Source organism: Argopecten irradians, chromosome 2 (genome assembly GCF_041381155.1).
Source record: "Argopecten irradians isolate NY chromosome 2, Ai_NY, whole genome shotgun sequence".
In the NCBI taxonomy this organism is placed as follows: Eukaryota; Metazoa; Mollusca; class Bivalvia; order Pectinida; family Pectinidae; genus Argopecten; species Argopecten irradians.
The window spans coordinates 13,234,367-13,378,545 of NC_091135.1; the positions used below are offsets into that span (position 1 = coordinate 13,234,367).

The 144,179-nt window shown below is 34.4% G+C and overlaps 5 protein-coding genes across 15 annotated transcripts; 3 read left to right on the forward strand and 2 right to left on the reverse strand.

The window, feature by feature from the left end:
• Positions 1-8,838: 8,838 nt before the first annotated feature.
• On the forward strand, positions 8,839-14,931 carry LOC138314513 (ribonuclease P protein subunit p25-like protein). Its single transcript, XM_069254876.1, has 6 exons — positions 8,839-9,084; positions 9,886-9,978; positions 11,384-11,418; positions 11,961-12,002; positions 12,421-12,495; positions 13,072-14,931. The coding sequence occupies exons 1-6, from the start codon at positions 8,944-8,946 to the stop codon at positions 13,244-13,246; spliced, it is 561 nt and encodes a 186-aa protein (XP_069110977.1). The 5' UTR covers positions 8,839-8,943; the 3' UTR covers positions 13,247-14,931.
• Positions 14,932-16,647: 1,716 nt separating this feature from the next.
• On the reverse strand, positions 16,648-25,727 carry LOC138314514 (tRNA N(3)-methylcytidine methyltransferase METTL2-like). Of its 2 annotated transcripts, XM_069254877.1 has the most exons (9): positions 25,476-25,634; positions 23,511-23,701; positions 21,086-21,177; positions 20,259-20,641; positions 19,835-19,945; positions 19,385-19,524; positions 18,959-19,065; positions 18,619-18,684; positions 16,648-18,448 (listed from the first exon to the last, which is right to left on the reverse strand). In XM_069254877.1, the coding sequence occupies exons 1-9, from the start codon at positions 25,476-25,478 to the stop codon at positions 18,135-18,137; spliced, it is 1,407 nt and encodes a 468-aa protein (XP_069110978.1). In that variant the 5' UTR covers positions 25,479-25,634; the 3' UTR covers positions 16,648-18,134. The 2 variants fall into 2 exon arrangements, with proteins under 2 accessions (XP_069110978.1, XP_069110979.1); XM_069254878.1 differs by lacking the exon at positions 23,511-23,701 and having other exon boundaries at positions 16,649-18,448; positions 25,476-25,727.
• A 4,767-nt stretch (positions 25,728-30,494) lies between these two features.
• LOC138314515 (dnaJ homolog subfamily B member 6-like) lies at positions 30,495-79,368 on the forward strand. Of its 9 annotated transcripts, XM_069254884.1 has the most exons (9): positions 50,001-50,069; positions 50,577-50,652; positions 51,392-51,517; positions 59,400-59,509; positions 60,606-60,788; positions 63,897-64,008; positions 70,664-70,870; positions 74,186-74,308; positions 75,552-79,368. In XM_069254884.1, the coding sequence occupies exons 3-9, from the start codon at positions 51,453-51,455 to the stop codon at positions 75,646-75,648; spliced, it is 897 nt and encodes a 298-aa protein (XP_069110985.1). In that variant the 5' UTR covers positions 50,001-50,069; positions 50,577-50,652; positions 51,392-51,452; the 3' UTR covers positions 75,649-79,368. The 9 variants fall into 9 exon arrangements, with proteins under 9 accessions (XP_069110980.1, XP_069110986.1, XP_069110987.1 ...); XM_069254879.1 differs by lacking the exons at positions 50,001-50,069; positions 50,577-50,652 and adding an exon at positions 30,495-30,651; XM_069254885.1 differs by lacking the exons at positions 50,001-50,069; positions 50,577-50,652 and adding an exon at positions 30,495-30,651 and having other exon boundaries at positions 63,939-64,008.
• A 12,077-nt stretch (positions 79,369-91,445) lies between these two features.
• LOC138314517 (polyribonucleotide 5'-hydroxyl-kinase Clp1-like) lies at positions 91,446-100,125 on the forward strand. Of its 2 annotated transcripts, XR_011207381.1 has the most exons (14): positions 91,446-91,633; positions 92,563-92,646; positions 93,282-93,395; positions 93,799-93,924; positions 94,549-94,662; positions 94,852-94,879; positions 95,126-95,296; positions 96,581-96,670; positions 97,012-97,112; positions 97,527-97,677; positions 98,060-98,140; positions 98,418-98,511; positions 98,815-99,330; positions 99,372-100,125. XR_011207381.1 is itself a non-coding variant. In XM_069254889.1 (13 exons), exons 1-13 carry the CDS (start codon positions 91,604-91,606, stop codon positions 98,924-98,926), a joined length of 1,296 nt encoding a protein of 431 aa, XP_069110990.1. In that variant the 5' UTR covers positions 91,446-91,603; the 3' UTR covers positions 98,927-100,125. The 2 variants fall into 2 exon arrangements, 1 of the variants encoding a protein (XP_069110990.1); XM_069254889.1 differs by having other exon boundaries at positions 98,815-100,125.
• Positions 100,126-118,796: 18,671 nt separating this feature from the next.
• Positions 118,797-132,066, reverse strand: LOC138314518 (uncharacterized). Its single transcript, XM_069254890.1, has 2 exons — positions 132,003-132,066; positions 118,797-126,420 (listed from the first exon to the last, which is right to left on the reverse strand). The coding sequence occupies exon 2, from the start codon at positions 126,338-126,340 to the stop codon at positions 123,653-123,655; it is 2,688 nt and encodes an 895-aa protein (XP_069110991.1). The 5' UTR covers positions 126,341-126,420; positions 132,003-132,066; the 3' UTR covers positions 118,797-123,652.
• Positions 132,067-144,179: the final 12,113 nt, after the last annotated feature.

Here is a 144,179-nt window from a genome sequence, read left to right on the forward strand (position 1 = left end):
ATTTCCTGTTCCATAGTGTCTAAGTACTTTTTGAAACATTTATGTATTTCTGTTTTATATCGTCTAATTTTTTCTGATTTTTTAAAAATTGTTTTCATTCTTAACTCGACAATATTCCTTTTTTGCAAAATGGAATTCTTTTCTTAATTCATCATACTGTATTGTACCATGGTTTACTGGTCTGTTTACTATTACCTTTGGCACGATAATGTTTTACCAAATACTTTTGAAGCTAACGTTGTGAAAATATTGCTTATGTTGTGTTGTGTATGACATTATCTATTTCATCTCGCGAAATTTGGTCACTAGGTTTATTACCTATAAGGTCTAAAGCGTAAGTATATCCATATTATCGTTTTGCTTGTTTACAACTTACTGAATAAACTCTTTTAGTCTTTCAAATCACTTTTCCATTTTATATAACCATTAAATTGTCCATTTTCATATTAGGACAATTATTAACTTGGCAATGCGTTGGAGTTCCACACAAATTGAACTCAATCCTGCAATGTACATCCGAAAACAAAGGATCAAAGTCAGAAACTTCATATTCATTAATGCAACTGAATAATTCAGATGACACAATAAGATCATCTATTTCTATTGAATTATTACATGTGGTTTCCCCTATGAATTGGTCATTTCCAGTTCCTCGTAAGAGGTATGTTCATTCTATTTATTCATTTTTTTCAAAATCATGTAATGCATTGAATAAATGTTCATTTTCATCAATGTTAACACATCAAAAAGGCTATCGTCAGGCTCAATATAATCTTTTTTCGACTGAGTCTTAGAATTAAAATCTCCGATAAGTGATACTTGCGTATTGCTATTACAAAAACTAATCATTTCTTGCTCTATTTCTGAAAAGGCGTCAATAGTTGAATAATTATCTAGAAGTTTTATGTTGGATATAGACATTACCGAGTAATATATCGTTATAGTCAAAATTTAACAAGAATTTCGATATTATTAACCATTGTACATATTCGGAATTACTAGATTTAGGATGTAATAAAGTTCATTACTTTTCTTGTATACAAAAACGATACCACCCGATATCATATGAGTAACCTTTCGGTAAGTTTCAAACATCAATTTCGTCAGTTTTACTTTCCAGGAAAACAAGAACGTCAAACGATTGATCGAATTCTGTTAATTTTAACTTTGACTTCAGTCTGCAAACATTCAGAAATGTTCCCTTTAGTATGGATTTTTTTAAGTTCGTTACGATTGGGGGAACCTCTCGTATCGCATCCCTTACTGTGGTTTTGTTGGTTGCCTGAGCTGGAATGGTACATATATCAGGAAGATGATGAACATTACCAAGGAAACCATGTTAGTTTCTGGATTGACTGTACTGAGCTCGGGCGCCATGATGCTGCTGGAATCCCCGAGATTGTGGATGTACGGGGTGCATGAAGATCTTGAGGCTGTTGAAATCCAGGTGTTGGAAGAAGCTGAGGTAATGGTTGCATCTGATTATAGATATATAGTCGGTCCTCCTTTGAGGCATGCAGACTGACCTCGCTGGTCTAAGAGGAGGTTGAATACTAAACATATGCACGATTTCCTGCGTAATATATAGGCCATGGGCTAGGAGGGTCCCACATGCACCCCCCCCCCCCCCCAAACCTCCGAACCAATATTTTTCTGAACCCTTATGACCCACTGATCACAAATCAAAATGTTAACATTGCATAAGTTGGGATGAACTTCCGGTTATGACGTCATCAAGATGGCCGCCATCTCGAATTTGACTAAAAATTGAAAAATAGTCATAACATTGACATTTTTCAACTGAAGTATACAAATGAGGTATAAAAATGACCACAATAGAACAACAAACACATTTCAGGACCAAAACATCCAATATATGAAGTGATTTCTACGCAGGAAATGAAAAAATCTGATTTCAAGCTCAAAAATGGTGATTTTTCAGCAAATTTTTCATATTTGGCTTGACGCAGCAAAAATGTTTCCCAACAGCAAACTATTATTTCTAATAAGTTTTTTGACCACTTATCAATCAGTTTAAGCAACAAAAACAACAAAAAACCAATGTTAACATCGTATAAGTTCCGATTATGACGTCATCAAGATGGCCACCATCTCGAATTTCACTGAAAAATGAAAAATAGTCATAACATTGACATTTTTCGACTGAAGTAGACAAATGAGGTATCAAAATGACCAGAATAGAACAACAAATACACGTCAGGACCAAATAATCCAATATATGTAGTAATTTGAACGCAGGAAATGAAAATACGATTTTAAGCTCAAAAATGGTAATTTTTCAGCATTTTTTTCATATTTGGCTTGACGCAGCAATATTGTTTCCAAACAACAAATTATTATTCGTAATCAATTATTTGACATCTTATCAATCAGTTAAAACAACAACAACAACAACAAAAATATATAGAAATGCAAAAGAGAATTGTTATACCATCATTTATTTGGTTTACAAAACCATCATTTATTTGGTTTACAAAACATCACCGGATGCGGCATATGATTGATGTTTTTTCCCAAACCACTGACACTACAGTTTCCTGGTGTCCTGGAATTTCCTGAATATAACATTGGCTATTGACGATTTATATCTTAACAAATTTAAATTTAAAATTGGCTGAATATCTATGTAGGACTTCAAAATAATCCATTTTCATGTTCGAAATATTGTAGACTAGCAGCCTCTCAAACTAAATTACTACAGCAAAATGCCAACTAATAGCTATAGGGTATCAAATTAAAATTCTGTAAATACCATGACACTTTTCGAAACGTGTTGTGTCTATTAGAATGAGCACATCCATTGTTTATTTCCTGTGTATAACGTAAGGAAATATAAGATGGTTACTACAGTGTCACAAATTTCTTTCACTAGTTCTTAATGATAATCATTTTCATTGTGCGTGCTTTCTCGCCAGAGTGTCGTCTTCGATTTCGATGTCCTGATGTGACATTACATTACCGGGTTACCATCGTGGTTCTAACTTGTCAACCGTCCATGATTTAATATCAGAAACATCGGATTCAGGGATGTTGGAGCTCTTCCTGTCTCCAACCTAGTTTCACCTAGATTCACATATCGTATATGATGTTTCAGACTTCTCCGGCATTATGGAAAAGACACCAGATCAAAATTCTGTGGAGGATTGGGTTGGTTCTCCTTAATTCGTATGAAGCACAATTCCCCATTCTTGTGAACCTCAGTGACCGTAGATGGCACAGTTGGATTCTTTGAGGTCATAGATGAGGTATGCAGTGAAGTTTCACTCTTTGCCAAGTCTTGAAAGCACTGTAGAGAACTTTTTACTGGAGAGTCTTCAATGTTCTCTTTACGCATACACCAAATGTGACACAACCAGCACCTTCAAGGGACTGGGAAAATTCAGACCAATGAAAAGCATTTAACATTTATGGTCTCATTAATGACCTCGATGGTATCACCTGTGCCATTTATGGTTGCACGAGGGTCCACAAGATTGATGAATAGTACTTCATACGAATAATGGAGCTATGCGCTAAGGAGAACTAATTCCACCATTGGAAGAATGTGGATCTGGTGTAATTTCCATTATGCCGGAGAAGTCTGAAACAGCATATACGTACGATATGTTAGAATATGAAAGAGATCCCACATCCCTGAACCTGTTGTTCCTGATATGAACTCTGACCATGGATGGCTCATAAAAGATGACAGGCTAGAACAACACTGGCAATGTAGTGTCACATCAGCTCATCGACATCGAAGACGACGCTCTGACTTTCAACGAATTGGATACTGATATCTCGATTACTCTGATTCGGACTGCATGTGCCAGCTACCAGATATGCCGAGTCTCTTCAGTGAATAGTGCAGTGAGGCAAGAAAGCACGCACATTGATAATGGTTATCATTGAGAACCAGTGAAAGACATATGTGACACTGTAGTAACCATCCGACATTTTGCTTATGGTATGCATAGGGAATAAACAATGAATCTACTCATTTTCAAAGACACAAACGTTTTGGGAACTGTTAATGATATTAACGGAAACACAAGCTTAGCTTAGGTTACATTTGTTACGCTATCAGTAGGCGTTGTGCTATAATAATTATTTTTGAGACGCTGCTAATCTACACAAATGAGGGTATAACAATAATTCTTTTTTGCATTTCTATATTTTTGTTGTTGTTGTTGTTGTTGTTGTTTTTACTGATTGATAGGAGTTTAAATAACTGATTACGAGTAATAATTTGTGTTGGGAAACATTTTTGCTGCGTCAAGCCAAATATGAAAAATTTGCTGAAAAATCACCACTTATGAGTTAAAAATCTTATTTTTTTCATTTTTTTTTTGCGTACAAATCACTACATATATTGATTATTTGGTCCTGAAATGTATTTGTTGTTCTTTTCTGGTCATTTTGATACCTCATTTGTCTACATCAGTTTAAACATATCAGTGTTATGACTATTTTGCATTTTTCAGTGAAATTCGAGGTGGTGGCCATCTTGATGACGTAATAACCGGAACTTATACGATGTTAACATTGGTTTTTGTTGTTTTTGTTGCTTAAACTGATTGATAGGTGGTCAAAAATCTTATTAGAAATAATAGTTTGCTGTTGGGAAACATTTTTGCTGCGTCATGCCAAAAATGAAAAATTTGCTGAAAAATCACCATTTTTGAGCTTAATATCAATTATTTTCATTTCTTGCGTAGAAATCACTACATATATTGGATGTTTTGGTCCTGATATGTGTTTGTTGTTCTATTGTGGTCATTTTGATACCTCATTTGTATACTTCGGTTGAAAAATGTCAATGTTATGACTATTTTTCAATTTTTAGTCAAATTCGAGATGGCGGCCATCTTGATGACGTCATAACCGGAAGTTCATCCCAACTTATGCAATGTTAACATTTTGATTTGTGATCAGTGGATCATAAGGGTTCAGAAAAATATTGGTTCGGAGGTTTGGGGGGGGGGTGCATGTGGGACCCTCCTAGCCCATGGCCTAATATGTTTTGCCGGCTGGAGCAGTAATAGTCAACTCCGCGCGGTATTTAGGACGACGGTGGGAAACATACATGTAAGACTACCTGCGTTATGAAAATTTAAGGCCCACTACATTTCATAAACAAACAAAAAATAAATGAATAAATAAATAAATAAATAAATAAATAAATAAATAAATAAATAGAATTTCTTTACATTGATAACATAAGGAAATGTATATTGATGGCCTAAGATGAGATTACATTACCAAAAAAAAAAATGCTAGATTTCCTGCATAAACTAACAGTGAACAGTTAAGAGTGAAGATTCATTTATGCTCGTGATATGTAATTATTATAATTAGGACACGACGGGAAACATAATACGGCCGGTGTTATGAAAATTAACAATTACTTTATTTAAATTTAATTGTTCAGAAGGTGATGAAAGGTGTAGTATTAACGGTAATCTAATAACTGTTGCGGTTCTACAAAATTATCATTTTTTTTTACATTCCAATTTTAAAAATTAAAAGCCGTTTCGGAATGGAAGAGGGCCTTTAAATTTTTTTTTTCTCTCTCTCAAATTGTTCAGAAAGTGATTATATAGAGGTTACACAACGAGTGGTTGATGGATATGGAATTTATTCTACACGAGTGAGTTATTTTTTTAAAAGTTACAAAAGACTGTACACGAGCTTTAGCTTTAGACTTCAATGTCCTGAAAGTTGAATAACAACGCCAATTGTTAACGGTTAGCTAATAACTTTTGCGACTCTACTAAATTATCGATTTCGTTTTACAATCCCATTTTAATTATTTTTTTTTCGTCGTACATGTACTGGAAATATGTAAGATATTTAAGAAATTGGATAAAAGTCTTACATCATAATGCTAGCTCTGCAATTAATCAAGGAGGTAATTTGTCTTCATTTTTTAATATTATGCGCGGTTGCCGTCAAGGCGATCCAATCGCCCCTTATATATTTATCATCTGTGCAGAAGTCCTAGCTATTCGTATTAGAAATAACAGAAACGTTGTTGGTATAAATATAGAAAATTGTAGTATTTTAAATTCTCAATATGCTGATGATACTTCTCTAATACTTGATGGATCTGAGAACTCTTTGAAGGCAGCTGTTACAGAATTAAGTAGTTATGCCAAAATTTCAGGACTTAAAATAAATACAGGAAAATCCCAGGTTATTTGGATAGGCAGTAAAAAGTATAGTGGTGATACACTTATTCCGAGCTTGAACTTGCAATGGGGAGCTACTAAATTTACACTTCTTGGTATCGACTTTCATGTTGATCTTCATAAAATACCAAAATTTTAACTTTGATAAAAAATTATGTAAACTAAAAAACTTAATACAAACATGGAACAAAAGGAAAATATCTCCTATTGGTAGAGTGTCTGTATCATAAAATCTCTCTTAATTTCTCAATTAAATCATCTTTTTATTTCACTTCCAAATCCTGATGAAAATTTTGTAAAACATCTGAACACAGTTCTCTTTAATTTTCTTTGGAATAGTAACTCAGATAAAGTTAAGCGAGATGTAGTTATCCAGAATTATATAGATGGAGGTTTGAAAATGATTCATCTTTCATCGTTTATAGACTCGTTAAAAATAGGCTGGATAAGAAGAATTTTTAGATCAAATGGTAAATGGCAAATGATTCTAAAAACTAAAGTAAACTTTCTTTATTTGGCAAACTGTGGAAGTGAATATCTGAATAAAATTTTATCTAATTGTAAAAATGATTTTTAGAAGGATGTATTTACAGCATGGTTCAAACTAAGATTAAAGGATAACCAATTAGAAGCGGAAAAACACTCTGTTCTTAAGACACCAATTTGGTACAATAAAAACATTATTGTTGGAAATAAAACTATTTTCTACCAATCATGGTTTAGAAAGGGAATTTCAATTATACAAGACCTGGTAAAAAGTGTTTCTCCATGTTCTTTCCTTACATATGATGAATTTTGTAATATTTATGGTGTAATAAGTAATTATCTTCAATATCATGGACTGATATTCAGCATTAAAAAGTATCTGAAGAATGTAAATTTACCAAATGAAAAATTATTTTATCCAATTATTCCTTTTAGTCTTGAAATTATACTGAAAAACATTTGTGGAGTCCAAGATTTTTATAGAGCACTTGTCAAAAATAATACTGTAATAACTGGTCAAGTTAAATGGGGAACCTCTTTTGAATATGATCAAGAAACATGGAAAGACATATACAATATACCCTTCATCTCTACCAATAATACTAAACTTCAGTGGCTTCAGTTTCGAATTTACCACTATATATTAACAACTATCACTTATCTTTGTAAAATTGGTCTCTCTAATGATCCTCACTGTTTGTTATGTGCTTTAGAAAGGGAGACAATCACTCATCTATTTTGGGAATGCTCTGAAGTTCAGAACTTTTTAGCAAATTTTGAAAGTCTATTAGATATTCTGTTTATACCATTTGCAATAAATAAAGAAACAATGCTTTTCGGAAAACTTAATAATAACGGCATATATCAAAGAATAGATAATGAAATTGTTCTTTTTATCAAACACTATGTTTATAAAACAAGATGTTTACATGGTTCTTTAAATGTGATGGCTTTTTTAAACTGTATTAAAGATTATTATTATGTTCAAAGATATATAGCTTATGGAAAAGGAGAAAAAAACTTTTAAATTTTTTACTAAAGATTGGAAAAAATGGATAAAGTTAGTAGAACTTACGAATCCCTGACAGTTGTAAATATCTTTTATTAAAATAGAACATAATTATATATATTTGTTGTCATACATACATGTGTCATGCTTGCTTTTGATCGGGATGTAGAGCAGTAATTTTTAATGCAATTGCCACTATCAAAAATAAATTGTCTTCCTAACATCTTGCCTCCGTTTTTTTTTTTTTTTTTTTTTTTTTTTTTTTCTATCTTTTTCTTTCTTTACTCTTTTTTACTCATGTTTTCATTTGTTTATTCATTATTATTCATATAAGAATATATCTACATTTAATTCTTATTCTTCACAATCTCTCCTTTCTAGTTCATCCTATTATCCCTTCTCTCCTCCCCAATTCTTTGTTCTTTATTTTATCTTTTCTCTCCCTCCTCCCCCTCTATCAAAAAAACCCAAACAATTTAATTATACTGGTGAATGAAAGAATGGCAGAGTGAAAGATGTGCATGGAAGATAACTATATTCATATTTCATGATTTTTTGATGATAATTGTGTCGTCATAACATTATGCAACCCTACTCGATCTGAATACACCGACTTCACACCATCGGCACATCGTTGTGTAACATAAAAAAAAAGAATAATTTTCTCGCTAAGACAAATTGATCTTTTAAGAGACATTTTTTTTATAAATAGTACACAGACTTCTTTGGTGGACATTTTAGTCTAGTTTGTGTGTATTGAATTTTTACTATTTAAGGTTTGACTTGAACGTTTTAGGAAATGCACCGCGCAGCGGAAAATTTTCTAGAATGAAGTACGAAAAATGTGCAGGAGGACCCTTTTTTCTTTCAAATAAGCATTTTTACGCTTCCTACGCCCCTGAATACAGTTACATGTAAATTGATTGTAATATCACCTCAGGTTGTCAGTTAGCCTTGAGATAATAAAATCGCGTTTTATTACATTCTATAATAGCTTATTTATATACAACCCTTTCTAGAAGCTTTATTTTGAAACAGAATTGACGGTGTAATTAGAGGCGGATAATAAATCAAACAGAGTGGTAAAATATACGTAAGATATTTCCGGAAAAATAGACCCATTTTTTTTTTATTATTACTAGCCGAAACTGCACTTCCGGTTCTTTTTTCTTTGCGAAAATACAGGTTCATATGACGATATAACGCGCAATGTATCCATAAATATGTGATCTATGTACATATGTAGTTGTAACAGATATGGAGAATTACACTAAAGGAGAGGTTCACGAGGTCCCGTCCACGGTGTTTTTCACACTGGACAATTCTGGAATTGAAATGAAAGTCACAGCAGGCAGTAAACTTAGAAATCTTCTTGGATATTCAATGAAGAAAATCAAGGTACAAAATCATAGAGTACAAAAGAAGAGAGATCAGCATGGTCGGATTATCGTACCTCTGACTTTCAACGAAGGTCAAGTTTATTTAACTGAACAAATTTGCTATATTTTTTTTCATTCGAGCAAGCTGCAGGCCCTGAATATCAGTCGCCCTCGATACTCTTGGTGTTACTGATCTATGTCACTGACGTTACATTTATATATATCTACCTTTGTTTTACTATGAGATAGTCCGGGGATGGTATATAATGCCAGTGATAGTACCGTATTCGACCCAATAAGCGCCCATGTCCCTATAAGCGCCCCTCCCCATTTTTGAGGTCTCAATTTCAATTGCCCAAGCATTAATAAAAGACCAAAACTACACAACACTGTATAGGTTTGCAATAATTTTGTCTTATTAGTACCTTTTCATTTTTCCATTTTTTTCAAATGTCCTGGGCGCTTCTTGGGTCGAATGCGGTAATATCAGTATGCTGTACCATTTTGTAAATTTATGCAAAGTGCCCAACGAATGATTACGAAAAATTGACATGTACCAAGATGACCTATGATATGTCACCCTAACCCTTCACGTCAGGTACGTGGCTTAATGTGCAAAATATAGGTAAATTAATATAACAGATTATCAGGCTAGGAATATTTTAGAGATCATGAACAAATTTGATTTCTGTGTTTCTCTTACAAATGATTACCCCTCTCTATAAGCAGGGCCTGTACCTAGTACTACTTATTTAAAATATGATAAATGTTTAAGAAGTGTGTTGTTACAAGCATACAATGATGTGAATATATTTTGAAGGATCCAGAAGTTAAACAGATGACATGGAATGCTTCAGGACCAGCAATCCCAAAAGCAATTTCTTGTGCAGAGATCATGAAAAGGAAAAATAAGGTAATGCTGTAGTTCAAGGCATTTTGTTTTTGACTGAGAAAGACAAAATAAAACATTAGTATTTAGATTTGAATCCATAACTTTCTAAACTATAGACATACACACCAATTAAAAAAGCCACCTTTTTGCCAATTAACCCTTGCTATAATCACTCTGATTAAAGAACTTATGTTCCATACCCTTATTTATTGATTTATGCTTTATAACATTAGTATATTTAAGACATAGATTGGCTGCCAATGAACCCATATTCAAGTGAGTTCCACTAGGTACATATACAGATTCATATGATTTGCTAACAATAATGCTTAATGGTAAAATGAAAGGAAGTTTCGCCCAATGAAATATAAAGACTACGAAATTGAAATTTATCCTATACATAGATATAATCTTCAGATCATTTTCAATGCATACAGCGAACGATATGGGTGGTCAGTTGCCTAGCTTGACCAGGAAAATACTCCTCTAAAAATAGAGCGAAGCCAAGCTTTACATAGAACATGACGTATTTTTTCCAAAACGAGGCCGCAGCAACAAACGGAAGCGTGCAACAAAATGTCAAATAGAAGTGACAGTCTTGCCACGGCATGTTTAGTTAAAAAACAACAACAAATCGAAGTGCGAGGGACTGTTTATACATATCATATAATCTAAAACACTTCATGTTACTTACATACGCTCGCTAACTTTGTACACCAAATATACATGTAGTTAGTCTGCGGTTGTTTGTGCGCTGGCATATGTGTTGAAATTTAACTCACCACGTGCAATGCCGTTACACGAGTCCCAACAGATCCCGGCAAGTTCCGCTTGAGATGTGGCTTCTGTTTCTTCTATTGCTACATTCCATCTCTGAATTCAATTCCCTATAGATATCCTAGGGTGCTACCGAATCCATTATAATTTCCCCCACTTTGTTGCCGATTCAGATATATTTTTTTTCATCTCACACCTTTCGTTCAGCCATTTTGTTTACTTTTAGTGCGTGACAATGCGCATGCGCCAAACTTCGACAACACAATCCATCGCAGCTTCATTTGCATATTATTTTGTCTGACGGACACCGTAATAAATCAAGGATTTCCTTCAATTTTGGATTCAAGACACATTTGTTCAATCTCAAACACATAAAGAAATTAAATTGAGATATTTTAATATGTTTTTTCATCTTTTCTTCCGCTTATCGAATTTCACAAAAAAATATTTATTTGGTTTGGCGAAACCTAATTTAATGGTAAAATGATCTGAAGGTACATGTTAAAATCATACTTTAGTTTATTGTCAATACTGTACTTACTACTTTTATATTATATAAACGGCAGCTTTTTGATCTATGTAGAGAGAGGTTAGACATATATTTATTTTCTGTGCATTTTGCAATAAAAACAAATTTTCTTTGTTACAGTCACTTCATCAGATAACCAAGCTTACAAACAAAAGGTAAGTCATTTAATTTCTGCTTCGTTTATAATGTAAATTCATCATTTATATAACTTATAAACAGTATCAGTTACAGTGGGTGAAGGTCAATGTGTCTAACTGCATGCGCTGACTGTTAATACCTTTATGGTAAAAATTTGTTACGGACCAAAAAACAAAAGCCACCAATGCAACTATTATAGTAAGCTGCATATTTTTAAATGCTTTCCTATTTTCATGATAACAATATACACTACTGGTAAACAAATTTCATCCAGAAATTTTACCTGTTGATTGAGAGCCTCACAGTTGTTTGTAAAAATCACAGAATTATAGCTTGAAAAAAATAACTGCTTGTGGGTCCTGCTTCTCGCGCTTCTGTCTTTGAATTTTATCTAAAATTACAATATATGTATTTTGAGAGATCAGAGCCAGGACTCTTAATAGTTGTATAACTAGTAGGTATCTATGATGTAAATTTCATGACCATCATTATTTTGAGAAAAGCTAGCGGCGAACAAATGATGAAGACTTCAATGAAGCTTTATTTCTTGATATTTCAGAATAGAAGAATACTGGGAGCCGACGGTTGATGGTCTAGACAGGTGAGCAGTCATTAATCGAAAGGTCTACCCAGGTCAATCATAAGTCAGTGGCTGGCCGGATTACTGCTGTGAGACTTGATGTTACCATTCATACAAATGTGGCGTTTTTATTACAGATTTTAGAGGTTGTGAATTCTTATTCAAGGACTGGTTGGTTAGCTGAGGTCTTTTAAGGATTGCCTATCTTTATTACAATATGTGCTGTGTGTGTGTGAATGTGTGTATATCCCTGGAGACTATGGTATATTATATATTGATGTCTGAAGGAGAATGGAATTTGGTATATTAGGAAGTACATGTATTTTTAACTTGTATTAGGATGTATCATAGAGCATATTGTAACAGAGTAAAATTAAATGTCTGGTTTCAATTAGATTGCTGCAAGCCTTAGAATTAGAAATCTATTTCCTGTTTTCAGATTGAAGGTGAATCGTGACATTCCTGCCATCCATATCCTCCTATCAAAAATACCAGTGGACACATCAGACCCAGGGTAAATCATTAGTGTTAATATATTATTACAATCTATAAAGGCAAACAAAATGGTGCATCTCCATATCGAGGGTGAGACTCTTATCAAGGTTCAGCTATATCCTATTACATATGGGTTGAGGAAAAATATCAAGGGGCATGATATAACACACACTTTTGGTTGAAAGAGATTTAACAACCAAGTTGAAGGACAGAAAAGTACTGGCATACTAGAGGGATACAGTGATGTTCAACTCTAAAGGATAAATGAATACCGTATTTGACCCAATAAACGCCCATGTCCCTATAAGCACCCCTCCCCATTTTTCGAGACCTTCATTTCAATTGCCCAGGCATAAATAAAGACTAAAAACTGTATAGATTTGCAATAATTTCATCTTATTAGCGGTTTTTCAATTTTTTAAACTCCCTGTGCGCTTATTGGATCGAATATGGTATACTAGATCTAATATGTGTTTCCTGTACAGATGAGAATTGATACTACAACTGATAGCAACATTTAATCAACTCATACATTAACTAGTTGGTTGTTAAAGATGACATTTTACAATCTAACTGTATCACTTTGTTGTTTTAGTTACCAGGCTCCGGGATCTGTGGATACATTATGGACCGCATCAAAATCACAACAAAGTAGTTCAACGCCTCGTAAACACAGTCAAGATTCACGCCAGCAAGGGTCAGTCGCTGGCCAACGACAACGGAAAAGGAAACATCAAAAAGACAATAAAAACAACAGTGATAAAACCTGATGATTATTGATGGTATAGATAAAACATACTACGCCAAAATGTATACCATAATGAAAATATTTCACACAAGAAAAGAATCTGTGACATATACAGTTTACAACATTTTGCTATACTGATTGTGCAGATGTTGTGTCATGTTACTGAGGAAAGGAAATTCTGTTTAATATTGAACATTGACAATTTCAATATCCCATGATGAATGTGTTTGCCATTCTTTGTGAACTCAGGTGCTTACTTCCATTATGATTTACCAAATGTTGAAACAGTTTAAATGAGATGTCATTTTTAGGTTACCTGAGAGTCTCATGGTGACCTATTCTATAATCGCCTTTTGTCTGTCGTCGTCCGTGGTGCAACAATTAACTTTTTCGACTTCTTCTCCAAAACCGCTGAAGCAATTTCAATGAAATTTTGTACAAACCTTCTAAGGCATATGACCAATCGAAATTGTGAATTATATGGTCCCCACCCCCCAGGGGGCTGTTGCAGGAGCCAAAAGGGGTAAAATTGTCTAAAATTTTAAAAATCTTCTTCTCTACTCACAGATGTGGTAGAATCAAATACTCTTCATAAATAGAAAGGTCTTGAGGTCCTTTACAAAAACTGTGAATTATATGACCCTGGGGTCTTTCGTTTCCCACTGGGGAGGGGGTTAAGTTTACCATATAGTGATATAGGGAAAACACATTTTGAGCATTATTCGGTCATTTGTAATATGAAATGAGTCAAATTTTGTCAGAATTATCAGCATGAGATGGCCATTGAATCCTATTAACAAATTTTCCATGACTGACCTCCAGGGGCCTTAGGGGTGGGGTCAAATAGGCTAAAACTTCAAAAATCTTTTTTTGAAATTCTAGAAATGGTAGAATCAAATACTTTTCATAGATGGAAAGGTACGTCTTAAGGTCCTTTACAAAAATTGTGAATAATATGATCCTGGGATCTCGCGTTTCGCCCTGAGGAGGGGGTTAAGTTTACTATAGTTTATATAGGGAAAGAACATTTATGGGCATTTTTTGCTCAATTTTCAGAGTAAACGAGTCAAACTTGGTTAGAATTATTAGCCTAGGATAGCATTTTAACATCATATGCCTATTGGTCGACGTTTTGGCTGACCTCCTGCAGGGGGCAGAGGAGCGGGGCCAAAAGGGGTCAAATTGACTAAAACTTCCAAAATCTTCTTCTAAAATTCTGGAATTGGTAGAATCAAATACTCTTTGTAGATGGAAAGGTCTTAAGGGGTTTTATAAAATTGTGAATTATATCACCCTGGAACTCACGTTATTTAGTTTTTATAGGAAGAACACATTTATGAACATTTTTTTGCTCAATTTTAATAGGAAATGAGTCAAACTTGATTAGAGTCAATTATTAGCCTGAGATATAGAAGTTTAATATCCATATCAGTCCTCGCTGACCCCCTGGGGGACCAGAGGGGCGGGACAAAAAAGGGTCAAAATGACTAAAATTTCAAAATAAATTCTTAGTTCACAGGTTTGATGGAAGCAAATACTCTTCATACTGTAAAAAGTCAAATTTGTAAAATCACTGACTGACATCAAGGGCCAGTATATAGTGTGTCTTTGTTTCATTCTATATCTGTACTCGGGTGACCGTTAAGGCCCATGGGCCTCTTGTTATAAAACTTATGTAATGTTCTGTTGAATAAATAGTACATCGTTTATTTATGTGTTAATTGATTTGTTTGGAAGATAACAAATGTTCACCTTAAACTTTATAGCTACATGTACTTAATCTGACATTTCAGAGGCAGCTATGGCCAAATCATGTGAAGTTAATTTGTTATCTTGACTAGTACTAAATCCTCCTATACGGTTGTAGGTACCAGCTACATAAAATGTACATGGGATACAGCCTTAGAGGTAATTCATGAATGGTCTATAACCTGTACTTTTAACTTTAAAAGGTTGTCGCGTGGAAGTTTTCATTCCATAAGGATTGATGGAGCTCTTACTGTCTAGAACCCATGATAAATCAGTAAATAGCGGAAGAAATACTTTTCAAGAATCGCTTGCTTCACTGGTTAGATCCTTAAACGACCACATTAAAATACATGTACAAGGGCGTAGCTAGAGGCTTTTACAAGCCCAGTAGTGGGGTCTGGGGGCTGCCTAGGCCCATAACGGGTCCAAGGGGTTCAGAGGTTACCATTTTTTTTTTCATCATTAAAAATTGAATTACACATATATATGAAAAAATTGAATGAATATAAAAACAGCGCCTCATATTATAAAGCATAAAAGTCGCACTGATAGAAAAATAGAGTATATGAAATTTTGTCTTCTTAGAGCCTATCTTGAAGGGAAGTTTTATTTCTCTATCTCGTTCCAAAATGAGTATATGCCAGCTAGTAGATTGTACATTTACTGTGGGTTGAGATTTCGGAACGATAATCCCATATCTAGATAAGATGGCCTATTTCTAGTTAGAGGACTGAGTAGAATCTAGTCCGCTACACCTGCCTATATTACTAGATTTTTTTTGTGTTTTTTGCCTGATATATAGACTTTATATTGGGCCAAAAATAAAATAAAATAAAAAGCCTAATAATATAGACAGGTTTTAGCCATAGGTATTAAACTCGTCTGACAATATATGTCAATATATAATCAAAATGAGTAACTCAATTGGCCTGGTAAAACAACCCAAGTTGGGGGCAAATGTTTTTGTGAAATAATCCTTCAAGTTATGCGGCTGGCATTAGTCTCGATTGAAAGACAGATAATTTATCTTTAATTTGATATATAGTTTACCGTAGACCATACTGTAGAAGTGTTGCTATACTTGATGAAACATAGGGACATTGTCAAATTTCTATTAGCCGGACACTCATCTGTCCGGCAAACAACCCGACATGACTCAAGAGGAAAACTTAACTACGAGTGCATGTCAAAGCCAGTCCTTAACAGCAATGTATCTTGGACTAAAAACTTGTAAGTTTGTTTTTATCCAAGATACAACACTTCTACAGTATGGTCTACGTTGAACTAAATATCAAATTAAAGATAAATTATCTGTCTTTCAATCGAGACTTATACCAGCTGTCAGCCTTTGAATTTGTGTGTCTTCGGTTTAAGTTTGAAAAAGGCATCTTGTCGTTAATTGTGTCTTCTTCATATTTACGCACCAAACAACACAAGCACTTAACACAGAACCCGTAGGTTGATAGTAATAAAAGGATACGACTTCAGGTACTTTCAAAACTGCACGGGTATATTTCAGTATCATTAATTTTAATTAAATCATCTACGTTTAGGGTATTTTTTACTTTGATTTTACATTACATTCAAGTCTTTGACAGATCGACATAGATGTTTTAACTTTACAAGACCATGAATAACTCATACTAGGATTTTTTGTGCAAGCTCGTTTTTTTTTTTTAAATATAGCAAGCTACGCCCCTGATGTACAATGAGTTTTTTCTGAAGTTTTGCAGATTGGTCCAGTTGATGTATTTTTAGTTGTCTCTCCTTCATAAAATAATGACTGATGTATCATATACATTAAAAACAACAAATGATTATATTAATATATTAATAGCTTTATTCTCTTGCAGACATCATAACTATACATTTACTACAGATGTAAGATGTAAATAGAAAAGCTGTCACATAATTTTCTTCAGAGATTCTAAAATTATTAAATATTCAAAAGTTATTAAAAAGATGCTCCACCACTGACAAATGAATTTTTTTCTCTATCAAAAACAGAAGCAGACAAATTAGTATTTTTCTTCAGTTACAAAAGTTACTTATAATTACTTTACATCATTACCACAGTCCATTGAAGAGTTTGAGTTTCTAATTTTACTTCAAGATGATAATAATTATTTGGTGTCCTGAAAATTTTTTGTAGCACTATGTCCTAAATGGAATAAGTACTAATTGTGCATGCACCAAAAGCAAAATGAATTATTTTATATTATTTTTTGGACATATATATACACTGTACACAATTAATACCAATTATTGTTTAAATGATGAGTATCATTTATGCTTTGTCCATGGTGGAGCTTTTTTAGGTGTATGTATGATTCGTCAAAATGAAGGCTTTTATGTCAACTAATGTAAAACAATAGTGATAAGCCAATTAACAACTCTTTAAGTTAAATCTTGAAAGACTCAATCATTAAAGGGTCAATTTTCAAAAATGGCATTGTCCACATTCTATGGACTCAATGATCTCCCCTTGATTACTAAGCTGTGTGTATGTATCATTGAACTGTGATGAGTACATTTAATTGTCTCTCTGGTTTTTCTCTATCCTATTTTATAAAGTAAGCTTTGTACATTTAAACTGCATCCATATTTTAGACATTCCTAGCTTTCTCTCCCTTATGAACATTCTGAGTTGTTTCCCTTTTATCACACACGATTTCATCACTATCTGAGTTGTTTCCCTTTTATCACACATGATTTCATCACTATCTGAGTTGTTTCCCTTTTATCACACATGATTTCATCACTATCTGAGTTGTTTCCCTTTTATCACACATGATTTCATCACTATCTGAGTTGTTTCCCTTTTATCACACACGATTTCATCACTATCCGAGTTGGTTGCCCTCAATATATTACAGTCATCTCCCTTGTCACTTTATACAATCCATTCTTGATACAACATGGGTTGTCTGCCCCTGATCATCTCATCACTATCCACATTCACTTTACACATTTTGTATTGTCTCCCATTGAAAATTTAAACGCTACAAATTATGAGCTGTCTTTTCTTTACAATCTGTGCTTTCATTACAATCCACTTGTGGTAGATTCTGTGTGTCAAACCTTCCTTGTTGCTTGCCTGTATTTCGGTCCATACTCTGCAGATTATGAGTTGTTTCCCCTTTATCATTGTTACTTTCATTTCAATCCACACTTGATACATTCGGAGTTGTCTCCCCTACAATCTGAGTTGTCTCCCCTGCATTCTGAGTTGTCTCCCATACAATTTGAGTTGTCTCTCCTACATTCTGAGTTGTCTCTCCTACATTCTGAGTTATCTCCCCTTGGTCATTAGTAACTACGTCATCAGCCTGTGTACCATCAGGTTTTGTATATTTACACTGTATCCAAACTCGGTACATTTTAAGCTGTCTGCCACGATTCACTTGCAGACGTCTATCAATGTAGTTTTGTTTCTCTTTTAACCCAGCTTTAGTAAACATGTCTCTTAATTCATCTGAAACAAAAAGAACATATTAATATTTTTTATTATCAAAAACAGCAATTTCCAAGATTAACACAATTGTTTCCATTTATTTGAATTTATATATTACCTAAGAAATTGTTAATTCATAAAACATTTGTACAAAGAAGACATGTGGTTCTTGATATTATAATCATCTTTACCTTGAGTGAAAAAATACACCCTGGTTCCATCCCCACGCACGTAGAAATTCTCTGATAGACATCGCCCTGTAATACACAGCAGTCAATGCAATAAGCCTCCGAGAGCCTCCCAAAACCTCGGAGTCCCTCTGAGGCTCTCACTTAATGAACAAAAATTGTACATTATACACAATCATTGAAAACAAAATAATTACTCGCTTTGTATTGACTCGATTTTTCTTCTTTTTTTTTTTTGAGGGTGGATTGATAGGTTCATATTTATATAAGATTAAGCCTAATGGCTATTGCTTGGCAATCTTTCACTTTACAACATTGTTTTTTTCGAGCCAACGTACGTTACCTTTTTTAAAGCGAAGCTGTGCTAAATCATACCGGCCATAATCACGAAACATGATTGTTCCTCCAGGTTTTAAGTGTTTGGCTAACTTGTATATAATGTCTTGCATTCTGAAATGTAATTCAATGATCGCAAAAGTAAAATATGTTCAATATACAACATACTGTAAACATTGAAAAAAAAATCCTTTTGATTTTGATTATGAAATGCGACGATGAGCATACAAAAATCATATGTGATGAAAATTATTGAACATATGTTAATCATAATTAGCACAAACCACTGTTTGCCAGTTCATCTAAATATATGACAGAAATTACAGTAAAAATAACTTGAAATATATATATAAAAAAAAAAAAATTCAATACCAGAATGTTGTTCAAGTGGAGCCCTAATTATGTAAATGCCATCTACATGCGTTTTACATACCGGTCTGGGTGAATGGCTGACAAGACGAATATGAGGATGATGAGATCGAGACTGCCCTCTGGGAACGGTAAAGGTTTGGAGTCATCGGTGATATCACAAACGAAGGCGTGACATCTGGTGGTGTTGTACTCTGGATGTACCTACAAATCAGTGGAGAATCATAAAGAACGGTAGAATCATCAGCATTGTCCCGATTTTAATACCATTTTTATATAAATAGATACTATATCTGCTCTTTATCTATGGTAGACACTGATATAGGTCTGCCTACTGTCTCCATCAAGTCATACAACCGCAACATGTATGGTCAACATGACAGGTACGGTAATACTAATAGCAAATGTTTTGTGTTGTAATTTTATCAAAGTCTATTGAGATAGACAATCTGATATTATAATAAAAAAAAAATATCAACATACTTTGTTTCGGAAACCTTTTTATGGTTCATACCTTGACTAACTGTATGGCAGTAGAGGAGAAATCACAGCAGTACACCATTAAGTTAGGGTCGTTGTTTGTACGGAGGACAGGGAACACCGTGTTTCCTACACCACAACCCACCTGTAGTGAAACAGCTCAAATATCAATCATACATGTAGTCCATTTATCTCTAAATGTTGAAGTGATTATTTGTATTTTTTCCTAGTCTTTATTATTGAAAGTTTTTTTTTACATACTTAACCAATTCAGCCAATCAGTGGAATACGTAACGGTTTAAACTTCTTTCAGTATCTATGTACATTGCAATACATGATATAATGTTCTTGTATGGCATTAATACTGTAATCAACTACTTCTAAAAGCAGAGAACTCTGCAGATCAAATTAAATAACTCATTATAATTTAATAAAAATTTTCCAGGCGTTTTACAAACCTCAAATATCCTGAACTTTGAATTCTGTCCCGGAAAATCTGATCCCATGTCACCGATGGTTTCACAAACATCACTAGTACCACATTCATTTTGTTTAGAATCAACTTCGCCTATACAACTGTTTGGACTTTCAGAGTCACTTTTAATCCCACTTCCTGTTTTATTATCTGTAACTCCTCCAATCAATGTTTTAACAGATCCATCATCACTTTGTGAACAGTCTTTCTTTATTTGAGAGTCACACGATCCTTCCTGAGAAGCAGACTCCATGGGAGCCAGCTCCGGGAATTCTGTGAAGAGCCAGTGTCGGTCTTTGAAGAAGCGGTTGTTGTGTTGATTGTAAAATTTGTCCCAGTATTCTCCAGCATTGGTATCATACTCATCTAAAAAGAGAAAGAGGGCAATTCTAAGTTGTATAACTTGTGCCTAATTTCTTTTGACTTTGTTCAAATACAATATGCTTAAACTAAACAGAGAAAGGAATTTGATATATTAAAAATACAAGGGGAGATAACCTGTCTTCAATATAGTCTCAGTATTAGTGTTTTGTCTTGTTTATATACAAAGGGGATACCTACTATCCTTGCAAATTGTATATTGTGAAATTTTGGCAACAAATCTTTGTGAATATTTTGTATTTACCTTTACCTTTTCATACAATTTATTTTGGGTATTTACTTGCCAACAAAACCATTGGGTTGGCTGAAACTCAGCACACAAATTGACCTAATTTGTTTTAATGAATAAGTTACATACACAGTTTTAATTCCTAATCTTACAATGCAAAAGTTTTTGTAAAATGAACATTTAGCAATTTGGCATCCAACCTTGTGCTTCCTCTGACAACTGATCCTGAAGTTGTTGTGATGTTATCTTCATGGCATCATTTTCTTGTTCCTCATCCCAAACAACATTGTCCCTGTAACAAAAAAACAAGAGATCCCAGAGGGATCTTGGCGCCCACCAAAGATTGATCTATATCTGACAAATGAAAGAGGGATCTTTTCTCTGCTTTTCAAATTTACACTTCTTTTTTCTGCTTTTCAAACTTTAAACTATCAAAATCCAAGATGGTGGTCGCAAAATGCTAGGGTCATAGAGGAACCTACATATGAAATTTGAGAACAATCCCTTCAATACTTTCTGAGAAATAGCGGTAACAAACTTTATCTATCAAAATCCAAGATGGCCACCGGTCGGCCATCTTGTTGACCGATCAGTCCCAAAATGCAATATGCACAACTGGGGTCCTAGGGGAACCTACATATGAAATTTGAGAAAGATCCCTTCAGTGCTTTCTGAGAAATAGCGGTAACAAACTTTATCTATCAAAATCCAGGATGGCTACCTGGCGGCCATCTTGTTGACCGATCAGTTCCAAAATGCAATATGCACAACTGGGGTCCTAGGGGAACCTACATATGAAATTTGAGAAAGATCCCTTCAGTGCTTTCTGAGAAATAGCCGTAACAAACTTTAACTATCAAAATCCAAGATGGCGGCTGGTCGGCCATCTTGTTGACCGATCAGTCCCAAAATGCAATATGCACAACTAGGGTCCTAGGGGAACCTACATATGAAATTTGAGAACAATCCCTTCAGTACTTTCTGAGAATTAGCCGTAACAAACTTTAACTATCAAAATCCAAGATGGCGGCTGGTCGGCCATCTTGTTGACCGATCAGTCCCAAAATGCAATATGCACAACTAGGGTCCTAGGGGAACCTACATATGAAATTTGAGAAAGATCCCTTCAGTGCTTTCTGAGAAATAGCGGTAACAAACTTTATCTATCAAAATCCAAGATGGCCACCGGTCGGCCATCTTGTTGACCGATCAGTCCCAAAATGCAATATGCACAACTGGGGTCCTAGGGGAACCTACATATGAAATTTGAGAAAGATCCCTTCAGTGCTTTCTGAGAAATAGCGGTAACAAACTTTAACTATCAAAATCCAAGATGGCTACCTGGCGGCCATCTTGTTGACCGATCAGTCCCAAAATGCAATATGCACAACTGGGGTCCTAGGGGAACCTACATATGAAATTTGAGAAAGATCCCTTCAGTGCTTTCTGAGAAATAGCCGTAACAAGCTTTAACTATCAAAATCCAAGATGGCTACCTGGCGGCCATCTTGTTGACCGATCAGTCCCAAAATGCAATATGCACTACTAGGGTCCTAGGGGAACCTACATATGAAATTTGAGAACAATCCCTTCAGTACTTTCTGAGGATTAGCCGTAACAAACTTTAACTATCAAAATCCAAGATGGCGGCTGGTCGGCCATCTTGTTGACCGATCAGTCCCAAAATGCAATATGCACAACTAGGGTCCTAGGGGAACCTACATATGAAATTTGAGAAAGATCCCTTCAGTACTTTCTGAGAATTAGCCGTAACAAACTTTAACTATCAAAATCCAAGATGGCGGCTGGTCGGCCATCTTGTTGACCGATCAGTCCCAAAATGCAATATGCACAACTAGGGTCCTAGGGGAACCTACATATGAAATTTGAGAAAGATCCCTTCAGTACTTTCTGAGAAATAGCGGTAACAAACTTTAACTATCAAAATCCAAGATGGCTGCCTGGCGGCCATCTTGTTGACCGATCAGTCCCAAAATACAATATGCACAACTAGGGTCCTAGGGGAACCTACATATGAAATTTGAGAAAGATCCCTTCAGTACTTTTAGAGAAATAGCGGTAACAAGAATTGTTAACGGACGGACGGACGGACGGAAGGACGGACGGACCACGGACGAAAGGCGATTTGAATAGCCCACCATCTGATGATGGTGGGCTAAAAACATAATTCATTTCTGAAAAGAGAAATTAATAGCAGATATCAAATATTCATAATTTATTTGAATCTCACAAACTAAACAAAATGTTCCCTTTTTCAAACATTTTATGAATTAAGATTAATTCACATAAGTTTCATTACAAAACCAATACTGAAGATTGAGAATGAATGATTCACATGTAAGGTCACACAGCTTTGTGATGTCAAGGATTTAGACTGGTTCCCTTCCCTTAGTTAGCTTTGAAGTTTTTAGGAAGAATAAACCTTTGAATTAGCAATAAGAAATAAGAATTACAGCAGTATAGTGCAAGTTTTGGAAATTCCAATGAAGTATATGAAAATCTTCTAGTATTTAGGAAGACGGATAGGTTGTTATAGCTACAAGACAAAAACAGGCCAGCATAATATACAATTGTGTGTACTGTCACAGAACATGTGTTAATTACCAGTTGTTGAAGAGTAAGACTTTATCAGGGTTGACCAAAGGTCTGGCTCCATAAGGAGGTCTATTTTTGCTTGAGACTTTTAAGTGATGTTTGGTATGGCTGAATTGGTGGGCTGAGCCTGCTTTGGGAAATGTCTGTGATCTCAATAAAGCTGGTCTAAACTTTATCAGATTTATAACCAGGGTATTCATCTGGAAATAAAATTTAGAAAATGGATTTTTTTTTCATTTTGGACATTCTGATAATATTGATTACAGTATAACCATAACCTGAGCATATTACCAATACATACAAATAAAATAATCTCCTGTTTATATAACAGAACAGAAAAGAGGGCGAATCAGTGATCTAAAGGTTCAATCTCCAGTCAGGCTGCAGCCACTTTGTTGTCATTGTATCAGCAATCTTAATTTGACAACTTCAAAGAGAGTTTATGCTAAGATTGTCCAAACTGTGTCTAGATGTAATATGTTGAATAGTTTATGTTCCCTTGTGAAGAAACAATGAGGAATTAGTGTATTAGAGATATCAGTAGAGCAGTAGAGTTGATAATTGTCATCATTATATACATCCTCATTCTATTCATTAGCAAAACTGAAAATATGAAACAGGATAGTTTGGTCCTTTGATGTACATCAAAAGAATTAAATTAGTTGATTAAATTACGGACACTGTATATAATTTATGGACTTTGAAGTTAGAAAGCTTCAAAAACGTCTGTGTATGCCTGTGATTGGTCAGTTTTTTTCCTGAAATACTTTTAGTGATGCCATAACATAGTCTAGGGTGGATATTATGACAGTGATAGTTACCCTTGGTGTACCAAGAATGAGGGTGGATATTATGACAGTGATAGTAACCCCTGAGTATTGGGGATGAGGGTGAATATTATGCCAGTGATAGTAACCCCTGGAGTATTGAGGATGAGGGTGAATATTATGCCAGTGGTCGTCACCCCTGGAGTATTGAGGATGAGGGTGAATGGTTAAGTCATGGATGTCATTAAGTAATCTTGAAACCATTCACTCTACAGCTGTAAATATGCTTAGACCAAAAAATATATATATCTGTTTTGGGTTACATTGGCAAAAAAAATAGGGTCAGTAGATCAGGAGTTTTTTTTTTCTTTTTTAAGTGTCTTTCACTCTAAAATAATGGCCGAAACCGGAGTCTGAGATCAAAATCCCGACTTACAAATACAAGATCTTGAACCAATGCGGAATAACACGTACGATTAGAGTTTTATTATTAGATACCGATTATCTCCCTTTGGCCACATGCCACATCATGTAATCACAACTCAAAATCGCTGAAAGTTCTATACCTCCGCCACTTTGAATCATATGACATTGAAATTGGTCATTATTGAGGTTAGGTTTAACCTTGGTTGAAAGTCGAAACATGCCGTGGCAATCGAACTTGGCCAAGCCCTTAAGACATTTGACCTTGTTACCAAGTTTGTAGAAAATCAGTTAATATTTATTAGAGTTATTGCAGGGAAATGGCAGAAAATGACTTTTTTTTTATTAAATCAAAGGGCCATAACTCTGCTAATTAAGATCTGCTAAAAGTGGCGATTGAACTTGGCTAAGCCCTTAAGACATTTAACTTTGTTACCAAGTTTTAACAATATTAGTTTTAACATATGTTAGTTATTACACAGAAACTGCAGAAAAATGACATTTGTAGTAATTTAAAGGGCCATAACTCTGATAAATAACATCCGCTGAAAGAGTTGGTCGAACCTGGCATTTAACCTTGTCACCAAGTTTGAAGAAAAAGGGTTAACATTTGTTCCAGTTATTGCACGGAAACGAAGTGTTACAGACAAAAATAAGGGTCGGTGGGGGGGATTATGGTCGGTCGGGTAACCCTAAACAGACATATTATTTTTTGGCCCTATTAACAGTTACAAATGTACAATGTTACGTTAGTGAGATCACTGCATGTCGACTAACTCCTTACCATGCATTATGTTCAAAAACGTTTTTGGAATCTGTTAAAAGTCTGTTTCCAAATTGCGGTCTCGCCGCTCCTTCGGCTACATCTTGATCACCAGAAGCCTGCATTATGCTTTTCTATTAGCCTATTTCACCAAAACCATTTCACAACTTCTCCCTCGTGTGGCATGAGGACGACTTTCGATTTCTATTTTTATCGGCCAATCAAATTAGCTCATCCAATCGATGTCGTTGTTGCGTTTTGGTAATCGGTAAGACGATTTCAGGATCGGGCAGAAACGGACAGACTGAGATGGATAATTTACAGCGTTTTAAGTCAGAACTTAAGAAATATTAAATGCCTTATAAAATGAACACTGTACATGCTGGTCAAGCCTCGCTCGGCCAATCAAAATCAAATGTCACACGTATTTTACTGATTATTAGAACTCATGGTTGTCTAAGAGCTCTACAGTCAGAGAACAGAAGTTTTTGTCACTGTCTTCATTTTACTATATACAGATTTCTCCGAATATCTTATAGATTAATTTCTTCGAAATTCAATTTCCATCTTGTAATATAGACGATAGACATCAAAGTCGTTGTCAAGAAAAGGGATATCGAGGGAACAGAAATAGAAAATGTTTGCTACACTGTAAATATATAGATCTATGTGTAATATATGAATGACTGATTTCTCAAATCTAAAGCGATAAAAAAGTGTAAAAACGGTAGTTAATTTATTCACGCGATCATTAAAGTATCTCATTTTTTTTACAAAAAAAAATCAAACCTGATGAGACTAATAAAAGCCTAATTGCATGAAACATAGAGAAAAATGACAATGATGAACACGTAATCGTGTCACGAATCCTGTTTGGCAGTATAAAAACATTTCTAAGACTCTTGCATTATTTGATACGTACATGTATATTAGAGTATCGCGGCATTAGATGTTTTGACGGGATAATATCTACCAAGCATGTCTGCTCCTTCAGGCGACATCTCCTAAATGTAAAATGGCACTTCCCCTGAGTAGCGTGTCCATGGCATAATGCATGATGACGCAGACTAAGTACTCGAAAATCACATCGTAAACCCTAGTACTACTCATATTATCTTGATTGTCACTTTGATTTGTTATCTCGATCACTCGAAATACCATCTCTATTGCTTGACGTATAATATCCAACAAGTGATCGACTATCAATACAATATGTCGCAATCGAACGCTCGAGCTCTAGTAGACAGATAGTAGCTAGGCGTAAGTCGATCGCGAGCTTTCGAAATAGGTGGGTCCACGAAATAATATATCGAGCGCTTGAGATAATATGTTGAAAGTATGTATTAATTGTACAATATAAATTTACAAAACAAACGATACTTACCATTAAAATCCATTAAAAAACAAGGGCGGTGAAAAAATGTATTTATATATGTAAAATGCAGCACCATAAACCAAGGAGTCAGTAAGACACAATGTTACTTTTGTCTATAGTTCGAGAATATTGTAATCATTTTTTTTATTTGATTATTTTGCATCCTTTGTAGTAAAAACATAGTAAAACAAGTCACGTGCTTATACAATGTACCTCATTCATGCCATTGGCCGAAATATAGAATTGGATTATGGGTAACTAGTAATCACGTGATTGTGTGTTTACTTCCAAATATAGTAATAGTTTCCTTGCCATTTTTTGGAAAAATTGATTTATTTTAAATATTTAGACTCAAAAATGTTATTAATATTTGCATGTGTAACATTTTGACTTGCACATATGTACTGTTTTACTTTAAATAATGGTTTGAAATGAGTTATAAAACTGTCATTTCCACTTTTTATCTATCAATGATATCATGCAAATTAACCAACTCAATCGGTCTAACCGTCTAATCTAGGATCAGCGAAGATCGGCTACTCCCGGCTAAATTCGTAGAATTCTAAATTTATATTTATATTTATCTACAATGTACTTTAGTTTCAGAATAGATAAGTAACACAAAGAAAATAAGATCACATCAAAGGCCAAATCATACATATTAAATAGCAGGTAAAAGATATCACTATATTTTAGAAGTAAACACACAATCACGTGATCACTAGTTACCCATAATACAAATCCATATTTCGGCCAATGACATGAATGAGGTATAACACGTGACTTGATTTACTACGATTTTACTACAAAGGATACAACATATATCAACACAATTAATAGAATTTTAGATTTGGAGGTTTCTTACTTTCTTAATTCCATCTGTCATTATCAAATATTGAGATAGTGGTGAACTCAAGCCACATTATGATTAATATTAAAATCAACATTTTATGTCTTACTTAGACTGTAAGAAAAAGGATTGGTGTGCATTCACTCAAAGTATCAAAATAGTCGGAACGTCGACCGATTCCAGTGGTTCCGATCACTTACGATCTCTATGTAGAGATCGTAAGTGATCGGAACCCCTGGAATATCGAGGATTCCTAAACGGCAGAAGTATGTGACCGAGATAATGTACAATAAGATATGAATGCCATCGAGAGGGATTCGCCTAATTGTATTGTCCCTGGACAATTGATTAAGTTGGCCTTAAAAGTAGTGATTATAACAGCACAGACCAGTTCATCTCTCAGCTTCAAGTTAAGCACGACAAATCGTCATAGGTAGATGTTCAAGATCAGGTAAATATTAATTCAATAATTCTGGAATTTTGTTCTGCACACTTTATTTAACTTAACGCCTGACACATTCATAACTGTTACAATTAAATAATATCCAGCGAATCACTGGATGTTATGTAAATATATCATATGTATGTAACTATTTTTTATGTCTGTTTCTCTCCTGACAATCATTTCATAAATACATAATTACATGGTAATGGCATAAAAATGAATGCTAAAAAATAATTCCACAATTCATGAAATTTACAGATCATTAGCTTCATTTCATGTGATAATCTAGAATTCCTCAAGCTCCACTCGTTTTCATATTATTGCCATAAGATCAGATCTAATTTGATATAGACCAATAAACAATACTTACCTTTAATTATCATATCAAAAAACAATAAAATATTATTAATTTCCTACTATTATGTAATATGTATTATGTAATAAGTTAAAATAAATAATTGCATAATATATGTGTAATACTTGAAAATATTACTGCAATTGTAAATTGTAAAATTCCAATTCTGCTTTTTTGCTTGAACATCCACAAAATTTACGCATACGTAAAATAATTCATAATTATACAAATGCATAAAACTTCCACAAAATGTCCATTTCATCTTACGCAATATATGTAAAACTCCCTAAATATTTCTGCAATTGCGGGAAAAAATACACATTCTGTGTTTTTGTCACAAAATTTATGCATTTGCGTAAAATAAGTCATGATTACAACAAATGCGTAAAACTTCCAGAAAATTTCCGCAGTTGTGAAATTACAAATTCTTTTTTTTTCCTGAACATCCAAAAAATACGCATTTGCGTACAATAAGTAATGATTTACACAAATGCGTACTAATTCTGGAAAATTTCTGCAGTTGTGAAAAAAAAAATTCACAAAATGACCATGTTATTCTTACAACAGCTTCCAACATATTACTGCAATTGCAGAAAAAAAAATACCACAATTGCGGAATAATTCCATCTTTTTTCTTAATTTTTTAAGCAATTTGAGATTCCGCACTTTTTAAACAATGTGGAGTATTGGGGAATTATGAATTCCTGAAACGCGTGCAATTGCGTAAATAAATTTGGAAAAAAAGATGGATTTTTCCCGCAATTGTGTAAAATGTAGGTAACACCCCCCCCCTTCCCATATCGAATTGCTTAAAAATTGCACCATCCCTATCCGTTCCTAAATTATTTAACCTGCCAATATTTACCTAATAGAAGAGATGGTAGCACGCAGGAACTCAGTCCGTCAGACTGCCAAGAATATAAATAATCTCTACTATCAGAAACATGTATGATTCTGCTACCATGTATTTATCTAATAACCTAGACCATACAGCCAATCACAACAGAGGAAACACAGACACACATGTAGGACAAAACTCACGAGGAATAAATGCACGACGGAAACACTACCACGGTATAGAGCCATGCAAAGGGCAGGTACACAATTCACATTGGGATACCAGCTTAACTTGTTAGCTTGTCCTGTCCATATACAATGTAACTTTCATTTTAGAGGTATATCTTAATATATAATCCGTTTATCCACTCATCATTACTGACATAAGTTTCAATTATGTTTTCTGAACATTATTTTAAATACAGATAGAAGTACCTTTAAGCTACATGTAGTTTTATCCAACACTTCAAAATTCTTATTTTGTTTCATTGGCTCTTAGTAGACTACATTTTTGCAAAAAATATAGTCACGTAGGCCTACTTTCACTACATGTACATCGGGAGTTTTATAATGTTCCCAGATTCCACTTGCATATCCCAATATACTATTAATTAACATGTATATGCTAGTATTGTTTTACAATGATAAAAGCACGATCTTCAACTTACTGCTTATGGAAAAATAAGCTTTTCCACCTTGATTGGAACGAACTTGTTAATGGGTATGTGTTTCTGAGCCAACATGTTTATATGTTACTGTTCATGTTGATGTGTCTTACTTGTTTTTTTTTTTTTTCTTTTTTTGTTTTTTTTTTTTTGTTACAGATGTACCTCCCTGACTTCTATAAATATGAAAATGTTGCGATTTGTAGCGTTTTACATGTACATACAATATTATCCTAATTGTTTAATTTTTTACTTTTTCTCATAGTAAGAACCGCACTGAGTCTGGTAAGAGCGTACGCTTTACACTCTCATAAAACATTTCTTTTAAGCGTCTGGCACACAAAGACAATAAGGTAGTGCTAACGTCCGGATATTATACTATTTTGATAGGAATGGAGCATGTTATTTCACCTACAACATTCAGGTCATCGTTTTATATGCACACTATTTAACAATTAAAACAATTAATTAATCTAAAAAAAAATATGCTCGAAACCAGTTCTTTTGGAATCCACGTTTTCCAAAACCATTGACGGCTTCTGGAACGATCCGGTCAGATTAGATTAGATTTCCTGACTTTAGCAGTGACACTTACTTTCACCTGGAAACAAAAATTGATAAGTAAAGCCTATACAACGTCTATCAGTGTATCCAGCCTTTCCTGTGAATTGTGAGTATTGTGAATATCATCTTAAACTTCTTAATACCTTCACGGCAATTGTTGAATGATATGAGCCAGTAGAAATAGTCCAAATTTAAAGCACGTTGACTTGCAAATTAAACTCAGAATGAGTTGTCAACTATCAGCTGACTACAAACCAACATTCATTAAATGGCTTGTGTAGCTAGTAAGTTGCATGATCGCCTTTTAATGGCGTTGTATAACTTGTGATTTGCAGTCTTCTACTATTTTGTAAAGTGATCGCGCATACATGTATGTTAGGAACACTTGTACACGTGTGTGATACTGATGTGTGTCTGAACACCAAACCATTGTATTATGTTGTAACAGAGCACATGCTTTGACATATAAACTGCCTCTGCCGGGGATCGAAGTCAGGACCTCTGGATAACTAGTCTGACGCATAACAGGTTGAGCAAAAGAGAAGTGTTGCAGGGGTATTGGTTAAAACAAGAAACGCTGATTAACCATGCAAGTTCCTTTATTCCATATCAACGGATATTTTCAAATATTATGACGCACCCTGTTACAATATTAAAACACTAGTTTAGAGAATAAAATACATATACATAGTATGGCTAATGAAAGTATAACCATCTGATACACATTACTGACAATACTTATTACAATTATATATGATAGGAACATACATATTACATACAAACAATTACATAATTATTTTAATGAACAATTTGCTATATCACACTGTTTATGGATTTAGATATACAAAAGATATAATGTAAGAGTGTATACACTATCTATAACAACATTACATATATAACATAATGGTTAACTATTTCTAATATGAAACATATCTCACCTGTGTGTGACACAGGACGCTTTGCCTGGGGCACGTACTCGGTACACTTGTATGTGCCGATACCATATAAAATGTTGGTTCGATTAGATCTAACAAGGACAAATCAAGAACATTCTATTACATAAGGTTAAAGATATACAAGGGTTACGTTATCGAATGGATAACGTGATAAGGGCAGTCAGGTGAGTACACCTGATGGCCGATTACATATTTCTAAATATAATGAATAATTTATAAAATATAATAAATATATACGTAGATATTTCTATAATAACTTGGAGTGAAATCAGAGATCAGAGAAATAGTGCCAAAATGGATTAAGGAGATATGTACAGTTAATACTTACATGCAGGCTTCTAAAAGATGCTAGTGGCTAGTTCAAGTCTGTTTGTCTAATTTCAAAATGTCTGTTGTATCACGCGCAGAATTGGTCAGCTGTCACGTGTCTAAGTGACCAGTGTGGCGTCAAAGGGGCACAGATAAAGGGTATTAGTAAGTCGTAAGACACATAACTAAAATACTATTATTTATTCTTAATTAAAACTATATGAATACAAGTATGTGACCAATATCCAGGACGTACACTCTGAAAATGAAATAGATTATTATACAATGTATGAGTACATTGTAACTATACTAAGATTAAGTTAATACAATATTAATAAATATAATATTGACATCATAAAAATGACCCTGCTACAGAAGTTCTCTTTTCTTCTTTATTGTTATATACCATCCATCAATAGTGATTATTATTGGTATGACAGCATACCGGTGTGGGGAGAGGGTTATATGCAGTGCTTGAGTTGAGCTGCTGAGTGATACATATTGCGGCTAGTATTAATCAGGGTTACAATGTCATAATCATGATATTGTTATTACAGTACATTGCTCTAGATTTAACTTTAAGAATTTTCAAGATTTTGTTCATGATCTATCTACTTTTGCCTATAGATTTGTCTGGTTAACTAGGCATGTCTGTTTTAGTTGGTCGTTAATTAACATCAATTAAACCCCTTTCTACCACAATAGGCGGTGTTATTCAACTCTCAGGACATTGAATAAACACTGCAGCTGTTGATTAACAATTTGTTTATACCACACGTGGTATAAACTCTGTACGCATTCTGATTGGCTGGCACAGTGAACTTTGGCGGAACTACAAATGTATTTATTTCTCTGCGTCATGTCATCAATAATCAAATGATGTCATTCTATGTTGTGATCGCCGCTTGACGTCCAAACCTGCTGTTTGAAAGCATATGCATCGTGGACTGGTCGTTGTGTCAAAATACGTGACGTTTTCATACACGTTAAATTGACCTTTTGTACTTATAATACATCTTGACAGACAATAATTTCACTGAGAAGTTTCGTAGATTTGATAACGTGTATGAAACCAACTTGATCTTGATGGAAATGGCTTGATGATTATTTAGTGGGAAATAGACGATGAAATGTCGTGCAAATGCTTTTACATTTATACATGTAGTCCGACATTGAGTTTTATTTTCTGGAAGCAACTATGATGATTTGAACTCAATAAGACGTTAAATGAGTATTATTTAACCTATAAGATGTTCCCAAAGAGAAGAATTTGATATCGATGGATTCTTTATCAAACGATGACTTTTGAATATTAAATAATGTCTTTTTACTGGTGAAAATATTACTACACCTTATTTGCATATTTCGGTAGATACATGTTACTGTATCTCCGCCGTATTTCTATCGGCTAAAACGAATATGATTGTGGTAGAAATGGGTCACACTACTCGTGGTTGTTGAATATTGAATTTATTCCACACTCGTAAGTTATATTCTAAAGATTACAAAAGACACTCGCTCAAGCTCGTGTCTTTTGAAACTTTTAAAATATAATTCACTGGTGTGGAATAAGTTCAATATTCAACAACCACTTATTGTGTAACCTCTTTATACTTAATCCAAATTCAATAATATTAGATGTAGTTTGACATTGAGAAATTTCTGATGGCATCTAACCCAGGAACCCGTCTAGCTATTCAAGACCTAGCTTGTGCAATTTTCAGCCGTTGCAACTTTAACCCTTAATAACAAAAGTGATCATTTGTTTGGGAGATGGACCTGCATGGTTGACCACAGCCTGGTTCAAGTATATATACTTATACGTAGATAAACAAGTTGATGAAAGTTGCTGAAAAGGAAGCTAAAATATTGATCTTCTATATATTGTTCTAAATAAAGCCTAAAATTATGTGATCAAACTACAAGTACTCATGGTTATAATTATATACTCTAATAAAAACATATTTTATTGAAACCAAACAATTTGACAGGCACTTTACGGACTTGAGCCCAAGATTAGATGTTCTGTAAGTTCAGATGTTTCATGATGATTCCATTACAATGATTGATTATCTAAAAAGCCAGCAATACCAACCCTAAATATTTTAAAAATAGATTGCCATATTTCATTTTAGGAGCACAAAATGAATGCTGATTGAAAGAGAGGCTATCATGAACATAAATTTGCTGACACATACGGCAATGGACATTTTGTTTTCCATATTCTCAAAAGCATGTAAAATATTTATTTGATATTCGTTTATTAAAACATTACGTTTTTAAATAGCATTAGAATGATATAAATCGAAAGTCAAATATATGTTTTTATTCCACGGGGCACCACGAAGAGAGGTTAATGTTCTTGTCTTGATATCGGAGTTTGGATTAGTCCCAGCATCTGGTGATTATGACGTCACAAAAATCACGTCAAATGAACACATCATAATCACCGGATGGTGGAACTAATCGACAGTAAGTTGTACTTTACTTACATCATTTTGGGATCTCAAATCCCCCGTATTGCACATGTACATCACACAAGTATCAAAGTGGGAAGTTGTTCCTGTCTCTTGCATCACCGCCTTTACCAATCCCGCGTGTTACTAACCCTTGTTGTACTTTGTTTTCTATCGGAATTGTTTGTGTTCAATGTACTCACATTTTTGACCCGTTATTTTGTTTATATTCACTTTAAGTGAATAGTCCAGCACAGAAAACCAGTCTAAATTTGTTCAATTGGCCTTCCAAAAGTCATTACATACCAAAATGATGATCAAATTCTGCTTACTTTGTCCAGTATTGACCAATGAAATTATGGGAAACCCCCATGTATATTTAGCACAGCTCTAAAAATAAATTTGCCAATTTAAGCTCTATGTAGGTGAGGCTGCATGGAAATGTCGATACGGACATGTGATTTTCAGTCGTGTCAGTTTCCTCTCCTGTGATAAACCACTGATACGTGATATAAATTGCTGTTTTGAGATGCGCTGTATTTTATGAAATGTATATATTATTACATTAATAACTTTGCATAATCATTTTTCGATACAAGCATTCTAGAAGTGTCAGTTAGTTTTTTGTCAGAAACCATTTCGTTCATGGCATTCGAAGCCATGTTGTGTTTACTATGGAGTGCTCGTGAATGCTGCACATGCGTTAAGATTACATCAAAGATCTGCACTGATAGCCGGCAGGGAAGACGTTTTAGGATTCCTATAATATAAATTAATTTCTTTTGCATACAGAGCAATTTTGACAGAAATTTTATTTTTCTGTTGCATAAGAATTTATACTTAATATAGTAACACCATTGGTACCGACTATAGCCTTCCTTTGTCCCGGCCACTATCCGCTTTAATTTGTGAAGTGCTTTGTGGGAGTTCACTAAAGTTCAATGCTGCTATTTTTGATCGCACTTAGTTTGCAAATTTCAACTGGACCTGTTCAAGATACAGACAAATGGAATTTCCTTTTTAATTATTTCATTTGACATATTTGCACAGTAAATTATATTACCGTATATTACTTATTAGTAAGGTGTATGACACGTCATAAACATGTATTTTACTCAAACTTAAGGGTTTACTTAAGGTGCATGTCCCCGTTAAACAAAATGTGAGACGTTGATTTCTATGACCTCATATACCTCCACATGTCTGATTTGTATAGTAGCTATATGAGATGTTGATTTCTATGACCTTCATATACCTCTACAAGTCTGATTTGTATGGTAGCTATATAAGATGTTGATTTCTATGACCTTCATATACCTCCACAAGTCTGATTTGTATGGTAGCTATATGAGATGTTGATTTCTATGACCTTCATATACCTCCACCAGTCTGATTTGTATGGTAGCTATATGAGATGTTGATTTCTTTGACCTTCATATACCTCCACAAGTCTGATTTGTATGGTAGTTATATGATGGTATCTATGATATGTTATGTAGCTATTGAGATGTTGATTTCTATGACCTTCATATACCTCCTAGATGTTGATTTCTATGACCTTCATATACCTCCACCAGTCTGATTTGTATGGTAGCTATATGAGATGTTGATTTCTATGACCTCATATACATGCAGTAATTTTATGTTCAATAAATCTTACATAAATAAGTTTTTCTTACACCTGTAATTTATATGCCTGTGATATATTATACTATATAATTCTTAGAATTAAAAAGAGTTTTGAAAAAAGTCTAATTTAATTTTTTTTCAGTATTGTGTTAGATTTTTGAATTATGATTAATTTTATCTCCAAATCATCGCTGAAAAAACTTCCCCAGGCTTAACTTACTGGTATGTTTAATTCATTAGAGAGGGAGATGGACTATGGTTATACTAGACATCTGGCATTCTTCATTAGGTGAGACAGGGTATGTAGGAGTGTAGCTATCATATTATGATTTAATTCTCAAGAAACTTTCACTTCCATTAAAATGCCTGCCTGCTTACTAAGAAACCATTCTGAGGTTCAGTGACCTTAGTGTATAAGCGTTAGTCATATCTGTATGGAATTTCTCATGGTAACAAATAGAGCTCAGTATTCAAATAAAAACAAAGAATGGAGGGCATTCCACCTGATTGATACTATTTTAGGATGAGAAATCAATTAGGATCAGAAATGATTGGAGCTTTAATTTATAGAGTTGGTCAAGCTGCCACAAACTTTTCTGTGTACTTATGTCCAGTTATAGTTGAACGGTCTCTGACAAAGTTCAGACTTGACCTACACCCTCCAATACACTAATCATGTTTCCTCGTTTTGTACAAATATTTTATAAAAGCTTACATAGGTTTATATATACTTCCTGATGCCATGGTAACCTCCCCCGCCAGATTGGGGAGTCAGACTGATAATGTCTGTGATGAGGAATGTATTTTGTGGGGGATACATCAGGTATAAACAGAGGCTGACCTGGTGTAAAGTATGGTCTGGACCATCACCTGTCTTTAGAGACCACCTACACAGAGGCTGTCAGGGGTAAAATGTGGTCTGATCTATCACCTGTCTATAGAGATCACCTACACAGAGGCTGTCCAGGGGTAAAATGTGTCTGATCTATCACCTGTCTGTGGAGATCACCTACACAGAGGCTGTCCAGGGGTAAAATGTGGTCTGATCTATCACCTGTCTATAGAGACCACCTACACAGAGGCTGTCCAGGGGTAAAATGTGGTCTGATCTATCACCTGTCTGTGGAGATCACCTACACAGAGGCTGTCCAGGGGTAAAATGTGGTCTGATCCATCACCTGTCTATATAGACTGCCTACACAGAGGCTGGCCTGGTAAAATGTGGTCTGATCCATCACCTGTCTATAGAGATCACCTACACAGAGGCTGTCCAGGGGTAAAATGTGGTCTGGTCCATCACCTGTCTATAGAGATCACCTACACAGAGGCTGTCCAGGGGTAAAATGTGGTCTGGTCCATCACCTGTCTGTGGAGACCAACTACCAAGAGGCTGGCCTGGGGTAAAATGTGGTCTGATCTATCACCTGTCTATAGAGACCACCTACACAGAGGCTGTCCAGGGGTAAAATGTGGTCTGGTCCATCACCTGTCTGTGGAGACCAACTACCAAGAGGCTGGCCTGGGGTAAAATGTGGTCTGATCTATCACCTGTCTATAGAGACCACCTACACAGAGGCTGGCCTGGATGAAAATGTGGTATGGTCCATCACCTGTCTGTGGAGACCAACTACCCAGAGGCTGGCCTGGGGTTAAATGTGGTCTGATCTATCACCTGTCTATAGAGATCACCTACACAGAGGCTGTCCAGGGGTAAAATGTGGTCTGATCCATCACCTGTCTATATAGACCACCTACACAGAGGCTGGCCTGGATTAAAATGTGGTCTGATCCATCACCTGTCTAAAGAGACCACCTACCCAGAGGCTGGCCTGGGGTTAAATGTGGTCTGGTCCATCACCTGTCTGTGGAGACCAACTACCCAGAGGCTGGTCTGATGTAAAATGTGATCTGGTCGATCATCTGTGTATACTGTCTAACTTATTCATGAAATACAAACAGTCAGCGATCGAATGGAGGTCAATATCCCGAAATGATCCATATATCATTCTGACCCATCTGACAAATGTTGCCCTCTTTTACCCGGTCTTTCTTCGATTGTATTTTTTCATTCGCTATCAAACTTTTTCCGAGATTCGATCATTTCAAATTCATTGACAATATATAAGCAAGTCTCTATGGAATCTGCACAAATTGAAAAAGTCACTTACAAGACATGATGTGATTGGTATCCAAACTAATCCCAATGTTTAGGTACAGTCCATCCTCCCGATGTTTCTCGGTACAGTCCATCCTTCACAGTGTGCCATTGGGATGGTAGCAGGCACAGTCTCTGTATCTATGAGTCAGGCAGTCTAAATTAGGCAGTAGCTATAGTAAACCTTGGGCTGTGTTTATACCACCTGTGCAGACCTACCACCATGTACATATACCCCTTGGACTAGTTACCTGTACCCCTGGGATTTACGTGTACACACCCTTCCTGTACCCTCGGGATTATATAGATATTGTCCACGCTGGAATATGTCTTCAGGTTGGTACCAGTTTTAATGGCTATATTACACTACATCTACCGGTACTGGCAGGAAACCATATGTGTGAAACATAACTTCCTGTCATTCAGTTATTACATACATTATATTATTACGGACATTATATTATTACGGACATTATATTGTTACGGTGTTAACTATACTTAGTATTATCCTGGACATGTTGTATTACAGTGATGCAGAGTCTTAATTAGCTTGGATTTGTTTATTGTACTGTAATTGTATTGTATAGAGGCTTAATATCATACAAATTACAGCTCATAAATATACAATGTATATTACAAAAGTGACTTCACCCCTATATTACTCCATATCGTATTACAATATACCTCGTACAGATGTGTTGCAAAGTGACCTCTTCACCATAATATATAACTCTAAGAACTTATTGTCTGAACATCTGCTTCAATAATAGGTAAATATATAACACAGCTTTGTCTAACACACTCAGATGTCATTCTGTATAGAAACTAATTCACAGCAAGAAACTATTTTAATAGATAATCTTTTGGATAGTGATCATGACCACCTCTGTATAAAGGACACCTGTTTAATTAGACCACTTTTCTAGGGCCCTGAATTGCCAATTTCAATGTTATTTAACCTGTGTATAAAGACCAACTTTCTGTAAAGACCATTTTTCTGTTTCTTGGGTGGTCTTTATAGACAGGTTTGACGTTATATAGGTTTGACATTATATTGGTTTGATATTGTATGACTGTATATTGCTATTGTATCATCTCTAAAGATCTTTTTCGAATTTTCAAACTTAAGCTATTAATTGCTATTTAGTTTGTAAGCATTTTCATTTTTGTAATAATTAAAATTCTCGTTAAGTTGTCAGGGTCAAAGAGATTCAATGTTAAAAAGATCAGTGTATTAATGGATATTATAGCTGCCAAGCACAACGATCATGGATAGGTTAGGACCTTTGATAAAAGAAGTCATTTGCCATACCTGCTATACATACAGCTACGGTACATTAATATTTTGTATATGATACATTTGAATTCAGTTACAATTAGATACAATGTATGTATAATCTCTTTGGGAGGCCAGCTAGGCCATCTTCTATATATATAGGTACATTAATATTTTGTATATGATACATTTGAATTCAGTTACAATTAGATACAATGTATGTATAATCTCTTTGGGAGGCCAGCTAGGCCATCTTCTAGGTACATTAATATTTTGTATATGATACATTTGAATTCAGTTACAATTAGATACAATGTATGTATAATCTCTTTGGGAGGCCAGCTAGGCCATCTTCTAGGTACAGTTACAATTAGATACAATGTATGTATAATCTCTTTGGGAGGCCAGCTAGGCCATCTTCTAGGTACATTAATATTTTGTATATGATACATTTGAATTCAGTTACAATTAGATACAATGTATGTATAATCTCTTTGGGAGGCCAGCTAGGCCATCTTCTAACTAACAAGCCTGTATTTATCAATGAGAATAAATAGATAAAGTCGAATCTCAGTTTGTATTTGAGTAAAATTGGATCTTAAAGCTAATGTGTTATGATATCATACAGTTGAAAAGAAGTCCATACATCTAGTCACAATATCTCCAGATAGATGATAATTAAGTGCACTTGTGTGTTCAGTCTAAACAGCTAATTGATAGAGATGGTTAACACCGAGTTATAGGCATGTTGTCAAACCTATAGCTAGTTAACAAGCTAAATATACGGTTTCTTCGGGTTAGGCACTAGGTTAAATAGTTTTTAAACACAATTTGTACACATAGGAGTTAAAATACATAGGTTCATGGTGTAATTGTGCACATGATATAGTTGTATATGATCATGAGAAGACTCATTATATATCATTTTCCCTTCCAATTAATGTAGGGATGCACTTAAGGGGATTACTTGTACTCTCTTAACTGCAGCTATAAACTGGTATCTGACATTCTATCCATCAATGTTAATGCTACACCAATATCATTTATGCATGGTACATTATGACTGTATCGTAATCTATCATTCAAGTAATGGTGATGGGTTAAGAATACAGTTTGTGGTGTGTAAAATAACAAATTCAGTGTCAGTTGGGAAACAGCTAGCTAGGCTATCTGTACCTATACATGAGAATTCCAAAATTGGCATATCCTATAATATATATGTATATTAGCAAAAAATTTACAACTGGCAAAACCTAAAATTTGTAAGCATTACCGGTAAATGACTGTTAGAGCAGGGACTTGCACCAGCGATATCATGTAAAATCAAGAAAAAAGGGCAAGTATTTTTTGTGTTATTCAACAAGCAGATTAACCATTTTTAAAACAGGAGTCATGCTTAACTTTCCCATCCTTAGAAGTTACTGTTTCTGTATTTAGATGTTTTCAAGGAGCACCGGGTACTCTCCCCCCCTCCCCCCACACGCACACCCTTCCACCCCCACTCCTTGAATGATCATTAAGTGTATAAGGACCTCCTTCCCCACACTTATTACTAGCACTGACAGCTGGAACTAAACCATGTCTGTTACTTACATATACACAGGGGGGGGGGTTGGGGGTTGGAAGGGAAAGTAGAAAATTAAAATCACTGTTGTAATGTGTTTTTAGAAAAAACCCACACATATCGCGATATTCATGATATCTCACAGTCTGAAATGAAAACAAAATTAAATCATTCTTGAACAAATGTTATATTGTCTGTACAAGTTGTCGTGAAAGTTAACTACTGTTGTAGCAGAAAAGATATTTGAATTCTGACTGAATTTTCAGTGAGAATAAGTGAAGTATCTTTTCCACTGCAACAGTATAGTAGCTACTAGAAAGTATAAACAATAAACTTTAACTAAAAGTTAACTATGTATATTATAGCTACAGGTACTTATTATGTAGATATCTGACAATGGGCCAGCCATAGAAAATAAAAATCATATCAAAGTGCATATTTTAATATGGAAATAAGAATGACAAACTTGAGATAATACCATACATCATTTTCGGTATGATTTAAAGGTTTTAGCTGTTTATCTCTTTACTTCAGGCTACATAACAACCTTTTTGTGTCGTATATGTATACAGATTTTAGAAGTGTTAATAGCAGATAAAATCCACTTTGTGACATATCATGTCTTCAATAGGACTGACTGGTGAAACATGCCTTTAAGTGGTTTTCGTTGTCCTACATATAGTTTGGGAATACCTGGATATTTGGCCAGTACCCAGAGAAATTTTAAGAATAAGTTCAATAACATGAAGTTTCTTGGAAAAAATTATCAGTACAATACATGCACAGACTAGTTAGGAAATTGAGACTAAATTAAAACTGCTCCATATGTATTCGAGGGTTATTATAGAATACCTATTATCTAATTAGATAATAGGTATTCTATATATCCATTGGTGTGTGTTTTCATGTGTGATAAAATTTGTTGAAATGAAATATAATGCCTATCGTGGATACTGGATAGCCATAGTGGTAGAATCACTGTAAACTTAATTTCTAGCCCTTTTGATGATATTCACAATTTCTGTTTCAAATCTCAGAGATTAACTTTCACGGATATAAGATTGTCAAATTTAAATATCTTTCACTATATATGTATAACTAAGATAGATATAAATTTATGGAGACTATAGACCTTTGCAAATTGTCAATTTCATATTAAGATAAAAGTATAATTTGTTCTGCATATGATTATAAGAAAGCATCAAATTTTCAAACTAGTGTGTTAAATTGTTATTCAACTCTTGAGTAGCGAGTTCGAAACCCACATAGACCAGTATAGCCAGGCATTAGTTTTTTCTCTCAGTTCTCTGGCTTTCCTAGCTAGCTGCACTAGCTTCTATAAACTATGTCAAATGACTGTGGATGTTAATTAAACATTGAACTTCTTTAGTTGGCATTCATAGCCAATATATATATATATGAATCTTAATTATACTGGACAGAGACAAATTGCTTCAAGCACACTTGTGCTTCATGTTGAATTTACCTTTGTCCATGCTGTCGGCATTTGATCATATTGGCTATGAATGCCAAATGAAAGACGCTCAGGTCTTATATAAATTTACATCTGATAACAATTTTATGATGAAATCTTAAGAGATTTTGTATCTATAATGCTAAGATAATTCATTGATGTCTAAGTCTAAGACAAAACAGCCATTGGAACAGCCATCTTCGGTGATCGCTGCAAGGCACAACAATATAGGGGTTTCAAGAGTCTAAAACGATATGGGTAAAGTAAGCTTTACAGTCGATTAGTCCCACCTTTCGGTGCTAAACACACATATTCACATCAAAATATGACATTACAATCACTGGAAACTGGAACTAATCGACGGTAAACCGTACTTTACCCACGTTGTTTTGGGATCTCAAAACCCCCGTATAGTGACGTTACAATGATACCATGATATTTATGATAAGCATATGGCAATTCATAGACTGATGAATGCCAACTGGGCTTGGTAAGGTTACATAACTGGACTGCAGTGAAAATGTAAATATTTAAGCCGAAATCTGACCATGCAGAGCTATAACTAGTACAGGTTACACCTGTACCTAAGACATATATATAACTGACAGCGGCTACTAATTGATCCTTATATATTAACAAGTTCCACTGTCAGGCTCATTTATCTGGAGCTGTCAGGGCCGGGGACATCAAATGGAGATGTAACACCATGCTGGTGTGGTACACCTGGTTTATATCTACTTTATACCTGTATACACCTCACAGAGACACTTTATACACAAACGTGACTGCAGTATAATGATAAATATTTAGGTGCTGGGGATTAAACTCTGCACTGATTGAACTGACCTAGCTGGAACAAGATTCATTCTCCAAATTACCATATATAACCTCAGGTTAACTCCCACAACATTTTATATAGGTCTCATACCTTATATGTAATTATATATAGGTTAAAGTCTGACCCAGCTCTGCAACATAAACATTATACTGTACATCTCTCAATCACCTGAGAATGATGCCCATATATACTGTACATCTCTCAATCACTTGAGAATGATGCCTATATATATTGTACATCTCTCAATCACTTGAGAATGATGCCTATATATACTGTACATCTCTCAATCACCTGAGAATGATGCCTATATATACTGTACATCTCTCAATCACCTGAGAATGATGCCTATATATACTGTACATCTCTCAATCACCTGAGAATGATGCCTATATATACTGTACATCTCTCAATCACCTGAGAATGATGCCCTATATATATACTGTACATCTCTGAATCACCTGAGATGATGCCCATATATATACTGTACATCTCTCAATCACCTGAGAATGATGCCTATATATATACTGTACATCTCTCAATCACCTGAGAATGATGCCCAATATATATACTGTACATCTCTCAATCACCTGAGAATGATGCCTATATATACTGTACATCTCTCAATCACCTGAGAATGATGCATATATATACTGTACATCTCTCAATCACCTGAGAATGATGCCTATATATACTGTACATCTCTCAATCACCTGAGAATGATGCCCATATATATACTGTACATCTCTGAATCACCTGAGAATGATGCCTATATATACTGTGCATCTCTCAATCACCTGAGAATGATGCCAATATATATACTGTACATCTCTCAATCACCTGAGAATGATGCCTATATATACTGTACATCTCTCAATCACCCGAGAATGATGCCTATATATACTGTACATCTCTCAATCACCTGAGAATGATGCCCATATATATACTGTACATCTCTCAATCACCTGAGAATGATGCCCATATATATACTGTACATCTCTCAATCACCTGAGAATGATGCCCATATATATACTGTACATCTCTCAATCACCTGAGAATGATGCCCATATATACTGTACATCTCTCAATCACCTGAGAATGATGCCTATATATATACTGTACATCTCTCAATCACCTGAGAATGATGCCTATATATACTGTACATCTCTCAATCACCTGAGAATGATGCCTATATATATACTGTGCATCTCTCAATCACCTGAGAATGATGCCAATATATATACTGTACATCTCTCAATCACCTGAGAATGATGCCTATATATACTGTACATCTCTCAATCACCTGAGAATGATGCCCATATATACTGTACATCTCTCAATCACCCGAGAATGATACCCATATATATACTGTACATCTCTCAATCACCTGAGAATGATGCCTATATATATACTGTACATCTCTCAATCACCTGAGAATGATGCCCATATATATACTGTACATCTCTCAATCACCTGAGAATGATGCCTATATATACTGTACATCTCTCAATCACCTGAGAATGATGTACATCTCTCAATCCCTGAGAATGATATATACTGTACATCTCTCAATCACCTGAGAATGATGCCAATATATACTGTACATCTCTCAATCACCTGAGAATGATGCCTATATATATACTGTACATCTCTCAATCACCTGAGAATGATGCCCATATATATACTGTACTTCTCTCAATCACCCGAGAATGATGCCTATATATATATAATACTGTACATCTCTCAATCACCTGAGAATGATGCCAATATATACTGTACATCTCTCAGTCACCTGAGAATGATGCCAATATATACTGTACATCTCTCAATCACCTGAGAATGATGCCAATATATACTGTACATCTCTCAATCACCCTAGAATGATGCCCATATATACTGTACATCTCTCAATCACCTGAGAATGATGCCTATATATATACTGTACATCTCTGAATCACCTGAGAATGATGCCTATATATACTGTATATCTCTCAATCACCTGAGAATGATGCCCATATATATACTGTACATCTCTGAATCACCTGAGAATGATGCCTATATATACTGTACATCTCTCAATCACCTGAGAATGATGCCCATATATACTGTACATCTCTCAATCACCTGAGAATGATGCCTATATATATACTGTACATCTCTCAATCACCTGAGAATGATGCCAATATATACTGTACATCTCTCAATCACCTGAGAATGATGCCTATATATATATACTGTACATCTCTCAATCACCTGAGAATGATGCCCATATATATACTGTACATCTCTCAATCACCTGAGAATGATGCCCATATATACTGTACATCTCTCAATCACCTGAGAATGATGCCTATATATATACTGTACATCTCTCAATCACCTGAGAATGATGCCTATATATATACTGTACATCTCTCAATCACCTGAGAATGATGCCCATATATATACTGTACATCTCTCAATCACCTGAGAATGATGCCTATATATACTGTACATCTCTCAATCACCTGAGAATGATGCCTATATATATACTGTACATCTCTCAATCACCTGAGAATGATGCCTATATGTACTGTACATCTCTCAATCACCTGAGAATGATGCCAATATATATACTGTACATCTCTCAATCACCTGAGAATGATGCCTATATATATACTGTACATCTCTCAATCACCTGAGAATGATGCCAATATATACTGTGCATCTCTCAATCACCTGAGAATGATGCCTATATATACTGTACATCTCTCAATCACCTGAGAATGATGCCCTTATATATACTGTACATCTCTCAATCACCTGAGAATGATGCCAATATATATACTGTGCATCTCTCAATCACCTGAGAATGATGACTATATATATATTCTGTAAATCTCTCAATCACCTGAGAATGATGCCTATATATATTGTACATCTCTCAATCACCTGAGAATGATGCCTATATATATATACTGTAAATCTCTCAATCACCTGAGAATGATGCCTATATATATACTGTACATCTCTCAATCACCTGAGAATGATGCCTATATATATATACTGTAAATCTCTTAATCACCTGAGAATGATGCCTATATATATATAATGTACATCTCTCAATCACCTGAGAATGATGCCAATATATACTGTACATCTCTCAATCACCTGAGAATGATGCCTATATATATATACTGTACATCTCTCAATCACCTGAGAATGATGCCTATATATACTGTACATCTCTCAATCACCTGAGAATGATGCCTATATATACTGTACATCTCTCAATCACCTGAGAATGATGCCTATATATACTGTACATCTCTCAATCACCTGAGAATGATGCCTATATATACTGTACATCTCTCAATCACCTGAGAATGATGCCTATATATACTGTGCATCTCTACTGTACATCTCTCAATCACCTGAGAATGATGCCTATATATACTGTGCATCTCTCAATCACCTGTGAATGATGCCTATATGTACTGTACATCTCTCAATCACCTGAGAATAGTTTGCAGTACTTGGTATGTGAATCTGGTTATTGGTATAAATCACCAAATAACTTACATATCAGCCATGACTAACCTTTCACCACATCAAAGAAAACTAATAATGACAACATAAAACATACATAAAATTGGACAGCAGCCATACATTTTATGACATCTATCCATTTATATACATATTACATCACAAAACTGGTCCTTTGTCTTATCCAGATCCTTGTTTATTCCAGCTTTGTCATTTCCTTCTAAATTCTAAGTAATTAAAACCTGGATAATCAGGAACCTGTCTATACTGACCAAAATGCTATTCCTCATTGCATCCTGATAAGGTATTTGAAATTGATTTTCTTTGTTATAAGGTTAATTAATTAAACCTTATAACATACATGCAATGTAAACAAACCACAGCTGGTTAATGATGTGTACGTGCTCCCTCTATAGGATGGTGTACCACAGGATTGTGTGCCTCAGTTTACTCACTCACCACAGTACAGTACGTCGTGTGTACATGTATGTGTAATCATGATTAACATGTAAACATTTAGTATGGGATTACGTGACACTTTTACATGTGTTCATATTCCAAAACGTCTTGGTAAGTTTCTTATTCTGATCATGAATATACTTATAATTTGTTCATTTCTTTTTAAATGACTAATTAATTATTTTATACCAATAATCAATTATAAGTATAAAAAAGTATCTATATATAGATATTATTAAATAGAATAATACCATTGAAATGAGTTTATACAGAAGCAGTGCCCTGCTGCCTATATTAGCCCTCTCTCTGTTTTCCGTGTTTTTGTTTGGCTGCATGCATACCTAGATAAGCTATCTACAGGTACATTTTGTAGATATAATTACACACACAAGTGTAAGGTGATGTATGCCAGAGATGGGGGAGGCACATTCTTTAGGATTGTTCTATAAATAGACTTCTGCAGAAGCTGATTCATCAGTGAACCCCTTCTCTCCTTAATGCCCCCCACCCCCTGTAAAATTTTCCTCCTCCCTTTCTTCTTCCCTATACTTTCTCTCTTCCTCCTTTTAGACTACCTGCTCCTAATTTCTTTGACCAAATTATTCTCCTTCTTGTCCATGTATATGCCATTCTCCTCTTTCTCCTCTTACTCCTCCTCCTCATGCATTTTGTTGTTGTGTCATGTCCTCATTATTCCCCCTAATACACCTCCTTTTCCCTCCCCTTTTCTCCTCATTTTCCTCCTCAGCTTCTTTTCCCTTTTATACTTAATGGCCCTGCTGAAAATTGGCACATATCATTTTCCTCTGTTTCAATTTTCTTATATTTTCTTGTCTCTTAGATGTTCTTCCTCTTTCATTCACGATCGTCTTGATTTTCTTCTCTCCTCTAAAATTGTCTTTCCTCGTATTTCTTGGGGTAATTAATCAGGTGTAGTCATTATAATGAAGCACAACTTGCTCGATCATTTATCAGTAAAATCTTTTGGATCAAATAAAACATGGTAAATAGGTATTACACGTATGTCAAAATCATAGTACTCTCTAATATAACAATGCGTCTTTCTAGGGTGTGCTGTACATGTGTTGATGAACATATGGACTATATATATACTGTTCAGCCGTTTCTCTGTATATGTACTTGGGTCTGAAAATATAAAAGCTGAAAAGAATTTATTATATCCGTTTATGATATTAAAAGTATGAAAAGAATTTGCCGTAAAAGTATTCCTTTTGCCAAAATTTATTAACATGATGCACATTTTTCTTTGCTCTGGCGTCATAGAATGAATTTTGAGTTGTAAAGTGAGTGTGTATAGCTTGTAAGGTGAATAGGGAATGTTTGGGATTAACAAACATTGCTATAGTTTCGCTGACGTCAATAAATCTCCTATGGCTATAAAATCATTGTGATAGGTTTGGAATCTCAGTTAAAGGCAAAAATGGATGTTGTTGTTTGTATACAGTTATTTCTGGATTTAATGTTATTTTCCATACTCTCTTTTTGTCCCAAATTGACTATGGAACAGGGAATGGGGGGACGGGAGTTGGGGGGGGGGGGTGGGGTTGGAGGCAAATTGCCATAATTTCCCTTAACTTATAGATAGGTTATTTTCGGGTATGTTCCATCCCATTCTTGTGCAAAGTTACTCTTATATGGATAAAACTAAACAACTTCAGACACAAGCTATTTGTAAAGGTTAAGAATTTAATAGGATAAAGAACTTAGGGCTCAGCTGTTTATTATGCATACCAAAAATTTCTAGTTTTCAATTCTAAACTATTTCATCAGTGAAGAAATATGAAAAAAACCCAAAAAGACTGAAACTCTCTATAATTTCTTTCATGTAAAAGATTGTGTGGTATAATATACCCTGATACTATATATACAAGATACATTAAGTTTTATGTATACCTATTTATTTAAATCATAAAAGATTACATATATATATATACATGTATATAAATAGAACTACAAAGATATCTGATATTCAATGATTATAAATATCCAGATCAAGTTTTGGAGACAATCTATAACAGATAAAAAATGTGAATTTTATAGTCCTATATACTACACAGTACAGACATGCTGATGACCGAAGTCAGGTTTGGAGATTGACTGTGTATCATTGGTTTTTAATCTAAATCTATTTTTAGATTTTCCAGAACATTCCTATATTATGTACAGCCGGTGTTATGTGGGTAAACAAACTATAACATATAAACACCTGTGTATTGATTGTGCCAGGTGAAATCTAATAGACTAGCAAGTCTCCGACCAAGTCTCTAACTGAATATCTCCGCGACCTATCCGATTGACAGGTCTAGGATTTTTCCAGTTGGATCATAGGTAATATTTATGCAGTAATTATAGATTGTAAGGTGTATTTCATATTTTAAATGCAGTTATCATATGTCAGGTATATATGGTTATACAGAGGTAAATACACGCATTGCAGATAACATGGTGTAATGCACTTTTAGAGTTCTCTGCTGCAAAATACCCAGCAAAGTATTATTGTGCCATTTCATTTACCGGGTATTATAATTACAATTAGGACCATGGATTCTTCTGAACTATATGTTATAATTATTACACGCATCTGCATGTAAGAACAATTACTTATAGATAATCAGTACCCATTTAAAAATATAAACCATTGTCATTTTATGTTCCCAAATAACATAGGTATATATTATAATTATCCCTATTGTCAAGGACTGTTCTAGAAGGAAATTAGGTGTGGATAAATATAGATTTCTCGGAAATCCTCAATATCAGGGTGGTGACTGTCAAAGTTAATACAAGTCACTTTATCTGATGTATACATCGATCGGCCAGACGTCTTAGAATTGAGCAAGCAAAGCTATCATTTCTCAATATTTGGTAAGAGCTAGCCGTAGAAAAATTTGTTTATCAACGGTGTAATTCTAACTTTAAACTATATTAATTAAATCTTTCAATATTGATGTAATATGCACGTTTTAGCACGATTAAACTAGACTTTTTAAGGAAGGAAGTTATTTATGCAGTGTTAAATATATGTGCATGATAAAATGATACACATATATATACTCAAAGTGGATGGTTTGTTGACATGTAGGCTGTAGCTATAGATTTTATAGTCCTGTTACAAGAGAAATGTGTTTCCTTTGTTGAACGTTTTGTATATTAAATTTGATATTTTAATGCTCCAACCCACCGTGAAATGGTTGGCCATTTGATTGGACTTTAAACATCCTAAGAATTAACAACTTTTAAAAGTTATTAAAGGATAGTGTCTATTACATGCAGTGTGTTGTGTGTATCTGTGTCTGCTGTATGTTTTGGGAGGCTATATTTTGATTGGTGTTGTGTCTCTTTGCAAGATCGGAACTCTTACTTCTCATATAGTACTATCTCACCGAAGCATACGGCCAAAGCCTCTGGACAGCACACCCACCTGGCCATACATGGTCACATCACAGACGTAGGTGTGCCTGATCGGCTCAGTGACAGAACCTAGAGCTTTCTACATAAAGGCAATTTGCTCGTAAACTCATTGCCAAAAATCGAAGGGGGACATTAGGAAGTAAAAATTTATTTAGCTAGGAAGAAGAGAAAGGATAATATTTTCAGTTCAGTTGCTTTTTACAATCATGTAATGGGGACAATAGGTCTTATATACCCATTATATATACCTACAGGGGTTGAAATGGAAGGGCAGCGTATATCTTATCTTTCCTTTTGCAGCCTGTCATGTATAATGGAAACAGGCATTGATGTCTTACATAAATTTCTAGTGTTATTAATGAAAAAACTACAAATTGATTAATTTTGATAAAGTTTTGCATTAAAATGAATTATCACAAGCTTTCAGATAAGGATCTACATGTTTGGAGATCTACTTGTAATTGTATGTTTGTGGACAATAATCAAAATTGACATTAGTATGGGATTCCAGGCGACATATTTATCTAGATCTGATCTATATCATAACTTGAAGTTTGGTCAAAATCATAGCTGTCATAAAGTTACATATTTTAAAAATATTTAAGACTTAAATCCGGAATACTTTCTCTGTGTACTCCGGTTTTCCTTCTCAATTAAACCTGGGACATCCTTAAATGACCCTGGCTGTTAATTATATATAATAGGATGTAAAACTAAACGAGCCTAACCAATTAGAGTGTTGTTGTTTACTATATTAATGCATTGTTTACTTACAGGCATTAAGACCTACTGCTGACACGTCACAGGCCAGGGGAGAGGGACCCCATATATTACAACATGGTCGACTATTACAAGGTGCTTGGGGTACCAAAAGAGGCTACAGTAGCCGAATTAAAAAAGGCGTAAGTACATTATACATTACATGTCATGGTGGTACTTTGGATCGGTGTACCAAATTAATGAGGCCTCGATGGCCAAATTAAAAAAAAAACAACGTAAAATTATAATATACATTACATGTCTTGGTGGTACAACTGTACTTCTATGCACCAAAAGAGGCCTCAGTGGCTGAGTCTAAAAAAAAGCGCAAGTTTTAAATGTTCCATGTCAATGATGAACTTCTACATAATGGTGTATGTCTATTATATTTGAGGTATTTGTACAACTGTGTGTGTGATATATATGAACATTTGAAAAATCCTGACCCATGTAGAAGGGTTAATCTGATACATATAATATGTATGAAAGCATTATCCGTACAGAAGCTTCTTTGATCCAGTCTATCTCAAAATAACAAAGGTAACAAAAAACTTCAAAGTAATTTCACATTTAAAGTTCTAATGAAGTAATTGAAAGTATTTATTGCAATGCACAAAGGGCGTAAACTATCTCCTTGCAATAGTTCCAAGGATAATGAGCGAAAGTGCTACTTATACCTGCTGCAGAGGATGATTTCATACCAGAATTAAGGTTAGGAAGTATTTAGCGAGCACTTAATGTCTAACAGACATATTTCGAGTTCTGATCTTTGTTCTGCACATGCGCAAAATTGCTTGGACTGACTCTTTAGGTCATCTCAGAACTGACCCGAAAGGTCAGGATGACCTATAGTTATCATGCAATGTCTGTCGCCGTCCTACGTAGGCCATCTTCCGTGCGCCGTCATAAACTTTTCATTCAAACAACTTCTTCTCATTAACCTTATTACCAAAAGTACTCATATTTAGCCTGTGTATGCTGGCATGGAGGGCTACCAAAGTTGTGAAAGTGAATAACCTTGACCTGTTTCAAGGTCACAGGGGTCAAATAGGCTAAAATTTTGAACGACGTCTTCTAACTAACTGAAAGGTCCAGGGAACTCATATATAGCCTGTGGTATGCTGGGATGGAGGGTTACCAAAGAATTGAACAGGAATGACCTTGACCTACTTTCAAGGTCGCAAGGAGTCAAGTAGACTAAAATCTTTGAATGACTTCTTCTAACTTACCGAAAAGTCCAGGGTACTCATATATTGCCTGGGGTATGCTGGATAAAGGGCGACCAAAGTTGTGAAAATGAATGACCATGACCTACTTTCAGGGTCACAGGGGGTCAAGAAGACTAAAATCTTTGAACGATTTCTTCTTACCTACCGAAAGGTCCAGGGTACTCATATTTGGCCTTTATCATGCTGGGATGGAGGTCTACCAAAGTTGTAAAAATGAATGACCTTGATCTACTTTCAAGGACACGGGTTGTCAACTAGGCTTAAATCTTTGAATGACTTCTTCTAACTAACCAAAAGGTCCAGGATACTCATATTTGGCCTGTTGTACACTGGGATGGAGGGCTACCAAAGTTGCGAAAATGATAATGACTTTGACCAACTTTCAAGGTCACAGGGGGTTAAATAGGCTAAAATCTTCGAACAACTTCTTCTTCTCACCTATCGAAAGGTCCAGGGTACTCATATTTGGCCTGTGATATGCTGGGATGGAGGGCTACCAATGTTGTGAAAATGATAATGACCTTGACCTACTTTCAAGGTCATATGGGTCAAATAGACTAAATTCTTTGCATGAATTCTTCTAACTTACCTAAAGGTCAAGGGTATTCATATTTGGCCTATAGCTTGCTGGGGTGGAGGGCTACCAAAGTGTGAAAATGACTGGCTGAAACTTGCCTGGAATGACCCTGATATGATCTTGACAAAGTGTTGTTTCATCTCTGGTTGATCCCAAATTGAAGATGGCTACCATGACACCATATCTAATTAATTTCCAATACAGCTATTGCCAAGGTGGTCAGATGACCCTAAAGGCCCTTAGGGGCCTCTTGTTAAATTTCAGGTCCAAGGGTCAATTACTGTTACTAAATATAGAAAAAAATCTGTGACTGAGCAAGCTTAAACTTTATTCAGGTATTAGGCCTCCTTAACACATGTAAGATGACTTTTCATATCCAGATTATCAAATGTTGAAAACGTTTGGTTGATTTAGAGTACTCTCTGGTTCAAGGTCAAAGGTGAAACTAAAAGTAATGCCCATTTATCTGAGGTTCTTTCTCATTATCTTTGTTACTTGATTAATCATTTTTTACATGTGAGGCATATAGATAAATTTCATATTTATTGTGGTTATAAAAGTATATTGCAATGTAAAATATAGTAAAATGTGTTCATCAATATTTCCTTTTCAATAAGTTTGTTTTTAGGAAATTTTCTCCTTGGCAGCCACTTATGAAATTTTATCTAATTTCCTGTAAGTTTACATTCAAACAGCCATGGCAAAATAGAACATTAAAGTAGACATATTAGCCATTTCCTGAGGTTTTTCTTTGGGTTTTACAATTTAGGTTAATATAGCATTTCCTGTTAAACATTCTGGTCAGTGTATAATAATAAGAGTATAAGGGACCGCTGTATCTGTGTTGTAAGTGCTACTTAGTGGCTATCATATTCTATCTGGATTAGCATTCCAGTGGCTATCATATTCAATCTGGATTAGCATTCCAGTGGCTATCATATTCTATCTGGATTAGCATTCCAGTGGCTATATCATATTCTATCTGGATTAGCATTCCAGTGGCTATATCATATTCTATCTGGACTAGCATTCCAGTGGCTATCATATTCTATCTGGATTAGCATTCCAGTGGCTATATCATATTCTATCTGGATTAGCATTCCAGTGGCTATATCATATTCTATCTGGATTGCCTATCTATCGATAGCATTATGGCTATATCATATTCTATCATGACTAGCTTTCCAGTTGCTATCATATTCTATACGATCTAGATTTACAGTGGCTATGATATTCTATCCGGACTAGATTTCCAGTGGATTTCATTAGATCTTTGTATCGTGACTGATTCGCGATATATTACATTGGCACAATATATCAGTTTTTGTATGAAATGTATATAGTTAGTAGCAATGCTTTTCACTTCCTTGGTCAAGAAGAATAAGAAGAAAATGAAAAGACAATCAAGATGCGTTACAAAACAACATCACAATTTAATATGAATTTTTAAATAACAAATTAAAATAACAAATGTTCCCCATTTAATGTTTTAATACAACAAAATATGGTCCATTTAAGTATGGTTCCATCATAAACACTTTAATTGTATTAATGTAATTCTTCTAACAAAGAAAACAAACTACGACTATACTTTCCGGACAACTTCTCGATTTGCAATTTTTTTATCTTTGTATTGGATATATTGTATCGCGAGGCAAAACATCCCAATATATCGTTTTATCGATATATTGTTACACCACTAGCTATGATATTCTATCCACAGACTTGATATTCGACATTGGCTATGATATTCTATCCGATAAAACTGATGGCTAGATATACTACCGACTAGATTTCCAGTGGCTATGATATTCTATCCGGACTAGATTTCCAGTGGCTATGATATTCTATCCGGACTAGATTTCCAGTGGCTATGATATATCTATTCATGGCTATGATATATATCTTTCCAGTGGCTATGATATTCTATCCGGACTAGATTTCCAGTGGCCATGGCTATGATATTCTATCCAGACTAAATTTCCAGTGGCTATGATATTCTATCAGGACTAGATTTCCAGTGGCTATGATATTCTATCCGACCTAGATATCCAGTGGCTATGATATTCTATTCGACCTAAATTTCCAGTGGCTATGATATTCTATCCGACCTAAATTTCCACTGGCTATGATATTCTATCAGGACTAGATTTCTGTGGCTATGATATTCTATCCGGACTAAATTTCCAGTGGCTATGATATTCTATCAAGACTAGATTTCCAGTGGCTATGATATTCTATCCAGCTTAGATTTCCAGGTGGCTATGTTATTCTATCAGGACTAGATTTCCAGTGGCTATGATATTCTATCTGGACTAGATTTCCAGTGGCTATGATATTCTATCCGGACTAAATTTCCACCTTTGGTTGTCAGTGGCCAGAAGAACTCTATCTGTATATTTTGTTTGATTAGTTTAATGGCCTATTTTGTAACAGTGAGGGTCATTTAACAACATGCCAAGTTCCGATGGTGGAGGAAAGCCGGAGTATTCGGAGAAAAACAACTGATCAGCAGTTATTCACTTGAAAACTGCCCCAAATAGGATTCAAACTCGGGACCCAGAGGTGGATGGCTTGTGTTAATATGTCGGGACATTCTAACCACTGCCCCCTATCTCGTGTAAATTTGCTGTGAGCGAATTTGTTATAACCATGTTTTACTGTACATATAGCCCTCAACTCCAGTCAGGTGTAGTGGTTAGGGTATCTAACATCTGTTACCTAGCTCTTGGTTGTTTAATTGTCATGTGACCATTTACAGCCAGACTCTTAGGCTGTAGGTTAGACACTTTCCTATGACACTCGGCCACTTAACTTCCTTATCCATGACAACCCAGGGAAAGCTAAATGCTAAAGAAGAATTGTTCATGAACATTCGCAAAAATATAAAATAAAAAAAGCACTATTATTGATTCAAGTACAGCATATTTTATTCATGTTGGGTTATCTGAGAAATGAATGCCTGTTTAGGGTATTTCTTTATTCAAGTGAGTTATAAGTTATTTTTCAAAAGATCCAAAAAAATGTAAAAATCACTGGTTTGTCAAAAGTTACAAAATGTTAAGTACCACTCTTGTGACCTAACAAACAGAATCACTTTATTACTGGTAACACTAACAGGCATGTACTTCAGAAGCTAATCATATTTAAATCATGAGAAAAGTGATCATGAACACATGGAATTTGAAAATAATGCCTGGTATTTTGAGTAATGTATGGCAGTAAGTAAAATTGTACTGTGGATGAAAGTTATAAATGATAAATTCTTGGAAATTCATTGGGGATTATAGCCAAAAAACATTTGATTGAAAAAAGAACAAAATTATACACATGATATGTGATTTATATATATATATATATATGTTCATAAGAAATGAAAGTAACACTTTACTAAGGGAAAAAAAGGAAAATTGAAATCTCTGTCTGAGAGTGGTGAAATGAATCATTGTGAATGGAGTTTCTCTGTTGTATCCCTGTTGTCTCGTGGGAGCTTGGCAATGCTTCAGGTCTATAGGAATTATAAGTATCTCTATGGAATCATGGGCAAACTATTCCAGAAATGTTTTAACATTAGATTTAGGATGAGTAATAAAGGTTTCTTCTTTTCCATTGACTCCCATCACACTTTGTTTTGGGAGTTATTGCTACAATAAATATCTTGAATGTTGAATATCTTGTTTTGGGAGTTATTGCTACAAATAAGTTGAATATCTTGATGATTTCACAGTCTGATTGTTTTGGGGTTTATTGCTACAAATAAAGTTGAATATCTTGATGATTTCACAGTCTGATTGTTTTGGGAGTTATTGCTACAAATAAGTTGAATATCTTGATGATTTCACAGTCTGATTGTTTTGGGAGTTATTGCTACAAATAAGTTGAATATCTTGATGATTTCACAGTCTGATTGTTTTGGGGTTTATTGCTACAAATAAGTTGAATATCTTGATGATTTCACAGTCTGATTGTTTTGGGGTTTATTGCTACAAATAAAGTTGAATATCTTGATGATTCAATATTGTGATTAGAAGCTGCATATCAGACAAATTCAACTTCCTCAATCTCCAACATTCAGATCCCAAGGGGCTGCAGTATATGGCATAGTGGTTCAGTCTGACAGTCTGCTGGCGGGGATTGATAGTCCCAAATGTTAAATTAAATGGGCCTAAGAGTTTCATTGATACCATGGTCCTATAACTGTGGACGGGTATGTGATTTAGATATTTAATATGATCGATAAGCCAAATGTCATAGAACATAAGACATATCACTATAATGATTATATAAAACTCTAACAAAAAAAAGGTATATTCACTGAACCTGCTGATTATAGTAACTGAGTGTAGCACTTAGAGTTATCAACATTTCTCAAATAAAACACTTCAAATTTATTGATCTTTGCCTAGATTATCTCTTCTCCAAGTACACAATTTCTTAACCGTGAGAACATTAACGGTAACGGGAAAGAAATTACCGTGGTAACAGTTGAATTTCATGTTGTCACTCTCCAGGTGAAATATCTGTAAATATTGAAGTAAACATACTGTGATTACAAACATACCATTAGCTGCAATCTTTCACCACACGAGATGTGAACAGTGGTTGATCATTAAATCCATAAATACAGTACCCATGCACGTAACTTGTCTGGATGGGAGCCAATCAAATTGCTAGTTTTGAATCATTCAGGTAGTTTCTTGTAGTTTGTGATGTTGAAGGATTTTGGCAGTTATTGATAAGCCATGCTGCCATTCTCCCCCACACGGTGGCGTAAATAACTTTAAACCCTACGTAAATAGCAGCCCAAAATAATTTTGTTTACGTATGTGTTAGAACTTTCACTCTCGTTTTAGATTTTCACGAAAAACAAGTGTCTGCATTATGTACTTATTTCTTGTGAAGTTGAGAAATGCTCTGGTGCTGGTTAATATTATGGCTACAGGATTGTATACTTATAGTGTTGGAATTTTATAAAATAACTGTATGGTTTTGATCTTAATATATACATGTATGTTATTATCAACTATCATAAAATCATTTAGGTCTTGACAACTTGTACTTTATATATTTATCAACTTCTGTTTAGACTTAATTTAAAACCTAGCAGTTAGCATGTCTTTATATCATAACACTTTAAAAAGCTCCCCACTTATCTACATCCCTGCCCTTCCCCCCTTCTCCCACCCCCACCTACATCCCTGCCCCCCCCCCCTCTCCAATCCCCACCCTTGTCTTATCCAGATCCCTGTCAAATGTATGTTGTATGACATGTTCTTCTTTGAAGACTGTGTACAAGTTAAAACCTGTATAATCTGGAACCTTGCTATAGAGGCCAAATATGATGGTTCCAATAGCATTCAATTACACAAATTTGTGTTGTAATTATTTAAGACAAAGTATTGTGAGGTTGCTGCTACATGTATTTAATTAAAAGTTACTCTAATTTACAATAATACAATAGATAGTTTACATTTCTATAACAGTGTCCAAATTCTGTTTTCCATCTATTGTATGTATCAAGGGGAGGTAACTCTTTTAAGAGGTGCCATTTCTCAGTGTTAGAGAGAGGCCGTACAATGAGCAGCACTCTTATCTCTACCTACAATAGTTACAGGCTGAGACTGCAACCTTAAAGCCATGCTATAGTAACATAAACATTTAAGGGGGCACTACCTTTCTGAAACAGCTTTTAATTTTTAAAATGGGAATGTAAAATGAAAAAGATTAATTTATAGAGTCACATAAGTTATTAACTTACCATTAATACTACACTTACAATCACCTTCTTAACATTTTAATTTAGATAAATCAAATGCTAATTTTCATAACGCTGTTGGTTTAACATATCCTGCAATCGTCCTAAATCCTGCCCAGTAGTTGACTATCACTGCCCCAGATAGCAAAATTAATCTTTACTGTTAAAATAGTTTACGCAGGAAATCTTGCGTTTGATTGATGTTATAACATCATCTTAGATCATTAATTAATATACATTTACGTATATTGCTATTGTTTTTAAGAAATTTTGAAAAATTTTTGTTTTGCATAGGTAGTCGGCCTTTAATGGGAATGTTGCCTGATATCTTTATTACCGGGAAGGGGGTGACATGTTCACTGTGCCTCTTGTTTACAAAAAGACTCCAGTCTGCAAAGACATTGAACTTAATCCTGTGTAATGACATTTTACCAGTAAACATGTTTATTTGCGTCTTTGTACAGGTACAGAAAACTAGCTCTCAAATGGCATCCAGACAAAAACCCAGACCGAAAAGAGGAGGCCGAGAAAAAATTCAAAGAAATATCAGAAGCCTATGAAGTCTTATCTGATCGTAAGTACAAAATGTACATCATTTCATTAATTATTATAATCAACAGTACATTGTTCTGACTTAAAGATGAAACCTTTAAAGATATTCCAACCCTGACAAATGGCATTTTTTCTCTATCAAAAACAGGAGCAGACGATTTAGTACTTTTCTTCAGTTACAAAAGTTACTTACTTTACACCGTTACCACCATTGAAAAATTTGAACGTCTTATTTTACTTCAAGATTAAAATATCAAAAATAATTAATTGCATCCCAAAAAATTTCTGTGGCACTATATCCTATATAGAATGAAGTACTGATTGCTCATGCACCACAAGCAAAATAATTTATTTTAAATTATTTTTCGTGTTAATTAGACATATATATACATACACAATTTAACACCAATATTGTTTGATGGGTATCATATATGGTCTTGTCGGTGGTGGAGCATCTTTACTATGCTCCACCTCCAACAGAATATAAATGATATTCAACATTTGAAAAATAATTGGTGTTTAATCATGTATACATGTATATATGTCTAGTTAACACAAAAAATAATGTAAAATAATTTATTTGGCCTTTGGTGCATGCACAATCAGTACTTTCTTCCATATAGGATATATAGTGCCATGGAATTTTTTCCGGATGCAATTAATTATTTTTCATATTTTTAACTAAGTAAAATTAGAAGCTCAATCTTTCAATGGTGGTAATGATGTAAAGTAAGTAACTTTTGTAACTGAAGAAAAAAATTAAATCTTCTGCTCCTGTTTTTGATAGTGAAAAAATACATTTTGTCAGCGGTAGAGCATCTTTAAGTGACTAATGTTAAAAAAGCTAGCCAGCCAGTTTTATTCAGCATCTATTTGATTTTAATACTGTCTTGGTAATATCCTTATTATATTATATATACCTCTAAGGAGTTGGCATATATTACAATTTAATTTGTATTGTAAATGCTTAATTTGATTTTGATTAAAAGAAGTAAAAATGTAATGAGAAAAAATAAATTTAAAAAATAACATACAGACATATTTCATACTTTAAATTGTGGTTTTGTGTTCATGTATCAGCATAATAATATAACATATATGTATTTGAATTGTTCCAGAGGAGAAGAGGGGTATATATGATAAGTACGGTAAGGAAGGGCTACAGGGTCACCAAAACAATGGTCATGATTATGATATGGGTGGTAGCTTCCACGGTTTCCATGGATTCCAGTTCCGAGATCCAGAAGAAGTATTCTGCGAATTCTTTGGAGGCAGAGATCCATTTGCTTCATTTTTCGGAGGTAAGCTTTGACAGTTGTTGGTTTCTCTCAAATCGTTATTTTATTGTAGGTTTTTTGTTTTTTTTTCATTTTGTGAAGGAAGCAACATGTTTGGTCATGTGTTATATCATCTTGCCATTCTGTTATTGTAATTGGTACCATAAATATACATACACACTAGCTATCTGAATAGTTAAGTAGAGTTACCTCCCTTTAGGTATATATTTAATGTACGAGACAATTTCACAACATTAAGGGGGATAACTGCTCTCTGCTTCGTGTTGTATTGATGGAGATTTAAGAGTAATTCACCTTTGAGAAGAAATGGGATAATGTTCAAGTTATGTAATGTATGGGGCTAATACAGATGATATGATGTTTCATTTTGGGGGTCTCAATCATCTTTATCCATCAGGTTTAAAATCTTGACATGAGATTTTGATCTAGTACATGGATTGACACAAGTAATAATTAATTAGTGTTTACATAGTGTATAATGTTCATACATTTGTTCTTTGTATTTAAGATCTCTGTTGGACTCAAAGTTGCATAAATGATACGATTTTGTCATTAGTAAAAAATATACCATGTGTTTTTGGTGATTGTGTGTTAGGGTTTAAGTTCACGTCTGACATTGAAGATACATTTATAATTAACGTTTTGATTAGTTCCTGTAACTAGAAAGGAGTGCATTAATAATAGTACATTGTGGTGCTTTGTATGCTTGTGTAGAATTTGATAAGATTACATGGATAGTGGTCAAGGAATATGTCAAGTGGTAAAAAGTCAAAAAATTTCTGCTGACAAAATAAATCATCTTTTCAATGCTTTAAATGATGGCTAGTATAAATTCACTTATTTCCTTGGTTAGTAGAGATTTTTGAGATTGTATGGCTTTGATGATTGTTGACAGCTAGTGTTTGGGATTAAGATTTGATGCCTAGACTTTATAATGTTGTCAGTGTAGAGGAGACTGCTTACTCTTCTGTAGCACCTGGTCCATCACTGTCCTTAAATGACCTTGGCTGTAAATAGGGCTTTAATTCTAATCAACCATTTAGATTCAGCAATATTTGGTGTTTTCAGTTAATTTTGAGATGGGTTATGGTATCATTATCACATTGCTGTTCTTTGATATGAAAACAAGACACTCACTGGTCCTGGAACCTGAACATCTCAGCATCATCAAGCTAAACATTTCAGAAATATATATTATCATATATATCCTAGATTGTCCTGTTCATGTTTTCTCGGTAAATAAGTAATATACATGCACTGTGTATGTGCATTAATGCTCCACCAGGAATTCCAACTTACTTCGTAGTTTTGTGCTCATAATCATTCCCAGCTGGAGAACTCTCCAGTGCGAGACAGATAGTAGACATTCAGGTTGTAGGAACAGAATTTAGTAAGCTGCTCGCTAACTGTTATAATGGCAGGGAAAATTATAATCTCCAAATCAAAGCATATGATTTTGTTTAGAAGATGATCATTATCATATACAAAAATTATTTTTGCATAATTTTATACACATTTATTATCTCATGATTAATTTGATATTTCTGTTTGTATAGAAAAAAAAAATGCTTTGGAAAATTTTAATGAATTTAGTTTAAATTTATTATATATGTTTCATATTTGCATGCATTTGATATAGGAAAATAACATCATTATACATGTATCCTAATTAATGTTAATTTGATGATATTATCAGAATACATTGCACATCAGAGACAAGATATCCATGCATGTTATAAATTTGAGAGATTTTATTAATCTATCATTGATGTCTCAGGTATACAAATATAAAAAAAATGTAGATCTCAATCAGTAATACGGTATACGTCAAATCTAGCTGATTTCACGAAATAAATGTATTTCAAATCTGTACAAGAATAGAGATTTCAGAACATGTTCATTTCGCTTACTGTAATAACACACTTTTGTTAACCAAATTTCTGTATTGAATTACAAATGACCCATATGTAAATATCAGATGTCACATTACACGGGATTAATATTTTATAGTCAAGTATGTAATCTATCCTTCAATGACCTTGGCTGTTAATAGGATGTGGAGTGGAGTCTTTATAAATATAAACAAGTGTGTTGAATTTAGTATATTTTGTAAACAAGTATATTTGTAAGTACCGGTAGACAATCTGCAGAATGTTAATATATATGAATTACTTGTCACTTAATTACGTTATAGCACACATGATTATAATAGGATTTGAAATGTAACTTTATATTAGAATGAGTATTATAATAGGATTTGAAATTTTATTTTATATTAGAATCAGTTCCTTAAAAGTGTGTGATTTACATTTTAACAATGTACCATTTTAATCCTTATAATATTCATTTTACCCTATAAGTTTGTGATTTATATTTCAATTGTGTATCATTATTCTTATAATATTCATTTTAACTAATGTAGAATAATGTACTCAAAATGTGTACCAATCTTAACATAGACAATGTAGTTAGTGTATAAAATAATGCACAATGTAGACTGGCCACCAGACACAAAGTTGTTGATAAGACTTTCTCAGCAGAGTTCTATACTAGATTATCTCCCCCTTGTTTGAAACTAGAATCAGACATGTAGTAGAGACAAAAACAATCAAGCCAAATTTTAGTGATTTTTTTTTCAATATTCGAGAGACTGGTGGCCTTTATATGGTCAGTCTAAAAATAATGTACATGGATAAACGTTATGAACTCATTTAAAAAATATATCAAAATGTTATCAACAATATCCCAATTTGAGCTTGATAAAGTAATTGGAAGTAATGATTAGAGAAAAATGCATAAAAAGTACTTTTTTCTCTCAAAAACACAAGAAAAAACAAAGAAAACAAAGACAATGAGGATATTTGGCAACTTCAGAAATTCATAGAATTTTTTTGCATTGACCTTTAACCCCTAAATACTTTCTCCAGTAAATAGCAGGCTTACAATAAATATATTTCTCACATTTCCACTTGTGTTTGTTAATTTGTGTCTGGGATATACAGCTGAACAGCTGATGTTGGCCCTTCAGTGTTGTATGGTTGGTACATATTTACATACTTATATTAAGGACGCATGTGTTTGCTGCCTAACCCATTTCTCTATTCTCTCTAGGTCCAGGAGGTGGTTCCAACATGTTTCAAAATTCTTTTACAGGATTCCCACCTTTCGCTTCCTCCTCCTCTCCATTTTTCTCCGACGACTCTTTCGGATCTTCTGACACTGGGTAAGTAAGATTGTGACTCTAGACTTTTAGCCCCAAAAAAGTTTATCATATAGAATTCAAATTTCTTCTTGATATTCAAATTTGTTTGGCAGGGTAATCATAATGCATTGTCCGGATTAACCGACATCGAGTTTGAATTAACCAATCACTGCCTTAATGGTCACATGACTGGGCGAGTACTTAGGCAGGCAGACGGCATGAGAAATTGGATGCCTCTCTAGTGTCACATTTTATTTGCTTACAATTTTTTTTAAAAGAAGGTTTCATTCAAGTGTACATGTTTAAGTATAATCTTCCTTATTGTTTCGAACATGGACATGTTTTCAGGCTTAAATCATCAATATAATCTATGACTTTTTTAGATTTAAGGATAAAAAAAAATTTAAATTTCTTTAGCATATTGGTAATTGAATTATCAATTTTAATTTTTTTTTCCTTAAATTTTTAATTAACTGACCATGTTAGTCTGATGACTGAGATCGAAGTCTAAATTTGTAAATTTTGTCATGTACGGAGTTATCTGCTCTTGTGATAAGGACTGACTTTACCTTGATTTTTGCGATTAAAAATTTCCTAATGCAAACTGAAACTAAGCTTAACAGCACTGTCTCTTCGACAGTGAGACCGCTTGAAAAACCTTCTTATTTTGTTCAGTTTTGTTATATTTGAAATGTCTTGTAACTTACAGTATTTTGTTTAGTTTTGTAACATTTAACATATGTCTTGCACTGATGAAATATAGACTGCTTCAGTTGTGATGGCTTTGATGTATGTTTAAGCAAAACTAAAGTGAAAAATCAAAACTTACCAATCCAGCAGCATACACCTCCAAGTACAGAAAATATAATCTTTACAAAAGCTTAAAGATGAAAAATAATGCTTTTTGTCTATATACACACGTGATAAAGATTTTCTTATATAATCAAAACTGTCTATAAATGACACTGAAGGGACATAAAAAGAATGTCTGTTATAGACGGGTGTTCTTTACACAGAGGTGTCCTTTATAGCAGGTTTTAATTCGGTTTGTTGAGTGTTGCCTATCGGCATAACAAAACTTAATATACATGCATGTAGCATTGTTGTTTTAATATTGTTTTGTTGTAATATTCTCAGTGATAATTGTGTTTGTACACAGCTTTAACAAACAAATAACACTAATAATTGTCACATCCAGTTGTTCAAAGCAATTGTTTTGGTTAATTAGTGAGGATATATTCTTGAAAATTATAATATTCTGTGTTTATGACATAATGAATGTAAAAAAATCATATAAATGACAATTGAAGTGTAATATGTATTTTATCAATTATGATTAACTTGACATCAAGAATTTTATGTCAGTTTCTTTGTGTCCCTACAATGTCTAAACTACTAATGGGATTCAGATACACAAATATAAAAGAAAAAAATCGTTCATCACCTCAAGATATATTTAAAATCCTGCACCAGACTAAATATTGTTGTGGGGCAGTTATTACTTTTCCATCAATATCATAATTTCATCTTCTTTATAGTCTCAGTTTTGAGAGAAAATGTCTTTTCTTAGCTTCATTTAGGAAATAAAAGAATAGTTTTGAATAACTGGAATATTTTTACCCTTCTAACTTGAGTTAACCCTAACAATCCTGCGTAACCTTTTAACCTTTGACCTTTATAACACCTCCTTAACTTTGTAGTGTTCCAAACACATCAGACCTATAGCTAAGATCAGGTTTGTGTCTGTTATAGTACAACAGGATCTTATTGTCAGTACACAATATAATTGGCCTTAATTTAATTGTCACCAATAACCATGGTACTGGTTGTGTGAAAGTGCTCTCCAGGTTTACACAAGGACCATGAACATTCATTAACTTGAGGAAATTCCATAATTTAAAATTCTACATAGGAAAGCATTACAGAAGTTGAAAAAGCAAGTTCCCAACTAAAGTTGTTTTTTCCTTAACTTCCTATGGAGAATTTGAAGTTAAGGAATTTCCTTAAGTTCAAAAATGTTTGTGAAACTGGGCCCAGAGTTTTTTCTATTACAGAAGAACTAGGATGTGCTTTAATTAGCAGTAATTATCACACATTTAAAGATGCTCCACCGCTGACTAATGGTATTTTTTCACTATAAAAAACAGCAGCAGACGATTTAGTATTTTTCTTCAGTTACACAAGTTACTTACTTTACACCATTACCACCTCTGGAAAGTTTGAGCTTTGAATTTTACTATAAGTTAAAATTACAAAAAATAATTAATTGCATCCCGAAAAAAATCCCGTGGCACTATATTCTATATGGAATAGAGTACGGATTGCGCATGCACCAAATGCAAAATAAATTATCTTATATTATTTTTTGTGTTAATTAGACACATATATACATGATTAAACACCAATTATTGTTAAAGTGATGAATATCATTTATGCTCTGTCGGCGGTGGAGCATCTTTAACCAATCATCTCCAATTGAAAGAAATTTAAGACTGAATTATACACAACATAAGCAAAATACTGCCGGCCATGACTGTAGCACTCAGTCTCAAAATACCATAGGTCATGGGGCCACGTACTGCCTCGAGGAACACTACAGCTAGCTTACCAAAAACATCTGTTATGTCCATAAATGACATAAAACTATGGGCATTACAACAAAAGTTAACACATACTTACAATTTTCTTAAATGTTTCTGTTGATGAACATATTAATTAATGCCATCTATAATGTGTGTATGTGTTGTGAATCTGGGCATGACCATTAAGTGTTGATCATCGGCCTTTCATGTCAGAGTTAAGATATATAAGTACTGTTTGGTGACAATGGTTTTCCTGTAACTATGGTTTTCATCGGCCTTCAAACTTGACATATCCTTAATTGGAAGAACATTTAAAGCACTTGTTGTAACTCCGTATTCATAACAACAAAGTGTTATCACTTGAAGATACACTTGACAATCTCTTACCAAAAACACTTACCTTAGATTGCCTTTTGGTCTGAAGTTCCAATGTGAAGATCAGTGTTACTAGAAATAGAAAATTACATTTAGGTTTACAATGTAACTCTGCTTCCCTTTAAGGCCAGTCCAGTTCCACATCAAGTGATCCCCATTGTCATATTAACATGCCTGCATAGTTGTAACAGCTTTTCATTGGTCAGAAGATCAAAGACAAAAGTGATCACTTTTAAATGAACATATGTTCCCTGGTGATAGCCCAGACACAGGCAACATACCTATCCTTTTCTATGGAAATTGAATTCTGGCTGATAAAATATTTACAGCAAAGGTTATAACTTAAACCTGGCAATATGAAATTTCCTGGTCATATCAAACAAAATTGGCATTTGTGGGCTGCTAATTAGTTTTCTTAAGAGCAATTAATTATGTATATTGCACGTTTATCTATTTTTGGATTGCTATCTATAAGCTTACAAGCGTTACAGTTAAATCTGTTTTACATGTATGTTGCTTCCAAAACACATGTTGACATATCTATTGACGAAGCATTGATATGGAAAAATTAACGCTTTACAACTCATCCATATCACCTAGCTGTGACCTTGAAGATTTTGTGTGTTAGTGTAGGATTGCAATTTTGTAATTACTGACCAAATTAACATCATGCCTTCTGATTGGCTAAGCCTTGCGTGTCACATGACCAGTCATCCGCAATTGCACATTTGCACTTTCTGAAGATCCCTTAATTAGTTTCATTTTTATGTACTATATGCCTTTTAATGTCCTGATCCATCGTCATGATAACTGGCCACATGGAACTCAAACAACTGTATAAGGTTGACACCTGTATCATTATATACATAGTGAAAGTTAAATTCAGTAAATTACTGCATATTCCTAAACATAAGACTTTGAAGTTTGGATCAACATTAGAACTGTCACCTTTAGATTACTAAGTATTACATGCTCTTGTCTACTTATTTATTTATTTTTTTAAATTTGTGTGTTTTTATTATTCCTTACAAAAAAAAAGGAAAATCAATTTTCATTTAGAGAACTTATGAGATTATTTTGAGCACAAGGCGAGTAAGCACATACACAGGCCCACACAAACTCTTTTCTTCACTGCTCTCCCAACTAATTGTCAACAAGGAAAGCTTCTTGGCTGTTCATTTGTCACAACATTCAGGGACTTTAATATCGCACAAAGAGCCGTTATTTTCACTAGCGCGTAAAAAAAAGTCAGAAACTTGTAACATCATGGTGAAACATCACTGTGTTTTTGTTAAAAAAATTTTTTTTTATATATGTCTCAAGAAATTGCAATATTTTTTCAATACCGTTAGGTTTGTATTATACAATTGGAGACTGAATCTATCACCTTATTATGGGTACTGAGCTTTGGAGAACAACTATTTGATGAAATAGATCTCTACTGTATTAGATGGTTATTTTCACTTGTGAATTTTGTTGCAATTTTGATTTACCTGGTAATTCTGAAAAATTATATTTTCACAAATTCTAATTTTGTGATCGGATGATATAGAGTACATAGAATTAATTATTACTTATTTTCTCACAAATAACATTCTGATGACCTAAATGATAAACAACAACACATTACCGGCTACACATATACAGTACCATATCAATATTAGATGAATTGTTTCTGTTAGGTGTAAGAATTATGGTGTTAATTAGTAAATGATGTGAATGAAGTTTACGTGAGAGATAGGACACGATGCCTGTGGTTTACGTGAGAGATGGGACACGATGCCTGTGGTTTACGTGAGAGATGGGACACGATGCCTGTGGTTTACGTGAGAGATAGGACACGATGCCTGTGGTTTACGTGAGAGATAGGACACGATGCCTGTGGTTTACGTGAGAGATAGGACACGATGCCTGTGGTTTACGTGAGAGATAGGACACGATGTCTGTGGTTTACGTGAGAGATAGGACATGATGCCTGTGAACCTGTTTTGGATGATTTAATACTCAACCACATGGCCATGTCAGGTTCCCCTAGTACACTCGGGTCTTTGTTGATTATAACCCCTCATTCTACCCTCAATTTGTTTAGACTTTGATTCTAACCCCTCATTCTACCCTCAAATTATTCAGACTTTGATTCTAACATAGATTAATAATATGAAGTTCAACTCCTATGAAAATCTGTCTTATATAGAAACATTCATGCCCTAGAGAACAATGTTTTGGATTATAATGAACTGTTTTGGTTGTGTAGAGTTATCTACCCTGTTTTGGTTGTGTAGAGTTATCTACCCTTTTTGGTTATGTAGAGTTATCTACCCATATGTAAATATTCGTCAATGTATACCGTCGTCAATTTATTAGAAATGACATCAATCCTCAGTCAAAATTATGATGAAATAACTTCTTCCAAGGGTAGGTAGCTCTTCTCAGATTAAACCCCCGTATCAACTATTGTCTATCTATGTGAATGGAAACAAGCAGTGCAATGTTATACAAATGTATATAATTACAATATTGTTAGTTGGGACCAATGGCATTGACTTGAAAAATTACTAAAGTGTATTCAAAGTTTTTGTTATAACCAGGAACTTAATGAGTTTTAATTATAAGTTAACTAAGGAAAAAAGACATGAAAGTCACAGGGTTTAGATGTAAAGATGTCATGGTTATAGCTTCAGGTCTGCATGTGCCATCAGATGATGATGAAAACACTTTACAGTAAAAATGATTCATATATATACAGTATATTGCATAAGGTTAATGCATGTTGTTAAGACATGTACTATAATGTATGGAAGTGGTAAGCAGTTGAGGATTTTAAAATAAAAGTAAAATGTCCAATAGAATTTGAGGAAAATAGACATTGTGGTGGACTGAGCTTGTATTTATTATCTAAGGATGTTTTTGTCTTGGAGTTTAGAGCTATACAACATTGTAAAACTTTGAATCATCCACGTAAAGCGAGTCAAGATTTTTTTTGAGAGGCCTATAATTACTTGGATATACAAAATAGCTCGAAGTTAAATTTGGTATTTTAGGTGTATATTGGGTATATTGATTTATAAAAGCAAGGTTCCGCAGCTGTATATATATACTCAGGTAATATACATATATGCCATCAACCAGGATGGGATGAGTGTCTCATTCTCGAAGAATTAGATAAGGTTGTGTTTGAAGTGGACACATGATCAAAAGTAAAAAAAGTGGGCTGCACCATACAGAACATAACTTATAGTAGACATAATGTACTAACTTTATGCCGAGAAATCGTCCTGTAAGAAAAGTGCATTAATATTGATATTTTCCACCATTCTAGTTTAGTTTCACAATGACATTATATCTTGTCAACAAGCATGAGAGCATACCCTAGCTAGTGCATGATGGGAGTAGATATTTGTTTTACTTTTCAGCATGATATTATCCTGTCTACATTATAGTCACCATCTTCTGTTTATTCCTGCATGTTTCGTACCTCCTTTCTCCTCAGTCAACCTTTCTTTGTTCATTATATGTAATCCATGTCAGTGGGAAGGGTAGTAACCATAGCAACCCTAGTGTTAAAAAACAACCAATAAGGTGAAAGGTCGCAATAAGTATATTAACAAAAAGGAAAGTATTCTTAGATACCCTAGTTTAGTAAACAACAAAAAAGGTGAAAGGTTAGCATAGATAATAGGAAACCTGCGTTAGAGTCACAGAGAATGGCGGTATTTCAGTCGGAGACCAACGAGGGGATACAGGCGAAGAGAGAGAATGGACCTGACCGGGCAGCCGTCGTCACGGCGACCACGGGAGAGGATGGGAATGCTTCATCAACCCCCTGCTGGCCAGCATTTTGGTGTCTTCCATATGGGATTTCCACTCAACTTTGGATTTTCCTCTATGCTTGACGATCCTTTTGGACACTTTCATAGACCGCCGGGGTAAAAATTTTCTAGATAGATCATTTTTGTTTATATATTGGATTTCCCTCCCTTCTAGTACACAGGGCATTTTCTGATAGTTCTTAGATACACAAGTGTTTTACCAACTTAGCTCTATCTTTTCACTAGATTTAAAAAAACAGTGTTATAAAACTTTTGGTTTATGAAAAAAAAAATCCTGAAAGTTCCTATAAAACTTAAATGTTTTCTCATTTGAAAGCCTCAATCCTTTCCATTCTCAGACAGATCATTCTTTCTCTCAGACATGGATCATTCTTTCTCTGGGATCTCTTGATGTTTTATTATTGAACTTTATATAGAGGTCTAGATACTTTTATTGACTGTCCAAGTATATAGTGTGCAAGATGAAGGATCCAAGCTTCTCCTTTATAGAGAAATGTCTATTATAGACAGGTGTTCATTATATACAGAAGCCACATTGGATAGGTTTGATCGGAGTCTACCCATAACACTATAGATATGCAGCCAATATGTTCTTTACAGGCAAGTGTCCTTAATACACAGTTGATTTAAATTGTTAACTATGCTTAAAACTAGGCTTATGTGATTTGAATCTGTCCTTTAAAGAACTGGTGTTCTGTTTAGACATACATGTCCTATAAAATATAGAGGTGATTTCTTTTATTTTCTTTTATTATTACCAGTACATGTATTAGCTATAGCTTCTCTTTGTTGTTGGTCCTCAGTACTAGAATAGCATCGTCTGATTCCAGAATTATCCTTAGTACTTCCCTGCCAGTAGAGGACTGCTAGAATAGCTTTTTAGTGTTTATTGCAGCGTATGACATTTATCGTACTATAACCAACACTTAATGTGTTAGATTAGATAAGAGTGATATGTGGAGTTCTAAAATCACCGATATTGGGGTATGTTGTGCTTTATCGGTTTTATATATATCTTTACATATTTTTGCCCATATTTTGAGTCTCCACGAACTCAGAAAATGTTGATAAAAACATATATGAGACATTTATGTTAATTAGGAATAATGAATATTCAAAATTAAAGAAATGGATATGTACATGCTTTTACAAAAACATTCTTGAATGACATCACTCATTATAAGAGGGAAAATTAAGATAAAACATGAAATTAATAACCCGACCAATTGTCAGGGGAGATAACTCAGTAATAAGATTCAGAAGTACATGTTGAGGCACTGTCTTTAACAATTATAATTATATGATACAAACAGTGATAAAAGTACATAGTAGCTGTTGTTTTTTGCATCATGATATTTATGAAATATATATATCATACATACAATATATATACCGTATGCTGTATATTCACACATCCATTGCCTTTCATGACAGTTGGGTAAGCATGCTACAGTTATCTGCCCTTGCATATAGAGAAATTGTAGGGCATTTATTGTGAATCTATACTCAAGAGCCCATTTGGAATTTGCTAATTTATTTTTTTCATTCGAACCTGAATACACATTAAGACAGTATTTTAATCAAAAATAAAAATTTAGTTGATTACACCTGATTAATTTGACTACAGACTATAATGCTACTGATTTGCCCTGTTTCATTAAAACTTATTTAAAAAGAAACACAGTAACTTATTGGAATTTTTCATAGAATTGATGAGATGCAGCCTTAGTTGTGTGTACCTATAGTTATCTCCCCTGTTTGAGATAAATTGTATGCATGGGCCTACATATACCCAACACAATGTCATTAGCTGGAGTAGCATCATTTCATCATTCAAAGTGGTTTTGACTCCAGTTGTGTGAAATGGTTTAAATTAAATATTTTTTGTCATAATTATAAAGCCTGTAATTGGCCTTTGTATTCTTTGAATGTACAGACAACCTTATACTGTTATCATCCATTGAAAAATTTCTTTGATTTAGAAAATAATTGCTTTCTGCCTAGCTTGTGTTATTTGAGGTAATAGTACCCGTTTCTTAATAAGAATATCCAATGGACAGAGAAATTCAAGTGGTTTTTAATTGCAGATCAAATTGTGTTGAAATTTGGCCCTTTGGGCAAATTAAAAAAAAAGTTGTTTAAAGCAGATAGTTGTTATAGGTAAACATCTCTAAGACAGGTTTTACTGTTTATAAGAAATACAAGTCTGTGATACATTTTAACAAATTGTTTACAATTATGCTATACCACCCCCAGGGGAATTTGTTCTCTGTAAATGTTCCCAAATGTCAGCTGTGGTGTTCACTGGCAGCTGTGGTGTTCACTATCAGCTGTGGTGTTCACTATCAGCTGTGGTGTTCACTATCAGCAGTGGTGTTCACTGCCAGCTGTGTTCACTGCCAGCTGTAGTGTTCACTGCCATCTGTGGTGTTCACTATCAGCTGTGGTGTTCACTGCCATCTGTGTTCACTGCCATCTGTGTTCACTGCCAGCTGTGTTCACTGCCATCTGTGTTCACTGCCATCTGTGTTCACTGCCATTTGTGTTCACTGCCATCTGTGGTGTTCACTGCCATCTGTGTTCACAGCCATCTGTGTGTTCACTGCCATCTGTGTTCACTGCCATCTGTGTGGTGTTCACTGCCATTTATGTTCACTGCCATCTGTGGTGTTCACTGCCAGCTGTTGTGTTCACTATCAGCTGCTGTATTCACTGTCAGTTCTTGTAAGTCAGATGAAATCTGAACAGGCTGTCTGACCCTGATTGTCCAGTGTAGGGAATATTGCCAGTTACCAAGTCAACATCTACCTAAGTTAAGATTTATGAGTGTTATCTAGTTGAATGCTGATGTACATGTGACATTGGCCAGAGTGTAGTGGTGATTGTATGCTGGGTTGTTCTAGCAATATCAGGATTCTGTTGTGTATAGACAACAATAAAAATGTTAACTACTGAAGCTATGCACTCTCACATACATATGAACTTATCAGTTTCCAAACAATACCACACTGATACACCACTTAACCAGGCACTAATATTGTATCTCAGTGGTACAAAGGCTATCGCTGATTATTATATGTGATTGCGAGAATGGATTAAACAATGCAGCTTTCAATATCTAATAGCTTCCGTTTAAAAATAAACAATGCACAATGAGAGATCCACCACCGACCTATTCAGTACACGCACTATCGCTGCGACAGCTGTGTTGGACTGAGCTTCCTAATATTGTCGTACCTAGTAGTTGTTTAATTGTTATATTATGATAAAGAAAACTATTTTTGTTTTTTGATTAACTGTGTTTTTCTCAAACTTTAAAACATACAGAAAACAGGTAGGGACTATTTAATGTTGTGAAACTGGTTTTTTTAGTATTTTTAATAATTATACTTTGTGTCTTTGCTGTTTCAGATTTTTTCAAACAAGTACATCTTTTAGCGGGCCAAGTGGTCATGGTGGTGGCCATGGTAACAACTTCAGGTCAACTTCAACGTCAACAAAATATGTCAACGGCAAACGTGTGGTAACGAAAAAGTAAGTCTATATGTAGCAGTCCTGGACCGGGGTAGGGATGGGCATCCAACTTTGTCTAGAGTTTGGATCATTATATCACAATAAAGACTATATCTGTTATATTCATTAAAACTTAAACAAGTAAAAAAGTCATTTTGGTACATGTAAAATTAAGAAGAACATTTAGATTTTGTAGAATGTACATATTTGAAATGTTTGATGTGAAACATCTGGGCCAAGTTTCATAAACATTCCTTTACTTTAAGGAATTCCTTATAAGTTAACTTAAAATTCTCCATAGGAAAGCATTACAAACTTGAGGAAGGCTCCTTAACTTAAGGGGTTTTCCTTAATTTAACTTCCGTAATGTTTTACTATGGAGAATTTTAAGTTAAGGAATTCCTTAAAGTTAAGGAATGTTCATGAAACTGGACCCTGTTCATCATACACATATTTCTAATTATCAAAATATTATTTTAACTTTCATATGAAGGCAAAATAAAATCCTATTTTAATTAGGGCCCCGCATCGAGATGCGTGTGCCCTATAGTAATCAGGTTGTCCGTCTGTCCGTCCGTCCGTCCGTCTGTCCGTTTTTTTTCTTTTGCACATTAATGATGGAAGGGAGTGGAGTATTTTCCCCATATTTTACATGATGATTCCCCATCCATCCTAGATCTGCTTGGTAATTTTTCAGGCTAAAATTAAATTAAAAAATCGGCCATCTTGGATTTTAACATTTAAAAAAATCACAATGTTGTTGCTCTTAACTGATAAACATTTTGTTATAACATTATGATGCAAAGTTGTTCAGAATTAAACAAGGAGTTGACTGTCCAAAGGTAAGGTCATGGGCCAAGGTTACTAAGTCAAAGGTCAAGGTCAAATTTATTTGAGTTAATTGTATGCTCTTAATGTAATGTTAGCTTGGAATCAGGATTCAAGTTAAATAATTGGAAGACTTTTTCCAAAGAATTATAATAATGTACCATCATCGGTTTCCCAATTAATGTTGACATTAATTATTTATTAGCAACATATAGCTAACACGGAAGAATTCGTTGTCAAAATACTACTTTTCCACTTAAGCACGTCAGACACATAGCGGGGCCCTTTCTGACGTGTCAGTGTTCTAGTTTAGTTTTGATAATCTCTGATAAAAAAAGTGTTATGACACTAAATGTCAATTGTTCATATGACAATCTATTATGGAACGTTCAATCTTTGATGGTGAGATATATATACCCTGGTTTTGTGATTGTAGAGTTGTAGAACAGGGCAAAGAGACAATAACGGTTGAGGAGGACGGAGTACTCAAGTCACACATGGTGAATGGTGAGCCTCAGATGTTGGCCTACTGAGACTGGGACCACGACATAGGAAGCCTTCTGTGTTATTACTCTGTGGACCTTCAGTGAACGCCCTACATCTCTCATTTGGAGTGTCCTCGAGATCATAAAAAACTTAAACTCTGGAATTGTTCAAAAGTTCTGTTCATTTTCAGTTAATTTCAATTTTAAAATCAATTTGTGTTCTAGATTTTGAAAACAAACAAGTTCAAGGATTTTGAGGTCTGTTCACAAACTATTTACTATAGATAATTTGCTTTTCACTATGTGATCTGTACAAAAATATGAATATTTGATATTATGTATGTTTAGATACCTAAGTCCCACACAAGTGCTAGGTTAATTCCGATTTTAACCCAGTGCTGTTACACAAAAAACAAAATGGAAACATGTATTAGTGCACTTGCACTGGTCAGAGATCAGATGAAACTGTATACTGTATTCTACGTAAGCGGTGCCCTGAACGTTTCCACTCTTTATGATAACGACTGTTGAACCTGATGATCTTTTGTCTAGAGGACGCGAGCGATAAATTCTGTCCATGTATGCTAGTCCAAATGGGGTTTATAGGGATTTATATGTGGTATTTTTAAATATATGTAGGTGCATTACTCTTACTATTATAACTCAAAATAAATCTTCATAGGTTGTGATTTATGCTACGATAAATAATTCTAAAATTGGTGGGGCTTTTCAATGGCATCATAAATTCATAAAATTTGTAACTTATCATATTTCAGTTTTAATTTAGTTGCTGCGACTTGAAGAAATTTTCTTCTTTTCTAGATTGTCCCATTACAGTACTAACTAATTGATCGGTTTTCAGTATAATTTTAGTGTGTGGTGTTTTAACGCTTATAATTTTATTTATGTTTTATTCTATGTATTTTGCAACTTCACATTGAATTTGCATACTGCCATCGACTGGCAAAACATAATCACCTTATCATACGACCATATTTTTCCATGTTTATTTTTTCCATGGCTGGTGCAAGAGACTTGATTGGTTTACAGGGGTATTTCAGAAAGTTATTGAAACAAAGCAAGAATGAATATGTAAATCAAATGTCCTAAAAACAAAACAAAAAATCTTAGGTTATAACCAGTGTAGAATGATTAAGGAGGTTGACACCTAGAAAGTTCTCTTTGGCTTGTAATGAAACAATAAAATTTTGCGACCTCAAAAATCAATGGCTATCTTAAGTCTTGTTTAGACTCAACTTTGATAGTATTTGAAAGTATAAGTGGAGATCTAGTGAGTTCAAGCTTCTGTGCAGACTTTAATTTACCCGCAATTTCATCGCCATGCAAATGATGAAGAATTTGGACAAATGTATATCGTATTTATACATGTTTAAATATATTTTTGTGCAAAGAAGAACTTGGAGATAATTCTTTTTACTTTTTTTGTGCCATTGTTGCTATCAGGGACATACACCCCTGGTTGTTATAAATGTATATTCTATGTATACCTAAACTTTGTAAATGGAATGGTCCAGTTCAGTCCCATCAATAATGGACTGGACCAGTTTTGCCCTCTGCTAACAACTGCTGTATAAATATAAAGTTCATCTATAAGCACTATTGTTATATGACAAGTTATCAATCATAATGTTTGACTCTTCCCTAGCGGAATTAATGGAAATATTAACATTTGTAGCCAATGCTTTGTAGAAGTTCATCAAAAACTGCAATATATAGAATATCACAAGTTACCTTTTAGATGCTTACAGTGTATATTTTGGAGAACAATTATCAACTTTAAAGAATACTTATTTTTTCAAGTACATATTTAATGGGAGTATTTAAGAAGATTTATCTGCAAGTGTGAATTTTACTAGGTTTAGAGATGAATTATCAATGCTTTAATGACATTTTACCTCCAAAATAGTGTTGCTGATGAAAATGTTCAGCTCCTGAGTAATCCCAAGCAGAGTCGACTTGAAACACATTGGTGTTTGTCTTATGATGGCTAAAGTGACAATATGTAAGGGAGACAAATCAATTTTGATAATACAGATTTGATAATAATTATAATTTAAGATTGCCAAGGACAAAAAATGTCATCAGTTACAAATGATACAATGAGAGAGTGACAAACTGTTGAATGTTGTCAAATTTATTAAACGGATTGTCTGTCGTTGTTAATCTCTTAACAAGACAATTTAGCAACTTTAAATGTTATATATAAAGAAATGTATATAAGAATTAAGTGGAGCTGTATGCTATGTATAAATGTTTTTTAATTGATAAAAGTTACACAATACTGTAATCCAACTAATTCCTGTGGCCTATTAATTTCCACCTATCTGTACATTTTGTATCTGCTGGAGATTGAATTGTGCCTATACAGGGGTAATTACTATGATATACCCGGTAGCTTCAGTCACATACACAATAGGTCTGTTTTATGAGTACCAAAATTAGACTTGTAATTGCAAAAAAAAAAAAAAAAAAAAAAAGTCGTTTTTCATGAGAAAGTAAAAACTTAAGTCACAAAAATTAGTTGTTTTGCAGTACATAAAAAGGAACACTATTCACATTAAAAAAATCTACAGATTTTGTCCACTTCTGTCTATAACGGTATTCTACAATAAATAATTATTTAGATACCTCTCCTATTGTTACCCAAGCGGCTGATAACGAAGAGCTGTCTCAAAAAGAGTTTGTGTTTACTCTGCATCGTTATCAATTTGGTAGTTATGTATTTACAATTAATTCTGTAATGTTGTTTGTAAAATTTGAGACCAGAAAAAGTATATCGTATCTGTACATATCTGTATGAATCTATGATATAAAGGCAGAGAACTCTCCTGCCAGGGTGCCAAGAAAAGTTAATGTAGTTATATATATAGTGTCTACAGCTCTAACTCTCCAGGTCACTATGTACTTGACCTACCTTAGCCCCTGACCCCAGACATTTACATAAATGCCTGATGTTGGAGCTATGAGAGCCTGTTAAGCAATTTGTATGTCTCTCTCCAAAGTTTTACCTTTAATTCAGTTTTTCTCTTACCTGTACTTACCTGTAACGAGAGGATACATGTCAGGTGTTTTAGGACAGAAAACAATGTGCCCTTGTGGGGTTTTATTTCCTTATAGTACATTCTGCAACAGTGACTCCCATTACTCTAATGATAATCGTGATCTGCATTATTAGCCAATAAATGCAGCCTAGACTTGGTGTAGTAATAACTATATAAAAAAGTCTTGTTTACTGTTGTCATGTTAGTCCATGCAAGAAAATTGACATTGTAGTTGAATAATTTTTTCAAATGCCTAGGTAATTGAAAGTAAACTTAAAAGCCATTGAAAGACGTTGAAATTTTGTTTTCTTTTCACTTTTGATAGGGATTATTTTTTGTCAAATTAAACTTGGCTGTTGAGGTTAAATGGCTGAAGCGGAACACTCGCATCTAAATTATGTTTGATTTTGAACTAGAAAGTGAAATGTAAAAATAACAATTAAAGGATTGTTCGATTGCATTTATTAGAGATATAAATGCAATCTAACAATCCTTTAATTGTTAATTGATGTAGAGACAGCAGATTGGCTAGATTGGTGAGAATATCACATACTATATTAACATAATCACATTCATATCATAAGTGTTTATTGTGATCTATAATATTGTTTCAGAGTAAATGTTTTTCGTATTATATGTCAGTTTGTATGTATGTTCAAATCTTGTTCTGTTATTTCAGAATAAAGGATTGCTATGTTTTTTATGACTCTTATTTATGTTTTTATTTCTGAACTCGTTGGATGCTTTTTTACAAATTAAATATAATTTTGCCAAGGTTAACATCTGTTCTACATCATCATGAATTAGTGTCACTGACTTTGTAGTAGTATAGCTGATGGCTATAACACACATAACAAAATCACAAAAGAAAGCCAGAACCAAAGTTTGTTTAGAAATTCACTCTAACCTCTACTACTGATGAGACTGTTGAGACATCCTCTGATGACAATGACAGAGACAGCTAGTGTCTTTAGTATAAATCTGATTGGAGAGTTTAAATGTTCGAGAGCATTCTAAAGTACGTACTTAAAATTACATTGAATGGTTGACTTTATAAAGAAACCATCTGATATCATCAAAGTCACTGACATCTAGATGATACAACTGTATAAGGTACATTCATATTAAAACCAATGATACCATCACAAAACTACATCAACAATATTTGACCCAATAAGTGCCCAAGACGTTTAAAAATTTGAAAAAATGAAACGGTGCTAATGAGACGAAGTTATTAAAAATCTATACAGTTTTGTGTAGTTTTGGTCTTTATTTGTACTTGAGCAATTGAAACCAAGGCCTCAAAAAGGGGAAGGGGCGCTTATAGAGACATGGGCAGTTATTGTGTCGAATACAGTATATTATGCTGTAATAATACTAACAGTGCCTATGGTAGACATAAATTCTGAATGTAACGGAGGGCACGCAGGATTTAACATAAACATAATCACTGCCTCTGCTAGGGATCAAACTCAGGACCTTTGTCTTAACTTTGGCGTAGGCTTGACAGATCAAGCTAAAGAGAAGGTCTATCTCTCAATAGCTGGCTGAGGAATGTATTGTGGCTAGAACATGCCAGGGTTACATAAACAATATATTTACTGCAAATGGCATGAAGTTTGCTCTTGGAACCATATGGTTACCCTGAACACACCTAGTAGATCTATCCAGGGCCGATTTCGTTTATTCGGAACAACTGGTGCGATCGTTGGTTATAGTAATTATTTCAAGTATAAATCCTGAGGGACCTGCAGTTTTTGATACAGGCCTGTGTGGGCTTTGTCAAGGCTCGTCTGCAAACAATATAAAATCACCTGGTCCGTCTTTAAGTAATAAACAAACAACTAGGTCCAACCAGTCAAACCGTATAATCGAAAACGGCCCAAGTAAGGATAAAGGGAAGTAACTATAATAAAGGGGAGGTAAATGTAATAAAGGGGAGGTGACTGTAATAAAGGGGAGGTGACTCTAATAAAAAGGTGGTAACTGTAATAAAGGGGAGGTAACTGTAATACACTGTAGGTTGGATTTTATTGAAATATGCTTGCTATAGGCCGAAATTTTATTTAGTTTTCTAATAATGTTAAATTTGATATATACAGAAAATTTCATGGGGCTGCACTGAACGGTTTTTGAGTAATAGCCCGGAAACAAAAAGAAACAGTAGCTAGGAATTTGGTATTTTTGACCAAGTTTCCAAAGATGGACACATGGATCTGAGAATTAGTTACCGATTATATAATCATGGACCCACCAGAGTGCCCTAAGACCATTTTTAGACGTTTTAGAGCTCTAGATTAAAATACTCGAATATAGTACCATGTAGAGTATGATTTTTATCGGTTTTTTATCTGCACCTCTAAAACGTCTAAAAATGGTCTTAGGGCACTCTGGTGGGTCCATGATTATATCTGTGACTAATTCTTAGATCCCTGTGATTATTATACATGTATATATAACAGTGGGTTGAAAATTCGTTTAAAAGCTGTGTGTGTGTTTTGTTGATGAGCCTTCGTACACACTGTACCAAGTCCATGTGGTACATATACCGTACTTAAAGATGCTCCACCGCCGACAGAGCATAAATGATATACTTCATTTGAACAATAGTTGGTGTTTAATCTTGTATACATATGTCTAATTAACACAAAAAATAATATAAGATAATTTCTTTTGCCTTTGGTGCAAGCGCAATCAATACTTCATTCCATATAGGATATAGTGCCACGGAATTTTTTCGGGATGCAAATAATTATTTTTTATATTTTTTACTTGAAGTATATTTAGAACTTCAAACTTTTCAATGGTGGTATTGGTGTGAAGTAAGTAACTTTTGTAACTGAAGAAAAATATCAAATTGTCTGATCCCGTTTTTGATAGTGAAAAAACAACATTTGTCAGCGGTGGAGCATCTTTAAATAAATGAAAAGAATAAATGAAAATGAAAAAAATGCAAAACAATGATTATTTCATGTTTAATTTTCTTGCGAATCAAAAGCCATAAATGTCATAGTACAGGTACACAATCAGCTGACAATACACATCGGGAAACCAGCTTTACTTGTACACAATGTAACTTGCCCTGTCCTAGCTGCGATGACGTAGCTCTGAACGACGGACGGAAGATTTCTGACAGATGGTCGTCGCCTGCCGGGAACCGGAGTGGAGGCAGGGTATGATTATACAGAAATATTTACATCCCTGGATACACAGAAATATTTACATCCCTGGATACACTTATATAAAGGCACAACGAATTTTTGTTACGGTCTTAATAGCCAGATTCAACCTTTGGGTTAAAAATCCTCCCGGGACGCGGTTTTAGCTCCAAACTCAGGATTTACATTGTATATGCATCTATTTTTTGTAGTAAAAACATGCGTTCTTTGTAACCAAACGTAGTAAAACAAGTCACGTGCTTATACTTCATTCAAGCCATTGGCCGGAATATACAATTGTATTGTGGGTAACTAGTGATCACGTGATTGTGTGTTTACTTCCAAATATGGTGATAGTTTGCTTGCCATTTCTTCGGAAAAAATGATTTATTTGAAAATATTTAGACTCCAAAATGTTATTAATATTGCATGCATATCATTTTGACTTGCACATATGTACTGTTTTAGTATAAATAATGAACTGAAATGAGCTATAAAACTGCCATTTCCACGTTTTGTAAATAAATGATATAATGCGAATTGACTAATTCAATAGGTCTAACCGTCTAATCTAGGATCAGCGAAGATCGGCTACTCCCGGCTAAATTCGTAGAATTCCAAATCTATATCTATATTACCTGCTTAAGGTTTCATAACAGATACATATAACACAGAGAAAATAAGATCTTCGTCAAAAGGCCAAATTATATATACTTAATACCGGGTCAGAGAAATCACTATATTTGGAAGTAAACACACACTCATGTGATCACTAGTTACCCATAATACAATTCCATATTTATTTCGGCCAATGGCATGAATGAGGTATAAGCACGTGACTTGTTTTACTATGTTTGACTACAAAGAACGCGTGTTTTGTACCATTATGGGGAAAATCACCCGCGGATCGTGGTTTCATTTCCACCATTTGAAATTGCTAAGCAATACTATCATATCAATATTTAATTTCCATATTCTTTCCAAACAAATGTTTAAGCTTCCGCTTTTTTTAATCTAATACATGTACTTTTACACATACTAAGGAAAACGATGTGCATGCACGGACTTATGTGCTAAATTGGTACCTAGGACCTAACTTATTATGCTTCGGTAGGTTCTGAACGAAAATGCCTAGATACTACTGGTTATTAGTATATCATTTTGTTCGTCAGAATTACTCTTCATAGATTGAAAGGTCTCAAGGCCCTCTACCAAAATTGTGAATTTCATGGCCCTGGGATCTCGGAATTTTCCCCACAGGAGAGGGTAAATTTACCATATTTTATATAGGGAAACACATTTATGAGCATTATTTGCTCAATTTTCATAGGAAATGTAGCCGATGTAATGGAATCAACATGATGGCAACAGAATTGTCCGCCTGGCTGTTTTTTGAGCTACACAAGCGCATGGGAGCAGAAGACAGGAAAGTCAAATAGCCAGACTAAATTGAATTCTTACAGATAAACACTTTGTTGATAGATCAATAATATGAGAGCCATTAAAATTTAATCTGTTGAAAAAGATTTGGTTACATTGTAAATACTAAATCACTGATGCTAGGAGATGCGCATGTCAGTAAATGAGTTTAGTTTTATTTCAAATTCTTTAAAGCATTGTTGGTTTTTCCTAAGTTGGACATTGAAATGGTGGAAGAAGGATTTTTTCATGTCCTTGGCATTGGTGGTGGCTAAATCTTGTATCCCGTGCCGCGCCCGCGCCGGGGACACACGCCGGAGCTGTGGTTATTTTCACTTTTCTCCTTAACGACTGCATACATTAAAATAATATTTTGCACAATTAGTCTTTGTGTTGATCTTTATCTTTCCGTGTAAGTTATGTTATTTGAGATGATTCGAAACTTTGTAAAATCGACGATTTCATTTGGCGAGTCGAGTTTGTTTACCCCGCGCTCAAGCGTTGAGTTTCAAAGTTTTATGCAGATTATTTCAAAAGTAAGTTTTTATTGTAATAATTGTTATCATTCCAACATCAAGTAAACCCAACTGATTACAAATATGTATATTTCAACATAAAGTACAAATCTTCTCATAACAAATTCTGCCTTTTTATTAACCATGTCTACTAGCGCGGGCCTCGCCGATCTCATTTGTTTACCCGAGCCCGCGCCAGCGCTAAGGGCAGACAACTCGAAGTCTATACTCCCGAGCTTTTAGTAAAAGTAGAACATTTAGCCATTCTTTCGAGAATGTTACCGGGCTCTGCGACGGGGACGCAGTTCTACAAAGAGCCCATATATTTTATTATTATTATTTTAGATTATTTATACTTATGAACATATTCTTTAACTATAATAACTTCTATAACGATATACTTACATGTATTTTACAAACTATTAACTTTATTTAATTTATTATATGCAGAAATGCCTTAAACACCAAAAACTAAACAAAAAACTATTCTAATTTAATAATTATATAATTTCCTATTTAACTGTTCCAAATATGTATTTATTATTTATTGAATAGCTAAGATCTCATTTGTAATTGCTAACATGTAACTTCTTTTTGTGTTTTTTTTTAGCTGGACTGTTGTAAAACTCAGGAGCACTTATCACAATTCCAAATAAAACTATCCCTTGAAAAATTGAAACTTGACTTGTCACAAACACATCTATTATGAAACCATCGGTTACAGCCAGCGTCGCAGGTTACCATATCATCAAAAACATTAGAAATGTGACACCCATCTGACTCACAATCTATAAAGACATCACATGTAAGGGCCTTAACAACTCTCTTTTTCCTATGCCTAGTCAACTTCTTCCTTGGAAATTTAGTAAAAACCCCATTGGAAATGCAAGAAACTAGATGCTGTCTCATAAATCTATATCGAATTCCAAATCGTCATTACCTTTAAGGCCATTGAAACAAAACTCTACTAAATTAGCTATTGCAAAAACCCCACAGTCAACCCCGTTTGTCCGTTGTTGTACACTTGGTAAAATTGCCTGTAACATTTTCCTATTTTTCCCATTAGTAGATGATAACTGTATTTCTAATGATGCTGACAAATGATCCTTCTGCCTAGTTATACCTATCAAGCTATCAAGTATATATACCTCACCACAATCTTCCTCTTGAACTGATACTACCCAATGGTCCTCACCTGTATGATGGATCTGTGCTGCTGATGCTGAAGTAGGTTTCAATCTTAACGCATAATCCCACTTACCATTTTTTAAAACTGGAGCATAGCCCGTATCTTGCATACCATTTATATTCCAAAATTGCCTCTTTAAAATGTCCTGAACGTAACACATAGTATTTCCACAAAGTTTCCTATCCATTAAAATATCATTCTTTTCTTTAAAACTGATTGTACTCTTACCATTATCCATCCAAATACGTTTTGTTTCTACTGGTTTAACGTTTAATGACTCCACCAGCTCTAACCTAATCGTCGCTTTACACTTCACACCTTGGATTAGCTTACTATCCATGGAAAAAACTCATCATCCTTGAATTAGCATTAAAAAAACATTTACTGTAGAACGATTTAAAAAAAAAATATTCTACATTTTATAAGATGTATACTTTATAAAATATAAATTAATATACATGTATATATGTAACACATGAATAAAAGATATATATACATAATTGGTAATAGTATTGATTTAATACATATCCATATATATGTAATTCATATTTTAAAATGTGGTTATAAATTACAACAACTTCAAATAAGCAATGAAACGGTTTATTATTGTTACTGTTTGGCAATACACGAATATGTACGCATATATAGCTAGCTTAGTGTATAATGTCAATAGAGTTGTCTGCCCTTAGCGCGGGCGCGGGCTCGGGTAAATAAATGAGATCGGCGAGGCCCGCGCCAGTGGACACGGTTAATAAAAAGGCAGAATTTGTTATGAAAAGATTTGTACTTTATGTTGAAATATACATATTTGTAATCAGCTGGGTTTACTTGTTGTTTGGATTATAACAATTCATGCAATAAATGCTTAAATTTTAAATGATCTGCATAAAACCTTGAAACCCAACGCTTGAGCGCGGGGTAAACAAACTCGACTCGCCAAATGAAATCGTCGATTTTACAAAGTTTCGAATCATTTCAAATAACATAACTTACACGGAAAGATAAAGATCAACACAAAGACTAATTGTGCAAAATATTATTTTAATGTATGCAGTCGTTAAGGAGAAAAGTGAAAATAACCACAGCTCCGGCGCGGGTCCCCGGCGCGGGTCCCCGGCGCGGGCGCGGCACGGGATACAAGATTTAGCCACCACCCTTGGCATTGCAGTCCTTACAAAGAAATGACTTTACGGTCAGTTCTTCAAAGGGTATTAAGGTAATGAAATACATGTACAAGTAAAAACACATAACGTGAGCTGATGAAGCATATATATGTAGTATGGAAAAGAAAATATATCTGTCTTAAGACAGAATAGATTCAATAATTTGGGATTTGAAGTTGCATTTTACTGTTAAATATTTAAAAAAAAAAAAAAAAAAAAACAACAGAAATCCGGAATTTTGATCATGTACACTTTCCATTGTAAACAGTGTTGTGTTTCATTGTGTTATGAACCTTCTTTGAATTATATCACACACTAAGGCAGAGTTTGTGGACATTGATAAATTGAAGATTACATGTTGTGCCAGATGTCACAGTTCATGTATATATACTTGAAAATTTACTTGCAACATAAATAATAAAGTTGTGTTGAAATTATAATTGATGTTGACCAGGAAATGTACCAGTCTAAATTTTGGTTGAATAATGCATGGAAAGTGTGACATCCCCCTCCCCCCCTGTCGTCGAGTGAAATGTTCTAAAAATGCTCATTTGAAAGAAAAATGGTCCTCCTGACAATTTTTTGTACTGGGTAAATTTTTCGATTTAAAGTTACCTGCATTTAGAAATTATAATTGTGAATGTCGTCATAAAATTATGCAACCCTGTTCGATCTGAGCATACCGGCTTCACACCATCGGCACATTGTTGTTTAACTAAAAAAATAATGAATTGATTTAAATGTCTTGCTAAGACATATAAACAAATTGATATTTTAAGAAACATTTTTTGAAATAGTAGAACCCCCTGATGGACATTTTTAGTCAAGTTCGTGTGTATTGAGTTTTTATTATTAAAGGTTTGAACATTACGTGCTTGAACGTTTTAGGAAATGCGCCGCAAAACGGCAAAATTTTCTAAAATGAAGTACGAAAAATGTGCAGGAGGACCCTTTTATTTCCTACGCCCCTGCAGTTGTATATTAAAGTTTAATGAACTTGGTACCCACTACTGACTGATGTAAAACATGCCAATAAAAGAGGGATCTTTTCTCTATTTCTGTAATTCTTTACCTTTTACTTTCCGCTTGGAAATGTTTTATAACATGGAAAAACTTAAAATGAAGTGCATATAAACAAAAACATAGCCACCTGTCAGCCATGTTTTTTCTGATTGTCACCCGAGTTCGGTTACAGAATGAAACAAAGACATACACTGTATACATGTATACGCACCATATATTGGCCTATCAGGCTCATGAAATCAGTCAGTGAGGAGGTATCATTTTAACCTTTTTAATCTATGAAGAGTATTTGATTCCATTACATCTGTTACATTTCCTATGAAAATTGAGCAATTAATGCTCATAAATGCGTTTCCCTATATGAACTATGCTAGATTTGTCCCTCTCCCCTGGGGAAAATTCCGAGACCCCAGTGCCATGAAATTCACAGTATCGGTAGAGGGCATTGAGACCTTTCAATCTATGAAGAGTATTTCTGACAAACAAAATGATACATTTTCGTACGGAAACTACCGAAGCATAGTGAGTTAGGTTCTAGGTCCCAATTTACCAGGCGCGAAGCTGTTATGTAAGCAAAAATATATAAGCCCGTGCATGCACATCATTTTCCTTGTAAAAGCTAAGTGGGCTACGCGGAAGCTTAAAGATGCTCCACCGCCGACAGAGCATAACGATATTCATCATTCGAACAATAATTTGTGTTTAATTGTGTATGTATATGGCCTAATTAACACAAAAAATAATATAAAATAATTTATTTCGCCTTTGGTGCATGCGCAATCAGTACTTCATTTCATACAGAATATAGTGCCACGGAATTTTTTTGGGATGCAATTAATTATTTTTCATATCTTTAACTTGAAATAAAATTAGAAGCTCAAACTTTTCAATGGTGGTAATGGTGTCAAGTAAGTAGCTTTTGTAACTGAATAAAAATACTAAATCGTCTGCTCCTGTTTTTGATAGTGAAAAAATACCATTTGTCAGCGGTGGAGCATCTTTAACCATTTGTTTGGAAAGAATATGGAAAATAAACAAAGATATTTTAGTATTGCTTAGCAATTTCAAATGGCGGAAATGAAACCATGAACCGCGGGGGATTTTCCCCATAATGGTACAAAACACGTGTTCTTTGTAGTCAAACGTAGTGAAACAAGTCACGTGCTTTATACCTCATTCATGCCATTGGCCGGTAACTAGTGATCACATGAGTGTGTGTTTACATGTACTTCCAAATATAGTGATTTCTCGATCTGACCTGGTATTTAATATATATAATTTGGCATTTTGACGAAGATCTTATTTTCTCTGTGTATATGTATCTGTTCTGAAACCTAAAGCAGGTAATTATATATATCAATATAAATTTAGAATTCTACGAATGTAGCCGGGAGTAGCCGATCTTCGCTGATCCTTGATTAGACGGTTAGACCTATTGAATTGATCAATTCGCATTATATCATTTATTTACAAAACGTGGAAATGACAGTTTTACAGCTCATTTCAGTTCATTATTTATACTAAAACAGTACATATGTGCAAGTCAAAATGATATTCATGCAATATTAATAACATTTTGGAGTCTAAATATTTTCAAATAAATCATTTTTTCCGAAGAAATGGCAAGCAAACTATCACCATATTTGGAAGTAAACACACAATCACGTGATCACTAGTTACCCATAATACAATTGTATATTCCGGCCAATGGCATGAATGAAATATAAGCACATGACTTGTTTTACTACGTTTGACTACAAAGAACGCATGTTTTTACTACAAAAAATAGATGCAGATGTATACCGAGTTTAGAGTTTAAAACCGCGTCCCGGGAGGATTTTTAGCCCAAAGGTTGAATCATTACAACAATTCGTTGTGCCTTTATATAAGTGTATCGAGGGATGTAAATATTTATGTACATGTATATATATATGGACATGGCAAACTAACAAGTAATGCTGGTTTCCCAATGTGTATTGTGTACCTGTACTGTGACATTTATGGCTTTTAAATTACGTAACTGGTATTTTTCGTGATTCGCAAGAAAATAAAACATGAAAAAAATCTTTGTTTTTCATTTTTCATTCTTTTAATATAGTATAGTACGGTATGTACCACATGGACTTGGTATGAATGCTAATCCACAAAACACACACACAGCTTTTAAACGAATTTTCAACCCACGGTTATATATATTAATAAGTGAGTATGGCCAAGAGAATGGAAATTTGCACTCCTAATTTCCTCAGCTCGGACTAACAGCTACGTCACGTACACGCAGGCTACAGCTGTATGACCGGGATGTGCAGGATCACAATTTTTGATTTTGAAATCAAATAAATAAAAACCTGAATTAACAAAATCAACGCCGATCTCTGCTGTATGGTGCCTTGCTGCATATACACAGTGCGTCATGGAAGAGTGGCCTTTGTGTCCTAGGCTCGGTTATAACCGGAACAAGGACGTTAGGCCCCATCAATCAATAAAGAGTGGCCTTTGATTTCCACTTTCAAGACCAGATGTCGACATCTTTTAGTTTAGATGTCGACATCAATAACTGACAAGCCAGTGTCACACCCGAGCATAAAAACGATAAATCGACGAGTTACCGGCTTTCTACATAATTATCTTGGAATCATTATGTGGGTATGTACATGTGGTAAGTCGACATATTCTTCTGTTTATGTCGACATCTTCTTATATGATGTCGACATAATGCCTTAATTATGTCGACATCATTAAGTCGTAAGTCGGCAACTCGATGGTAGAAATATGCCACCATATAGATTTGTTTTATTTATCAATATAAATCAATTTTTTTAAGATGTTTTTTTTTCTCAAATATGTCAACATTGTAAAGACTAAAATTAAATGAATGATGTTGTACCAACAATTGCTAAATTAATGAAATCCAAGGACGTATGATTTATAAATCCTTGATGAAATCAGAATTATAATAAAATTTTATGAGCAAATGAAAAGTTTGAAAATATAACTTTTTCATTTATTTATTGAATTAATCAAATCTGTTTACTTTCTCTAGATAATTATTCATTTAACAGATCGACAGAGTCCGCAAAATAAGAGCAACTGGTAGCTTCTTAGAATTAATTCTCAACACGCTTGCTGGTTTTGTCCTGAGCAATAGTAGATCTTATCATAATTTAAATTAAAATAAGGCTAAATATAATCTAGAATCTACATGTATACGTAGCTACCAGATATCCACGGGTAAGAATCACATGTGGCCTGGGTACTGCTCATTACTTGTATGGGGTTTTTGGTGTCGATCACCTACATATGTATCTTGGTGTAGTGCATATAGCTACATGTATGTTATCAATTGTATGTATTTTTTGTTCCAGATGTAAGACTACATCTTAAGATACATGAAAACAGAGACTTAGATATAATGTACGTCGCTGACTATAACCATCTCTTTATATAAATTGTCTCTGTTGCTTAGAATAAGCTTGGAAAATAATCTTTTCGATGTCGCTTTGCTTAAAGGACAGTAATTCAGAGCTAGAACATTTCAGTATTCTCTTTGGTAAAGTACTGATTTGTGTCATAGCAATACTTTGACATATGTACAGAATCTGATAAATTTTGTTTAAAAAGGACCGTCAGATACACTTTTTTTTGTATTGCATATTTCAAAATGTCGCCGAAATCCACATAACATTCCATACATGTAACTAAAATTAAGGATAACAAAATAAAAGATGTAACCGCAAAAATATTATGGTTATATGTACTTTTCTCTTTGACGAGTAGTTAAATAATATGACCCAGTCCCATTTATACAGTCAAAATGACTATTTCAAAAATACATGTATTTGTCCAAATTTGTCTTCAAATCGTATGAAGACGGTAACTCCGTAACATGTTTTTGACAAAATTAAAACGGGTATTATCAATTGCTCACATTTTCGAACCATGTTATGGTAAAGGAACAAAGTCATAACAAAAGTATGACTCTTGATCAGAATAATCTCGAATGGTTCTTAAAGAAGTATAGTGTATACATGTGTTTTTTATTATAGGCAGAATTTCAACTCGACAAACTGAAATCGGCGATTTTTTTAATAATCTCAAATAACATAACTTACACGGATTAACACAAAGAATAATAGTATAAAATACTATTTTAATGTACGCTGTCGTTAAGGAGAAAAGCGAAAATAACCAAAACTCAGCGCGGGTCTCCGGCTCGGACGCGGCACGGGATACAAGATAGCCACCACATTGTGCAAGTCTATGTGTTAATTCAGGCTAATACAACCGATAAATTATTGTAGAAACTCCTTGTAGAAACTCCTGTATTCGCCTTTAGGAGGATATTCTGCATCCACATATGGGACCACGTGAAATTAATATGTCATGAATCGTTGAGTATAAGATTATGTACGAAATAACTTTATACAGTCTAATATAAATTGATATCGGTTTATCATAAGGATCAAATTTAAAGATGACAGAGGAGAAAAAAGATGCAAGTATGGTACGTAAATATTCAGCCTTGTACAACGATACAAAAGTACAATGTTTTGTTGAGGCCTAACAGTAACGTTACTGGCATACATTCATGCGATCTCTAATCATATTCTGGAACATTGAATATCGTTATGTGCGTTCATGTTTCGATTTTCGTTTGTCTCATGTAGAAACAAGCGGTAGAAGTTTAACGTTAGGTTGTCATTGATACCGTTTAGGTTTTAGACAAATAAAATTTGAATTTCAGACAGCTTTGTACAAACATACCCATGCATGTATTATTATCCATGTTCCAATCACATTTGTGGAGTTCATGATTATAAATATATACATTTGTATTTCATATAGAATATTGAAAATGTGGTGATACTTACTGTCAGTACACCCCACGGCATCCTCGATACTCCAGGGGTTCAGATCACTTACGATCTCTACACCTCTGGACTATCTCGTAGTAAAACTGAAGGCAGTTCAGAGGGAAAAAGTCTGAACCAATCTCAGGCCAGCAAAAGTTTCCTTTGACGACTACAGAGAGAGCAATGCCAAACTTCAAAGCCACATGGTCAACCACAGTGTACCGTTACACGGCTCTTTTGATCAACACCAAGGTTTCTAAACAAAAATGATTTATTTGGTTTACATGTATCGGATGGCTAGCCCCACCGTCATCAGAACCTGGGTTCTGATGATGGTTGGCCTAGCCCAGGTTCTGATGACGGTTAGCCATCCGAAACATGTAAACCAAATAAATTGTACGGAATCCTTGGTGTTGATGCTCCATCCTATTTCCATTTGTTATTCATTATCGTCTATGGAGCGCTGTTGAATTGTTTTTGTATCCACCTCGGATTCCTCCACCAAATCTTTATCGACCAGCAGCTTCAGGACATTGGATACCTTTTCCAGCCCCCTTTATTTACATTTATATATTTTCAGAGGACAGAGGAGTACAAGCTTGAAGCTGTATCAGAGCTTCGGTTTGAAGTGGAAACAGGCTCTGGTGCAAATGTACAACTTGATGTAAGTGTTGGAACTGCAATTGGATAAGGTAACCATTAAAATCACCTAAATCCCAATCATTGATTTTAAAAAGGAGATCACCATCAGACAAAAAAATCACCAAGTACGGTGATTACATATATAAATCCTATGTCCTAAGTTGCTTCCTTTGACATATTGAGCATCAATATTGACGGAGTTGGACATGTGCTTCTACTACAAACAGGGCAGTCGATGAAGGTTAACAATGCAGGATAATATTAAAGTGGGAAATTAAAATCTAAAGTATGTAGTCTTTAAAGTTTGAACTACACACATTATGGCTAACATATTCCATCTTTGCCTATTCTAGAACTATTCCCCTTGTGGGAAGTTATCCACTGTGACATATTTATGAGTGAAACTTTTATCGTTTTCTCTGAAAAATATGACACTGTACTTGTGAACATGACATCATAATCAAAACGCTCTGATATCAGCTAATGATTGACGTGTATGAACAGGTATCAGGTATCAGGTAATACCTTTCTGCAAGGGCAGATAAATCTGCAATATGATGGAATATATGTTCGTCATCAGATCAACTGAAACTAAGATCCAGTAATTTCTTTGCTACCACTGTAGTTTTGTAAAAGTTCCTTTTGTTTGTTTCACAGCTTCTAGAAGGAATGGCTGAAGTGTTTGGTGCAGAACTCACTAAAGGGAGACAAATCACGTTTGAGGAAGGCGCTAAAGTAGCAGTTTTCACCTGGCACGGATGCCTCATCAAAATATCCTTTTGATTTAAGTTCAGTAAATCATTTCTATTGCAAAAAAACCCACCTTTCTCTGGCATTTTTATTCAAATGGAAACATATGCATTAATATTCCAGTTTTTGTATTACTATACCTAAGACCTGAATATACTATTATTTTGGATTAACTTTTATAAGAGTTGTTTGACTCTGTATAAATTATACACATAATGTTATTTAATGAAAAAAGACTAGCAAAGTGTTTTTCCATGATTCCTGATCATGATTGTTTCTTTTTGAATGATGATTCCAATATAGAATCACTGAGTGAATAGGTCCCCCTCATAAAGGTCATTTGCAATTAGCACTTAATTCCTGCATAATTATGTAAGCTTGGAAACAATTGTTTTTGATGATTACATCCTTGACAGATGATCACCTATCAGGTAAAACAGAGGTGGCGTACATTGCCAAGGAGACACCCATGGTTACGTACATCAATACTCATGCGGCCCTGGAGCAGATGCGACAGAATGCAGAAAAGGAAAAAACAAGAGGACCAAGGGTATATACGTAAAAAGATTTATTTTTCACGCTTTAAATTTGATAGAAAAGCTGTGTAGACAATAGTACAGGGGTTTCAAGATACATAAACAATGTAGGTGAAATATTAAAAAAATCACCTCAATACATGACGTCACAATAACCGGAAGGTGAGACTAATGAACAGCCAATCATACTTCACTATGGTGTTTTGGTATCTAGAAGTCAATGTATGATGTCTTTAAGCAGATATATCTACTTCATCTAGTGTACTTGCATTGATTTCCTGAAAAAAAAGTTTTTAGACATGCAACACCTTTTAAGACCATTTTCTGCTTCAAAAGACGCCAGCAATTTTTTTTTTCTGTACTAATTTTATGTACATGTTAAAAAAAAAAAAAAAAAAAACCAAATTCATACAAAAAAAAAAAACCCAAAAAAACCCAATATTTTATAAGTGATCAGCTCTATGTATATTTTGTGACTTTAATATTTATATATATTTAAAATTGTTGATATACAGAAGTTATTTACAGAGAAGAAATATGTGTAGCAATCACGACCCATTCTGTCACTACAATGTAGATTAGTTAAGTCTTGACTTGAAACATTTGTGCAAGAGATGACAACCTTCTTGATACAACAGGTGATGGTGGTGGGACCTACAGATGTGGGTAAAAGTACGCTGTGTCGTCTGCTTCTTAACTACGCCTCCAGGCTGGGACGTGCACCCATATTTGTGGACTTGGACGTGGGACAGGTGAAAAAAAATAAGTTTAATTAAAAGGATGATAAATGTGGTTAAATGCAGTTATAAAACTTCAATCTTATTAGTATGTTGTAATAATTTTTTTGTTTAGTCATTACAAAATTATCAAAATTGAAAATAACTGCATGACTGTGTGTTGTACACTGCATGAATATAGAATACAATTCTGTTTACATTCAGGGTGAAATCTCAATTCCTGGAACAATAGGTAAGTTGACTTATAAAGTATGAAAAAATATAAAATTATTAAACTTTGCTGAAACAAGAAATTACGCATGGTGAAATATTATAAACAATATGGAAAACTGAAGGATGCTTAAAATTCTATTATCTTACAAAGTATTAATATAAAACAAGAAGAAAAAAAATAGTTGTGTAAATTACTAACAAATAGTCACTTAAATCCTGTCTACCATTGCTAGAGGTATTTATGGGCCTGTGGTTTGTATTGCAGGCAGTATAGTGGTAGAACGACCATCTGATATAGAGGAAGGCTACAACCTTAATGCTCCTCTTGTGTTCCACTTTGGGAGCGCCACTCCTTCACATAATATCCAGCTCTTCAAACTCCTCGTGTCCAAGATGGCCAACACAGTCAACCAGAAATGTGACAAGAGTAAGAAATGTGAGTTGGGCAACGCAAGGGTGACACATAGGTATCAGTATGTCAGCATCAGTGTCGGCATCCGGGGAAATGGTTTCTGTGCAATAACTTTAGTATCTTTTGTCCAATTTTAACCAAATTTGGTACAGTGGAACCTCCCCAAACCGATCATGGTCGGTGCATATAATTTCGGCCGGTTTAGAGAGGGTTCGGTTTGGAGAAGTGAACCGAATACCGATCATCATGATCCGGATTTAATTGATCGGAAGTCGTTTTTTACATTAGTGCACCGCATGTATGCCTAGTGTTCGTTAAAACCGACCGATATTGATTGTTAATGTGAATGTTATCACAAAAGAGAGAATCATACGTTTAAAAGGAATGGATTACAGCAAACTTGACTTTGTTACCGCTTATAAACGTAGTTTAGTTAGTTAGTTGCGTGAATGTTCTTGGGGATGTTCTCGTCTGCAACCTACATACGACCGATCGCTTCCGGTTACGTCAAGAATCAAATTATATGGTCTAATTACACGATGATCAGTCGATGCCAGTTATTATATCACATAGTCATTTTCTAAAACAATACATGGCTTCGGCTTCTTCATACAGATAATTTACGTTATCCAACAACTACATATGTAAATAAAAAAAGACGTGTGATTTGAATACGAAACTTTCTCTTTATTACTAGCTCTGCTTGTTTTCCTGCAGTAAACAAACCGCGTGCACATGGTAGACCTTCGTTAGATATCTAAACAATAGGCATGATTAAATAATTACACCACCATCTCGGGTATAATTACCGTGTACCTATAGCCTTCACATCTGTATACATGCCCAAGGACATGGCATGCAACTATGGTACAGGTACGTGTGTATTTCACGGTCGGTTGATCAGACCTCAATGCACTCTATCGGTGTCGCTCAGGTAAGGCCGGTTTTCAGAAGTGTATTTTAGTTACATTTGACTATTCCGATCTCAAAATCGGTCCGGTATTCGGAATTGGGAGGGATCGGTTTTGGGAAGTTTTATATACTATTAATAAATAGGAATTCATTCCGTACATGACAACCATGTTCGGTTTCTAGAGGTGATCGGTTTTGAGAAGGTTCGGTTTTGGGTGGTTCCAAATTTGGTATATTGCTTTATATGTCAATGTGATCTCGGATGAGTTCGATAATGGTCAAAATCCGTCAAAATTTGCAAGGGGTAGTGTGTTATGTCTACAGCTGTGGTCAGTTTGTTATGACTTTATCTTCACAGCTGTGAGCAGTGTGTTATGACTTGTGTTTATATTCTAGGTTGTGCAAGCGGGGTCATCATCAACACCGGTGGCTGGGTTAGAGGAGGTGGCTACGATATGCTTAAACACACAGCTGGCTGCTTCGAAGGTAATACATGCGCCTGATGTCCAGTAACTTTGCCCATGTAATATATTTGCATGTCATTTGTGTAATGTGAGGTGGAACATTCTTCATTGAACATTCTTCATTGCATATTCGATAAATACCATAATTTATAAATTTTACATTAAATGAGCAAGCTTATTCAAGGGTTAATCAAGTCCTTTTATATGTACATAACTGCATCACTGAGATAGGGAACATGTTTGGAGGTTTTTTGTCGTAAGGAGTTAATTGTGATTCTGTTGTTATTTACAGTTGATGTTATAAATGTCATGTTGTTGCCTTTACAGTTGATGTTATAAATGTCATGTTGTTGCCTTATACAGTTGATGTTATAATTGTGCTGGACCAGGAGAGACTGTATACAGAACTAAAGCGTGACATGCCAGACTTTGTGAAGGTTCTGCTACTACCCAAATCAGGAGGGGTGTGTACTTTGATTTATATTTTAATGCTTATTTAAAATGAAAAAAATTACAGACAGGAAATAGACAGAAAATTTAAAAATTTACAAAGTGATAAGAATATATTTTGATAATCTTACAATAATTTGTTATCAGAATAACCATTTACCTGCATATTTATCTGCTGTTGTGAGCATAGGTTTCCATGTCTAATGTCATTATTTTGTTTGAGAAAGTTTTGTTGTTTTCGAAATAAATTATCCTCACAATTACTCTCAACAAGAAAAAACAAAACTATCAAATAAAAAGCACACATTTAAAGACACATACTTCGCGATTTTTGTTACGTGTATAGCTTTATCGCAGATTACTAAAATAAAGTAGCTTTTGAATGTATTCCATACCAGAAACCAATGTATGAAATCTGTTTCCACTAGGTGGTAGAGAGAAATAGCAATGTGAGGGCGGATGGCCGTGATACCAAAGTGCGAGAGTACTTTTATGGTCTACGCAAGGACAACAAAGACAGCTTTTACCCTCACCCTCTACATATCAGCTTCGACGACGTCAAAATATACAAAATCGGAGGTATTTATTTATTTAAAATAAACATGATCTATATTTCTTGGTGCTACTGGACTTGCTGACGTCAAAATATACAAAATTGAAGGTGTTTGTTTATTGAAAATAGACACAAACTATATTTCTTCTTGACCAGTTATACACCAAGTCTATTAGCATGTTAGGACAATAATAAATGACTTTGACCTACTATCAATGTCACTGAGAATCAAATATCTGAAGGGGAAAAAATCAAAATTTACTTTCAAAATAAAACTAAGATTTTATCAGGCATAAATCATTTAATATCGTAACTCGGGTGATTATAAAGAGTAATTTATGGATCTCTTATTTACTCGATCCACTTAAGTCTTGTGATTGTGTCAATGTTTTGCCATTGTATTTACAGCCCCGGCCCTGCCCGACTCCTGCCTACCTCTGGGGATGAAGTCACAAGATAACATGTTAAAACTGGTACCGGTTACTCCCAGTAAGTCTCTATGATAGCCGGAATACTTAGAGATACAGCCGGCCTGACTGCTTTGAGAAAAATAACAATTATGCTATTGTCAAATTAATGTTTTTATATTGAAAAGTAAACAAATATTTAATACTATTATAGCAATTTCCATGCTTAAAGCATCCTACTAAGTAAAAAGTAATATTGTGTCAAATCTAGTTTCTCTATATGTTATAGATACATGCATTGATGATTAATATTAATAGGGGACGTATTTCTGTTGATATTTTTCCTTTATAATTGGCAGGTAACGGTCTGTTACATCATGTACTCAGTATCAGTATGGCTACCACAGCAGACGACAACATCCTGGAGGCCAACATCTTAGGACATGTCGTCATGTGAGTTACCATAGCAACCTAATGTTTCCTGACAATTTTACAACTACTTCTCCTAGTATTTTAGATTATCTAGAAATACCAACCAGTCTTATGACTTTTTTATTGCTGCCATTCTTTCTAAATTTTATAATTTTTATCTAAACACTTGCTCCTTATATATAGCCTATGTATATAGCCTAACATATTGTCAGTATGTGGAGTTACTTTTTCTAGTGAGGTAGTATTATATTAATTGTGATGTCTGACATTTCAATTTGTTTTATAGTTTAGCATTAATAATTATTTAACCTTGTTATCTTACAGCACTGGTGTTGATTTGGAGAAACAGATGTTCACAGCCCTGTCCCCATCTGCCGTAACTCCACCTCGTAACATCTGGCTAATGTCGGAGATCCAGTTCATGGACATCGAATAACCACAGTCATGCAGTAGAGAGAAAAATCATCACTTTGCTGACTTATTGGAGGTGGCTTAGTCGTCTCAGGCTTTTGTTTATAAGGAACATCTACTGGGAGCCAACGGGTCCACGGCAGTGAAGTGGCTACTGGAAGTCAAGCTTTTTATCATTGATAGAACCAGAATGTCAGTTACAACCAGATGGCAGTCGCTCGCACAACCAAACTATCAAACATGGTTTAGTGTCTGCTGATATAGTCGGCCTATCACACAAGCTATGGCACATTTTCTCATTGGCCTCAGAACAGAAGTAACTCAAGGGACATCTTCAGCTTGTAAGAACTTCTTGTGACATTACTTCTGTATTACCAGTACAGAGACTTCCAACATTGGCCTGTGAGTATGTATTAAATGGTATCACAAGTTTCTGTGAGAAATGTTACTGTTATATAGGTTTCTCACAGGATTCTGACTCTACCTTAGATAGAGGATAATGTATTACGTTAATATTTGGTGCTGCAGAACCACAACTAGTAATACAACTTGTTTAATACACTTGACTCTACCTGGTAATATTAACCAAAAATATTTCTGCATACACATAAGCTAACAACTCTAATATATTCATGTTATGCAATGTTGAGTGTTGTTTTTAAGTTATTTTCACCTTTTACAAAAAGGCTGGTATCAAAATTGGTTTTACTTCATTTCAAAAGACAGTAATGTTTTGGTTAATGCAAGAACAGTTTTATAGTTGTCAGGACGTTTCTAGGAAGAGTCTATCGCACAGTTGTAAGTGCTTGCTGAATAAGAGGGTGTGAAAGGATTTGTTGTGCATATGAAAGTTTGAACATTGTATGTCTGTCTGTCTAAAAATCAGTCATATTTTGTTTCTTTACATCTTGCGAATCACTGCCTCAATCTGATTGAAATCATCTGTCCACGGCTTCAGGTGTGAACAAGAGGTAAGAGAGATGGGGTAAAGCTGTAATGAGAATATGAGTAGAAAATTTGATCAGAAGCTCATGGACAGTCTAGTAGTATACATACCATTCCATCAAATTGTTATATTATTGACCTCTGATAATTATTTTATGGTAATAGACTAAATTCAGGGTTCAGTATGAAGGCAAAGCTATCATGATCAACAATTGTGGATATGTTTATGTAATGACAGATGCTTTCAGGTATTTTTGTAATAAAGAGGTAAATTCTAAAGCAGTTGTTTAGTTTTTGTATTGCCATTATTACAATAATTATAGAAATTTTAAACAGAAGTTATCTCAGTCGGGCAAGGATGGCTAAAGTCGGTAAAAATGGTGTGAATGTATCCAGTATAATTTCTTATGAAATAGAAAAATAAAATCTCTCGCCAAAATCTGTCTGCGTACGAAGAAATTAATTTAAATTATAGGAATCCTAAAACGTCCTCCCGGCTGACTATGTCCGTGGTTACATTTACACGCAGCCTCGCTTTCAATGCTTTCAACTTTCCTTTACTTTAATGGTCAGAACTGGGAAACGTAAGCAGAACTTGGCCGTCGTATTAATATGTGAGAACTTTTGGAAGGCCAATGAACGCATTTAGACTGGTTTTCTTTGCCCGACTATTCACTTTAAGAAATTTTAAACAGAAGTTTGTTGGTTATCTCAGTTTTCTGGTCCAAGTTATCAAAATATAGGCTAGTCACAGATTAAGACCCGTTTACATCTTAATCAAAATGTTTTTCAAATGTAAACCTACTTTCCCTTTAAAACGGTATACTCATCATTTTAACACTATAGTTGGTGTTTAATCGTGTATATATATATATGTCTAACTAACAATAAAAATGATATAAAATAATTTGCTTTTGACGCATGCACAATCAGTACTTCATTTCATACAGGACATTAGTGTAACAGATTTTTTCGAAATGCAATTAATTACCTTCGGACCAGGTGAGCTTATGCCATACCGTTTCGTATGTCTTTCGTTCGTCCGTCAAAATTCAACTTCTTCTCCAATACCGCTAGTCGGAATTCAACAAAATTTGACTGGTAGCATCCTTATGGGTTACTGACTGAAAATTGTACAAATAATGGGGCTGATCCCCAGGGGGCCTGAGGGGCGGGGTCAAAAGTGGTCAATTTGACTATTTTCATATAAACGACTTCTCTGCAACTAAACATGGAATAGCACTCATATTAAATGCAATGGTAGCATCCCTATAGGATGGGAAATCAAAATTGTACAAATGATAGGGCTGACCCCTGGAGCCTGAGGGGGAGGTGAAAAGGAGTCAATTTGGCTGTTACCATATTAACAACTTCTTCTCAGCTACTGAGCATGGAATAGCACTCATAATGCAATGGTAGCATCCTTATAGGGTGGAGATTCAAAATCGTAAAAATGATGATGGGGCTGACCCCCCGGAGCCTTAGGCGTGGGGCCAAATAGCTTAATTAGGCCTATAAAAGGCTACTATTTTCATATAAATTACTTCCTGTCTGAAACTGTATTAGATAGCATATTTCGCATTGTATTAATAGCATCATTAATAAGTTGGAATTCAAAATTAAACAAATTGTGGGGTCAAGTTTGAATTTTTTTAAATGGTAAGAGTCTTTGTGATTTCTTAACGATATTTTTATCTTGAAGTAAAATTAGAAGCTCAAATTTTTCGACAATGGTAATGATGTAAAGTAAGTAACTTTTGTGACTGAAGAAACAAATGCTAAATTGTCTGTTTTTGATAGTGTAAAAATAACATTCGTCAGTGGTGGAGCAACTTTTACTGATGCTTCCTATGGATCATTGGAGTTTAGGTTTGAGGATTGCTTGGCATCAATTTCTCAAAATAAACAAGACTTACAATTTGTACTTACTAAAATTATATAATGAATGAAAAAACAGTTGTTACTTAAGTGATGCTTCCTATTTTGAGAAATTATGTTTTTAGTCCACTATCGTCAGATGGTAGGCTATTCAAATCGCTTTTCATCTGTGGTCCGTGGTTCGTGCATCCATCCGTCTGTTAACAGTACTTGTTATCGCTATTTCTCAGAGAGTACCGAAGGAATCATTCTCATATTTCATATGTAGGTTCCCATTGGGCCTTATTTGTGTATATTGCATTTTAGGACTGATCAGTCAACAAGATGGCTGCCAGGCCACCATATTGGATTTTGATAGTTGAAGCTTGAAAAGTAGAGAAACGATCCATCTGTCAATTGTCCCACAAAGATCAATCTTGGTGGGCGCCAAGATTCCTCTGGGAATTCTTGTGTGATGGAAGATTGTAAAGGAATTAAGCAAGTACTGAACTGGCATTTTAACTTGTCTAACCTAGAGATGCCATCGGTGGTATGGTTTCTGGCTAAAACGTTTTTACTGACCAAGTTATAGTCTACACATTGTAGGCTCCGGTACTGTCCCTTTAAAATCCCTAACCTATCCTGTGGTATTTTATTTGAGTACTTTTTCTTAACATAAAAGGATTGTTAGATTGCATTTATTGGAGATATAAATGCAATCTGGGTGGCAGATAAATAGTATTTATCTGCCACCCAGATTGCATTTATATCTAAACGGGCGCTATTCTTCTGGGTGGCAGATAAATAGTATTTATCTGCCACCCAGATTGCATTTATATCTAAACAGGCGCTATTCTATTTATCTGCCACCCAGATTGCATTTATATCTCCAATAAATGCAATCTAACAATCCTTTAATTGTTATATTTACATTTTAATTTCTAGTCCAAAGTAAAACATAATTTAGATGCGAGTAAACATTTGAATTTCCTGCTTCAGCCATTTAACCTCAACAGCTAATTCAATGTGATAAAAATAGTCCCTAAAAATTGGAAAGATCACAAAATCTCAATTTTTTCAATAGCTTTTCCATTTATTTTTAATTATCCAGACATTTAAAAGATTTTTTCATAAGTTTCATAACCAAAATGGTTCATTCAACTAACATGGTGTCAGTAAACAAGACTCGCATTCATTTATGTAGATATTACTACACCAAGTCTACGCTGCATTTATTGGCTCATAATGCAGATCACCATTATCATTAGAGTAATGGGAGTCGCAGTGGTAAAATGTAAATATATAACAATACTACTGTTGTTAGTATGTTTATGTTGCTTTATTATCTTTGGGAGCTCCAAGACACTTGTGAGTGCTTTAAGAAAGATTGTTAGACTAAAATGGTAGTTCTATCTCCTAAAATGATAGTTCTATCTTCTATAATAGGTAGGTCTATCTACTGAAAACGTTTGTTCTTTCTCCTAAAATGGTAGTTCTATCTCCTAAAATGGTAGTTCTATCTTCTATAATAGGTAGGTCTGTCTACTGAAAACGTTTGTTCTTTCTCCTAAAATGGTAGTTATATCTCCTAAAATGGTAGTTCTATCTTCTATAATAGGTAGGTCTATCTACTGAAAACGTTTGTTCTTTCTCCTATAATGGTAGTTCTATCTTCTATAATAGGTAGGTCTATCTACTGAAAACGTTTGTTCTTTCTCCTAAAATGGTAGTTCTATCTTCTATAATAGGTAGGTCTATCTACTGAAAACGTTTGTTCTTTCTCCTAAAATGGTAGTTCTATCTTCTATAATATGTACGTCTATCTACTGAAAACGTTTGTTCTTTCTCCTAAAATGGTAGTTCTATCTTTTATAATAGGTAGGTCTATCTACTGAAAACGTTTGTTCTTTCTCCTAAAATGGTAGTTCTATCTTCTATAATAGGTAGGTCTATCTACTGAAAACGTTTGTTCTTTCTCCTAAAATGGTACATGTAGTTCTATCTACTAAAATGGTAGTTCTATCTTCTAAAATGGTAGTTCTATCTTCTAAAATGGTAGTTCTATCTACTAAAATGGTAGTTCTATCTCCTAAAATGGTAGTTTTATCTTCTAAAATGGTAGTTCTATCTGTTAAAATGGTAGTTCTATCTCCTAAAATGGTAGTTTTATCTTCTAAAATGGTAGTTCTATCTGTTAAAATGGTAGTTCTATCTCCTGAAATGGTAGTTTTATGTTCTAAAATTGTAGTTCTATCTGTTAAAATGTGAGTTATATCTGTTAAATCGGTAGTTCTATCTCCTAAAATGGTAGTTTTATCTTCTAAAATGGTAGTTCTATCTACTAAAATGGTAGTTCTATCTCCTAAAATGGTAGTTTTATCTTCTAAAATGGTAGTTCTATCTGTTAAAATGGTAGTTCTATCTCCTAAAATGGTAGTTCTATCTCCTAAAATGGTAGTTCTATCTCCTAAAATGGTAGTTCTATCTCCTAAAATGGTAGTTCTATCTCCTAAAATGGTAGTTCTATCTCCTAAAATGGTAATTCTATTTCCTTAAATGGTAGTTCTATCTCCTTAAAATTGTAGTTCATCTGTAAAAATGGTAGTTCTATCGGTAAAAATAGTAGTTCTGTCTATTAGATATGATAGTTCTATCTCCTAAAATGGTAATTCTATCTCCTGAAATGGTAATTCTATCTCTTAAATGGTAGTTCTATCTACTTACATTTGTGATAGCCAGCAGGAATAGATTTACGGTAATCAGAGATATAAATGGTGTTTTTTAGTCTCTGACTTAACCATGCCACTACTCAATGACCGCATGCTTGAGCAAATGCGGAAAACTATAAAATTTATTTGGACAGTTTGTTTAATTGACATGAAGGTTTGTGGGAACACGTCATGAGTATTTCATATACATGTATTGTGAAATGGAACTGATCGCTATAAATACTGGCAAAAACAACACGAAGAAGAACAATAATGTTACTGATGTGTTTAATCAGTGTGTATTCTGTTTTCGACCATCTCGTCTTACATCAGTCGTAGCGGTTCCATCCCCACATCGGGTTCCACGGCCAACCATTGTTCTCATCGATATCTACAACATAGAGGGTGGAATAGTGAATGGTAAAATATCATCCATATCTACAACATAGAGGATGGAATGGTAAAATATCGTCCATATCTACAACATAGAGGGTGGAATAGTGAATGGTAAAATATCGTCCATATCTACAACATAGAGGGTGGAATAGTGAATGGTAAAATATCGTCCATATATACAACATAGAGGGTGGAATAGTAATTGGTAAAATATCGTTCATATCTACAAACACATAGGGTTACTGGTAAAATACCGTCCATATCTACAACATAGAGGGTGGAATAGTGAATGGTAAAATATCGTCCATATCTACAACATAGAGGGTGGAATAGTGAATGGTAAAATATCGTCCATATCTACAAACACATAGGGTTACTGGTAAAATACCGTCCATATCTACAACTTAAAGGGTGGAATAGTGAATGGTAAAATATCGTCCATATCTACAACATAGAGGGTGGAATAGTGAATGGTAAAATATCGTCCATATCTACAACATAGAGGGTGGAATAGTGAATGGTAAAATATCGTCGAAATCTACAAAAACATAGGGTTACTGGTAAAATATCGTCCATATCTACAAACACATAGGGTTACTGGTAAAATACCGTCCATATCTACAAACACATAGGGTTACTGGTAAAATACCGTCCATATCTACAACATATAGAGTGAAAAGGGTTACTGGTAAAATATCGTCCATATCTACAACACATAAGTTGAAAGGGTTACTGGTAAAATATCGTCCATATCTATAACACTTAGGGTGAAAGGGTTACTGGTAAAATACCGTCCATATCTACACCATATAGAGTGAAAAGGATAACTGGTAAAATATCGTCCATATCTACAACACATAAGTTGAAAGGGTTACTGGTAAAATATCGTCCATATCTATAACACTTAGTGTGAAAGGGTTACTGGTAAAATATCGTCCATATCTACAATACTTAGGGTGAAAGGGTTACTGGTAAAATATCGTCCATATCTACTTTGTAACATTTAGGGTGAAAGGGTTACTGGTTAAATATCGTCCATATCTACAACACATAAGTTGAAAGGGTTACTGGTAAAATATCGTCCATATCTACAACACATAAGTTGAAAGGGTTACTGGTAAAATATCGTCCATATCTACAACACATAAGTTGAAAGGGTTACTGGTAAAATATCGTCCATATCTACAACATTTAGGGTGAAAGGGTTAATGGTAAAATATCGTCCATATCTACAACATTTAGGGTGAAAGGGTTACTGGTAAAATATCGTCCATATCTACAACATTTAGGGTGAAAGGGTTACTGGTAAAATATCGTCCATATCTACAACACATAAGTTGAAAGGGTTACTGGTAAAATATCGTCCATATCTACAACACATAAGTTGAAAGGGTTACTGGTAAAATACCGTCCATATCTACACCATATAGAGTGAAAAGGGTTACTGGTAAAATATCGTCCATATCTACAACACTTAGGGTGAAAGGGTTACTGGTAAAATATCGTCCATGATCTACAACACATAGAGTTGAAAGGGTTACTGGTAAAATATCGTCCATATCTACAACACATAAGTTGAAAGGGTTACTGGTAAAATATCGTCCATATCTACAACACATAAGTTGAAAGGGTTACTGGTAAAATATCGTCCATATCTACAACACATAAGTTGAAAGGGTTACTGGTAAAATATCGTCCATATCTACAACATATAGAGTGAAAGGGTTACTGGTAAAATATCGTCCATATCTACAACACATAAGTTGAAAGGGTTACTGGTAAAATATCGTCCATATCTACAACACATAAGTTGAAAGGGTTACTGGTAAAATATCGTCCATATCTACAACACATAAGTTGAAAGGGTTACTGGTAAAATATCGTCCATATCTACACCATATAGAGTTGAAAGGGTTACTGGTAAAATATCGTCCATATCTACAACACATAAGTTGAAAGGGTTACTGGTAAAATATCGTCCATATCTACAACACATAAGTTGAAAGGGTTACTGGTAAAATATCGTCCATATCTACACCATATAGAGTGAAAGGGTTACTGGTAAAATATCGTCCATGAAATAATTAAAATTATATCATAAAAGGACACAATACTTTTTAACTGAAAATGAGAACTTAGATGTTTCCCCTTAACTTACTTTTGTGAAATAGATGAGCATGTATTTGGTTATGTAAAATGTGGTATATTGATGACATTATAACAAAGTTCATATCTACACCATATAGAGTGAAAAAGGTTACTGGTAAAATATCGTCCATGAAATTATTAAAATTATATCATAAAAAAACACAATATTTTTGAACTAAAAAATGAGAACTTAGATGTTTCCCCTTAACTTACTTTTGTGAAATAGATAAGCATGTACTTGGTTATGTAAAATGTGGTATATTGATGACATTATAACAATGTTATAAAATGCTATATTTAGTAATGACAGCACATCTTGAGAACAAAACTGTCCACTGACGTTATAACTATATGATGACTTGAAGCTATATGATGACTTTTAACGATATGATGACTTGTAACTATGTGATATTGATTTAGTACTCACCATTATTATACCATGACCACCACGGCCGCCACATGCCAAACATCCGGGCATTCGCCACTCCTAAAGCCAGTATTACCACCACAGACAGAATGGCCAAGAGGTGAAGGAGGGGGCTCATCTGAAACAAGTTTATGGAGAATATTAGTATTACCACCACAGACAGAATGGCCAAGAGGTGAAGGGGGACTCATCTGAAACAAGTTTATGGATAATGTCAGTATTACCACAATAGACAGAATGGCCAAGAGATGAAGGAGGAACTCATCTGAAACATGTTTTAGAGAATATCAGTATTACTATAATCATAGATATAAATATAATGGCCAAGAGTCGAAGGAGGGACTCATCTGAAACACGTTTGTGGATATCAGTATTACCATCACACATAGGATGGCCAAGAAGTGATAGAAGGACTCATCTGAAACAAGTTTATGGAGAATATCAGTATTACCACCATAGATAGAATGGCCAAGAGATGAAGGAGGGGGCTCCTCTGAAACACGTTTATGGATAATATCAGTATAACCATCACACATAGGATGGCCAAGAGATGAAGGAGGGGGCTCATCTGAAACATGTTTATGGAGAATATCAGTATAACCATCACACATAGGATGGCCAAGAGATGAAGGAGGGGGCTCATCTGAAACATGTTTATGGAGAATATCAGTATTACCATCACACATAGGATGGCCAAGAGATGAAGGAGGGGACTCATCTGAAACAAGTTTATGGAGAATATCAGTATTACCATCACACATAGGATGGCCAAGAGATGAAGGAGGGGGCTCATCTGAAACATTCTAGGTACCGGAGGTTTATTTCTTACAAAAAAGAATTAATTTTATGTTTGTATTTCGACAACCTTTGAGAAAAAAAGATACTTCGTGAGAAAAACTGCAGTTAGCTCACATAATATTAATTTAACTAACCATATGAATGTCGATGTACTCACCAAAGTAGTATTATTGCCTCTGTTTGACCTTATTTAAGTTTTTTGTCACTATTTTTTTTAACTTCATTAGGTTTGAAAGAAATTTTGTTCACAAATTGTATGAATCCGCGTAGCAAATTATCACAAAAATGTGCAAACAAAATTTATTTCATAACCCAATAAAGATAAAAAATAGTACCATCAATGCTTATCTAATTTTTTTAGACTACTTGATAACATGATATACATTTAAACGTACTATTCAATTGATTTTCCAATGGATTATTTTTTTCTAAATCAATACGCAACGTCGACGTCTCTATTGTGACGTCATGATAACGTCGAGTTTTCAAGCATTTCTCGAATTCTTTTTTTTCCACAGTAGTATTGAAGAAAAAGTATCTGCCAATCAGAAAGTCGGATTTAGTATAAAAAGAAAAAGTATCTGCCAATCAGAAAGTCGGATTTAGTATAAAAACAAATACAAATTAACTATATAATCGTTAATGTTATGGTTTACTTTGATGACTGTAAAATCTATCGCAGTTTTAAATAATCCATCAAGAATACATTTCAAATAATACACCTATTCAATGTTATATAATGGTATCTGAGGTTTGCCTCAAATTATGTAACATTTTTTTCTTCTCAAAACTGTTTTCATGTTTAGTCCCCTGAAATATGTATTGAAGAAATTTTGATTACTGAAGTCGGATTTAGTATAAAAACAAATACAAATTAACTATATAATCGTTAATGTTATGGTTTACTTTGATGACTGTAAAATCTATCGCAGTTTTAAATAATCCATCAAGAATACATTTCAAATAATACACCTATTCAATGTTATATAATGGTATCTGAGGTTTGCCTCAAATTATGTAACATTTTTTTCTTCTCAAAACTGTTTTCATGTTTAGTCCCCTGAAATATGTATTGAAGAAATTTTGATTACTGAAGTACGTTTTTAGAATGATCCCATGTCAATCAAAAGATAACCATCCTTTTACAGATGAGCAATATACTTTAAGAACAGTGATCCTGATTGCGGTTTTTTTCTCACTCAACCGAAACATACGAGGTTTTGCATCTTTTTTCCACAAATTACAAAAAGCAAAACAAATTACATTGTATGTCATATATGTAATTACACAACACTTTATGTATATATGAACCTCTATCTCGTCAACAATGCGGCTTCGTACAGATGTGTCGCGTGCGATTTACTTTCACGACTTTCACGATCCATGTGCGAAAGTTTATCTCGGCTAATTAGAATCTACATCATTTATAATAATTGATATTTCCGTTTAAGCTTTTAATCCGCAAATGTTTATGAGAACTTGTTTCGAAATTGAAATCGCAAAATTTGATTTAGAAATACTGGCACTTACAGCTTGATAGATGTTTTGTTGCTATGCCTATGCTATGTACTCTGCATGTCATAGACTAAAAAAAACCAATACATACCTTTTCAAAAAGGCTGTTTCGATATTTGTTCTTGAAACTCGGTTTTATCAATAAAACGAATTTATGAATTTATATAGACAAGGTTTGAGGTCACGTGACATTCAGGAAACAATTACAGCCTTGTACCAACATTACCGCGTGACATCTGCACTTGACATTACATCAGCCTTGTCTACAGCGATCTCTGGGCGGATCGCCAGGCCGGGACAACTTACAAGGAAAAACAGAGAAAACTGTCGCTCTTTTACATTGTCTACATAAAGGTAAACATTATGTTTTTAAATGATTATATAAATGCGGTGTTTGGTCACGATTTTTTTTATTGTTTAGAAGAAAACAATACTCATTACACAACACTACCAGTCGATTGACGAATTTAAGCTCTGTCAATTTACTTTCATAGTTTGAGATTCACTAAATATAGAATTACTGTATTTGTTTAAAGGTTGAAGCATACATATTTTATTTCACTTGAAATCTGTTTTTATTCAGTTGATTACACAGTGCATTGAGTAACATAGTTCTAGATTCATTAAAAATTTTATAAATTATTTCTCAATGTTTTTCGATACTGATGATTTACGAACCATTATGTGTAAACATACATTAGTGAACACTATCCCTATTATTGATAGACATGACCTCATAGATGATTTTCTACATACTTCTGGAAACTACATGGACGCCCCGCTAGCATTGTTTGTGTGATTTCAATTAATAATCTGATGTATATCTTTAATTAAATAATATCTTGGAAAACTGACACTTCATTCATACAATAGAAATAAACATTAAGAAAACATATAACACTGGATTTAACCATATCGTTTTTAAATTGACTTATTGTGTACTTTATATTTTCAAGATTCGTTTGGATCCCTGGTTTTTCTTGTGCAGTCAGACAGGTAACAAAGGAGTAAAACGGTATTGATTGATTCAGTTCTCCATGGTCTGTTTACATTATCAATTAAGTTATCAATGACAGTTGTCGATCACTGACAGAGAAGTAATTAACACAAGTATTTAAGAGATGACGGTCGATGAAGACTGATGCAAAGTTTTATGGTCGAGCAGGATAAATAAACATTTTGAAATATATAAGCTCAGATGTTAATTTTTTACGCTGAAGGCTTGTGTTTCAGTTTTATCGCTATTCGCTTTATTCACTAAGTGTTGCAACTTCGCACGAAGATCGCACGGAATCATATGACTAAATAATGGTGCATCCTACTGCGCAACGCATGGTTCTGCTAATCCTGTAATCTTCACGTTGATTTTATTTCCCGGGGAGTATGGAACACTATATTCACCGTATTTTTACCTAAAGCTTTACCGCTGCATAGTAAAGCAAACAAATCTAAAGACAGAAAGACGACAAATACATGTAGATTCACTGATAAGAGTTTACTTAGTTAGATTAATTCCTCTGTTTCTCTATATTATCGGAATGATGACGTCACTACCAGACATCATTACGTCATCACTTGTAATAATATCTTTCCTCTCCTCTGCCCTCTGGATCGTATTCAGCCCATTCTTCTGAAGTAAAAAAAATGCCGATTAAGTTAGATATTATCAATGCTGCAATCATAGTCTCAGATACATACCAATACAACCAGCTCTCGGCGACCCAAAACTGCATATATACATGTGCCATGTGTATTGTTTTAATATGCGCATATTTTAGATAATATTACTAATGGAATCTACGCGATTAAAAAAAAAAAAACAAAATACACCTTTTACGAAAAAAGCAAAGATGAGCATTACTGTCACATTTTTTGATTGTATGCATACTAGGAATATTTAGGTAACTACATATATACATATGTACGTATGGAACTGGGAGTGATCATTCATCATAAGACTTTCCATATTTTCTAATTTGCGTTTAAACACCTAAACTGAAAAGGCGTCAAATTATGTTAATTTAATATTAACAAAAGTAAATGAGGACACATAAAGATAATCAAACTTTAATATCTACAGTATAATTTTGCTTTCCAGAACAATACGTGTAAGAAACACCCACCTCTTCCTTCATATGTGGCGGTTACCATGGTGATGAATGACTGGACTGCGCAGAGAAGCAAAAGGTATATGATAGCGTTCCACTCCATCTGGAATTAAACAATAACATCACCCATACCATAAACAGTGTAATGACCATTTATAAATTCAACTGTTCGCAATATTATAAACCTAACTATTATGAAAAATATACAATTTAAAAAAAACTAATAATGAAATAAAAAGAAACGAAAAACGAAAATAAAAACAAAAGTTTTTTCTTTGGCTCTGTTTTAAAACATTTTTATGATCACAGTTCACAAAACCTTGTTTAGGCCGTGAGTTTGGCACCGTGCAAAATCTACTTGTTTATATGTGAATTTCATAACGTTATCAATGTTAGTAGTCTCCAGCACATTTGGAAGTCATATGTCTAAAATACATTTGGAAAATATAGACTAGCCTGAGAACGGTCCGAGTTTTACCGTATGATTCGTGAAATCGTCACGAACATGTTTAGCTATACAACAGTTCTAATATGTTTGTCAGTCAGTCTCAGGTGAATTCAATACAGCATAGGGTTTTCATTTGTTAATGTGAAGTTGTAAAAATCGCATACATAAACTGTAAAGCAGCCGTCTTTCGAGGCAACTAAATTTCGCGATTTCTTTGCTAATATTAAAATTCACAGAAAAAGAATTTAAAAGAATATTGAGTATCTTACATAGTTAATTATTCGCAGCAAGATTTTTTTTTTGCGAATTTTCATTGTATGCGAATTCACAAATCGCATGCGAATTTCTACTTAGTGGCTGGAACCTAGAAAGACTAAGAAAAAATGCTATGATTAATCACTTGTGGCTGTTAATAATTTCGTCAGGCTTGCTTTTTTATGATATCAAATTAGTTATAAATGTTAATTTTGGATTTAAATTCATTATAGTTCAGACAATAACGAAATCGTACTCTACATAAACCATTCTCTCTTACCTTCTCCTTGCCTGAAGTCACTCCCCAAGTTGACCATCGAATTTTATATTGCGCATTTCATTTTATATGATGATGCATCATTACAATTAAGATTTATGGCACGCCTTTTGTGCATTGACAACCGTAACTAACAGGGGCTCTTTAACAGAATAATTCATCTGAAAATCTGGTTTTAGCGACCTTTATCAAGAGAAAGGCGATGATCTGTCGTGTAAACGGCCAGGAACTGGTATCCATTGCGGGCCGCTGTGATCCCAGATCTTACAGGGTGCACATTAACACTATGTCTCATATGATGTTACATAAATTCAAGCCTTTGAGCACACTTGGACACGTGTACGAGGTTTAAAGAAGCATTTCCTGCGTACGTGATGTGTCGATATTAATTATGGATGTATTGCACCTTTTCATTCATAACAGCTGTCAACATTTTATTTCTTCTAGTCTGAACGTTTTAGAATTGATCCTCTTTCTCCATGCGTGATTCTGTCTGGACTTAGATCGTTTTAATTGTAAGCTGACTTGTAAGTAAGATGAACAAACATTATATGCGATTTTGTAACATTAGGTACACTAAGAATTATGTGCTCATAATATGTTTTTTTTTCGCATTAAAATCCTGTATCCGTCTTTGACATCAATATTGTTTTACAGATATTTTTTCATTACAGTTAATAAGTACGCTAGATGATACACTTAATATCGTACAAAGCTACAGTATAAACAACTTCATTTTCAATTCGATTTTACAAAAAAGCTTTACATTGGGTGTTTATATTTCATATTATAAAAGAACATCAACTAAGATATGACTATGGCGAAGGAATTAATCTGTTGTCTCAAATAATCCATTTATAAAATCGAGAAAATTTGCTAAAACTCAAAAAATATTAATTTGGATAGAACGAATAATTCAAATGAGCATCTCTCTTCTCTTCAGAATAAATAAAACAAAATGACTGATGAACAATACTACAAATATTTTATTTCTTAATAGACACCTGTTTTATGACAAATCATGAAAACATAATAGACAACAAAACCTAATCAATACCTCGCTACATATTTAAGCAAGATCAGATTAATCTATCTTTTTATTTTACATCTGTCCACCATGCCTCTCTTCTAAGACACACCACACTCACTTAGTGGAATATGTTGTTATAACTAGCAGAAGAAGTTGCGCAGTCGTAGTTAAAGTCACATCCGGTTCCGACAATGACAATAGCTGCTCTGTCGAAAAGTACATCATAATTGATAGTAGGGATTGAAACGTAGAGGAATCTGCCGTCACAAGGAGAAGGGAGGGTCACTACTCAGTCGATTCTGTAGAAACGACCTCCAAAAGAGCGGTAGTAGTTTGTGTCCGGGGTATCCCAAGAATAATCGGGCCGGTTGAAATCGGAAAACATGTCATCTGTAAAGAAATAGCAGCGATTTATTGCGATTCGGAAATCAACAAAAATGTGCAAAATGGAGGCACGAGAACTTAGCGAAAGATATTGTGTTTGTGGTCAAATTTGGTGCTAAAAGCAAAGAATACTGCCAAACAACTTTCCTCCACAGCTACTACATTTTCTGATTTCCGTTTCAAAACAAGTTGATAAGTATTAACTTTTGAGAAATGAAATACCTTCCAATATACTTCAGATTGATAAACTGTCGGAAAGTCATTTTGATTGCGAAATTAGTAAAATCAAATCGTACACGAATGAAAATTGGTTTTCTATAATCGAATTGAAAACAAATAGTTTATACGATATGATAAATTCTTCCTTTAATTTCATTCATTTTCCGTACGGTTTACAAATTGATGACGGCAAATTGTCCAGCGGTTTTATCTACTATTGAGTTAATTATAAAGGTAAAATTCCCTCCTGTTATTTTTAACGTCAATAAGATGTTAAAATAAAAATATCCTAATAACCCAGCATTTTATGGAATCGACCATATTTTTATTTGCTCTAGACTGACTCTATATAACCTTACCAACGAAAAAGGGAATTTATGAGATCATAATTCTCCTATAACTCCCGTTGGTGTAGTGATATGTTAAACAGTATTGTGACGTCATTCTTACCGGCGTCATAACGTAATGACGCAAGGCGCATTTTTGTACGTACTTGCGTGCTACCGGAATGAAAAACCCCAATTGTTCTTTGTTATTAGCAACCATATTTGTAATTATGATTACAAAATGTTGAATATCCTAGAGACAGAATACTGTATATTGATAAGATTGTTGGATGTGTAATGATGATTTTATGTTTATTTCCATGGACTTATTTGTTTTATTGCGAATAACATCGGGGGTCCTTAGGACATTGAAGGTACTTATGACGTCACAAGAAGAGGCTCCACTGACGGAGGCAGCGGGAAATTTGATTTGGTAATAGCGATTACACTGTATATTACAGGTTGGCGAAGAATAACAAAACGGAAATATAAGCATAAAGTTGCCTTCTTGGGGGGTTTATTTCGCGTTATTCAATTTTCTGCAATTCTGGGAGAGTGTCATGAGGACCATGAATTCCCAAAGAAGGCAATTTAATGCTTAAACACTGGAGATCAGAAGATTAGAATTATTTATAGTAGCTATAAGAGGTAAGTGGTGATATTAACTCACCACTCTGGTAGCCAGGAAACATTGGTCTTTGTGGGAACGACGGATACATCTGGTAGTTTGGTTGGTAGGATGGGAACTGGGATCTCATCAGATAGTTCCCATGTCCCACATGTTGTGAGTTCACTGTGACGGCACACAGCACAATCACACATAACTGACAGAAGGCTGTAGTTCTCATCTGAAACCAATCGATAAATCCAATATAATTCTTATCAGTGTATTTGTTAATACGTTATTTCAGTTTGTGAAATACCCGCAACGTCTTCATCGAAACTTAATGGCTTTTTAGGAAAATAATTAAAAGATATGTTGGACAGAAGATTGTTGTGATGTAAAGTTATATCAGCTTACATGATATTTATTTTTTACTAATACTAAATGTTTACAACTTGGAAATGTTCCTTTTCAATAGCAATGCGATTTTTTCATGATTTATACTTACTTTGTATACTTATTTAACAAATATCATAACGAAAATAACACTATATACATCTAATTAAGTTTTCTTTGTTTTCATACTAAAACCGGCTTTCTAATTGGCCAATCTTTTTATGCATACCACTGTAAAAGAAAAAATCCGAGAATGGCGCCAAACCCCGAGAATGGCGCCAAACCCCGGCGTTATCGTGACGTCACAAGAGAGACATTGACGTCGTGTTTTGATTCGGAAAAAGAATCCCTTGAAAAAATCACTAGAATGGTAAATCTGAACTTTTTTATTTTATAAAATACATTATAAAAATTTTAATTTCATCCGGTTATTAAAAATAAAATTCATACCCTGATGAAATTAAAAAATAGCAATATAACTGAAAATATCAATATGTTGATAGCAACTATAGTCCTTATTTACACCCCTAGGTATAGTCATATATACAAATAGTTACAAAGTGTCTACTATTAGGAATGTTATACATCAAAGTTGATAATTACCAGACGTAAATTGTTCTTTTATTATTTTGTAAAACAAATATCTTTCTAATTCTGAATAATATATATTTATAGATATGGTTCAAAAAAGTAATATCAACGGTTTATCAATATTCCTTATATACATATATAATACTAATTTATAGAAAACTTACCTTTTGACTATTGTGTTGCTCTGTAGTAATAACAAAGAGAAGACGCGATGCTTATTTATAAAGAAGTCTAAGACAACGCCTCCTTTTGTTTGATTAAATCATTAATTAATGATGAATTGGTGTTAATGAGATTAGTGATAATGTCACCTGTCAATGTACTGTGGTAATTATCAGACCAAGTGTCCTGTACTGATGTATTGCTCGCTCGGGTGTTAATCAATGAATATAGTCTATACATTGTGTCTGCTAGGTAAATATCTTATTTGTACATTAATAATGAAAACAACATTTCACCTTTACAATAACTGCATGTTCACCAACCTCGGGCGACTTTTAAAGTGATCACACGTACTATGCACTTTCAAATAAATGCCAAACGAATATGTTTATACTGTAGACGGTATGCCCTGATATGCATAATAAAGTAATTAATTAGGCCGCGACATACAATGTAGATGACAAACTTATTATTATGGCTGCACAAAACGGAGCCAGTCCAATAACTCAACATTTATTAGTTAGGTTCAAACTTTCAATTAATTCACCATTTCCTATAATTCAGAGAAGGATATAATATTTAATGTCCTGGTATTGAACCACCGAATTACGCTAAAATATATCTCTGCTAATAAATCATTAATTACAGTTTTTCGCATTTCCCCTAAAATACTAGGTAGGCACAAAATTTTTGTCAAACATGGGGAAAACATACAGTCCATAAAATCTATTAATTGAAAGAAAAAGTAAACGAATTCATAAATCCTGAATTTGGACATTGCGTGTGGATGTCTTGAAGAAGAAATTGATTGGAGGCCACAACAGCCACTGTACAACTTTTTTTAAAGGGACAATTCACTTAAGCTAATTCTTCTACATAACCCTGAAGCAAAATATGGCATAAATGTATTGCTGTACATTTCTTATGAAATATATAATATAAAACATTGACAAATTCCATCTCATTGTTTAGTATTTTAATTGATACCGTTGTAATTACAAATCATTGATCAATACGATTTAGCAGGTACAATATGTACGTTGTACCCATATCCTAGCCAAAGTCACGCACGTTAACCAAATAAACTACATAACCACTGTGGAGGTGATATAATGATTTTTCAGGCAAGACAATTCACCTAATAAGGTAAACATACTTCTGTCAGAGCGCTTTGAGCAGTTCTAGACAAAAGTAGCATTACTATACGAGCAAGGGACTGGGTTCGGGATACAAGATGTTTGACCACAATGTGTTATGTCGGACAGCGAGCGAGTTTGAACATTTCATACGCATTTCACCACCATGGGATTTTCTGACATTTCACAGTAATACCGGTTGATCTAATTTCTTTTAAAACTGGGGGTTTTCCGATATATGTACAAATTTTAATGTTCTCTTAGACTGAATTGTCCCTTTAAGGTTCACAGCAGAAGAATATCCTAATAAGAAACACTGTCATATATTGTTGATTTCTTATCAACACTACAGCATGGGGAAACTGTGAATAAATACTTTGTACCAATCAAAACGTCAACTGACAAACAATAGGAACGAGGAAATATGGACAATAGCACAGACACATCTTGCCAACAGGTACGAGCCGGTACCATCACACCAAACAGGTAATAAATATCAACGAGGTGCTTGGTAATTTTTTTTTTCTTTTCTTTAGTAGTATGTTTTCGGAACATCGTGTGTAAGTAGGTTAGACAATGACATTAAAACAAAGGAATTGGTTAGTTTATTATGTTTAATGTCATGAAGTTGGCGCTTAGTTTTGGAAGACTATAGAGTACATATTTAGCTGTCTCATTGCCCGCTTCATATTGTTGGCTGTCCGCACAAAATGACACGAACAAATTTTCGAGGAAAAAGTTGTTTGATATACCTGTCGATATAAATGAAAATGACAAGAATTCTGTTTTCCTTACATTTTATGTGGCAAGCATTTAAATGTATCTAAATATCCCGAAACTGATTAGAATAATTGAGTGTTAATGTAAGATCCGGATCATGGTTAAGGTGTTCAAATTCTACCATTTGGCTCCTATATGAAGTTTTGTCAATGTATAACTCTGACATTTTACAATTAATATGCTGTTTCCGGATCATTGGCAGCAGTGTGGTCATTCTTAATTCTATCGCAAATTGAAATTAACCAGAAGAGAAGTACTACCGTGCGAATTGTCCGCATATCAGAATGTGCTTAGGTTTTACTCCAGACAATATCTGATCCCTTCTTTTATTTTCCTTTCGGTTCAATTTATATATAAATCTAAAAATACAACACGACACAAAACGTAATCAAAACGTTTATTAGCAAACAAACCACAACCAACCTCCCAAGTGTACAATACTGCCTTCCCTGTGGACAGGCCTCGATTGTTACGTCATTTATTTGTGTGGATTTCGTCATCATTTTTGATAAAACGACGCCATTTTCTTTTGACGAAAACAATCAACATCTGCTTCTTAAGCATCATAACGTTGTAGTCTAGTGGAAAAATCCAATGTTACATTACAACATATTACACATTAAGTTATAAATCACGACAAGCCAATTAGCTGCATTAGTGTGTGAAATATAAAATAAGAACCACAAGAAATGGATGACAAGGAGCAACGGTCAATAAGGAAAGTGCGAAAACAAATGCATTTTGTTACTATATGACACTACATATTGTTAAAGGTCGCTAAATGGCATTTCTTCTTGGTAATGTATACTCATTATCAGTTACGATACACGAAATGTCAATAAAAGTGCGGTTATAACAAATCTCAGTAATATTGGGTTTACGTAAAGAAATAAAAAAAAAATTGGAAAATTAACTCTTTAATCAGCAGCATCAGATAATGATATACTGTCATCGATCACTCGACACTCTCAATAAAATGGTAATTTGTTATTTCTATATTATCACTTCGGTATTTTAATGGTCGGACAGTTCACAGTCCAAATCATTTGTCTGTGACGTCATTATATACATGTAATAAGAAACAATGGACCCTTGCTTTATCGTTCGTTTCACTTGAATAACAATATCAATGTCTATTTAATGGTCGGCCATTAATGACAAGTACATATTGGTCAATACTGATGATAAAAGGACAGTAGTTAAATACAGGAACAAAAGCTTATTTGTTACAATGACGTTAGGTAAAAATTTTCTTCAATGACAAAAACTACTAAAATAATTATAACGTAGTGACTAGCGAAGAAGCTTTACGTTAATTGGCGGATGTTTGATATTTATTTACTTACTTGTTTCATGTTCAAATTACAGGATTTCTATTGTGACACTTAAATAATGGCTTGTAGCATGTATATGTATACCTGAGTGTTATATACAGATGTGATAAGATACAATCAGAAATAAAGTAAATGAAAGCACTGCGTTCTGTATAGAATTGATTCTAAGAAATGTGCAAAAAGTATTAAATGTTATACGCTGTAAAATGTAAACTAACCCTTTCAATAATAATTATAATCCTCATAACTATAAAATGTTTCTATGATAAAAATACAATTAAGTTAACAAAGACAACATAAATTATTTTTCCTAAAATGTAAACCGAGTTTTATAAATCATATTTTCATATTATCTTCAAAAAGTTAGATAACCAGTTACATTACAAAAGAATATCAATTAAAGAAAGTGATACAACACAGATAAAAGTACTTGCCTCAACTAGTGTCAAACACACGCAACAAGATATCATTTTATATCCTGCGAGTAACACAAAATTAATATTTTAAAACACATACAACCTCATTCTTTGGAATTGATACATAAAAAGTCAGTGGAATGTATATACATGTACAAAAATAAAAATAGAAAAATAATAAACTGTAAAATTATCATTATTATTATTTAAAACTATGTACCCTGTTATGTTAGTTAGCAACAAATACAATGTAAACTTAATCCCAAACTAGTTAAAATATCACAAATCCTATACCTCACAATACATTAACCAGAAAAAATAACAAGAAATACAATATAAAAATATAGAGACAAATGCACATGTACTTTACTTGATTGTCAAACCCTGAAGCACTAACAGCTTGTAACAGAGATTATATTAAGGTTAAGTTGGTTACTTCAACAGGAGCTATTCTTGAAATTTCCTTTTTTCCTCAGACCGAATTTCATTTACAAACTGAGCGCAATTTCCTATCGCACAACATTCATGTTAGATTCACTTAATATTAAAATTTGAATTAGTTATCAAAATAGCAACAAAGTTCATATTTCAGCAGTGCATGTTACTCCGATGTTTTACATATAATATAATTTTCTTTGCAATAGTTAGCCATTTTATGGACTAACTCAATATTGTACTTAATTAATGATTAATCAAAGATGTAGAACATAAAGGAATGATGCTAACAATTATTCGTAGGCAGTCAAATGGAACAAATCAACAATGGTAACAAAAAGTAATTTATCACTACATAACTAAGGGAGTGGACAGAGCTTGACACAGGTAAACCTTAATGATAGGTCATAGCGATCTCTCTGCTTCAAAGGCTTATAAATTCATACAAGAAATATCGCTACGGATGGGAAATTAACAAGGTATTTCTGTTTGAAAGTAAACATTTTTATATAACACACCACAGACAGAGTTGGATATTAAGTTAGGAAATAGTTAAAATGTCAAACATAATTCTTCAATAAATCACAGAGTGAATGAGTATAGATATGATTGATAATAACCACAGTTTACCTGGAAGAAACAAGGGGCATTGTCCACGACAGATAAAACAAAGGAAAGTAGACAATGTCGTATTAATCTTTTCCCAGATACATATGTAACATCAGCACACAGGTGTTTTGTTTAATAGGTAAACATAAACACGTTACTGACGTATATAGGACCGCCATAGAGAAGTAGTACAGATGTCCTTACAATCTATCGGGGGCGGTAAAGAGTCGATATGGGCAGACGCAAGAACCATAGCATTTTAAATAAAGTTAAAACGCCATATTTATCAACAACTGTAAAACGTGTGTAATTTTAAGGAAAACATCTCGTGTAAATCAGTCGAGAAGGCGACTGATTCACTTATCGTCGTGTGTTCTTCTTGATGCCACCGACAGTCGCTTCAGTAAGATAACACTTTAAACTGAGAATTAACTAACAACACAAACACATACAATCTCTAAAACACGCTAGGTAATAACCAACAACACTTGGGTGAGAAAATAAGAATCATTGTTATTCAAATACAGTGCATTAAAAATACTAAAATAGTACAACGATATGTCATTTGAAGCGTAACATTTTTTTATAAAAAAATCATTTCAAAATAATTTTTCAAATATGGTATATGTGAAAGAAACAAAAATAGATGAAAATGTTATATTAATGATTTTTTGCGGCACGTTTACCTAGACAGATAAAGTTTTCTTACCATTACTTTTGTACGCAGACATCAAAACATTACAAACATTTAAGCTCAATCAGAGTTCAAAACGTTACAAGATTTCTTCTTTAAATAAAATAATAGATATGTCAATTTTACACAATTTACAATGGTCACAATTCAACATCAATAACACATATAAGAATAGTGACGTGCAAATTGTTGCCAATCTATCTTCAACAAGTTATCACAATCAATATCAAGTAGCAAGGTTGCCCCCTTCCCCATTTTTTGTTTTCTCTTGTAACTTTTCTGATTTACTATCGTTTGAAAAACATGTATAAATGTAACCATTAGTGGCACATAGAGATCATTAAGATAAAACGACGTGAATTTCGAACAAAAAATAATGACGTCACAACTCTGTAATATGCAAAGACGGAATAACGAGAATGTCTCTTGTGTTAATAAAAACATTTTAGCGCGAAATAATGACTATAAAATACATATGGCTTCATATATACTTGCAACAAACATCACATTAAAAGAAGAGAGATATTGTACAGTTTTAACACTGCTGTAATCTAACAAAGTTCAAACAATGGATTTCATGCTATCGTTGGTATCAAAATATAGGAGTACGGATACTTTCATTGAGCGTTGGATGGATTTCTATTAAAATACATACGACATCATACTTGTAAATTTGTAACATATATCAAATCTGAGTTTTAACAATAATGATATAATCAAAGTTCAAAGAATGGATTTCATGTTATCAATGCCATTAAAAAATATTAGTATATTTAGTGTTATTTCTTAGAGCATTGGACTTCTATTATACTGAGCGGTTTCCTTACATTTACATACAAGTTATGAAAATTAAAGTACAATATTCTTAAGAAGAACGATATTTAGTTGCGGAATATTTCACTTGAAAATATAACCGAATTTGCCATACATAGGATCTTACCTTTCCTAAACACATTGTGATAACGCCTTATTATTTATACTTTGACAAGCATACATTTCATTGTGCGCCTTTCACCTTTATATAGATCTGGAGATTTTGTGTAAAGGATTTGTTTTTGGGATATTCATTGTTAATAATATTTATAAGTAAATAATTGCTAATTGAAATGATTGTGGTCAAACTTTATGTCTACATAGTAACAAAATGGTTTGCTAACATTTGTTGATAACACAATAAAGAGACTATTAACAGAACACACAACAAAAATGGAGGAAATCCGAACATCGACTGCTATATCAGTTAAAAAACACACAAAATTAACAATAAGTACAAATTTTCCAAAATCGTTTATGATACATTTCCCTGTCATAACCATTGTTGTTCTCGTCGTGTATTTTTAAAATGTATGCTAAATTCTTACGTAAACAACATTGCATACAAATCTTTATAATGCTGAGCAATAAACGGATTGATGTCCGATTCTATGACATACATTGGAAAAGATTTATATAATAAGTGACATTAATTTGACATGTGATAAATAATACTGGAAACCAATTTTAAACGGCGGCCTAATTTCGATGTTATTTTCGTTATTTCGGTCATAACAGCTTTATGCCTAATCGCTTACGAATTACGCTAAACGTTATCAGATGTGAAAATGATAGACTATTTTTTACTTTGCCCAGAGTTGATCGGTGATAACTAGTGTTATATTATCTAAGATTAAAATTAACATTTATTTTTTTCTCTAATATCGACAGTGACGATGTCTTCCTTTGCAGCTCTAACATATAATCCTATACATCATTATCAGTGTTGTGGTCTCGTTTCATGAACCAAATCGAACTGACTTACATAGCCATTTCCGTGGGCAACAACCAGGTGCGGGTTGTTCAGACCGACAACCATGAGCCGCCGGGGGTTGGACATCTCTGTCCCACCGGAAATGCATCCCCTGTAGTGTCCTTTAGATGACAAGACATGGAGACTATTCTTTTTGGCGTCGGACACCAGAACAAATCCGAGATATGGGTGTACAGTAACACCCTGTGCATCCTCGAGGAAAGAGGTACGATATCCTCTGTATGCCTCAAACACAGTCCCGTCCATCTTCATGAATATAACATTGTTTTTGTTGTTGTCGACAACTACAAAGGTCTCTTCGCCTAATATATCGATAGACCGTGGGTAGTCGAAGATTGTTTTGTTATTGGCGTCATCATGGAATGATTTCAAAACCCTGCCTTCCATAGTAACGACAGCAACATGCGGTCTACCGAACTGAGGACAACATCCGCAGAGGAACAAGTCCTTCCGTTTGTGGTATTGAATACATGAATACCCACGAGAGGTTGAAATTCTTTTCTCTAACTTCAGTTTGGAGCCATGTCTGGAGGCGATACATATTTCAGAAGCTTTTGGGACCGTCACAGCACAACGTGTATCGGACACTCCAGTAACGTCCCAAGGTTCAAAAGTTCCGAAGAACAGAACACTTTTTACAGATCTGTTCTTAATCAGTTTTAGTTTGAAGTTCCATCGGTCGACGACGACTATATAGTCTGCCATGTTCGCAATGCCTACTAAGCCCGGCGGTCGTTCGTCGGCAGCAATGGCTGCGTTACAACGTCCATTAAACTTCAGACTAAAGGGCGGTGTGTATTTCTTTTCCCTAAATCGGTGAATTGGCCTGGATGGATCGCCATGGCCTGATCCAGGTACCGGTCTCTGAGATCGTCGACTCATGTTAGGAGACCTTCTACCGACTCCTAGTGGATGGTTAAGTTGGGGGTACAACGTGGACGTCGTTGAATGGCCTTCGTTTCTATCGGTTGTAAAAGAAGTCATAGGCAAGGGCGGTGCAGATGGGCTAGAATTGGTAGCTGATGGCAAGCGGAGAGCTGGGTGAACGGGTTCATCATGAGATTCATTAGACCCTTCGTTATATCGCCTCCGTGTATTATTTGTTTGGTTACGATGTGTGGAATCAGATCCAGCATCTTGTAGTGATGTGCCGCTACCTGATGAGCCAATGGATTCGGCCGAACGTCGTCTGTAGTGTTGTGTCTGGCGTGGACTTTGTCGATGTTGTACCTTTGGTGAATTTGTTTCGCCTCTTCCCTCAATACTTGAGCCAGATGATGGACGATGTTGGCTGCTCTCTCCTGGTGGATAAACCGTGACTGATGGGAGAACAACATTACTCGAGCTGTGACCTGAGGGGTTACGTGGAGCCGTGTGAGGAGTTGTATAAGCCGATGCTGTTGGAATTGGAGCCTGTGGAAGGCCTGGGTATGGAGGCGGGGGCTCCTCTTCATATGCTGGTGCTGGTTCAGGATTATCTGTAGGCGCAGTTCTTGTATTTTGCACAGGAGAAGTATTGAATACATCTTGGGAGGCGGCATCTAAGCCAGATTGTTGGTTACTTACATCGGCATTCTCGTCATCATCATTATCCTCACTATCATCATCTTCATCAGATTCGGATGATGACTCTTCAGATTCAGACGATTTCGATGTTTCAGAATCGGAGGCATCAGAATCCCTATCTGCAAAAACAACATCTGGTTCTTCTGAAGTAGAGGGTCTGGAAGATGATGTTTCGGATGAAACGGACGGTCGACTTTGCAGCGTGTGCCTTGAAGTGATAAGCTCGATATTGACCAGATTACAATTTGTCAACATATCCTCGAGATCGGTATTAATCATAAACCTCATATTAAAGGGCTCATCGGCATATGTCTTCATCTGACTACACATGTCCGAGTAACCTATTATTGTTCGCTTCAGCTCATGAAGGTCCGAATTTCCGTCTGGCAGAGGATTGGCTCTCCTAGATCTAGAATCAGCTGACAGCAATTCCATTTCTGTTTCGTCTACTTTCTCCATTAAAGTTGTACATTTTACGATGTCTTGCTGTATATGTTGTGACTCTCTTTCTGTCAGCATTTGCAGCTCTTGATGTATTTTCTCTTCTTGCTCTAGAAGATATTTACTAACTTGAATCTTTATGTCTGCAAAATATTTGGTTACTTCTAATGCAGTTTGCTCCTTTTGAATCAAAAGTTGTCTTTCCCTTGGCAGCAGGGTTTTATGTAGATCACAGAATTCTCTTTTGGTGTCCTTCAAATTTCTTTTAACAAGTTTAAGAATGCTTTGTCTATCACTTCCTGCAGATTCAGCTCTAGACGGGCCACTGTCAGGAGTCGACAATCCTGGTTCTGTGTTTTGAGATTCTACTCCACTTTCAGCGCTTGATTGAATTGACCCTGCTGCTGAATCGTTAGGCATCAGATCAGTCTCTTGAACTGTAGATGCAAGGGGAGGTAATACGGTTTCCGCAGTCAGAACAACTGGTTGATTTCTCGGAGGGGAATCCATGATTTTATCTGGACCCTTTGTTAACGTCACGAAGTCTCTTGCAGGTTCTGATGGAGGATCACACTTTGAAGGTTTTTCCTCACACTGGTCATCAGATAGTTGTTCCATCTTTTCCATTTCGAATTGACATCAAATTATGCCTTTGAGCGTGGGAAGGTCAGTAACATTCAAGACATCCAACTGCATCATCTTTCAATCTGAAGACAGAAAAAAAATTTCATCAATTAATCATTTCCCTATAAAAACGTATCAACTGAAATGATTTTCAATGTCACTAATTCTGCACATGTTCTTGACAAAGCAGCGGGAAAGATATGCATTTGAGGATTTATTCACTAATTGATGCGGTTTCCACCTGAATTCTGTTATTGTTTAAGCATATGTATTGAAGATGATAGTTACAATGATATTAGTTACATGATAATTAATATTTGTCCTTCTGAAATTATTGTTATAGAGTGTTTACTATTTGGTTATAGCACGACACAGGATGAACGACGGATAGGTTTGTTATCATACGTATACCCTGGTTCTCTTTAAATGCTCACTACCTTTGCGAAAGAAAAAAATTAAAGTCTATTAAAACAATAATGATATACGTAAATGTGTGTCAATGGCCTAAGAGGGTACCATAACACCATCAAATGTAAGATTCCCTACGTAATCTATGTTAATAGTGATGATTCATGTCGCTGTTTTGCCATCTGGCGCAGTGATAGTCGAGCGGTAATTAGGAAGACGGCGAGAAATATAGATTGACCCGCGTAATGAAAATTAGCACTTAATTTATTTAAATTAAATTATTAAGAATGTGATGCAGATGGTTAGTGTAATATTTACGGTAAGTTAATAATTTTTGTGCTGTATAAATTATCAATTTCGTTTTACATATTCCCATTTTAAAAATTAAATGCCGTTATATGATTTCTAGTGAGCCTAACAAATCTCAAGGCCCAGATGGAATACATCCTAAGATTTTAAATGAAACATCTCAAATCTTATCACAACCACTAACCACCATCTTCCAAAGACCACTGGATGAAGAATGAGTCCCTGAGATCTGGAAAACAGCAAATATCATAGACATCCATATAAAAGATCCCAAAACTTTAGCGAGCAACTTAGACCAATCAGTCTCACTTCAGTTACATCTCATGTACTGGAAAAAATTATACGTGATGAAATTATGAAACATATGGAAGCAAATTACCTATTCACCAAACATCAACATGGCTTTAGGAAAGGATACTCCTGTGTAACTCAACTCATTGATGTGTTCATTATTTGGACTAAGGAGCTGGATAATTAAAATAACATCGATATTATCTATTTGTAGTACCAGAAAGCATTTGATTCTGTGCCTCACGAAAGGTTATTGGTGAAACTGCAGGAATATGGGATCCATGGTCATACTCTAGGATGGATTAGATCTTTCCTCGCTAATAGGAAGCAAAGAGTTATAGTCAACGGTGCGACGTCCGAATGGACCAATGTCATCAGCGGTATCCCCCAGGGAAGTGTGTTAGGATCAACCCTATTTTTGATATACATCAACGATTAACCGGATGTTGTGAAAAATGCTGTGAGGCTATTTGCTGACAATACCAAGATCTTCTCGGTGGTAAATAATGAAGCTGACAAACATGGGCTACAAAATGATCTGGACAATTTTCATAAGTGGTCTGAAATATGGCAATTGAAATTTAATGCCAGTATATATATATACTATATAAACACCTCCATCTGGGAAACAAACCACCCCCATATTCAAGATGAACATTTGTAACATTGACATGGTTAATGAGGAGAAAGATCTCGGTGTGACAATCGATTCGAAATTAAAATTCCGTGGTCATATAAACAATAGTGCCAATAAGCTAACAAGATCCTAGGAGTCATTAGAAGATCCTTCAAATATTTGGACAAAAACATTTTAGTTCAGCTATATAAATCACTCATCAGACCACACCTTGAATATGCTTCTCCAGCCTGGGCCGCCTCGACTAAAACGACATCTGAACTCTTGAAAGGGTTCAACGCCGTGCCACTAAGCTAGTAAAAATATAGCTCACAAAACATATCCTGAACGGCTATTAGAGTTAGGAATTCCTTCATTAGAATACAGGCAACTGTGTGGAGACATGATTGAAGCGTTTAGAATAGTCCATGAAATAGATCATTGTGACCGCGACAACCTGTTTAACTTCAAACATAGATCTGTGACTCATGGATTGGAAACAAATATAAGTTACTGAATAGTAACTGTAGACTGGATATTAGAAAATACAACTTTTCACAACGCGTCAACAACAGTTGAAACACATTACCAGATAATATAGTCGATGCTGAAAACATCAACTCTTTTAAGAGCAGACTGAACAACTTCTGGAAATACCATGAACTAAAATTCAACCCAAGCTGCTTTCAAAACCTTCCGGAACCTGAAGACTTTAATGTGATGGGTCAGAGAGGCCTCCGGCCTATAATATTGTAACGAATGTTCATTTGAGATCAGCTGACTGACGAGCAGCAGTTGTGTGTTTATGTTACTGAACTGTACCCCTGGTGTGTTTACATGGAATAAACGTGTAATAACGGCTGAATTGTAAATAATTAGCAGTGCATGTCAAATGGCAATGCTTTTATCTATCTGACCATACTATCCGATGGTAGATGTATGTGATATCGGTTTTTATATGAAATAGTTTGTTGGTAAGTAGCGCATCACTGGCTACGATAGCCGCCTTATTGGATCTGACTAAGTAGCTATATAGGCGGTCAGAATTTGAATTTGCTATTTCATCTATGTAAGCTTCACAATTAATCTTGTGATTTAATTCAGTGATTGTTAAGACAAAAACAATAGTATAGTACATCAAAATATATGTATTTAATACGTACATGTGGCGTACAACGGTCGATTTCAAGACATGTTCGTTCCGACCAATTGTACTGTTTTCACTGTGAAACTGTTGACGCTGACGTTCCGGCTGGTTTTTGTGTATATTTTTAAATACGGCTCGGAAACGAAATCAGAGACTTGTAACTATATTTTGTGTATTTAAAGAACATTTTTCGTTTTTCGATAAACAATGTATAACATTTTCTTTGTACTTTCATTTTTGGCACTATATTGTGACGTCGGCAATGTACGACTGTTATTGTTGTAAACAGTCTGGAGGGCCTCCACATTTGCCTCCAATTTTTCCATATATGGAAAAGTGGACGCCCAGAGGGTATAAAAGGAGGAGCGATTACTGTGATTTTTAACGTCTCCTCCCGGCATCGGATATGTATTCTTATGCCAGTTTGGATGTAATCATGACACATTAGTAGCTAGGCCTATAGGAGTTATCTCCCTTATATCGATTAAAGGAAAGTTGGCACAACTTATAATAGAAATCGTCTATTATTCAATAGGAATTATTACAAGATATTTAGGATGAATCTTGTAATAGAGGAATTGATGACTTGATCAATTCCCATAAATAATTTGTACTTTGGATAATACAAGAGTCTAGTGTACTCTTGTACTTCTATTACAAGATATGGTTAATCTTGTAATAGTGAAATTGATATTGATGAATTTTCTATAAATCATTTTTAAATTCTATAATATTTGTATAGAATAATACAAGAGTCTAGTGTACTCTTGTATTTCTATTACAAAATAAAGTTAATCTTATAATAGTGAAATTGATTATTACTTTATCAATTTCTGTAAATAGTTGTGTTTATTGCAAACACAGTGGTTTAAAAGTCTTAAGTATTTCTATTACAAGATAGTTGGAATTGTGAATCTTGTAATAGTAAAATCGATACATTGGTCAATTTCCATAAATAATTGTAGAGAATTATTTTGTAATACAGGAGAATGTGGTGCTCTTGTATATCTATTACAAGATATTTGGGTTTAAATCTTTTAATAGTGAAATTGATGCATATTGATCAATTTCTATAAACTACTAATTCAATCTATTGAGTTACTATTAACTTTATTCTGTTGTCGCGATTGTTGCTATTGCATCTTAGTTATCACTTTATTTTTTCTTTATAAAAAAGACAAGTCATATATTATCTATAAAAGGGAGTTTAACTATCAATTTAAATAATCGTACATTTGTACTCGCTACCATTTATAACTTCTATATTCTGGCACAACCTCTAATTGTACAGTAATTAGAGTGATAGAGAGTGTGATTACACATTGTGACACTGTATCTGGAGAACCAGAATTATATGTATGAACTTGTATTGAGGCGTTGAGTTATTCTTTCCAATAATTGGCTAATTAGATGATCTGTGATCACAACCCAGTATAATAGACTTGAGTGAGGAACCCTCAAGTAGAGACGAGGACTAAATTCGTTTCAATATGAAGACCTCTAGGACAGGTGACAGATAACAAGGAAACAAGTGTAATCCCAAAAACGGACATTAAAGTCACCAATTACAAACAATGAACAAACTTGTCCTCTGGATGTATGTACATGTACTTTTTATATGTACAAATTGAATGCGTGTGGATGTACATGTACGTACAAGTAGATCATATACAGTATATTTGTTTCATTACATTATATAAAAAAATTAAAGCACCTCAATAGATGTTTTAGCCGGAAAACTGTCCTTTAGTCTGTAGTTATTGTAACTGCAAACAGTTAGCGGGACAGGACTTGGTCGATCATGATCGAAGATCAATGCCTAGCCTAGTCCATGTAAATTAGATTATAAGAGCGCAGCTCTCTGCGCGGCCGAAGGCCGCGTAGAGCGAAGCTCTACTAACCATAACACGTGTGTGAGCATTTAGATTCCAATAATTCCAGTACCCTTGGACTTTGAAACTGTGTCCCGCGGGAAAAGTCTCGCGCCTCCATGTAGGCAGCCATGTTTTAATTCTCGTTATCAGCAGACGATTTGAAATTTCTGTACTAGACTAAATATGTTTTTCAGTATACGCTTTAAAATTACTGTAAGTAGTTTTAATTACACATTATATAGAAAACGCAATAAAGCTTGTCCTCAATAGATGTTCTTAGCGAGTGCGTCACAAAACCTGGATGACACTGTCCGTATTTTTGATAGCATCATGTTAGTTGCATTGTAACTGCAAACAGTATAGCTGGGACTATCGGACTTGTGTCGATCTCATAGATATGAATGTTATAATCTTTTACATACCAATTTGAACGCTAACGGCCTTTAAAATATGTGTCCAGTTTACAAAACTAACAATAGATTAAAGGTGTTGACACTGTGACAATATTAATAGTCATTTTTCTTTCCAGTTGGTAAAAGGAGCGGGTCGACGGTCGTGCGACCTTAAGAAAAATATGCTGAATGGAATATTTTTTGAAAGATAGTGTTGAAATACGTTGTCTTTCTGTCACTCAGGCATTTAATAATCAAACTGACATTTTGGGAGCTGAAACACATGGACCGGCATGCTCAAGCTCTTAGATGCAATGCTCAGTAAACAAATTATGATATTAAAGAATCTATTTGTGGAATGTTAAGAAAAAAATCTGGATTCAACCACAAGTAAGAAAATTTTTACGATTATCTTAAAAAAGTGTTTCAATTTGGGTAGCGTCACGTTAGCTGCGCTCTTCTGAGGCTTTGCCTTAAATTCATATTATACATGTAGATATAATTAGCTAACGATTGTGTAGTATAAGACTTCCTACCGAAGATAAAACAATATCTGGCTGCAAAATGTGTCCATCTTCAAACGAATGCTCTGTATGAAATAATAAAATTGACAGAAATTTATAATTACCTGTGCAGCGAAGTTATTTTGCAATCAGCATTCTCACCTGAAGTAGTACAGGAAGTAAACAAAGCAACCGGAAGTTTATAAGTAGGGGCTAGTACTAATATCAGGAATCCTGAACAGAGCTGACATGATACAAGTTAAATGTCGAATATTATCAAAAGAAAAACGCAAGCTACTAATAGCTAGTATTTTAATAAAACATTTAAGTACACATTATTTCAGTAAATAAAGCAACAATATACAAAAAAACAGCAATTATTAAAGGCCCACTACCTTTCCGGAGCAAAATAAAAACAGTTTCTTAAAAACCTAAATAACATCAGAAAATATATGCCGAAGGCCTAAAGAGGTTACAACACCAAACATATGCAAGATTTTCTGCGTAATATAAGTGGAGAGTCATTTCGCTGCTTTGCCGTCTGGAGCAGTGATAGTCAACTACCGCGCGGTATTCAGGACGACGGCGGGAAACATAAGACGACCCGCGTTATGAAAATTATTATTTTTTTTTATTTTAATTAAATTGTTCAGAAGGTGATAGTACGTGTAGTATTAACGGTAAGTTAATAACTTTTGCGACGCTACAAAATTATCGATCTCGTTTTACATTCCCATTTAAAAAATTAAAAGCTGTTTTGAAATGGTAGTGGATCTCTAATGTGCTAATACTTTACATATGATATGGCCAAAAACTATGCCTGTTAAGGGTTACACATTGGCAAAATAATTAAGTTCGTCGGTAGGTCGGGAGGATTTTTTTTAGTATCTTTCACTCTAAAATAATGGTCGGAACCGGAGTCTGAGATCCGACTTTTTTTTTTTTTCGTAGAAAAGTGGACAAAAATTAGGGTAGGGGGGAGGGGGCAGGTTGATAGCGCAACCTCTTTTTGAACGAGTCCAGTATTGATAACCGTTGGGACGAAGTACGGATTTTCTTTTATCTTACATTTTCAACATTAGGTTAATGCGTACATTGATAATTCGGAGTACATAAACTAGAAAGAATCGTTCAAACACAATTATCTGTAAAATTTTAATACTTTGTTTTTACATTTTGATTTCGGAAATGTAACATATTACTACAATGGGACAAGGAACCGACAAACCTATACAACATTTATTTAAGAAAAACAACAGATTCTTAATTCCTTTATGGACATTTCTCTTTCGCGAAATGCACTTTAGGGATAAGAATCTGCTTTATTTCATTATTTGGTCATCCATCTTACCATTGTTTCTTGTATTCGCTGATGGAACTTGCAACTGAGGTTTTAATCACATTACATTACGAATTATTAGGATCTATAAACTTGCTTTGTCGCAGGTGAAAGTGTCCCTGCCAGTCGAAGTAGGCCCTGCACTTCCAATGTCGGCGGAAGGATATATTGTAGGCGGTTAATATGTCCCCGCATGAATTGTATCGGTGCGCGAGTAGTGCCTGGACACTGCTGCCCAACTTGCTCTAAAAGTAAGTACCAAACTTATCATATGGATATTCCTGCGTTTGGACATCAGAAAAGTATGGAAAATGATTGTATCGTAAACAAATTTGCTACTTTTTGTGGTTCTGTATTGTGAATATTCGGGTCGAATTCATGCATTTTATGTACTTCATACTTTAAGAACTTTGGGTTACTGTAAAATTTTAGCGCTTTTCGCACTGTCTTTCAAGCGTTGATTCATATTACAGTGGTAAATTCTGTAAATGGACATTTCCGGTATTGAATCACCGAATTGCGCTAATTGATATCCGCGCTACTAAAGCGCATAATTTACATTTCATTACATTTACAAAAAGCTAAAATTTGACGGCGCTTAAATAAGTTAACAATATTTTAAGTCTAAATCTTGTGCACTCCGTGTCTACCTGTAGTCTAAATCTTGTGCACTCCGTGTCTACCTGTAGTCTAAACCTCGTGCACTCCGTGTCTACCTATAGTCTAAACGTAGTGCACTCCGTGTGCACAAGGGTGTGTTAACCTTTAGTCTACTACCACCAACTGTATACATTAACATGTAATATTTACGTAAAACGTATAGTTTTCACTCTTTGTGAAAAATACAAAGTTCCCATTAAGTTCCTGATTATGTTTTAATCAATTTTCTGAACATTAATAATAAAGACACAAGCATTTCCCGGTCCGACATGAATGGCTTGAAAAAAACATAACTGTCATGTAATGATTAAGAATGAAAACAATTACGCATTGTTTTTATACCTGGGGAATGAGGCTTTAAAGATGCCTTATAACATTTATTCTAGCTAATAATGCTATAAAACTACGCATAACCTGTAAGTTTTATCGTTGCGCGATTCTATTAAATCAACAGTTTCCTTAAACAGACACTGAAGTAATGATGCGATGTAATGGTGCATCCTAACAATGATCCGGAGGCCAATAACATTATTACGTATTCTATTTTCTAATTTAGACGTTTTTACTTAGACGTTATTGTATTCGACAACAGTTAATTAATTACATTTTAACTTCATAAAGCATTTTGCTAAATAAATGCTAAATCTAATGTTAAAATTACTAAGGCAGGGGTGCCTCAAGGGTCTGTCCTAGGTCCCCTTTTATTTATTCTTTATATTAATGATATTACTGATAATTTAGACAGCCTATCTAAGCTGTTCGCTGATGATACTTCTTTTTTATGCACTGACAAATCCCCACAAGTTATAGAACAAAAAATAAATAATGATCTCTCGAATATCCATTCTTGGGCCGATAAATGGTTAGTGAAATTTAATCCAGTAAAAACACAGGCTATCCTCATTTCGAATATTGACCTTAATTATGTAATTGATATTGTTTTTAATAATGTAAATATCGACTTTGTTGATAGCCACCGACATCTTGGAGTGTATATTGATTTCGAGTGTAAGTGGGGCAGACATATAGACCATATCAGTAAAACTGTCACGAAACAATTAGGTTGTTCTACGGAAATTAAAATTCATTCTCTCTAGACAAACGTTAAGCAAAATTTATAGAACTTTTATTCTTCCTATATTGGAATATTGTTGTGAGTTGTGGGACGGTTGTACGGTCGCTGAAGCTGAAATCTTAGAAAAATTACAATTAGAGGCAGGTCGCTTTGTTACGGGATTACCATCGTTCTCAAGCAGAAACTCTATTTACTGTGAAACTTGGTGAGAGCCCTTAGCTAACAGACGGTCTCGCAGAAAACTCCAACTCTTTTATAAAATACAACATGGGCTAACCCCAACCTATCTACAAACACTCCTTCCTTCTATAGTTGCTGATAACACCCAACACCTTCTTCGTAATGCAGAAAATTACACACTTCCTAATAATAGATTTGAATCTTCAAATATATCTTTTTTTCCCGTCTACCGTTTGTTTATGGAACCAGTTGCCTATAAACACCAGACATAGCGAGTCATTCTCTAATTTCAAACATGCTATCCGGAACCAAGACGTACCTGTAATACCCGACTTTTTTATTTTGGAGACCGTAAATTAAACATAATACATACAAACTTAAGAAATCGTCCAAGTTCATTACGTAACCATTTATTCAGAGCAAATATTGTAACAGATCAAAAATGTCATTGCGGTTTCTCAGTTGAAGATCCACAGCATTTCTTTTTTAATTGTAATTCATATAATGACCAAAGAATCATTCTATTTCGACAGCTAAACTCATTTATTCCACTCTCTGTCAATTTATTACTTTTTGGAAATATGAACTTAAGTACACAAGAAAACGAATTAATCTTCATGCACACTCAGCAATATATCAAAGATACTCATAGATTTTAACTTCGTCCTTCTATTATTATCAAATATTTCCATATCTGCTTTACTCCCAACATCTTACTGGTTTTGTATTTACACGTAAATTATATTTGTATAACCCTCCGATACTGACGACAAAAGAGAAACGAATATTCAAAGAAAGCCTAGAGTGACCAGGAGAAAGACAAACCGAAGACAGTGATGATATGAACATTGAGAAGTCGAAAGTTAAGAAAAGTGGTTTAGAACTTCTGTCGTCTTTATCGGAGGGGTAGATTTTAGATTTTAAAATAATAGTATATTACGAGTTGAAACTAACACCTTGAGGAGCACACTGGTTATAAAATAGCTCTCTCCCTCCCCCACCTCTCTCTTTCTCGCTCTTCCCTCACTCTCTCCCTCTCTCTGTCTCTGTCTCAAATACAACTTTATATATTATGTATATCTTTTCTTGTAAATGCCATCTTGTCTATGTAATTTGAATGTTTTATTATTTTTGGGAACGGGCTTTATATAAGTTGTATAACTTGTGCCCAATCCCATTGCACATTTTGCAATAAAATATGTTTAAATCAAATCAAAGCATTTTGATATTGCAAATCGGAAATGTCGCATTAGCATTACGTGTATGGCAGTATCAATTATGTTTTGTCTTGATAAGGTCAAATTGGCATTTTGGCATCAACATATGAGAACGTTTCAGCATTAAAGCCACATATGAAATACAGTGCATCTATAACATTTGTGTTTGCTTAAATGAACTTATCCATTTACCGATCCGTGTTAAAATGAATAGTACACGGCATAAGTTACATTGTAGTAGTATGCTGTATTGAAACAAAATGTGTTAATCAAGCTAACTGCAAATGTATGTGTGCCCTATCAAGGGCTTATAACACCCCGTCGATCAAATAATGAAACATCTGCGTCTCTTTTCATTGTCATGCTGAATTCTATATTGTTTTGCTGTGTAAACATCTAACCAATTTTGGGTTTTCGTGTGAATGATTATGTATTTTTGTATTTAGAATTTAATCGAAGATATTCTGTTTTATGATTTTATCATCCATATTTCGTTTTTATTTGTGCAGTAAAATACTTAGACATAAATATGTAAAGCATAAGTAACTTATGTAATGCTTATTAGAAAAATGTTCCTTTTAAATTTATTCGGTAAAATACACGACCTACAGGAAATGGACATACCTTCCGGGACGTCATGGTCACCCAGCTGGCAATATGAATATCGGAGACGATAACGACAGTGGTTCTGCTGAGAGAACTCGTAGCGTCTCGAGGATACCGCCTGTATAGACAGTAACGACATACCACGTTATCCCAACACTGAGAAGGATGCGCCCCTCTCCTCTCCGAAGTCGAATTTATAAATATCTCTACATCAGGAGAAAGACGTAAATTGATTTTCTGGACTTTTTCTTATCCTTTATCGCCTTATTTATTGTTTAATTTTAACGGTTTTTTTTCTTTCAATAATCAATCACCCAAGTAATCTCAGGAAAAATGTTGCTTTTCTTGTCTTCCCGTGAAAGATAGGTATCAAAATAGCTCCGAACGTTTCATGATCCATCAAAGCTCTGTCATGAAGCCATTCCACGGACGATTTGCAGACGATATAACCGCCGTCAATCGAAAGATGTTCGTGTAAAATAGCTGTAGTCGAGCAAGAGAAAAACGAAGTTTCATGATAAAAAGTACGGCCCTACAAAGCGTTAAGATCAAACACGAGGGATAATGGAATCGGTAAGAAAATAATTCTTCAGAGAAATTACGAAGCTGACAGTTTTCATCTGCAGGACGTGATGGATACGACAGGTATGCGTGTCCACGTGTGATAGACCAATCGTAAAAAGTGCTGAGTATAGCGCAACCAAATTACTTCTCAACAGTTTTGTCTATTTTGATGTACCAGAATCCATCATGCTATGCCATATACCGCCCGAATTCTCTTGATAATTTCAAGAAAATAGCCAAACGTCGGCGTTGTAATGGTCAATAACAGACTCACGCCAGAGCAGATGGTCCCTGACACGGAATAAAGTATACCACTGGCTCTATTACACTTTAAATGGTCAAGCATTTCACTATCACTATTGGTATTAATTTCTATTTTAATAACATGTCAGAAAATATAGACTGCGACGTCGTTCTACTCTTTTATCGAACAAAACCTTTGTCTTGCAGAAATGACACAAAATGAAATTTTTAGATTTACTGTTCTGTCACGCAAGTTCATGACGTTGAAAAATCAATTTATATGAGGAATTATGTTTTCTATTCAGAACAAAAAAAAAATACGCTTTTGTTCAAATATACGTGTGCGAAATCTCTACTGAAAATTCAAAAAAGTATTCGAAAAATTGCGTTTTTTCTTTGTCTTGCAGGTTTGCCGAATGTCGGAAATGACGTCAATTGCGCTCATCATGTTATAAAATAATGACGTCTTTTACATTCAATGACGTTACATAAAAGTGACCGAACATTGTGTGCGACATCACTGGGACCAGTGTATTTGACCAGTATCTCAAGGTTTCCGGAATATAGAGGTTTTAAAAGCTTTAGATTAAGAATGAAAATACCACACCATTGCGGCATAATACACATTGATACGGATTATGCAATGACCGATTTTCACAAGTTATACTGTAGTTTAAATAATATTTTCCACCAGATTTTGTTCTCCGTTATATGATTCTAGCAGCAAACCCAAGTCATTCTCATTCAAAGTGTAGTACCCATAACTAATACACGAATATGACCTGCTGATTTGTCTTCAGTATTCAACTGCATCAAGCTGTACAATGATGAACGACACCGGACAAACATGTGTGATGCGTTATAATCATAGTCATAACATAGACCTTACATATTGTTAACATTCCGGTTATTGATATTGAATTATGAAAACATATCGAAAAGGTCACTTGCTGATTTTACGTTACTTATAATTCTTGGTTTGTAAATTGCAATTGTGTATTCATTCGACTGATCAATAGATATTCGCATCATAATATTTGAAGTTCTAAGTTCTCATTTGTAAAATCAAACGGATACATTGTGAGCATCGTTATTCGCAAAATGTTGGTAACTTTTGTTGGTGCTAATTAACATATTCAAAATTCTGTCAGCATGATTAGTAGAGCAACATCTTGTTTTAAACTAAAATCATAATTTCACAATTAAACCTATCGACAATCATTATAAGGACATTATGTAAAATGTTAGGGCAACATTTATTTGGTTATTAGAAAGTTCCATATTCCACGTACATTTCCAATGCCCTTTGTATTGCATGTAATTAGCATGAGAAATATTTTCAAGTGTTGTTTTAATGTTGATATTCAGAAACGTTTTTAACTATTTTGCCATTTCTATAAACGATAGAGTGTTATTTAGACCATGGACAAGAGGATTGCCAAGTGCGACTCTATCTCATTTCGTCAAGTTGACGTAATACTTGAATGGCAAGCTAAAATGTATTAGTCGCGATATTATCAAGCTCGGTTGTAATCTCGCCATCCGCTAAGACATAAAATACTTTTCTCCTCCCATACCTGCGGATGTAATCCTAGTGTGTCCCATGCAATAAACTCATGTCGTCTGAGGCTTTATAACATAGCTTCTCATGCAATGTAGAATGGTGACCTTATGGCGTCAACAAAATGTTTTCTCGGGAAAATATTTATGCCAATTTCAGGCAACTGGCTGATTTTATTTTTAAAGACGAAACCAGTATGATTTACATTGACATCATCGCACAATTTTCAAGTAGGAAAACTGATTTGCAGTCGCGGTTTTATTATAACTCGTCAGAAAGGCAGGATATGTGTATTTATAACGTTGATGAATGACAGAAAAATACCCTTTCATATATGAATAGGATATATGGAGATATTCTACCCTTGGGGTCACAAAATGTTATAAAACCTCCTGGAAGTCTCGGGCTTTTCAACATTTTGTGACCCTCGGGTATAAAATCCATATCCTTTATATCCATACGTATGAGGACATCTTATAATTCTGCACACAAATGAACATGATGATACACAATGCCTTCCGTGAGTAACGTCTTTATACACGACGTTTCATGTCTGTATGATAGAATAATTCCACATGCTCATATGATTTTCCAAACACACGTTTAACGATGTGTGAAAGTTAAAATCTGAAAAAAAACTTACTTTAACAAATAATAATGCTGTAGTCTTCTCACACCATACTTAGCTTATAACTTCTGTCGGCGATAGAACGTATATATGTACCTGTGTTTATGGTATGAAGATGATGAAGGTCATCGCACAAAGACAAACTTTATCAGATGCAATAGTTATTTTTTCCTATGACCATTTGGCATAAAGAAGTCGACAGACAACTTGAAATCAATGAAATTCACATATCTTTATTTGATAAAGGTTTTGAAGAATGTATTTATATATTACATGAAATCATGTATGTTATTATCATTGAATAATGAAAGTGTAATGACAGTCAACTGCAGAATGAACGATTAGGTTCTGAGGTTGCCATGAATAATGTGTGTAGGTTTTGCGGATGTCACGTCGCTGATGGTACGTAAAAGATGTTGTCATAGGTAATAGGATTAGGGAATCTAACTTAACCCTCCTACAGACAGGATGGATATCAACTTCCTGGTTAATATTCGCAATGTGTCAAACACTTGGCATCACTCGTGTTTTCCATCTCCTCATGTTGAGATTCCATTGTCTAAGAGGATAACCATTCTCTTAGCAGATCTCTGAAATAGAACGTAGACTCTTAACATTATGCAACTCCTGCGGCTTAAATTGCTGACTAGCTTAAAGGTAGGCAGGCCGTGACGAGGCAGTGAAAACGTAAGTGTAACATAAACCATTGTTGGCCACACTCGCCCTCTTTGATTTCAGTACAAATCGATCTCTGTTACTTTTCTGTCTGTCAATAATGGCATGTACCACACAAGCTTATCTTATTATTTGGCCGTGCAGGGGATACCGTAATCGTATACAGCGGATGGTTTGGCATCGGGAGAGACAATGTGTTGTGTGAACCGAGAAACATTATCAACATTGTCTTAGCATTTGTTAATTAACCTCCCACAGACATAATTATTGTTGACAGTCAATCGGTCATAGAAAAAAATAATCAAAAATCTATGAACCAGGAATCAAAGAACCGTTACAATAATGTTGTTAATTTCCATGACCTTCGGTCGATATTACATGGATACTTAACATGTATTCCTAATCATAGAGGGATTATATACGAATATTATGATGAAAAATTATAGTTGATGCTGCTTACGAGGATATCGTATATCAATTTGGTCATAAATATGTCATGGTGTATTGACATTTGACCCAGCTACATCATCCGAAGAGCCGACATTGCTTGATATGATCGGTCATAAATCTATCCGGTCTCATTACCTTACAATAAGAAGTAAGGGTCAATCGTCCAGCTAGTAATCACAATGATTTATGGCCGTTACTGATAGCCCAAACCGTCGCTGAGATTTTTTTTTATATATTTTGTGACTCCAAAGCGCAAAGGTTAGTAAAACCACGACTTCCCATTCAAATGTAAGCCAGCCTACATGTACATTTATCATAAACGCCGAAAACTATCTTCCATTCGATCGATCAACCTTGTACATTATCGACTCTAGTCATACAAGTGGTGGAATCAGCAGAGGTCATACTGTTGACGGAAAACGCTTTGTAGTTATTTTTTGTCCTTTGGCGTATTGTTTGATTTACTACCAGCAAATGCCATTCCTTTTAGAAGTTCTTTGTAGAAGGTAGCAAGGAACACCAGCTGCGCAAATTAAAATTACTTAAATGTTGTTAACAAAGATGTAGTAAACACACTCAAAGGGAATGAACACAGATGTTGTTTGTGATATAGTTTGAGACAGGGAATTATGGAAACAGCCGTTCAGGACTCGAGAGCTATACAATGTTTTAAACGAGAACTAGTTTTGGTCTATTAATCATCTTATATACATATGTTACCTACTCGTAATTAGTTACAGAAAACCGATCATTCTCACTACGTACCATTATTTTGATTTCACGGTACCGCATTGGATACTCATAGCCTGTCCTATATTTAATTGTATTTTATCATTTGTATATGCAATAAGGTCACTCACAATCACACAACTAGCATGTTTGTCTCTTAATGGTATCCACTAATTGGATATTCGAGTGAGAGTTTGTTCAGAATCTCAATTGTATTAAAATGACCATCACCAGACTGGTTACTGACCTGACGAACAGTCATCATTAACGAACATTCTGGACACCTGCTTCACGGTTGCCTGCGGAGACGTCAATATAAACCTTATTGAAAACCAAAGATGCCTTCGCAGTTACGGAACAAAACGCAGCGAATTTCCCTCGCTGAGAGAAATTGGGTCGGTACGCTTGCAGCTGCTGTGCGCCTACAAAAATGAATTAATCATACCCCTCGATCGTAGGACAGACAAAGAACTTCATTACAACAGAGACATAGCATCAAATAGATCAGATAATAATTTGCAATCTCAATCATGTAAACTACAATTTGGAGAGAAAGTCAAGCCATGTAATCGCTTTATTTTGAGCTATCATGAATCAAAGATACCTATTTGACGCAAATGACGATTTTACCGGAATTTCACTGTTTTGACCATAAACATGAAAAACTATAGCAATATTTGTTGTCTGATTAGTGTGAATATTCGCAAAATTGCCAAAACCAATGTTTTCTTTAAGGAAATAATGAAAACTCATAACCAACTCATTCTTTCTGCTCAGAAGAGAAGTATAAGTTCCCCCAACTCTCTAACGTTTGAAAGATGATATAACTTTGCTTTTTCCGATTTCTGGCTGATTCATCGCCTCACAGAAATTGTTCCTATGACTAGCTTTTTCTAAAACTTTGCGATTCAAAAGAAAGCTGTTACTCTTTTTTAAAACCAGTATAAAATAGGTCAGTGTGTCCCATTGTTCCATTACAAAATTTTTCATTTTCATGTCATATTACTTTAATTCCACAATAATGTAAAATAAACCAATAAACTTCGCACTTAAATGCTTAAACTTTCCATCCAGTGAATCTAATAGATTTATAGCAAAAACATGACTTGATGTAGCTAAAACATGTCGTCGCGCAGGCGATTTAAGTGAAAAATGTTAAAGGTGAAATTTCAATTCTCTACAAAGTGTAAGAAATGCACTGTTTCAAAGTGGCCGCCGAATTGGTCAGTTCTCAAGACTTGTGTATAAAAAATTCTATCAACATAAGAAGTCTAATTGTTTGACATATTTTGAATAGAGATAATTACTACAATTAGAGACAATTATTTTTTGAAAATCATATAGAAACTTTTTTGATTAATATTAAAACGGGACTTTTCACTGTACTCAAAACTTTTGATTCCCCAACATGCATGATAAACATAACACGAAATTAATGACCATATAACTTTCATCAGTTGGCACTGACTGACCCAAATTCACCGACTGCTAATCTGTGTAATGGATATAAATAGATCAGCAGAAGCTTACAAAAATGTCGTACCCAATTAATATTCATCATTCTGTCATGTCTGTTTTGTGTCACGAAACAATTAAGCCAGAGTTAGCAAACTTGAACGGGAATTTAATCCATTTTCGAGTATTATGCAAGAAATCAAATGCTTTAAACTTTAAACTGAATTAACATCTCGATTTATTTCGAACTGTGTGTCGATCTTATTTCATGTTTTGCTCCTTGCTGACAGTATACAGTGTAACCAGATGGCCGACTGAACACAGATTAAGTAGAGCTTTTACATGTATATAAATGCCTCTAACTGGATTCATACTGATAAAAACATTACGTTCCGTAGCATAATGTTTTAGAGCTTAAATAAACTATGGTTTATGGGCCTTCTCCGTGATTGAAAAAAAAATCACAAAAATAAATTGTAACTTAGATAACGGTTTTGAAATTTTTGAAATTGGCTTGATATTACCATGATATTTTTGTAACTGTGCCATTTTTAAAGCGACAACTGATACCTGTGTATTATGTAAAAAAAAAGTAGGTCCAACTGTGAAAACAATCTTTAACGTCTAGACAGGCAAATGTCGTTTGTTCAATAATATTTATAGCTTTCATGGATTTTGTAATTCAGGATCTTATCGTCTGTAAAGCATGTGTCTAACGTTTCGTAGACGTTGGATAAAATTTTACAAACCGGAAATGTCATTTGTTGAAATATCATGATGCACATGAGAGACGCATTGTAACTCGCACATCGCACTGCCGCATCATCCATTATTCAAGAAGTAAGTTTTTTTTTTGTATTGTTTTTTTTTTTTTTTTTTTTTTGCAGCCAAAGACACTATACTGGTTTTTGTTTTCCTTT

What these genes read in the sequence shown, in the direction of transcription:
- LOC138314513 (XM_069254876.1), top strand. Translation starts at nt 8,944, where the DNA reads ATGGAGAATTACACTAAAGGAGAGGTTCACGAGGTCCCGTCCACGGTG. An exon ending in TCATGAAAAGGAAAAATAAG is followed by an intron (nt 9,979 to 11,383) that starts GTAATGCTGTAG and finishes TCTTTGTTACAG; the next exon opens with TCACTTCATCAGATAACCAA. An exon ending in ACGGTTGATGGTCTAGACAG is followed by an intron (nt 12,003 to 12,420) that starts GTGAGCAGTCAT and finishes TCCTGTTTTCAG; the next exon opens with ATTGAAGGTGAATCGTGACA.
- LOC138314514 (XM_069254877.1), bottom strand. An exon ending in GTTGTCAGAGGAAGCACAAG is followed by an intron (nt 20,642 to 21,085) that starts GTTGGATGCCAA and finishes TTCTCTTTTTAG; the next exon opens with ATGAGTATGATACCAATGCT. An exon ending in CTGCCATACAGTTAGTCAAG is followed by an intron (nt 19,525 to 19,834) that starts GTATGAACCATA and finishes ACTGATTTGTAG; the next exon opens with GTACATCCAGAGTACAACAC.
- LOC138314515 (XM_069254879.1), top strand. Translation starts at nt 51,453, where the DNA reads ATGGTCGACTATTACAAGGTGCTTGGGGTACCAAAAGAGGCTACAGTA. An exon ending in GTAGCCGAATTAAAAAAGGC is followed by an intron (nt 51,518 to 59,399) that starts GTAAGTACATTA and finishes GTCTTTGTACAG; the next exon opens with GTACAGAAAACTAGCTCTCA. An exon ending in CTATGAAGTCTTATCTGATC is followed by an intron (nt 59,510 to 60,605) that starts GTAAGTACAAAA and finishes GAATTGTTCCAG; the next exon opens with AGGAGAAGAGGGGTATATAT.
- LOC138314517 (XM_069254889.1), top strand. Translation starts at nt 91,604, where the DNA reads ATGACAGAGGAGAAAAAAGATGCAAGTATG. An exon ending in ACTGGTACCGGTTACTCCCA is followed by an intron (nt 98,141 to 98,417) that starts GTAAGTCTCTAT and finishes TATAATTGGCAG; the next exon opens with GTAACGGTCTGTTACATCAT. An exon ending in ATCTTAGGACATGTCGTCAT is followed by an intron (nt 98,512 to 98,814) that starts GTGAGTTACCAT and finishes GTTATCTTACAG; the next exon opens with CACTGGTGTTGATTTGGAGA.
- LOC138314518 (XM_069254890.1), bottom strand. Translation starts at nt 126,340, where the DNA reads ATGGAAAAGATGGAACAACTATCTGATGACCAGTGTGAGGAAAAACCT.